Here is a 144,179-nt window from a genome sequence, read left to right as displayed (position 1 = left end):
GTCTTGTATGATAGATTATACAATATAAATATAATGAAAATCTAGGTTTACATGAAGAGATAATTATAAAGTCTATAATACAATATTTTAAATTTTCATTAATTAGGGTCCACATAAAAAAAATAGAAAAATCCTAACATAATTTGGAGACTAGAAAAGAGATTAAAATTAATTTATAGAGGGGGCAAGCTAAGGTAAAAACCCAAAAAATATAGATAATATATATTTCCATTGGGGAGGCAATATTTTTGTTAAAAAAAAAAATGCACCACAAAAATTTTGATGTATAACATTTAATAATAGCAAAAAGAGAAACATATATTTTTATTTTGTACTATTAGAAAGTATAATATTTTTTTTATAATATTTAATTCGATTTATATCAATTCATTTAGATATACAAAAACTGATAAAAAACAAAAACGTAAATCAAAATAACAACCTTTGTTCCTTTAAAATCTTTAAAGTTATCCAGAATTGAATTTAAACAAATTTTGTTTTTTAAAAATGTTATTCTCTTCTAAAAAAAGTGCAGAAAAAAATAGAAAAAGTGCAAAAGTTATTGATTTCTTTATGTGGCAGAAGCTATAGGTTTCCTTTTGTGGTTGGAATGGAATTGAAAACAAAATAAATAAATAAAAGATTAAAAATTGTTTGTGAACATATATCAAAAACAAGGGGAAGAAAAAATTTGCTTTTATATTTATTATCTTTGTATGATAGATTATACAATATAAATGGAATGAAAATCTAGGTTCAGATGAAGAGATAATTATAATGTCTATAGTACAATATTTTCTTAAATGTCATTGATTAAGGCCTACATTAAAAAAAAAAAAAAAATCCCTAGAAGAATTCTAACATGGTTTGGAGATTAGAAAAAGAAATTAAAATTAATTTTATAGACAGGGCAGCTAAGGTAAAACCTAAAAAATATAGATAATATATATATATAATCCTTCTATGGTCAGGTCGGTCTTGACCAAAATGGTGCAGTCCAAAAACTTGGAGAACTACCCAGCCATTGGATTTCAAGGAGTTTCATGAACGGTTCAGATTACTCCTTATCCCACGTGAAAAATAATTGTGGGAAATTTTATATTTCTTTAACATTCCTACTATTCATTTTTTGCCTGCCCACACCATCTTTTCACACAGATATTAAAATTTCAAAAATTTCCAAACCCACCATCTCATCTCCCCTTTTCACCAAACATTCTAGCTTAGCGAGAGGCCCAACTTGACCATTTTAAAAATCCCTTGACCATTTCAAAATCCCAAATCCTTCCCAATCGGCCACCATTCCAAACGCTACACCACTGCCATTAGTACCATACTCGGGCTTAGAGGTTAGTATTTGTGAGCCCTTGGGTTTGTTTTTTTTTTTCCTTCTTTCCCTATATCATAATCAATATCATTAAGAATAATTTGGTTAGATTTTAAGATAAAATTTTTTTATATTCTGACAAGGTGTATTAATGAATTTCTTGTTTTTTTTTTTCGATTTAAGGAAAAGAAAAAAAAAAAAGAAAAGAAAGAAACATGGACAGAGGAGAAGGGGAAGCTCTAATTGAGGGAAGCCAAGATTTCACCCTTTTTATACATGTTCTTATCATGCATCTTTTAATTTTGATTGCTTCCATCCCTTCCCTGTGAGTTTCATTTTTGTAAAATCCATGCTTTCAATATATGACTGAGTATTGTGAGCTTGACAATATGAATTAAGTATGACAATAGATAGGGATTAAGTAAAGTTACGAACAATTGACTGCTGCAGTTGCTGAATAGAACACTGGTGGTTGATTCTGTGGATGTATGTATTTTGTTGCATTGTTAAAATGCTAATGTTAGAACATAAAAATTGGTTGCAGCATAAGTAATCATTAATTACGATTAATGACTAATAGCATGTCATATAAATTATAAGTAGTCAGTAAGTGTGATTTTGAAGTGGATTGAAATGTATTATAGGGAAATTAATAATGATCATATGTTGATTTTATTATCTTAGATGGCAACGTGAATGATTTACAATTTGAAGCAAATAATCCTCATCTTGGAGATGTAGAAATATCCTTACTATCATATTCGAATGCCGTTGATGATGTTTACATTCCTTAGGTGTCGGAAAGCTTAAAACCAAAAGTTGGATAAGAGTTTCTATCAATAGATGAGGCACTTGAATTTTACATTAATTATTCAAAAGATGCGGGATTTAGTGTTTGTAGCAATTCCAATCAGAGACCTAAAGGTACCAATGAAGTTATAAGGGAAGAATTTGTTTGTTTTAAAGAATGAGAATCTTCTAAAAGGACAATGAGAAAAAAAGGTGTTGGGGGATAACAAGAGATAATTATAAGCAAAACCCCTAAGCCAATGCTTTGAACATGTAAGACGTTGGCTTTGAGCCCCCTTTTATTTTAATTTTCTTTTTTTGAAGCAAATAATCCTCATCTTGGAGATGTAGAAATATCCTTACTATCATATTCGAATGCCGTTGATGATGTTTACATTCCTTAGGTGTCGGAAAGCTTAAAACCAAAAGTTGGATAAGAGTTTCTATCAATAGATGAGGCACTTGAATTTTACATTAATTATTCAAAAGATGCGGGGTTTAGTGTTTGTAGCAATTCCAATCAGAGACCTAAAGGTACCAATGAAGTTATAAGGGAAGAATTTGTTTGTTTTAAAGAATGAGAATCTTCTAAAAGGACAATGAGAAAAAAAGGTGTTGGGGGATAACAAGAGATAATTATAAGCAAAACCCCTAAGCCAATGCTTTGAACATGTAAGACGTTGGCTTTGAGCCCCCTTTTATTTTAATTTTCTTTTTTCTTGTTTTTATATCACCATTGTAATTTCTTTTGATGCTTGTAAATTTTTCTAATGCTTTTGGACAAAATAATTATAAAAGATTTTAAACAAAAGTTACAAAATCATTAAAAAAAAAAAACAAAATTTACAAAAAAATTCAAAAACTTTTAAAAAAAAAACCCTAAGCTGACACTATACAAATGTAAAAGCATTGGCTTTAGCCCACCTTTTTTTAAAAATTTTATTTTTTCTTGTTTTCCTTCACCATTGTAATTTTCTTTGATGCTTGTAAATTTTTCTAATGATTTTGGACAAAATAATTATAAAAGATTTTAAACAAAAGTTAAAAAATCATTAAAAAAAATTTACAAAAAAATTCATAAAAAAAACCCTAAGCCAATGCTTTACACAACGCTTTGGCCCTCCTTTTTTCTAATTTTCTTTTTTTTTTTTTTTTGGTAACCATTATAATTTTCTTTGATACTTGTAAACTTTTCGGATGATTTTGGACAAAATAATTACAAAGGATTTTAGACAAAAGTAACAAAATCATTAAAAATAAATAAATCAAAGTTTATAAAAAAATTAAAAAACATTTTAAAAAAAAATCCTAGGCCAATGCTTTGAAAATTTAAAAGCATTGGCTTTGGTACCCTCTTTTTTTAATTTTTTTTCTTGTTTTCTATCACTATTGTAATTTCCTTTATGCTTGTAAATTTTTAGAATGATTTTGGACAAAATAATTATAAAGGATTTAAAACAAAGATTAAATCATTAAAAAAAATAGAGTGGGCCCAAAGTCAACGATTTTACATGTCAACAGCATCAGCTTTGGTGTACTTTTTAATTTTTTGATTTTTTTTACTTTATTTTTTTTTAATGATTTTGTAACTTTCGTTTAAAATTCTTTGTCATTATTTAGTCTAAAATCATTAAAAATTTTATAACCATCAATGAAAATTATAATAGTGAAGGATAAGAAGGCAAAACAATAAAAAAATAAAAAGAGTGGGCTAAAGCCGACGCTTTTACATGTCAACAGCGTCGGCTTTGGTGCATTTTTTATTTTTTTTATATTTTTCTAAATTTTGTTTTTTTTATTTTTTTTATTTTGTAACTTTTGTTTAAAATCCTTTTTCATTAGTTTGTCTAAAATCATTAAAAAAATTTACAACCATCAATGGAATGAGTAACAAGATGTTAAACCATCTTGAATGAGTAACTTGCCCCCTCCAATGTATCAGAGAATCCCCTTTGTTCCTGGTAGATCCCATAAAAGTTGAACACTTACTTTGCAGTTGCACTGAACTTTAACAAGTGTATCCATTAATACCCTTTTCTATGATTCATTTAGATTCGACAACAAATAAAGAAATGACAACAACAAATAGAGAAATGCCATTTAATTAACAAAGTCATATTGCATAGATAATTTTAACAGAGTTTCAACAAAATAACTCATATTTTTGTAGGGTATATATGGTTCTTATTAAGAACATAGCAGAATTTAGTATATAATTAGTTTACCAATAGGCACATATATGGTCACTTGGTTGATAGCCAAACATTTTAAACAAACAAAATAATAAAATTACAGCAGCTATAACAATCATAAGGTCATATTAGTGGCTCCTCTTAGTATTCTTCTGAACTGCTTCAAGAATATTATTAGATTTCTCCACTTGCAAAAGACAAATGATGAATTTCACTGATAAATATATCCATTTTGTCAAGCTTACATTCTCCTTTTTTTACCCAAATGAATTTACCACATCCTTTTTCATATGTCAATTAAAAATATAAAATTTAATTATTTTATAAGGGAAAACAAATGAAAATTCAACACATTAACAATTCTGTACGACCTGTTTTCCATATAAGCATTTCCAAAATTGGCGAATTGGGTTCTTATCTGTCCCTGACGTTTTTAAATGCATATATTGTCCACATGAGCACATCTAGATCAGTTGAACTTTACTAATACTTGTTGACATACTTACATAATTAATCTCTAGCTGTGACTGTTGAAGAAGACAATGTAAGATTTAATAAGCCATTGGTTCATATTAACAAAAAAAAAAAAAAAAAAAGGCTCACAAAAAATAAAAAATAAAAAAAATCAATGCTCACAACTACTAACCTTTAACCGAAGCCCTAAATGGATTTGGGATTATCGAGGAGAAGGCCCAGGCGGTGGAAGTAAAGAATATCTGGGGCTGGAATGGTGGTGAGAGCGGGAGATGGTGGATTTTATTTGGAAACTTCGAAACGGTGAGAGATGGTGGATTTGATTTGGAAATTTTGAAACAGTGAGAGATGGTAGATTTTATTGGGAATTTTAAAATTTGAAACGGTGAGAGATGGATTTGGAAATTTTGGAATGGTGAGGTCTGTGAAATAGTGGTGTTAGGGGGAAAGGAAAGGATATTTTAAAGCGAGATGGTTACAATTTCATCACGTGTGACAAGGAAGTATGTAACACCCCGTCCCAAAGTACAATGGAAATTTTGCAACTTTGACCGTTGATTGTTGACTTTGACCTTTTACCGTTGACCGAATGGGTCAAAAGTTGACTTTTTGACTCAAATGGAATTCTAGGATGACTGAGGTACCATTATGAAGTACACATTGGCACGAGTTCGTAGATTAGTAGCACGTCGAAAACGGAGCTACGGTTTGAAAGTTATGGGCAAAACAAGTCGAGATTCAAATTGTCCAAAAGGTGCGTGGAGTTGGCTTTTTTATGGTTGTAGAATTTTACTTTGACTTTTGTATGATTGTAAAGTGCTCGTCGATACGAGTTCATAGACTAGCGGCACGCTTAAATTGGACACCTAGTTAAAAAGTTATGGACATGTGAAGTTTTCCGAATATTGTAATATTTTATTATATCTGGTTTAAGTGCACAGTGACACCACGTGTTGACATCTGAGAGGTCCACGTGGGTGAACAGTGTCACCCATGGTGGCTTTTATTTTGGCAAAGCGGCGGTGGAGGAGAGAGAAAGAGATAGAGGAGAGAGAGAGGGAGAGAGAAATTTTTCGGCCGATTCTTGCCACACGTGCTGGCCAGATAGGAGCTCCTCCCTATTACCGGCCAAACCTCAAAATTTCACGGCCAACTGACTGACGACGCACCGGGATCGGAGCGTTTTCCAGCGACTGTGATTTTTCCCCTCCACCACTGGCCACCGCCATTTAACCCATTTCTGGCCATTTTCAGGCCACACATGCCAGCCATCCCTCACCACCTCCCCATTTCCGGCCAGTCCACCAAATTTCACGGCTACGGGACCTCCGACGCGCTGGGATTGGAGTATTTTTCGGCGAGGGGCCGAAAACCTTCAAACCCAGATCTCTTCGCCGTCCGGCCTCCGTTTGCCTCACCACCAGTCCCATTGGAACCCTCTCCCCTTGATTTACAAAACCCCCAAAAATCTTAGCCATCGGCCACCGGACGCGCCGCCGTCGGCGACGGTTGCCGGTGACTGCGACTGCTTACCGGAGAAATCCCTATTCCGGTGAGTACCCAGTCCCGTCTCCGGTCCCTCTCCACTAATTCTGACCCCCTGAATCCAAATCCGGTGTCTTTTTCCTCCAATTCGTGACCGTTTGAGAGAATTGAAGAGTTGAATCCCGAAAGCTTTCCGGTGAGATTCAGGCCACCTCGTGTCCGATCTCCGGGAAGTAAGACCGAATTCGTAATCCTCGTCACTCAAGTTTCGATTCGGTATATTACTCGTCAATTTTGGTTAACGTTTGTGTTTAACCCCGCCGTCACCGGGTATTATTTATCCGAATAAAATATTAATTTATTTGACTGTGTGTGAATTGTTGTTCTAGGAGCACGTGTGCATTGTGGAATTGATCCCATGGAGGATTTTAGGTTAATTGGGTGCTCCAGGTGAGTGACCCACCTTTAAATTATTTTGGGGTGATTAATTATATTTATTTTGTGTTAATTTGATATCTAAAATTATGCTCATGTGGTGGAATTTAATTATAATTGTGGAAAAAAAATATTATTTTATATATATATATACCCATTGATGCTAAATGGAATTTTGGGTTATTAAGAAATTCCCGATTATTATTATTATTGTGATTTAATTGTATCTATTATGCATGAGCAAGGTATTTTCATTAATTAATTGTATCTGGATTTTAATATTATTTTTGGGCATGATTGGTTTAAATTGGTGGTTTCAAATTTTATAATTATGCCCGTGGAACATTATTTGATGGACTTTGTGATACGAGAAAAAATTATCTGTATATTGTTATCGGTGGTTTTGTACTGGAAATTTTAAAGAAAAATGTGGGAGGTTGAGTTCGAAAAATGGTATAATTCCCACGGTAAATTTTTGGAAAATTGGATTATTATTTTAGACGCACTCATACAGTATTGGTGTTCTGGCTGTATATGTGGTTTAGCACGCAAGTTATTATGTCTCCCGTAAGTTGCCATTGGACCGAGGGCAGGCAAGTTTGATATTGGCCATAGCCGCCCCCCTCCATGGCCGAGATGGTTTCAGCTGCGGCGTTGTCGGGACGCTAAAGCGACCGTATGCAAGTTTCTTTCTTTAACCTCCCCGCCAGTCGGTGCTCGGGATGCTGGGTATCGGAGGGCATCACTGGTATATGGTATGGTGCGTCAAGTATAAATTTTCAGATAGAAATTTCAAACCCTAAAGTATTCTAAAATTATTTACTCGGTTTTATTACATTTTATTTATATTTGGATTATTTAATTATTATTTATTAAATTAATTGATTCCTTGGTTTTTGGGAAATACGAATAGTCGGGTTTTGTGAAAATGTTTTAAAAGGGGAACATTTCCAACGGAGTAAATAGTGAGGGTTTTGAGAGAAAATATTACTTTCAATTGTTTATTATTATTTATTTATTTAGTTGTTTGGTATTGATTAATTAAATCCCTTTATTTGTTATATTATTAATATTCAAAGTGTACAGTAGATAAGGTCACTCACTGAGATGATTAGCATCTTATATTTTTAAATTCCGTTCCCCTAGGTCCAGGTTGGGAGACGTTGATCGTCCGGGACGAGCCCGACGTCTCAGTTCATTGCCAAAAGTCCAAGAAGTATTTATTCCCTTTTTCCTTTTCATTTTGTATTACTTCTTTATCTGACATTGTATTAATTCCACATTTAATTGTATAATACTCAGTATATTGTATTGGACATTTAGTTATTAATTATGCATTGAATTACTGTTATTTCGGAGTGCTGTAAATTTGTGGAATCAAATTGTAGTATTGTGGGAGGAATAAGGGGATGAATATAGAAGTGTGTTTTCAGTGCAGGAAAATTTGTGATAAGTCCAACCCTTAGGGGAGGTTCTGCCGGATTTTCCATTGGAGGGTCTGGTAGGGCTTCCCTGGGATCAGGGCTTGTCTAGGGTTCCTGTGAGGAATTTTGGACGGGTCCTAACAAAGTATCTAAGCCGTTCATTGGATAAATTAAAATGCAATGGATAGGCATTTTCCCATGTTTTTGGACCGCATAATTTTGATCATGTCGGTTCTGACCATAGAATCTCTTTCCCTCTCTCTCTATATATATATATATATACATATATTAAAATATTAAAAGGAAAGAGATATGAGCATGAGTTTATTATTGATGATGTTCGCCATTGGTAACAAAAGCAATACTAACTACTGAGGTCTAAAAAATATGAAAATAATAACATCGTTAATTTAAAGGGAAACCCAATAATTGATTGTTCCACATTAGGATTGGTATGGATGAATGATAACCACTTGTAAGCAGAACCTTCCAATTTATAAAAACACAATTACAATTATTTGAAGTTTGTTATGATTTCTTTTACTTTTAATATTAAGTTTAAAGTTGCCAAATAATTTTCACCCAAAAAAAAAAAGGTTCCAAATAATGATTTTGAAAATTTTAAATGTAGGGCTACTTTCAAAGTCCCCTACTAGAGCTTTAGGATGGCTACAATTAGGGAAAACCCAACTAAAAATAAAAATTCCACAGCATTTCTTCTGCAAAATAAATATCTTTAAATTCAACCCTGCAAAGAAAACATACTTTTTTATTTTCATAGCTGCTCCACACCTTTCACTTACATTATTCCACAAATTTACAGTACTCCAAAAATATCTACCGCCATATAAATATTATATAAAAAATAATAGGCACCATCCCATGTCTATAATACACTATTGATGATAATGATACAACCATAATGATGGTGATAACAATAATTCCAATAACATCTTCACTATCCAAAACCAATGTAAATGCATATTTATATATACATATATATATATATATATATCTATACAATCCCCTCAAATATTTGTCCGAAGACTATAATACCTATCTGAAGGTTAAAATACTGTGTGAAGGCTAATCTGGATCTCTCTTACTAATACTGTACCAACTTTATTACTATTTAATTAGGATACACATGCATTTTCTAATCCAAAAAATCATTAATTAGAATAAAAATAATAATCATGGAAACAACAACAATTCATTGTTTTTTTTTTTTTGGGGGGGGGGGGTGGGGGGGAATAATTATATGTAAAGAAGTTGAATACATCAAAATTAAACGCTGGTTTTGTATAGCATTTTTTTGTTTGTTTGTCCAAAAGCTTTTCTTTGAAAACACAAAGGTGTTTAGAAAGGTGTTTAGAAACAATTAATAAGCATTTACTAACCAAAAAAAAAAAAAAAAAAGCTTTTTTAATCTAAGTCCAAATTTTGAGCTTATTTAAAAGCCTCTACTCTCAGCTTATATAGTAAGCTTATATAGTAAGCCCATTGATACCTTTTTTATTCACAATTTCATCCTTACTATTTTGATAAAATTCTAAATGTATTCAAATTAAACCCTACATAAGAAGGAGCTTCTCTGTTCAAAACCATCCTATTTTGGCAATAACCAATTTGATCAAATTACTTATCAGTTTGATAATATTGAGTCATATCCAAATTGATTTAAACATCAAACCTAATCTTATCCAATTCAATAATAATCGGTTTGGATTGGATTAGATGAATAGTTTAGGATTGGGGTTAGTAAACTTTTAAAATTTTAGGTACTTGGTAATGGAAACTTTAGATTTTGGCATTCTTTTACTTGTATAAAAATAGCCAAAAATTTTTATTAAAATCTATTAAAATTTTGAAAAAAAAAAATTAGCTTATAGAATAATACAAATAAAAAATTAGTTAAAACAATATATTAGCTATAATTGTTTTTTAACTAAATAACACAACAATAATGGTAGAGTTAGTAATGATATTGTGGATGTTGTGGTGATATTTAATTAGTTTACTTTTTTAATTCACCTATTAATTTAAAGATTCACTCATCCATATTAAAGTTATACGAATATGTCAATTGTGACGACCAGTTTGGATAGGCATGGACACTAGCAGGGAAACTGATGTCCAATTCCATATAATCCGAGTATAGATCAAATGATGGTTTAAATATAATGATAGTTACTCTTATAATACCAAAGCCTTTTTAGAACGATTATCTTCAAGGTTAAAAAGCACAACTAAGTTAAAAGTGCTTAGACAAGAATAATCTAAAGATGAGTCTAATTCAATCAAATTCAATTACTATAAAATAATAGATCCACATAAGTTAAATTTGATTGAATTGGTTAGATGGCTGTTTTGTATATCTCTACTACGTAAAAACATTTTGGCAACCTACCTAGATTTATTTATTTCTTCTTCACCCAGACTTCCTATTCTTGTCCTTCATAACCATTCTTAAGAAAAAGCAAAAGAAAAAAAGTATCCAGATACCTTTTTCTTCTCTTTCATTTTTTATTTTTTTCCCACCTTGAGTTAATGGATTTTGTACACACATGGGCTGCTGCTTTGCTTTAACCTTTTTTTTTTTTTTTTTAAAAAAAAATTTTATTTATTTTTTCCCCACCTTGAGTTAATGGATTTTGCACACGCATGGGCCGCTGCTTTGCTTTAACCTCTTTGTTTTTTTTTTTTTTTTTGGTAATAATGAAACACTGCATTGTTTTTGTTATTAATTATTTATTGTTCTTTTGATGCATGAACGTGTCAAAAGATGCCACACATTAACAAGCATGGGTGTTTTACCTTTTTAATCTTATTAGAATGGAAATCTATAATTGTGCCCCACTTCCTTTCTCTTCACACGCTTAAGTGTTGTCCAAATTTTAAATTCTTTTCTTAATTTGAATACTTTTATTTATTCACTAATCTATATTAGCTATATTTATTTTTGAATTATCTACCACTTATCTCCAATTAAAACTATTTTATATAAATATAATACTTTTCTACAAATTCATAGCAATTAATATTTATTCAATTGTTATTTTTTAACATATAATAAATAAAACCTCACACTTGAAAACGAAGCTTACAGCTTTATGACAGGTGGATAAACGGAGCTGATACTGTTGGGTCGTGGTTTCTATCACATTCGACCTTTTGCACTAAGAGAAGGAGAAAAGAAGAGTATGGGTTTTTGGCACCTTTAGATTTTGTCGGAGTTAGCTCGTGCGATCGGTGTTAGATAATAATGGAGAAAGTAATTAGGTCTTTGTTCAATAGAGAACTACCAATACAAAAAATTTTGGGCAATTGCTATGAAAGTCCCACTGACAAATATAAATTTGTCACTTAATGCACACTATAAATGACAAAAACAACCATTGTAATCTTTTTTGATTTCGTGTTTAATAAGTGGCAAAGTCTTGTTTGTCACATATTTTTATCACAAAAGATCCAAAAAATTTAGGTGCCAATTTTTCCTTCTACTTTTTACCTCAAAATGTGATGAAATTTTTTAAGTCACTCAATGCTTTAATTTTGACCAGCCAATATCTATTATCTACAAAAATTAAAATTGCCAGCCACAATTTTGTTGCCCAAAACGCTGCGTTTCATGCATATGCCATATTTGAAACCCATTTTTGGCCTAGGAAATATGCAAAGTGTTTTCCCTCTTTCTCTATGTTGTCTGAAAGTGATACTCACCCAGCTCTAGCTCGCTCACTCACAGATTTTAGCTTTGGAAAAGGAAGATTTTGCATCTGTAATTTTGCATACTCATGCAATGCGACCAAGCCTCCTAAATGCTCCTGGTATGCTTCCCGCTCTCTCTCTCTCTCTCTCCCCCCATTTGCATGGTACCCATTTCATCAATTTGAGGGATCTTCTTTTATATTTTCTATTCTACCAAAGAGTTACCGTTCTAGAGGTAGGCATGGATAAACATCTGTTTCGATCTTGAATATTCCATAAACAACAGGAGAGACAAACTTTTTTGTCACTTGATTTTGTTGATTATGTGAACAGCCTTACCCGCATCAGTTTACATGCCAACCTTAATTTCTGCGGATTATTTGTCTTTTTCCTTCGACGGTTTTTGAATGCACAGTGTTCCTTGACATTTAAACTCTGTTACACTTAGGATTCCGTAGTATGTAGGTTTCTTTAGTTTTTTTGTAACAAGTGGGAATTACTGCACTAATCTCTCCTCTTATCTAATCTTTGTATACTCTTTTCACATCTCCTCCCCTCTCTTTTATATGGTGTCTATTTTCACATTTCTCTCTTATATTTCCTCTCTCCACTTGAAACCGTGGTTGGTAGTTTGAAAATGTTTTGACTGGTCAATCACATTATAAAAATATGTCTAAATCAATGTTTATTTTGTTGGATTTTAGTTTGAAAGAAATAGATTAACTTAACAATTGAGTTTGAGCTGGCTCAATAAAAACCTTCTTTTATACATATATAGTCAAATTTATAGCTTGGATGTTGTTTGTTTTTGTTTATTTGTTTGTTTTGTTTCGGTTTCTAACTTTGCTCCTATTGCAATGTTAGTTAGTTTGTTAAAGTGGTTTATTTTATGAGAATGTGATTTATGGCATTGTGTTATTGGTTTGGCTTGTTCTAGGTTGTTAGATTGGTTGTATAGCTTTTTTTTTTTTTTTTTTTTTTTTTTTTTTTTTTAATTTATATTATTATTATAACTTGTTTATTAAGTTGTATATAAGCTTTCAAGACAACTTCGGTGTATAACAATTGTGGAATATTGTCTCAACCAAAGAATTTTCCAAACATAAATTTCAGATTTTCCTTTTGTCTTGCCTTTTCATTCATTTTCTAGCTTAGTTTCTACTTCGTGTATGGCCTTAAATCATATTTCTAGTTGACAACAAGGGAGAATAACATACCAAAAAATAAAAAATAAAAAAAAATAATATTGATAAAACAGAAAGAAAATGTATGTGCTAGTTTCATATTCAACATGTGCTGGGAAATTCTAAGACCTTTTGATGACCATTTTGCTTTCAATCCAATTATTGATCAGCCACTTGATGTCATTGCAGTTACCATGTAATTTATCACTTGAAGTCATTGTAGTTACTATGTAATTTTTATAATATATTCGCATAATTTCCTTTCACAATTATTGCAAACTTTAGTTAGATTTTTTTTCCTTACTACTTAGTCAACTAGAAATTAGAAATGGATTAACTTTAGATTTCCAATGTGATCATAAACAAAGCTAATTTATTTAATATTCATTGTAGTTTTTGGATTGCACATAATCAACGTGTTGAACTTGCTAAAAGATTTGATGCATTCTATATTCTAAAAAAAAAATAAAAAATTAGCCTTTTCATCATGATTTACAAGAGTTTCAAAATCATTTGCTATTATTAATTGTCTCCATGATCAACAATATTACCAGGTTTGTTTCGTTATATTAAGTTATGCTTGCTAAAAAGCTTTGAGGTTATTACTATATGAACCTTGTTGGTTTCATATCCCTGTGCATGTCCATTTTCATGTCTACATTTTATTTTTTCTCATATGATAATTTGAGAAATACTTTATTTACAGATGTACGCTTTATTTGCCATTCGTTATTTGATAACAATAGTTGAAGCATTAGGTTTGCTCTTTTTAGAAGCTTTTTTCCGTGAAGCTTTGATCTTTTTCATCTTGTGGAAGTGACGATGGGAACAATAATTTGTCTCTCTTTGTCCTAATTTGTGTTTCCTTCTTACAAATGCAGCTCTTTGTAACTGAGGAAAGAATATCATGGCTTCCTAAATCCACATATTCATCGGTCGGTAGGTGGGTCTCTTTTTCTTACCTTTTCTAAATTTCAAACTGTGTAGTTTGCATTATGACATAGAAACCTTTGATTAAAACTTCTTATTAGCTGATCAATTATATAGGTAATAATTGAACAATAGTGCAACCATGTTGTTGCTACTATGTTATGATTTCTCTCCAACATATTTTTGATTCAGCTTATATGAAAACAACCCATGTACCAAGTGGCATTACTATTTTTTTTCACTACTTATGTCCTTGATAGTTGTATGGTAATGCATATTTTTTAGATCTCTTGTACAAATGCCTAATGGTTGTACTTGAGTAGCCTAACCTATTTGTTTAACCATTGTTAGACCACTTGCTTATTTATAGCAAGTGTGATCAGCTAATATGGTAATTTAATTTAATTATGTGTCCTAGCTTTCTTATTTGTTAAGTAGGATATATCATTGTAAATAAGCAACTAACTCATTGAAGCCTAATCATCCTAACCTCATATTGGAATTTCCATTTCCATAATAATTCTATGTTTAATTGTTCACAAGTTGTTGTAGTAGTAATTATGGTATTGAAGTATTTTCTTTGTAGTAATATTTTCCACTTTTCTCTATATGTAGCCATCAACTAGTTTCTAGTTTTTCTTTGTAGTTTCTTGCAGGAAGGAATATATAAGCTTTGGCATATTGAATCTTTTTGCAGTAGGTAATAAGTTGACCTTTTCACTTTGATATTTGTGTAGAAATCTGATTTTTCCAAGTATTTACATCTTATGTGTGTGCCAACTCTGTTAATTCTTTGGTGTTTTTCTATCCATGTTGACTATTTATTGTATTACCGATATGATTTGAATATATACATATGTATTAAAAAAAAAGAAAAAAAGAAGAAGACTATTTGGTGTTTTTTAAAATTGTGATTTGAATATGTTGCTTACATTTTTATAGTTTGAATATTTTTGGTGGTTGAATATATCCATATAGTTTGATTTTTATATTTGGGAACAAATACGATTTTGGACGTAACTTACATATTGTATATAAATTCTTTGGTGTTTATCCGTCATCGTCCATTATTAAATATAGTGGCTGAATAGTTTGAAGATATACATTTGTCTAGTGAACAATGAGTGGAAACTAATTTGTAGCACAAAAACTTGCATGGCAATGATTTAATAATTTATAGTACACGCTTACCTATTTCCATGTTATTTAACTACAATGTTGTAGCTTTGTTTGCTATTTTGTTTACTCTTCCAACTTCTAATACATAACTTCTCGTGTTCTTAATTTGAGTAGTATGTGGCTTTTATGAAGCATATATTGTATACGATTGAGCTATATTCTCGTTAATTGTTGACTACCCATATATCCTACTCATTGTTTATGTTAAGCATATAGATATGAAAAAAAGTTGGATGCAACTATGAAACAGAACACTTCCTAAGTATATTAATGGAGTCAAACAATTTTTGGATTTTACAAATTATCATTTGGACAGTGTGACTAAAATCAATGTCCTTGTTATAAGTGCAATAATTTTGTTTTACTTTCAACAGATCATGTACATGACCATTTGATCATTCATGGTATTGTAAGGTCATATAACCCATGGATATATTACGGAGAGACGTTAATGATCAATGTGGTTAAAGATACAACATTTGAATAGGAGTGCTGAATCACATAGGGATAATGAAGATGTGGTTGTAGATGGGACTTAGGATGTGTTGCAAGATTTGAATAATGAGGTATTGTATAGTGGATAGGTAAGTTCTTCCACCTCTCACTCTACTCCTGGAGAAGCTTAATTTGAGTCAAATACATTTTGCCAATTTGTTTAGGGATGCATCACAACCATTGTGTCCAAGATGTAAAACATCTAGGTTGTCATTCATTGTGATGCTGCTGCATTTGAAGATTCTCAGTGGACGGAGTAATAAATACTTTAATATACTACTTGAGCTATTAAGGATATGTTCCTCACCGACACACACGTGCCTTCTTCTTACTCGAAGGTAAAACAAATAACATGTGACTTAGGACTCATTTATAAGAAAATAGATGCTTGTTAAAATGATTGTAGATTGTTTTAGAATGAATACAAGACCTAAAAATTTGTCCAACTTGCAATGATTCAAGGTATAAATGTGCCTCAGACAAGAATAAGAAGGTTCCACACAAGATATTACGTCACTTTCCATTAAAGCCTAGGTTGCAACGATTGTTTATATAAAAAAAAAAAAATTGATAAAGATATGATGTGGCACCATGATTTACATGTAAAGCACAATATCTTGAGACACCCAACTGATTTGGACGCATGGAAGCAATTTAACCAACAATTCCCTATATTTTTCAGTGACCCTTAAAATGTGGTGCTTGGATTAGCTAGCGACCGTTTCAATCCTTTTGAAAAAAAAGAGGACATCTTATAGCATATGGCTGATCATTCTAGTCCCCTAAAATTTACCACCTGAGCTATATATGAAATCTCAATTTCTTATGTTGTCTTTGCTAATCCTAGGTTCCAAGGCTCCAGGAAATGATATCGATATATATCTTCAACCTTTTATACATGAGTTGAAACTATGATAGGTTGGTAAACAAACATATGATGCATCGATGGATGAACTCTTTCAATTGCATGCTACCATATTGTGGACTGTTAATGACTTTCCAGATTATGTTAATCATTTCGAATGGTCTACCAAAGGCAAACTAGATGTCCTGTCTGATATGAACCTAGGACAACCTGCGCCTAAACTCATATTATATTAGCCCGGATCTAATTATGTTCAAGTTCTAATGGTCACCTTGACCCTTAACTAACCTGTGATTAGAAACCTTGGTATATAATGAAGACGCCACAATAGGTGATGGAAGGCCTATTGATAAGTTAAACTAAAACACTCATTCACTAATGGTGTTTTAGGTGTTCAAAAGAACAAAGAGAATTCAATCTCACAAATAAATTTCTGTATAAAATTCAAGCTTGATTTCTAATTGAAAATAAGCCTTTAAATAGGCTTTGAATGAACAAAATAAAACCCTAAAAGGATTAGGAAATTGCCTAATTTCACACCATTTCCTAATCTAATTTGGATTAATTAATTCTCTTATGTTGAATTAGGAATTAATTAATTTACAATTGAAATACTAAAATAATAACTTTCCTAAACTTATTTTTCCAGCAAATAAATAAATAGAAAATCAAAATAAAAAAGTAATTTCGTAAAACGAAAAGTTAAAATCAAATTAGGAAACTAGTTGACTAGTTTAGCTACTAAGGTATCTTTGATCAATATCCAGCTTGTTTGGACTCCAAATCAGCTTTGACATGCCATGTAAGATTCCAAATATGATTAATAATGATTCCCACATGTTGCTTCTTGATTGGAATAAGTTAAACAAGAAGAAAAGTTAAAGCCAGCGGCAAAATAGCGCATTTTCGGCCAAATTTTGAAGCTGTCTGTACAAATCTGTACAAGTTGGTTTTACTTCTACCTTGACTTGTTTACATGACCTACTAGTGATATTTATTGAATCCATAAAGATTTGGAACCATTTCTTACCGTCCGCACTCCATAAATGCACCAAAACCGCTACCCTAGTCAGTATCAGCTTCCACCACTTGTATGCCCAAAACAGGTCTTTGATCTTCCAGTATGGACAAGTTCTCTTGAGAATGAATTACCCCTTGGATAAAGGCAGAAATTTGTCCCTAAACTTCTTATCTTGAGCCCTAGTGATCGGCCCGGTCTTCATCCGTATCAGGTTAACAACCCAGCAGGTTGTCGGTTGTGCGAGCACAGATGGATTCGCATCATTCTCTTCCTCTTGAAAAGGATTTGTCCTCAAATCAAGATCTTCACCTGCAGCAAAAGGAGATAAATCAGCAACATTGAATGTGGCACTAACATTATACTCAGCTATTAAATCAAGTTTGTAGGTATTCTCGTTAATTCGCTCCAAAAACTGAAAAGGTCCATCCACATGCGACATAAGCTTTAACTTTCTATGTTTTGGAAACTTCTCCTTTTGTAAGTGCAACCAAATCAAATCTCCTAGTTCAAACACTATCATAAAAAAATCTAAAAATACATGCTCATTATGGAAAAAATTACACCTTTTAAAGTTAGCAAATAATTTTTTCCAAATTTTCAAATTTCCATTAAGTAAAGCTCTCAACAATGTAGATAAAGTTCTAAACAGTAAAAGCATCTTTAAATAAGCATCTTTATAATTCATGACCAGCAATAGTTTCTTACTCAAGATGGCTTTATTAACATCCCCAAAACTAAAAAAAAAATAATTTATTTTTCCTTTGTTTTCTTTATTTTCCTTTCTCACTCACGGTTTCATTGAATTTTGCATCACACTTGGCTTTTTCTCCAAGTTTCTCACTCTCGGGTTTGTTAAAATTTTTCCACTCAACCTGGGTTTTAGAGGAGTTAACTTGGACAGCAAGCTCACCTTTTCTCTCTTGAGTGGATGGTGAAACCATTGGTGACATACTAGCCTTCTCTTTGAGCTTCTCGACTTCCCTCATTTGTTGCATTTGTAATTGGTTTCTAAAAACCTCCTTTGTGGTCAATGGCTCCAGCTTAACCTTCTTGCCATTAATATTAAAAACAATAGAGTTCTCTCTCCCATAATGTATAGCATCTTTATCAAATTGTCATGGCCTCCCTAACAATATATGTCCAGCATGCATAGGCACAACATTACACAATATAACATCCACATATTTATCTATGCTAAATTTTACTTTAACTTGTTTATTCACTTTCATCTCACCACTGTCATTAAACCATTGTAATCTATATGGTTCTGGATGTTTAATAGTTGATAAGCCTAATTTATTAACTACCATGCTACTAATTACATTTGCATAACTTCCACTAGCTATAATCATACTACAAATCTTACCTTGGATTTCACATCGGGTGTGGAAGATGTTCTCTCTTTGAATTTCATCCTCATCTTTGTATGTAGCCAGCACTCTCCTAGAAAGCAAGCTTAATTCAGCATGGGAAGCATTCAAAGTTTCTGTCTCACCTTCAAGCTCTTCCTCCTCCTCTTGCTTGTTTCATCACTACTTTCCTCACTTTCCAATTCTAGCTCACTATTACCCTTTAATACCATGATTCTTCTACTTAGGCATTGGCTAGCCATGTGTCCTCGTCCCTGGCACTTAAAACAAATAATTTCTCTTAATCTTCAAGGTTTAGGATCAGATTTTACCTCACTCTTTGGTGCTTGGACAAATGGCTGATTGGAACTTTCTTCACCAAGTTTCGGTTTGGGCTTGTCCTTAAAGGTAGGATTGTTTCTCCAGCCACTTGGATTTGATCTTCTGCTGTTGGAAACACCCCCAAATCGTGACCTATACCCCTCTTCTTGAATTGATGCTCCAATTTAATAGCCACATGCAACATCTTCTCCAATTCTACGTATTGTTGTAATTCTAGCTGATTGGCTATCTCACGATTCAAACCACCAAGGAATCTTGCCATGGTCGCTTCTCTATTCTCATTCAACTTTAACCTCATCATAAGCATCTCCATCTCCCTGTAATAATCCTCCATGGACCTACTTCCTTGAGATAAAGATTAAACCCTTTGATGCAACAACCTATGATAATGTGATCGTACGCCGCTGCCTCATTGCTCCTTACATTTGTCGCCATCTAGTGATCAAGTCATCACCAGCTCTTCTTTAGGTATTTTGCTTATTGGTTCACCATTGGAGTGCATAATGACCAAACTCCATTGCTGCCAACTTCACCTTCTCAGCCTCCGAATAATTATGACAATAAAAAATCATCTCCATTTTGTCAGGACCCGTCCAGAATTCCTTCCCCGGAACCCTAGACAAGCCCTGACAGATAAAGAAACAATACAGGACAGAGAGGAAAAAGGAAGAAAAACTTGTTGAACCTTCGGCAACGAACTGAGACGTTGGGCTCGCCCCGGACAATCAACGTCTCCAACCTGGACCTAGGAGAACGAAATTTAAGAGTGTGAGATGCTAATCATCTCAGTGAGTGACCCTATCTACTGTACACCTTTAATATTAATAATATAAAAATAAAGAAATTTAATTAAGCAATACCGAACAATTAAATAAATAAATAAATAAACATTTGAATTAATAATTTCTCTCAAAACCCTCACTATTCACTCTGTTGGAAATGTTCCCCTTTTAAAACATTTTCACAAAACCCGATGTACGTACTCCCCGAAAACCAAGACATCAAATAATTTAATAACAACAAACAAATAAATAAATACCCCAAATATAAATAAAATGTAATAAATTATAATAAATAATTTTAGAACACCTTTGGGGTTTAAAATATTATTTTCAATTTACACCGACGCACCACACCATATACCGGTGATGCCCTCCGATATCCAGCGTCCTGAGCACCGACTGGCGGGGGGTTAAAGAGAGAAACCTGCAACGGTCACTTCGGCGTTCCGATAGTACCGCTGCTAAAACCATCAACCCGGCCAAGGAGGGGGGCGGCTGTGCACAACAATAACCTTGCCTGCCCACGGTCCAATGGCAACTTACGGGTGAAGTAATAACCGCACGCTAAACCACATAATAACCGCGTGCTACCACGTGTCCATACACCATACACCAGAACACCAATACTGTATGAGTGCGTCTAAAAATAAACATTAATAACCAACCGTACCGTTTTTCCAAAAACCACCGTGGAAAATACATTAAATTCTCATACTTACCACCCCACGTATTTTTATTCAATAACCCGGTACGAAACAGCGATAATCAACAAACCACAATTTTCTCAAAATACGAGATGCAACCATAAAAATACCGCGGGCATAATTTATAAAATTTAAACAAATATTTTCGTAAAATATTTAACCCAATTATGCCCGGAAAATCAATTTTAAAAACCACGTACAAATACTACCAAAATACACCTTGCTCATGCATAATAAATTAAACCACAATATAATTCATAAATAAATCACACCACATGAGCATAATTTAAATACCAATTTAAATACCAATTAAATATAATTAATTGCCCAAAATAATTTTTGAAGGTGGGTCACTCACCTGGAGCATGCAATTAACCCATGATCCACCACGGGATCAATTCTACGACTCACCGGTGCTCCTAGAACAAAATTCACAGACAGTCAAATAAATTAATATTTTAATCGGGTAAATAATACCCGGTACCCGGGGGCTTAAACGCAAACGTTAACCAAAATAGGCGAATGATATACCGAATCGAAGCTCGTGGAACGAGGATCACAAATCCGGTCTCCATCGACCCGAATTCCGCCGGAGGTGGCCGAAATTTGGTCGGGAAGCTTCGGCAGATTTTGATCTTGAGGGATCTTTCAAACGGTGGGGATTTTGGGCAAACTAACCCCGGAAATGGACTCAGAGGGGTCGAAAATAGTGGGATAGAGGTATGGGACGGGCTGGGTTGCTCGGAAACGGCGAGAATTGTAGGAAAAATTTCTCCTAGCCGCTGTGACTTCGCCGGCCCGATCTGGGCGCGTCCGGCGGTGGCTGGCCGGGAAATTTGGTGGCCGAGGTCGCGAGGTGGCGGGCTACACCGGTGGCCGGCGCGTGTAGCACTCCGGCGACTGCAATCCGGCGAAACGCCGGTCAAACAAGGAGAGGGTGAGAGAGTCAAATGAGAGAGAAAGGAAGAAGAGAAATTCAGCGTTTTTTGTTGATGGGTCGGGGAAGAGAAGGAAGAAAAGGAAAAAGAAATAAAATAAAAATGATTAAATAATATTAATAATAATATTATTATTTAAAATAATAATAAAACAATTTGATTTTTACACATGGTTGACATGTGGCATTTCACCATGGTGACACATGGTCACCTTCATTAAGTCACACGTGGCACATCGTTACGCGTTTAAAAGTAATATTAAAATAATACTGTGTTTGAAAAACTTTACAGGTCCATAACTTTCAAACCACATGTCCAAATCGGACGTGCCACTAGTCTACGAACTCGTGCCAACGTGTACTTCGTAACGGTACCACAGTCAACCTCGAATTCCAACCGGATCAAAAAGTCAACTTTTGACCCCTTCGGTCAACGGTTAACAATCAACCTCGGTCAACGTGCAAAAAAAATTCCGACATGGTTCGGGACGGGGTGTTACACATTCTCTCCTCACATTCTAAATATGCCTCCGGATCACTTTTTCCCATGAAAGGTGGAATGTTTACCTTAATGTTCCCAAGATCATCATTTTCATTCCTTGCTGGTCTCCCACGGATTGGCCTTTCTTGAGGTTCAAAAATTTCATCAAACCCATCCTCCAAGTCATCTCCATAATTACTTCCCCTGAATTCCTCTTTTAGTCACCCTCGGCCTCCTCGACCTCAACCTCGTCCTCCATGAGCATATAACCTTATATTCAGCACTCTTTGGGATGTTTCTATCCATCCTTTGATTTAAATGGTCAAATTGAGTGTTCATCCACTGTAGTTGCTCCAAGACAGTCCTCATGTCTGTTTGCTCACCACTCCTCGAAGCTCGAGAGCTGCCATGGAATCCTATAGACTTTTCTTCATTAATTCTTAAAAGTGGATCTCCTCTTCTCATTCTTGAATCTACCATGTTAATATAAATAATGTAAAATAAAATAAATTCTCACCAAATATCACTCCCTCACGTGTCACTCAATCAAGGTCTTGACACTTATGTTTTTACACTAATTTTGGCTTTTATCCTCTTTTAAGCTCACACACTCTTGTCTTTTCTACTCAATGAATTATCTCAAAGTTCTAATTAAAACACCCACAAAATAATAATTAGATTACAAGTATGTTTTAATTAAACTTATCAACAAAATAGTAGCAAAAAGCAAGTAATACCGAATGAATTAACAAATCCTACTTTTCTAGGCAAAATAAGGCAAATCAACGAGAAAATTGGAATTTTTAAGAACTGAACCAGATGGTAAGAGATTAAGGATTCAAGAATAAAATTTAGGATATAAAATTTCAAACATGAACAAGAATCAAATCGAACAAAAATATAGAATAGTGTTGGTTGTTGTCTTTGTAATTCAAGTTTTGTATCAATTCCTTTAACTAATTTTAATCCAAATAATTTAAGAACCCAAAATTCAAATATCCAGCAACAAAATAATTCTCCAGAAATTCCAAATATTGAATAAATAATCAACAAAACAGCAGCTCCAATAAATTTCTAGCAACAAATTTCAACACCAACAAACCGAAATTTGTTTTTTTTTTTTTTTTAATTATTCGGCTTTTCTTCTTCCCTTTTTTTTTTCTTTTTTTTTTTTTCACTCACAGACCATAAAACAACTGCAGTATCAAGAATCAACACCAAAATTGCAATTCCAACACCAAATAATAACCAAACCTGTGACCTCCAACAAAATACAAAAGTGCAGTTTTTTTTTTTTAATTTTTTTATTTATATATCTGTTCGAATTTTCCTTCTTCTTTTCTTTTTTTTAATATATGACTGAAAATATTGAAGACTAAAACTGAAAAGAAAAATCAACAAAAACCAAATTAACAAGAAAAATGATAAAAGACAACCAACAAACTAGCCAAAAAAAAAAAACCATAAAACTAGGAAATCCTAATTCAACTAGGAATGAACTTTTTTTTTTTTTAATATGCAAAACGTGTATGATGATAAAATCAACCTTAATCTAATGCTAAAATTGCAGATTAACACAAAAGCAAAGAAAACAAATAAAGATAGATCAAACCTGAACCAAATTTGGCTCTGATACCAAACAATACGAATCTAGGACGACCTGCACTTAAACTCGTATTATATTAGCTCGGATCTAATTATGTTCAAGTTATAATGGTCACCTTGACCTCTAACCAACCTGTGATTATAAACCTTGATATATAATGAAGACGCCACAATAGGTGATGGAAGGCCTATTGATAAGTCAAACTAAAACACTCATTCACTAATGGTGTTTTAGGTGTTCAAAAGAACAAAGAGAATTCAATCTCACAAATAAATTTCTGTATAAAATTCAATCTTGATTTCTCATTGAAAATAATCCTTTAGATAGGCTTTGAATGAACAAAATAAAACCCTAAAAGGACTAGGAAATTTCGGCCAACATAGAATCTAATTAGGAAATTGCCTAATTTCACACCCTTTCCTAATCTAATTTGGATTAATTAATTCCCTTATTTTGAATTAGGAATTAATTAATTTACAATTGATGTATTAAAATAATTACTTTCCTAAACTTATTTTTCCAGCAAATAAATAAATAGAGAATCAAAATAAAAGACTAATTTCATAAAACGAAAAGTCAAAATCAAGTTAGGAAACTAGTTGACTAGTTTGACTACTAAGGTATCTTTGACCAATCTCCAGCTTGTTTGGGCTCCAAATCAGCTTCCAAATGCCATGTAAGATGCCAAATATGATTAATAATGATTCCCACACATTGCCACTTGATTGGAATAAGTCAAACAAAAAGAAAAGTTAAAGACAGCGGCAAAACAACATATTTTCGGCCAAATTTTGAAGCTGTCCATACAAGTCCGTACAAGTTGGTTTTACTTCTACCTTGACCTATTTCCATGACCTCTTAGTGATATTTATTGAATCTATAAAAATTTGGAACCATTTCTTTCTTCCCGGACTCCATAAATGCACCGAAACCGCTACCCGGGTCCGTATTGGCTTCCACCACTTGTATGCCCAAAACAGGTCTTGGATCTTCGGGTATAGACAATTTCTCTTGAGAATCAATTAACCCCTGGATAAAGGCAGAAATGTTTTCCCTAAACCTCTTAGCTTGAGCCTGTGATCGGCCCAGTCTTCATCTGTATCGGGTCAGCAACCTAGTGGGTTGTCGGTTGTGCTGGCATGGACGGATTCGCATCACTGTCTATAACATAAACTCATTCCATTAAAATATGGGAAGAAAAATTGTTATATGGGACATTGATGGATCTTACCTTTAAATTATAAATGGCGTAATTGCAACTGGTATAATGGAAAGAATCTTAGATCGCCTCCAAAGATGTTTTTTGGATCTGAAGTGCTTAAACAACTGAATGATTTTACACAGAGCATATGCTAGGCCCAAAAAAAGAAAGAAAGGAGATATATCATATAATTGGATGAAGAAAAATATATGTTTTGAATTTCCATATTAGTGATATCTCAAGATTTGACATGATCTAGATGTCAATCATATAGAAAAGAAAGTGTGTGATAATTTATTAGGAACTTTGATGGATATTGAAGGGAAGATAAATGAGACATATACTTCTCGATTAGATTTAGAGTATAGCATATTAGGCTCGAGCTACACCCAATACGTAGAGTGGGGTTCAATTTATTTGCCTGCTGCATGTAACATGCTTAATAATTCAGAGTAAAACAGTTTACGTGAATTTTTAAGTAGTGTGAAGCTTCTTGATGGATATGCATCTAATATTTCTAGGTACATGAACTTGAAAGACAATAAGATTTTTGGTTTAAAGAGCCATGATTGTCATATAATTATGTAGCGTTTGCTTCCTATAGCTTTATATACATACTTATGTAAAGATGTTGGTGGACCAATAATTCAATTGTGTATGTTCTTTAAGGAGTTAACATCCAAGACTTTGAGAATGGATATATTAGAGTAACTTGATAATAATATTGCTCTAACATTGTGTAGTCTTGAGAAAATTGTGCCGCTTCATTTTTTGATATTATGGTACACCTACCAATTCATCTGCCTCAAGAAGCCATGATTGCAGCGCCTTGTCAATTTCATCGAATGTATCCATTTGATAGGTATGGCTATTGCTTCAATTATTCTCAATATATTTCATTTTTGATTACATAAACTTAATTATTGAGATGTTGCCTTGTTCAAGGTACTTGCATAAGCTTAAAAGGTACATCCATAACAAGGCTTATGTTGAAGGCTCAATTGCCAAGGGGTACATTAACAGTGAATGCTTGACATTTTGCTTATTGTACCTAAGATTGGAGGTATGTATTGAAAAATTGTGTTGAAGTCCTCCTATACAATAAATAAGTAAAATTAGGCACCTTTTGGGTCTTAATTTTTATTTTGCTAAGTTGACTTTGTTTAGTTTAAACGTTGGCTTTATATGCAGTGAGCATAAAGAGCAAATTTTAAGAGAAAATGTAAGATACATTGATGCAAAGTAATAACTAGAGTTTCCTAGGTGGGTCCTATAACGTGTAAGTTCGTTTCTACATGTATGTTTAAGGTTTCCACATAATCTATCTATGCTGAACGTTCATTACTAAAATTGGCTTCTATATATGCACATTATACAATTGGAAAACATTGGCTCAAGAGCTGACTATTTAGATATTAAAATTTTAGCTTAAAGACCTAACAGACAAATTGTTCACTACACTAGTTACATCATCAATGGACATAGATTTTGCATTTCTAAACACGATATACATGAAAAAGAAAAAAAAAACCCAGAGTAGTGGCATTATAGTTAAAGGAGAACACAATGGAGTACAAATCAATTTCTTTGGGATCTTGACTGACTAATTGAGTTAAGTTATGGAGGTCAAAAAATTATTTTACTATTTAAATGTGATTGGTGGAATACAGGCAATAGGATTCAAATTCAAATTGATGAATTCAAGTTCATAAGTATCAATGTAACAAGAATGTGGTACAACAAAGATCCTTACATCCTTGCTAGTCAAAAAGAGGAAGTGATATACCTAGCTAATCCGAAGATGTGAAGAAATTGGAAAGTGGTTGAAATGATGCAACCATCCAATTTATATGATGTACAAGTTACAAGATCATCTAGTAATTTACAAGATGAGGCATTTCAACAAGATAAGTGCAATGAGATTGACAATGAAGATGATGTTGAGGCCAATATTAAACTAATGAATCAAGTTGACATGAAGGATATATTTATTTATGCAAATGCTCAAAGTATGAATGATGTGGAGGATAATACATGCAATTCCAATGATGATTTAGTGCATGTGATATAATATCAAATTTCTTTTCCATCTCAGTTGTCTTTGCTTCCAAATCTTCATTCTTTCTCTTTACTTGCTCTTCCCTTTCTCTAGTAGCTTCCTTTCTTACTCTTGTGTTTTCTTCTCTTTTTTTAGTTTCTTCAAGCTCCCTTTCCAATCGAGCATAATATATACATAACTTAGTATGCTTGCTTTTTTTACAAACACCCATACAACATATGTATCTAGATTTTGGAAGTAAAACCATATCAAATATCTCTTCCACTGATAATTTAGGGTACTCACCATGTTCATCATAGATTGCAATTAGTTTCTCTTACATCCATAGGACATAAAGCATTATAATATTTCATTTCTTTTTTAGTTAATGTACTCAACATATAACAAATACTTACATAGACCTCATTTAATCTCTCATCCATCCATTTGCTCTTCTTCATGCTAAAGTGCATTTTATAGCATAAATTAAATCATCAAATGCATGATCACTTTCCGGGTCATCCTTTAAAAAAAATAAAAAATGGACACTTATATACACCTTATGCGTACAATTTTTACTATGCTCACATTGTAAAAATTAAAGTTCACCTGAGCTATAGATTCATGAATAATCCTTGCGAACAATAATTTGTTCTTTTAACTCCTTTATTTTTCTTGTTAATACTGCTTCTTTTTTGTGATTTTGTTAACAACTTAATACATATTTAATTTGTATAAAAAACTTTATTGTTTATCAATTATTAAATACATTTATGAGTTTTAACATATATTAAAATAAGCCTTCATGTTATTGAACAAAATATGACATTTTTTCAACTGTTTGATGGTTTTCATATACTAAATTTATTCAAACATGTTATTACACTTGTGCTGGTTGTAACCTTATCTTAAATTCTCATGTTTACATTTTAAATCTAACATCTAAATGCAAGTATATAGATCAACATTTATCGCATAACATGCATAAATGCATAAATGTGATAATTCCAGGGAATTAATCATGCTAACCTAGAATTTCTCTGACTTAAACTGCTCAAGGCAATACCTCCATTCATCCTCTATTACAATATGGGACAATTTTGTAAGGTCCCCTCTTCTATTGTAAATTTCTTATGGTGAACTCTTAGTCAATACCTCCAATTTCTAAATATCCTTCTCATTTGATCAAGAAAGGCAATATAGGTATGTGCTTCCCCTCCAAAGTCAAAGGAATTCTAAAATGAACAAGTATTTGAGTATTCAAACAAGTTAATAGTTGGTGTGAACATTGTGTAAATTGGTTAATAGATGAATGTAGCATTTGAACTGAAGAGTTTGAGCATGTTATCCATTATTGGTTCGTCAATTTCTTTCCATTCTTTGATGTGAGGTGGTGCAATATCTCTAACTACACATCTAATCTCTATTATTAGTTTTTGTGAAAATTCACCGACAAAATGCATAGTATGCTTTAGGATAATTACTTTAATCTTTCCATTAAGATGCATCTTTTCTACAGTTTCCAGACTCTTTGTTGGTCCATGCTTTAGTTTATTAGGTGTTTCTAAAAATGTTAATCTTAAATTAAATGTATAGACATGAAATGTCACCAATAAAAATAAATAATCCTATGATAGATGTTTTATTATCAACTAATGACAGACTAACATTGATTTTACTTTTATTACATTAAGGCCAACACTACTAATATACTGCCATGTTTTTTTGCAATAAAAAAAAAAAAACCAAAACCTGGTTGTATACACATATTTTTATTACATTAAGGCCAACACTACTAATATACTAACATGTTTTTTGGCAATAAAAGAAAACCAAAACCTAGTTGTATACACATATTTTAGTGCCCTTAACAGTACTATTGAACTATATTTCGTTGGATGAAATTCAATCCAATCCAAAAAATTTAAGGATACTACAATAGATTAATACATTATCACTCATAACCATTGTCATATATTCCAAAAATGTTGTTATCTCACATTGTCATAACTATGCTTCGGTTCTTAATCATAACTAAAAGAAGATTCATTCCAAACCATAATCAAGTACATAGAAGTGTTATCCTCACATTGTCAGTTTGAGAGTAGTATAGTATGGCAAATTGAACCAGTCTAACAAAGTGTTTGAAAAACATCCATATTCACCATAAATGAAGGAAAAATAAGAAAGCAAATAGTTTAAAAAATCATCTCCATCCCATGAAAGGAAAGAAAATAATTTAATCAACTGTTCATCCATAACAATAGTGTATATGCAACATGTGTCATATCTCAGAAATTCATCTTCTCAAATAGATAGTTCTAATCATCTATATATTAGTTCTTTTATGAAAACAAATATTAGCACCACTTTGAAATTAAGTACATTTGCCACTATTAGTTTCAGTCATACCACCTTCATTTTCTGTTGGATGAGGTTCATACTCCATTTCTTCATCCATGATCCTGGCTTATGCTTGGGAGTTGTTGCATAGGCTTCTCCTTCTATGCTCTTCTCCTATTGTTCTTCCACTTGGTTACATTGTATAAAATAAATATTTATATACAGTGCATTTTAGTATTCCATGTCATGTTGCATAATAAATCAACCTCAACTCATGTGCATTGAGCATTGAGGGCATATACTTCCATTTCATGGTAATGAAAAATGCAAGTATCTAAGTTAGCTTGCTCAACTTTCAGTCATCCATATATCTATGAAATACTTACAGTGTGTATGAACACACTGATAATGAAATGCATTAAAAAATCAACACATTAAATTTAAGTATCTTGGCCACAATTAATGTCATTAGTATAACTGCATGGTCTCTTTGCTGCAGCATTTACTCCATAACTTCGTCTATGGTCCTCACTTGTGGCTGGAATTTTGGCCTTGAGTTTCTCCTTCTTGTCTCTTTCTCCTATTGTTCTACTACTTGATTACACTATACAAAATGAATGTTGTATATTAAAAACAGTCTTGTATCCCATGGCATGTTTAATATAAAACATATACAACTCATGTGCATTGATCAATAACAACATACACTTCAATTTTTCCATTCAAAATTAAAGTATCTAAGTTTGAAAGTTCAACTTTCACTCACCTATATCTTTATCAAATACTATTAGTGTGTATCAACACACTAATACATGAAATTCAATAAACTAGAAGCAACGTATTAAAATTAAGTACCTTGGCCACCAGTAATGCCATTCTTGGAAGATAAAGGCAAGGTTAAACTAAAGAGAACAAGGTTTTAAAAGTGTTGGAAATTTATTTTTGGAGATGATATACTCGGCTTGTTTGAAAAAGCAGCTGAAAAATTTTTAACAATGCTGGTTTTGTTGTTTCTCTTATCTTCAGAAGAAAAACTAAGGTAATTTTTGAAAAACTGAAAATTCATTTTTTCATTGAAATGTTTATACATATTTGTAGATTACAAAAGTGGTGTGAAAGCACACCATGGTCGGTTCTACGCACCAATACTTTTCAAGTTCTTCATGATGAAGTAAACACATGTGTAAAGGTAACACCACCACATGCTTCTTAAGATGTTGACAAGTGTTGCTGCCTCGTTGAGTGCTTCATGTTGAAGTAATCCATATGCATGATGCCACATATCTTCACATGTATTGGATGAGATGTTGGCCGAATGGTAAAGCTCCATGTCACCAAGCAGGTGTCCATGTCATCAACCTTGTCACCAAGGTGCTTCCATGTGATCCAGGTGCTTAGGTTTCTTAAAACCCTAACTTGGCTAATACATATTAATTAAAAAAAATTGGTTTCTTTGTGCACCAACTTAATAAGCCTAGCTTACACAAAATCTGGCTTTAACAAATTACAAAAAAAAAAAAATTAAAAAAATAAAAAGAAAAAATACAAAAACAAACTTAGTAAGTAACCCCTCGGCCAAAGCACATTGCTTCTCGGGCTTGTCTTGCTTAGTCTCAAGTTTGCTTTGTTCATGTCTAACAATGTCATGATTCTCTAACACTCCTCCTTGGCAATGTTAGGCGTGATATGTAGAAGACTCCTAATCATTTGAAGTCTTCTTTTGGCAATGGTTTTGTAAGTATATCAGCCAATTGATCTTGAGTGGAGCAATGTACCAAGTTAGTTTCGTTGTTTCTTTCAGCCTCTCGGTTGCTATGGTACTTCACAGGGATGTACTTGGTTCTTCTATGTTGTACTATATTTTTGGTAATGGTAATGATTGAAGTGTTGTCACAATAAATGATGTGATACAAACCTAGTTCGATTTGCTCCTAAACCTATATTATATTAATCAGGATCATAATTAAGTATAGTATCTAATTCTCACCTTAACCCCTAATCAATTTATGATTAGAAACCTTGGTATATGATGAAGATGCCATAATAGATGATGCATGTTGATACGAACCTAGGTCGATTTACTTCTAAACCTGTATTATGTTGCCAAGATTACAATTAAGTTCAGTATCTAATGGTCACCTTAACCCTTAAGCAATCTATGATTAGAAACCTCGGTATATGATAAAGACACCACAATAGGTCATAGATGTCCTAGTGATAAGTCAAACTAAAACACTTGATCTCTATCAAGTGTTTTAGGTGTTCAAAAAGAACAAAGAGAATTATTCTCCCAAATAATTTTTGAATAATAATCTAAGCTGCTGTTCCATTTTAAAATAAGCTCTTAAACAGGCTAAGGTTTAAGAAACAAAAATCCTAAATCAATTATCGCAATTTCGGCCAACATGGATTAGGAAACAAAGTTGTGGCTGAATTTCCTATCCTATCCTAAGCTAATTTGTATTAATTAATTACTGAACTTTAAAATAGGAATTAATTAATTTACAATAAAAATAATAAAATATCAACCTTCCTAAAATAATATTTCCAGAAAATAGATAAATGAATAAATAAAAAAGACTAATTTCCAAAAACAAAAGTCAAATTTCAGTTTAGGAAACTAGTTGACCAGTTTTACAACTTAGCTATCTTTGTGCAATCACCAGTTATTTTAGGCTCCAAATCAGCTCTAATATACCATGTAGGATGCTAAATAGGATTAATATTGGTTCCTATACGTTGCCCTTGATTGGAATAAGGAAACCTTGCCTGATTCACAAGAAAGGTCAAAGTCAGTGCCAAAATGACTCAAAACAGGCCAAATTGAACTCCATGTGCAAATGCCTCATTTGAATAGCTTCAGTTCTACCTTGGCATGATTCCATGGTCCGTTGGTGAGTTTAATCATGTTCAAAAGTTAACAAAGTAATCCCTTGCTGCCCAAAACCCTTAGATGCACCAAAACAGCTTGTCGGGTCCATTTCCTCCTTCATAACTCGGATGCGTAAGATGGGCTTTGAATCTTCGGATATTAGCATGCCCTCTTAAGATTTATTCACACCTTATATGAAGCTAACCAAGTTGCCCTTAAATCTCTTAGCTTGTGCCTTCATGATTGGCCTTGTCTTCATTTGTACAGGATTAGCACCTTAGCGGGTAACCAGTTGTACAGGTATGGACGGATTCTCATCATTACCCTCCCCTTGAAAATGATTTGCCTTCAAATCAAAATCATCACCTACAGCAAATGGAGATAGATTAGCAACGTTACAGGTAGCACTCACATTATTCTCATCTAGTAAGTCAAGTTTGTAAGCATTTTCATTGATCTTTTCCAAGACTTGAAAATGTCCAGCCTTTTGGGGCATAAGCTTTGACTTTCGTTGCTTAGGGAACCTCTCCTTCTTTAGATGCAACCAAACCCAATCTCCAGGTTCAAATACAACCTTTATTCGACCTTGGTTAGCATTCCTGGCATATTGTTCTGTCCTCCTCTGATTGCTTGCTTTTGTCTTTTCATGAATCTGTTTAACAAAATCAACTTTTTGCTTTCCATCTAGATTAGCACGTTCATTTAAAGGTTAAGGTGTTAAATCTAATCAATTCAAAGGATTAAAACCATAAACAATTTCAAATGTAGAATACTTAGTAGCTGAATGTATAGTTCTATTATAAGCAAATTCAATATGTGGCAAACATTCCTCCCATATTCTTAAATTTCTACTAATTAATCCTCTCAATAATGTAGATAAAGTTCTATTTACTACTTTAGTTTGTCCATCAATTTGTGGATGATAAGTAGTTCAAAATAAACATTTAGACCCTAACTTAGCCCTTCAAGTTTTCCAAAAGTAAGTTAAGAACTTAGCGTTTCTGTTCAAAACAATTGTCCTAGGCATTCCATGTAATCTTACTACTTCCTAAAACAATAGATTAGCTACATTAGATGTATCATCCATTTTGTTACATGCAATAAAGTGTACTATCTTAGAAAATCTATCAACAACCACAAAAATTGAATATTTTCTAGTCCTAAACTAGGTAAATCAAGTACAAAATCCATAGACAAATCCACCCATGGAAGTGATGGAATCGGCAAAGGTAGGTACTATCCATGCTGCTTCAATCTAGATTTGGATTTTTAGAACTTTAAACATCTTTCACATATCCTTTCCACATCTCTCTTCTTATTAGGCCAATAAAAATATTCTTGCAGTAAGGATAAAGTGGTAACAACACCAAAGTGACCCATTAACCCCCCATCATGACCTTCCCTAATTAGTAATTCCCTAACACTACAATTTGGTACACAAGGTTGACTTTCCCTAAACAAGTATCCTTAAAATCTGTAGAATTTATTATAACCATACTTAGCACAATTTTTTAAAACTTCACCAAAGTCACTATCAAGCTCATAAAGTTCTTTTAATTGTTCAAATCCAAGCGATCTAGCATCTAAGGTAAAAAACAATACATAGATTCGGGATAATGCGTAGCAACCACATTTTCCTTATCTTTCTTATAGCGGATGACATAAGGAAAAGTCTCAATGAATTCAATCCACTTCTGATACCTTTGGTTGAGCTTCCCTTGGCCTTTAATGTGCTTCAATGATTCATGATCCGTGTACATGATAAATTCCTTTGGCATCAAGTAATGTTACCATGTCTCAAAAGCTCTCACCAAAGCATACTTCTCTTTGTCAGAGGTTGAGTAGTTTAACACAACTCCATTTAACTTCTCATTAAAGTAGGCTATGGGTCTTCCCTCTTGCATTGTTAGGACCCATCCAAGATCCCTTACTGGAATCCTAGACAAGCCTTGATCTCAGGAAAACCCTATCGAACCCTCTAATGGAAAATCCGGTAGGATCTCCTCTAATGGTTGGACTTACCACAAAATTCCCTGCGTAAAAAACACAATTCTTTATGCCCTACCTTATTCCTCACACCTTACTACAATGTATTTCTACACATTTGTAGCACTTCAAAATTAACAAGGAACCAGAAGCAATATTATAAATAAATATCCAATATAGAATACAAAGCATTTATATGATACATCTGAATATAAAATTAATACAACAAAAAATGGAAGGAAATAATACAAGATGGGAAGAAAAGAAAGGACAACTCCCTGGAATTCAGAAACAAACCAACACGTCGAACTCGCCCTGGACAATCAACATCTACTAACTTGAGCCTAGGGGAACGAATTTAAAAATATGAAATGCTAATATTCTCAATGAGTGACCCAATCTACTATACAATAATAATACTAATAATAATCATAATATAACGATAAGATAAACTTGATTAATTAATAATAAATAATCAAATAAATAATAAGTTGTGGAAAATAATGTTTTCTCTCAAAATCCTCACAGCTCACTCAGTTAGAAATGTTCTTTTTTAAAACATTTTCACAAAACCCAATATTTGTATGCCCCAAAAATCAAGAAATTAATTAAATAAATTGCAAATCAAATACAATAAATCAAAGATCTAAAATTTATAATGAGAAATAAAATAATTTTAATAACAGTTATTAAATTGTAAATAAAATATCATAAATAAAATAAAACAAAATCACAATAAAATTTATATTAGAAATAATTGAGGAAATATTAAAATTAATTTTAAACCTCATTTTGAATTCGATAATGAAATTCATCTTAAAATCACAATTTTAAATAAATAATAACAACATGATAAACTGAAATTCTAAAACACCAATTTAAAATAAATATTAAACTCATGATAAAACGGATTGTACACATCAATTTAAAATAATATTTTCAAATATGATAAAATACAATTTAAAGCATCAATTGATATAATGGTGAAACATAATTAAGCAAATTTTAAAGATAAATAAGATCTTGAAACATTAATTTGAAATAAATGCTAAAAATACGAATAAAATCCATTTTAAATCATCAAATCAATTTAAATAATAAAATCATGGTAAATATATTTTTAAAACATTAATCTGAATAAACGATGAAATCGTATCAAGAAAAACATTATTATTTGGAAATCATATCGAGAAAACCATATGATGCACCAAACTATATACCAATAGCGCCTGACAGGGAGGTTAAAGAAAGAAACCAGCATACGGTCACATGACATCCCACAATGCTGCTACTAATGGACGTCTTGGCCATGGAGGGGGGCGGCTGATGCTTACTATGCATTATACCCTGCCTATCCTCAATCCGATGGCAACCACAGGACAACACCACAAATAAACCTGTGTGCTAATCACATCCACTTGTGCGCTAACCATATTCACTTGTGCGTTAATCATATCCATATATACAGTACAGAACATCAGTATTGTATAGTGCATCTAAAAACCAATAAAATCATATATTTTTCAAATCTCAAAATCTCATAATACCATTGGATTTTAAATACCTCTTTTCAAATCCATATTTCTTTAAACCACCATTGCAAATCCATCATGTTAAAATCCATTCTCATAATCTCATTGATGCAAATATACCAAATTTCCAGTGGCATAAAATAAATCCATAATATTTAAATGCATAAAAATATTTTTGAAGCATAATACTTTAAAACAAATATTTTTTTTCAAATTCTTAAAATCGAGGTGTACCAAAAATGATATTAAAAACCGTATCAAATTCGTATGCAATTAAATTCATATAAACGCCATCATAAAGCAACCATTGAACTTAACAATAATTTAAATAAAACTTTAAACCATGAATCGTTAAATCCCAAAATATATGGCAGCAAAACATATATTAAAAATCACCATGAATTGGCAATATAAATTTAAATGGAAATTCTCTTAAATATCAAATACATAAAACATATTTTTCAAATATTTAATTGCGTAATATTCTAACAATAAAATTTAATAATTATTAACAAAATCTCAAATCCATAAAATTCCTAAAAGAAAAATATTTCTTAATGCACAAATATTCTTAATTCATTCAATTTTGGCATTGAAATTCCAAATCAAATTTTACTAAATATTTAACACATGAAATATAATTTCCAACTATATAATCAACACAAAATATATATAATTTATCAACCCAAAATAATTTAGAAGGTGGGTTACTCACTTCGAACTCGCAATTCAATCAAGATCCTCCAAAGGATTGATTGCACAATTCACACGTGCTCTTAAAATATCAATATTACACAAGACCAATTAAATTATTATTTTACTGGAGTAATTTATACAAGTGTACAGGGAGATTTAACACAAACGTTAACCAAAATTCACAAACAATATACGGAATCAAAGCTTAAGATGCGAGGATCACAGATTGAGTTTTACCTCCCGGAGATCGAACCTGTGGTGGCCAGAATCTCGTCAGAAAGGTTTCGGGTTTAAAGTCCTTGAATCTCAGAAACCGTTGGGATTTGGAGAAAAAGGACCTTGAATTTGGATTTAGGAAGGTCGAATTAGTGGGAAAGGGTGGGTGGGGTGATCAGAAACTCACCGAAACTGGGTTTTTTGGTGAGTCGCCATGGTCACCGGAATTCATCACTGCCAGAGAAGCGTCCGATAGCCACTGGCCGTGAAAATTGGTGTGGAGGTAGATATGGTGATAGGCAAGCCAATGAGACTGACAGTGAAACAAACAGATGTCTATTTTGGGAGAAATTGGCTGGGAAAGGAAATGGGCCACTCGCCGAGAAAACGGCAGATCTAGCCGTGTCGCCAGCTATCTAGCCATGGGTTTTGGGTTGTCGGCCGGAAATGATGAGAGGATGGTGGTAGCTTGGTGCATGCAAGGGTTTAAGGGCAGGAAATTAGGCAACGGACAGTGGGCCGGTTGTGCCTCTCACCTATATCACTATTCACTTTCTCTCTCCTCCCTCACATGCCCCACACACCCATTTTGGCAAATTAAAACAACACTTGTGGGTGCCACTATGCACTCACGGATGGCCTAGAGTTTGAGACGTGGTGATACTATGCACACACTCACACATATCGATGAACAGTAAATGTTATCTCGTAAACACTTCATAGATCCGTAAATTTCAAAGCATATGTCCAAATCAAGCATGCCACTAGTTTATGAACTCGTATCAGTGAGTAATTCACAACTGTACACGAGTCAAAGCTCAATTTTACCAGAATAAAAAGTAAACTCGGTATCCTTGGACAGTTTGAACATCAACCATTTTTGCTCATAACTTTCAAACTAGCTCCATTTTCGACATACCACTAGTCTACAGACTTGTGTTGATGCATACTTGGCAACGATGCCTCGGCCAACCTAAAATTCTATCCGAATCAAAAAATCAAATTTTGACCCTTTTCGACCAACGATGGTCAAACCCGATCAATTTCGGTCAACTTGAGAAAATTTCAATGTATCTTGGGATGGAATGTTACATCAAAACAGCTCCAATACTTTTTCTTTCAACAAATTAAAAGACTTCTCTTGTGCTTCCCTCAATTTGATTTCAACATTATTCTTGACAACTTCGGTTAATGGTGCTGTAATAGTGCTAAAATCCTTGACAAATCTTTGTTAGAAGCTAGCCAAACCATGAAAACTCCTTACCTGGGTAATTGATGTAGGTTTTGGCCATTCTTGTATGGCTTTCACATTGGATTGGTCAACTTTAATCCCAACAGCATTTATAACAAATCCTAGGAAAACAAGTTCATTTTGACAAAAATCACACTTTTTCATGTTAGCAAACGACCTTTCCTTCCTAGTACTTTTAAAACTTGCCTAAGATGTTCATCAAGAATTCGTCTATACACTAAAATATCATCAAAATATACAACCACGAATTTTCCAATGAATGGATGCATGACATGATTCATTAACCTCATGAAAGTGCTAGGTGCATTAGTTAAACTAAAATGCATTACTAATCACTCGTATAATCCATATTTAATTTTAAATGCGATTTTTCATTCATCCACCTCTTTCATCCTAATTTGATGATACCCACTCCTATAATCAATCTTTTAAAACATACATGCACCATATAATTTGATGCGAATCTGCCCATGCCCGCACAACCGACAACCCGCTTGGGTACTGACCTAATATGGATGAAAACTGGGCCGATCACTAGGGCTCAAGCTAAGAGGTTTAGGAAAAAAATTGCTTCCTTTATCGATGTTATAATTCATTCTCAAGAGAACTTATCCATACCCGATGATCCAAGACCTGTTTTGAGCATACAAGTGGTAGAAGCCAATACGGACCCGGATAGCCGTTTTGGTGCATTTATGGAGTCCGAGCAGCAAGAAATGGTTCCAACTCATTATGGATTCAATAAATATCACTAAGAGGTCATGGAAACAAGTCAAGGTATAAGTAAAACTAAATTGTACGGACAGCTTTCAAAATTTGGCCAAAAATTGCTATATTACTTGCTAACTTTACTGTATTTTGCTGAGTTGGATTTTTCTCTTTCCTCCTAGCAAGGCAACATGTGGGACTCTATAATAATCTTGTTTGGCATCCTAAAAAGCATTCAGAAGCTGATTTGAAGCTCAAATTGGTCAAATATTGGTCAAAATCAACTTAGTCACAAAGCTAGTATTCTAGTTTCCTAATTTGATTTCTACTTTTTGTTTTAGGAAATTACCTTTACTTTTGGTTTTTATTTATTTATTTGCTGGAAAATAAGTTTATGAAAGTTATTATTTTATTATTTTAATTGTAAATTAATTAATTCCTAATTCAAAAAAAAAAGAATTAATTAATCCAAATTAGATTAGGAAAGGAGGAGACTTTCGGCCGTATTAGGATTCTTTGTTGCATGGCCGGTTTTTCCTTTTTGTTTTAGAGTTTTATTTTGTTTTCTCTTAGCCTATAAAAGGGATTTTTTTTAAGGAAGAATACACCATTAATAATATTCAGAATTTATTTTGTGAGATTGAATTTCTCTTTATTCTTTTGAATACCTAAAACACCATTAGTGAATGAGTGTTTTAGTTTGATTTATCAATAGGCCTTCCATCACCTATTGTGGCATCTTCATTATATACCAAGGTTTCTAATCACAGGTTGGTTAGGGGTCAAGGTTACCATTAGAACTTGAACATAATTAGATTCGGGCTAATATAATAAAGGTTTAGGCGCATGTCGTCCTAGGTTCGTATCATTTGATATCAGAGCCAAATTTTGTTCAAGTTTGATCTATCTCATTTGTTTTATTTTTCTTTGTGTTAATCTGCAATTTTAGCATTAGGTTAAGGTTGCATCCATCACATACACGTTCAGCATCTTAAAAAAAAAAAAAAAAAAACTCATTCCTAGTTAAATTAGGTTTTCCTTGTTTTACCGTATTTTTGTTTCCTAGTTTGTTGGTTGTCTTTCATCATTTTTCTTGTTAATTTTGGTTTTGTTTTTATTTTTCTTTGCTGTTCTAGTCTTAAATGTTTGCATTCATATATTCTCAAAAAAAAAAAAAAAAAAAAAAAAAAAACAGAAAGAAAAGCCAAACAAATAAAAAAAAAAAACTGTACTTTTGTAGTTTGTTGGAGGTCACGGGTTTGGTGATTATTTGGTGTTGGAATTGTAATTTAGGTGTTGATTATTTCTACTGCAGTTTTTTTATGTTCTGTGAGTTAAAATAAAAGAAGAAGAAGATGAAGAAAAGCCAAATTTAAAAAAAAAAAAATTTGGTTTGTTGAATTTGGTGTTGAAATTTGTAACAGGAAATTTCTTGAAGCTGTTGATTTGTTGATTATTTATTCAATATTTGGAGTTTCTGGAGAATTATTTTTGTTGCTAGATATTTGAATTTTGGGTGCCTAAATTATTTGGATTAAAATTGGATAAAGGATTTGATACAAAACTAGATTTATGAGAACAACAACCGCCACTATCCTATATTTTGTTCAAATTGAGTCTTGTTTGAGTTTGAATTTCTTTCTCTAAAATTTCATTCTTGGATTATTAATTTCTTACCATGTATTCCAATTCTTATTGATTCCAAAATTTTGTTGTTAATTTGCCTTATTTTGCCTAGAAAAGCCGAAAAACTAGGTTTCGCCAATTCATTCGGTATTGCTTGCTTTTGCTACTGCTTTGTTGATTAGTTAAATTAAAATATACTTGTGATCTAATTACTGTTTTATGGGTGTTTTAATTAGAACTTTGAGATAATGCATTGATTGGAAAAAGACAAGAGTGTGTGAGCTTAAAAGAGGGTACAAGCCGAAACTAGTGTGAAAATACGAGTGTCGAGACCTTGTTTGAGTGAAACACGTGAGGGAGTGAATTTGGTGAGGTCTTATTTTATTTTTGTATTATTTATACTAACATGGCAGATTCAAGGGTGCGAAGAGGAGATCCACCTTTAAGAATTAATGAAGAAGAGTCCGTAGGATTCCATGGTGGTTCCCGAGCTACGGGGAATGGTGAGCAAACGGACATGAGGGCTATATTGGAGCAATTACAGTGGATGAATGCCTGATTTGATAACATAGATCAAAGGATGGACATGATAGAAACATCACAAGGAGGGTGAAATGTAAGGTTAGATGCTCATGGAGGTCGAGGTCGAGGTCGAGGAGACCGAGGGTGACCAAGAGAGGAATTTAGGGGAAGTAAATTTGGAGATGACTTGGATAAAGGGTTTGATAAAATTTTTGAACCTCAAGAAAGGCCAATCCGTGGGAGACCAGCAAGGAATGAAGATGATGATCTAGGAAATGTCAAGGTAAACATTCCACCTTTCATGAGAAAAAGTGATCTGGAAGCATATTTGGAATGGGAGGATAGAATGGAGATGATTTTTTATTATCATAATTATTCGGAGGCTAAGAAGGTGAAATTGGTAGGAATGGAATTTGGCCATTTTGCACTCCAAAGGTGGACCGATGAGCAAAATACCCGAAGGAGAGTTAGTGATGAGTTGATGACTACATGATGACAAATTAAAGGAACCATGAAGAAGTGGTTCGTGCCATCACACTATCATAGGTTGCTGCACCAAAGGCTTCAATCTTTATCTCAAGGAAATAGGTTCGTGGAGGATTATTACAAGAAGATGGAAATGCTTATGATGAGGTTAAGCATGAATGAGGATAGAGAAGCAACCATGGCAAGATTTCTTTGTGGTTTGAATCGTGAGATAGCCAATCAACTAGAATTGTAACAATATGTGGAATTGGAGGAGATGTTGCATGTGGCTATTAAATTAGAGCATCAATTCAAGAGAAGGGATGTAGGCTCATGGTTTGGAGGAATTTCCAACAGTGGAAGATCAAATCCAAGTGGCTTGAGAAACAATCCTACCTTTGAAAACAAGCCAAAACCGAAACTTGGTGAAGAAAGTTCCAATCAGCCAAAAAGGGAGTCCAAGACCAAATCTGTCCAAGCTCCAAAGAATGAGGTAAAATCTAATCCTAAACCTTCAAGATCAAGAGAAATTGTTTGTTTTAAGTGCCAGGGACAAGGACACATCGCTAGCCAATGCCCAAGTAGAAGGATCATGGTGTTGAAAGGTAATGGTGATGAAATTGAGCAAGAGGAAGAGGAAGAGCTTGAAGGTGAGGCTGAAACTTTGAATGCTTCCCATGCTAAATTGAGCTTGGTTTCTAGGAGAGTGCTGGCTGCATACATAGATGAGGATGAAATTTAAAGAGAGAACATCTTCCACACCCGATGTGAAATCTAAGGTAAGATTTGTAGTATGATTATTGATAGTGGAAGTTGTGGTTGATAAATGTAAGTAGTAACATTGTGGTTGATAAATTAGGCTTAACAACTATTAAACATCTAGAACTATATAGATTACAATGGCTTAATGATATTGGTGAGATGAAAGTGAATAAACAAGCCAAAGTAAAATTTAGCATAGATAAATATGTGGATGTTGTTTTGTATGATGTTGTGCCTATGCATGCAAGAGATATTCTATTAGGTAGACCATGGCAATTTGATAAAGATTCTACTCATTATGGTCAAGAAAATTGTATTTTTTTTTTATTTAAAGGAAAAAAGGTCAAGCTGGAGCCATTGACCTCGAATGAGGTTTTTAGAGACCAACTACAAATACAACAAATGAGGGAAGCCGAAAGGCTTAAAGAGAAGGTTAGTATGGCACCAATGGTTCCACCATCCATTCAAGAGGGAAAAGGTGAGCTTGCTGTTCAAGGTAAGTCCTCTAAAACCCAGGATGAGTGGAAAAAATTTAACAAACCCGAGAGTGAGAAATTTGGAGAAAAAGCAGAGTGTGATGCAAAATTCAATGAAACCGTGAGTGAGAATGGAAAAGGAAGAAAAGAAAGGAAAAATAAATATTTTTATCTAAGTTTTGGGAATGTTAACAAAGCTATTTTGAAAAAGAAATCATTGCTAGTCATGAATTATAAAAATGCTTTTGTTGTTTAGAACTTTATCTGCATTGTTGAGAGCTTTACTTTATGGCAATTTAAAAATTAGGAAGAAATTATTTACTAACTTTAAAAAGTGTAATTTTTGCCATAATGACTATGTATTTCTAGATTCTTTTGTGATAGTATTTGACTCAGGAGATTTGGTTTGGTTGCACTTACGAAAGGAAAGGTTCCCAAAACAAAGAAAGTCAAAGCTTATACCGCACGTGGATATACCTTTTCAAGTTTTGGAGCGGATTAACGAGAATACCTACAGATTGGATTTAATAGGTGAGTATAATGTTAGTGTCACATTTAATGTTGTTAATTTATCTCCTTTTTCTGTAGGTGATGATCCTGATTTGAGGACAAATCCTTTTCAAGAGGAGGGAAATGATGCGAATCCACCCATACCCGCACACCTGACAACCCGCAGGGATACTGACCCGATACAGATGAAGACTGGGCCGATCACTAGGGCTCAAGCTAAGAGGTTTAGGGAAAAATTTTCTGCCTTTATCCAGGGGGTAATTCATTCTCCAGAGCACTTGTCCATACCCAAAGATCTAAGACCTGTTTTGGGCATACAAGTGGTGTAAGCCAATTTGGACCCGAGTAGCGATTTTGGGGTATTTATGGAGTCCGAACAGCAAGAAATGGTTATAACTCATTATGGATTCAATAAATATCACTAAGAGGTCATGGAAACAAGTCAAGGCAGAAGTAAAACCAACTTGTACGGACTTGTACGGACAGTTTCAAAATTTGGCCGATAATTGCTATAATACTTACTGGTTTTACTGTATTTTGCTGAGTTGGATTTTTCTTTTTCCTTCAAGCAAGGTAAATATGTGGGACTCCATAATAATATTATTTGGCATCCTAAAAAATATATAGAAGCTGATTTGAAGTTCAAATTGGTCAAAGATTGGTCAAAGTCAACTTAGTCAAAAAGCTAGTATTTTAGTTTCCTAATTTGATTTCTACTTTTTGTTTTAGGAAATTACCTTTACTTTTGGTTTTTATTTATTTATTTGCTGGAAAAATAAGTTTAGGAAATTTATTATTTTATTATTATCATTGTAAATTAATTAATTCCTAGTTCAAAATAAAAGAATTAATTAATCCAAATTAGATTAGAATGCAGGAAACTTTCGGTCATATTAGGATTCTTCATTGCATGGCTGGTTTTTCCTTTTTGTTTTAGGGTTTTATTTTGCTTTATCGTAGCCTATAAAAGGGATTTTTTTTAAGGAAGAACACACCATTAATAATATTCAGAATTTATTTTGTGAGATTGAATTTCTCTTTATTCTTTTGAACACCTAAAACACCATTAGTGAATGAGTGTTTTAGTTTGACTTATCAATAGGCCTTCCATCACCTATTGTGGCATCTTCATTATATACCAAGGTTTCTAATCACAAGTTAGTTAGGGATCAAGTTGACCACTAGAACTTTAACATAATTAGATCCGGGCTAACATAATACGGGCTTAGGTGCAGGTCATCTTAGGTTCACATCATAATTCATCTAGCATGTCATGCAATCTAGGAATTGAATGCCTATACTTAATGGTTATGTTATTTATGGCCTTTAATCAACACACATGCACCAAGATCCATCCTTTTTAGGTACTAATAAAATGGGGAGAACACATGGACTCAGTTTTCACAAATATAATCTTTTTCAAGTAATTCACTTACCTAGCTTTATGGCTCCTTTGTCTCCTCATGATTGCTTCTATATGCAGGCCTATTAGGAATTGCAGCTTTAAGAATAAAATCAATTTGATGTTCAATCCCTCGAATATGGGGTAAACCACTTGGAATTTCCTCTAGAAAGACATCATTAAATTCCTGCAAAAGAGAAGAAATAGAACTTGGCAATTTAAGCTCTTCTAGGTGAGCTTGATGATTTAAATAAGCATCTTTATAAATCATGATCAGTAATGGTTTATTACCTAAAAATGCCTTTTTAACCTCACCTATGCTAAGATAATTTTTTTTCTTTTTCTTGTCTTTCCTCTCTTTTTCTCTACCACACACAGCCACCATTTTTTTCCCTCACTCTCGGCTTTCTCTCCTTTTTTCTCTCTCTCGGGTTCATCTATCCTTTTCCTCTGAAATTCAATTTTAGAAGACTTACCTTGGTTAAGTGAATTGGCCTTTTACCCCCTTTTCAATTGGTGAAGCTACGGGTGCCACACTTCCCCTCTCCTTTATTCGCTCAGCCTCCCTCCTTTGTTACATTTGTAATTGGTCTCTAAATTCTTCTTTTGGAGTCAACGACTCAAGCTTAATCTTCTTTCCCTTAAATTTAAAAACAATAGCATTTTCTCGACCATAATGTATAGTATCTTATCAAATTTCCATGGTTTTCCTAATAAAATATGTCCAGCATGCATAGGTACAACATTACATAAAGCAACATCCACATATTTATCCATGTTAAACTTTACCTTGGCTTATTTGTTCACTTTCATCTCACCACTATCATTAAGCCACTGTAATCTATAAGGTTCGGGATGTTTAATGGTTGTTAATCCTAATTTCTCAACCACCATAGTACTAATGAGATTAGCACAATTTCCAATATCAATTATCATACTACAAATGGTACCTTGAATTTCACATCGAGTATGGAAGATGTTTTTTCTTTGAATTTTACATCGGGTATGGAAAATGTCAAGATCCTCCTTACCATCAAACTCAATTCAGCCTTTGAAGCTTTGAGAGTTTGGCTTCTTCTTTTTCTTTATCCTTAATTGCTTCATTTACAAGTTCGGCTTCTTCCTTAGATTTTTCACTTTCGGACTCCAACTTCCCTTTGCCTTTCAGCGCTAGAATTCTTCAGTTTGGGCATTAGTTGGCAATATATCCTCTTTCCTGGTACTTAAAACAAACAATATCTCTAGTTCTTGAGGATTTAGGATCAAATTTACGTTCCAACTTAGGTGCTTGAATGGAATCCAGCCTTGTATCCCTCCTTGGCCGATTAGAGCTTTCTTCTCCTTGTTTTGGTTTTGGCCTTGATTCATATGTGGGATTGATTTTCCAAACACTTGAATTAGATCTTTCGCTATTAAAAACTCCTTCAAACCATGAGCTTGTACCACTCCTTTTGAATTGGTTCTCAATGTTAATGGCCACATGTAACATATCTTGCAATTCCATATATTGTTGTAATTCTACTTGATTTGCTATCTCTCTATTCAAACCACCCAGAAATCGTGCCATGGTTGCCTCTTAGTCTTCATTCATGCTCAATCTCATCATGAGCATCTCCATCTCCTTGTAGTAGTCCTTCACGTTCCTACTTCCTTGTGATAATGATTGAAGTTTTTGATACAGCAACCTATGGTAATGTGTCGGTACAAAACTCTTCCTCATGGCTCGCTTCATTTGTTTCTAAGCGGTGATTAATTCATCGCCAACTCTCCTTTGGGTGCCTTGCGTGTTATTCCACCATTGGATTGCATAATGTTAAAATTCCAAAGCGGGCAAGTTAACCTTTTTTGCCTCAGAATAGTTATGGCAATTAAATATCATCTCCACATGCTTCTCCTACTCTAGGTAAGCCTTCGGATCACTCTTTCCAATAAAAGGTGGTATATGGACCTTAATGGTGCCAAGGTCATCATCTTCATCTCGAGCTTGCCTCACATAGGTTTTACTTCCTTGGAGTGCAAAAATACCTTCAAACTCCTCGTTAAGATTATCTCCAAAGGTACCTCCTCCAAATTCCTCCCAAACACGTTCACAGGCTCCTCGAGTTCATGTCTTGGATTTGGTCCACCCTGGGAATTCATAATTCTGTCCATTCTTTTAAGTCATTCCATCCTTTTAAGTCATTCCAAAGCTGCCATCATGTAGGTAGGTTTACCTCCAAGTCCCGTTTCTCTTTATTCGCCTTTATATCCCACAAATTCCTTTCAAGATTTCTTAATGAACCATCTCCTCTCGTCATTGTTGGATCTTTCATGTTAGTAAAAATAATGCAAAAATCCTTGCCAAAATTACTCATTCATGTGTTTCACTCAAGAAAGGTCTCGACACTTATGTTTGCACACTAGTTTTGGCTTTTAACATTATTTTAAGATCACACTCTCTTGCCTTTTTCCACTCAATGAATTATCTCTGAGTTCTTTTAAAATGCACTAAAAATAGCAATTATATCACAAGTATGCCCTAATTAAACTTATTAATAAAACAACAACAAAAAGCAAGCAAATATTTATTAAATTGATAAAATCTAGTCTTGGACTTACTAACCAAAACAAAGGTACAAGTAACAAGAAAATTTTCATAATTAACTAGGGATAAATCAGAATATTAAAGATCAATAATTTAATGACAAAATCTGGAAAAGTGATTCAAACAATGAACAAGAAACAATTCGAACAAAACATAGAATAGTCGTTGGTTGCAGTTCTTGTAATTCAAGTCTTTGTCTCAATTCCTTTAGCCAATTTTAATCCAAGCAATTTTAGCATTCAAAATTCAAATATCCAGCACCCAAATATTGAATAAATAATCAGCAACTCATCAATTACAATTGTGTTTCCTGAAACAAACAATCCCCAATAACAATTTACCAAAACTGGCCTTTGTGCAAAAAAAAATTTTATATCTTTGGCTTTCTGTTTTTTGAAAAAAAAAAATCACTCATAGATTATAAACACCAACTCTAGTAGCAAGAAAAAAAACCAAAATTTCTATTCCAATGCCAAAAATTCAACAAACCCGATCCAAACTTCAACAAAAAACAAATTGCAAAAATTTGTAGATTTTATGCAATATGTTATCAAATCTTTCTTCTTCCTTTTTTCTTTTTTCCGAATATATGAATGCAACTAATTAAGATTAAATAGCAAAGCAAAATGCACAATAAACCAAATTACTAAGAACTAATATGCAAAACAACCAACAAACTAGGAAACAAAAATTTGGCTAAAACAAAGAAACAAATTCGGTGATGAAGCATGTGGATAGATAGGAAACAACCTTAACCTAGTGTTAAAATTGTAGAATAAAATAAAACAAAATAAATCAAATAAGATAGATCAAACCTGAACAAAATTTGACTCTGATACCAAATAATATGTACCTAGGTTGACTTGTTTCTAAACCCGTATTATACTAGCCCGGATCGAAATAAAGTTTAGATTCTAATGATTACCTTAATTCCTAATTGACTTGTGATTAGAAACCTTAGTATATGATGAAGATGCCACATTAGATGATGGATTTTGTATTGATAAATCAAACTAAAACACTTGATCTCTAATAAATGTTTTAGATGTAAAGAGAATAAAGAGAATTCTTCTCACAAATAACTTTTGAATAATAATTTAAGCTGCTGTTCCATTGAAAAATAAGCCCTTAAATAGGCTAAGGTTTACAAAACAAAAACCCTAAATCATTTATAGTAATTTTGGCTAACATGGATTCGGAAAGAAAGGTGTGGCCGAATTTCCTATCTTTTCCTAAGCTAATTTGGATTAATTAATTTCTTAATTTTAAAATAGGAATTAGTAAATTTACAATCAAAATGTTAAAATATCAACCTCCCTAAAATAATTTGTCCAGAAAATGGATAAATAAAAATCAAAATAAAAGACTAATTTCCTAAAACAAAAGTCAAATTTCAGTTTAGGAAACTAGTTGACTAGGTTTACAACTTAGCTGTATTTGTTTAATCACCAGTTAGTTTAGGCTCCAAATCAGCTCCAATGTACCATGTAGATGCCAAATAGGATTAATATTGGTTCCCATACGTTGCCTTTGATTGGAATAAGGAAAACTTGCTTGATTCACAAGAAAGGTCAAAGTCAGCGCCGAAATGACTCAAAACCGACCGAGTTGAACTCCATATGCAAATGCCTCATTTGAATAGCTTTGGTTCTCCCTTGGCATGATTCTATGGTCCTTTAGTGAGTTTAATCACGTTCACAAGTTAATAAAGTAATCCCTTGTTGCCTGGAACCCTTAGATGCATCAAAATAGCTTACCGGGTTCATTTCCTCCTTCATAACTCAGATGCATAAGACGGGCTTTGGATCTCCAGATATTAGCATGCCTTCTTGAAATTTATTCACACCTTGTATGAAGATAATCAAGTTCTCCTTGAATCTTTTAGCTTGTACCCTCGTGATTAGCCCCTTCTTCATTTGTACAGGATCAGCAACCTAATGGGTAGCCTATTGTACGAGTCCAGGCGAATTCTCATCATATGTCCTATTGATAAGTCAAACTAAAACATTTAATTTCTATTCAATGTTTTAGGTGTTCAAAGAGAATAAAGAGAATTTTTTCCCATAAGTATTTTTATGAATAATGAACTGGATATTGTTGAGAAAATAAGCCTTGAATAGGCTTGAAGTAACAAAACAAAAACCCTAAAACACAATAGGAAAACTGGCTAAAGGTGTGGAACCATGATGTGGCCAAAATTTAGAACTTTCCTAATCTATTTTGGATTAATTAATTTCCTTAATTTTGAAATAGATATTAATTAATTTACAATCAAAATAATAAAATATCCTACTTCCTCAAGTAATGTTTCCAGCAATTAGGTAAATAAAAATCAAATTAAAAGATTAATTTCCTAAAACAAAAGTCAAATTTCAGATTAGGAAACTAGTTGACTAGTTTTACAAATAAGCTATCTTTGTCCAATCACCAGCTAATTTAGGCTCTAAATTAGCTCCAATATGCCATGTAGGATTCCAAATAGGACTAATATTGGTTCCCATATGTTTCCCTTGATTGGAATAAGAAAAACTTGGTTAATCCACAAGAAAGGTCAAAGTCAGCGCCAAAACCATGCATTTTCGGCCAAATTGATCTCTATGTGCAAGTATGTTGTATGTTCAGTCTTATTGCTGCTTTGACTTGATTCTATGATCTCTTGGTGTGTTTAATCATGTTCATAAGCTAACAAACTAGTCATTTGCTTCCTAAAGTACATAGGCACACTCAAACAGCTTCATGTGTCCATTTCCGCCTTCATAACTTAGATACATAAAAACATGTTTTAGATCTTCGAGTATTGTCATACCCTCTTGAGAATTAATAATATCTTGCATGAAGCTAACCAGATTGTCCTCAATTCTCCCAGCTTGTGCCCTTGTGATTGGCCCGTCTTCAATTGTACAGGATTAGCACCCCAAGGAGTAGTCGGTTGTATGGGTACAGGTGGATTCTCATCATTCCCCTCCTTTTGAAAAGGATTTGTTCTCACATCAAAATCATCACTGCAACAAATGGAGATAAATCAGCAATATTAAAGGTAGAACTCACATTATACTCACTGTTAAATCAAGTTTTTAAGCATTTTCATTGATCCTCTCCAAGACTTAAAAAGGTCCATCCGTTCGAGGCATAAGCTTTGACTTTCATTGCTCCAAAAACCTCTCATTTCTTAGGTGCAACCAAACCCAATCTCCGGGTTTGAATACAACCTTTATTCGGCCTTGGTTAGAATTCTTGACATATTGCTCTGTCTTCCTCTCAATGTTTGCTTTTGTCTTCTCATGAATCTGTTTAATGAAATCAGCTTCTTGTTTTCCATCTAGGTTAGTACGTTCACTTAAAGGAAAAAACGTTAAATCAAATGAAGTTAAAGGATTAAAACCATAAACAACTTCAAATGGAGAATATTTAGTTGCTGAATGTATAGATTTATTATAAGCAAATTCCACATGTGGCAAACATTCCTCCTAAGTTCTTAAATTCTTACTAATAAATGCTCTCAACAATGCAGATAAATTTTTATTTACTACTTCAGTTTGTCCATCAGTTTATGAATGACAAGTAGTTGAAAATAAAAGTTTAGTCCCTCCTTAGCCAACAAGGTATTCCAAAAATAACTTAAGAACTTAACATCCCTATCAAAAACAATTATCCTAGGCATTCCATGTAGTCTTACTATTTCCCTAAAGAATAAATTAGCTACATTGGATGCATCATCAGTTTTATTACATTAAATAAAATGTACTATCTTAGAAAATCTATCAACAACTATAAAAATTGAATCTTTTCCATTCCTAGACCTAGGTAAACCAATAATAAAATCCATAGACAAATCAACCCAATGATGTAATAAGATCAGCAAAGGTAGGTATAATCCATGCGGTTTCAATCTAAATTTGGATTTTCGGCACTTTAGACACTTTTTACATATCTTCTCCACATCTCTCCTCATGTTTGGCCAATAAAAATATTCTTGCAAAATAGACAAAGTTTTTACAACTTCAAAATGCCCCATTAAGCCGCCCCACCATGACCTTCCTTGATTAACAATTCCCTAATGCTACAATTAGGCACACAAAGTTGACTTTTCCGAAACAAATACCCCTCAAATATGTAAAATTTGTTAAAACCTATTTAATACAATTTTTATATATTTCACCAAAGTCATTATCATGCTCATAAAGTTCTTTTAATTGTTCAAAACCAAGCAGTTTAGCATCTAAGGTTGAAAATAGTACATACATTTGCAATAAAGCACTAGCAATCACATTTTTCTTACCTTTCTTGTAGCGAATGACAAAAGAAAATGTTTTGATGAATTCAATCCACTTCCCATGCCTTCGGTTGAGCTTCTCATGGCCTTCATTGTGCTTCAATGATTTATGATCCATGTGAATCACAAATTTCTTCGGCATTAAGTAATGTTGCCATGTCTCCAAAGCCCTCACCAAAGCATACATCTCTTTGTTGGATAGTTTAATGTAGCACCATTTAACTTCTCACTAAAGTAAGCTATGGATCTTCTTTCTTGTATCAAAATAGCCCCAGTACCTATACCTGAAACATCAGATTCAATTTCAAAAGTTTTAGAAAATTGGGTAAAACCAATAAAAGAGCTTCACTTAATTTTTCTTTCAATAAATTAAAAGACTTCTGTTATGCTTCTCCCCATTGGAATCCAACATTCTTCTTAACAATTTTGATCAAATGTGCTTCAATTGTGCTAAAATCCTTGACAAATTTTTGGTAGAAGCTAGCCAAACCATGAAAACTCCTTACCTGGGTAATAGATATAGGTTTCAGCCACTCTTGTATGGCTTTCACCTTGGATTGGTCAACTTTAGTTCCTGCAACACTTACAACAAATCCTAAGAAAACCAGTTAATTTTGACAAAAATCACACTTTTTAATATTAGCAACTAACCTTTCCTTCCTAAGCACTCCTAAAACTAACCTAAGATGTACTACATGATCATCTAAACTTCTACTATATACAAGAATATCATCAAAGTAAACAACCACAAATTTTCCAATGAATAGATGCATAACATGATTCATTAATCTCATAAAAGTACTAGGTGCATTAGTTAAACCAAAAGGCATTACTAACCACTCATATAAACCATACTTAGTTTTAAATGCAGTTTTCCATTCATCTCCCTCTTTCATCCTAATTGATGATACCCACTTCTAAGATCAATTTTAGAAAATATGCATGTGCCATATAATTCATCAAGCATATCATCTAATCTAGGAATATGATGCCTATACTTAATGGTTATTATTTATGGCCCTACAATCTATATACATGCACCATGATCCATCTTTTCAGGTACTAACAAAACAGGGACAGCACATGGACTCATGCTTTCACGAATATAACCTTTTTCAAGCAATTCATTTACCTGGCTTTGTAGCTCCTTTGTCTTCTCAAGATTGCTTCTATATGCAAGCCTATTAGGAATTACAGCTCCAGGAATAAAATCAATTTGATGTTCAGTCCCTCGAATAGGTGGTAAACCACAATGAATTTCCTCCAGAAAAACGTCATCAAATTCCTACAAAAAGAGAAGAAATAGAAGTTGGCAATTCAAGCAATTCAGGGTTAGCTTGATGATTTAAATAAGCTTCTTTATGAATCATAACCGACATAGGTTTCTTATTCAAAAATGCTTTATTAATTTCACCTAAACTGAGATAAAAAAAATTTTCTTTTTCTTCACTTTCTTCTCTTTTTCCTTACCTCTCTTGGATTCATCTCTCCTTTTCCCCTCAAATTCAGTTTTAGAAGACTTACCTTGGTTGAGTGGGTCAGCCTTACATTCTTTTACAATGGGTGAAGCCGTGGGTTCCACACTTGCCATCTCCTTTAGCCGTACTTGCCATCTTCTAAGCCATTCGGCATTCCTCCTTTGTTGCATCTGTAGTTGGTCTCTAAACACCCCCTTTAGAGTCAACGACTCAAGCTTAATCTTCCTTCCTTTAAATTTAAAAGCAATAGCATTTTCTCAACCATAATTTATAGCATCCTTATTAAATTGCCATGGTCTTCCTAGTAAAATATGTCTCGCATGCATAGGTAAAACATCACACAAAACAACATCCACATATTTCTCAATACTAAATTTTACTTTGGCTTTTTTGTTTAGTTTTACCTCATCACTATCATTTAGCCATTGTAGTCTATATGGTTTGGGATGTTTACTTGTTTTTAACCCTAATTTCTCATCCACAACATTACTAATGACATTAACACAACTTCCACTATCAATTATCATACTACAAATATTACCTTGAATTTCACACCTAGTATGGAAGATGTTTTCTCTTTGAATTTGATCTTCATCCTTGTACAGGTTAGAACCCTCCTTGCTACCAAACTAAGTTCGGCCTTTGAAGCTTTGAGAGTCTTGGTTTCTTCCTGTTCTTCCACTCTAATTCCTTCATCAACAAATTTGGCTTCTTCTTCAGATTCTTGACTTTTGGACTCCAACTCTCCATTGCCTTTCAACACCATTATTCTTCATTTTGGACATTGGTTAGCGATATGCCCTTGACCCTGGCACTTAAAACAAACAATATCTTGAGTTTTTGAAGGTTGAAGATCATATTTACCTTCAAACTTTGGTACTTGAGTGGGATCCGGCCTTGTATCTCTCCTTGGCCGATTGGACCTTTCACCTTCTAGCTTCGATTTTTTTCTTGAATCAAAGGCAAGACTGCTTTTCCAAACACTTGCACTTGACCTCCCATTGTTAGAAACCCCTCCAAACCATAAGCTTGTACCCCTCCTCTTGAATTGGTTCTGAATTTTAATGCCCACATGAAGCATCCCTTCTAATTCCACATATTGTTGTAACTCCACTTAGTTGGCTATTTCTCGATTTAAATCTCACAAAAAAAGTGATATGGTTGCCTTATGGTCCTTATTCATGCTCAATCTCATCATGAGCATGTCCACCTCCTTGTAGTAATTCTCCATAGTCCTAGTTCCTTACAATAAAGATTGAAGTCTTCGATAAAGCAACCTAATGAGTCGGCACAAACCTCTTCCTCATGGCTCCCTTCATTGTCATCAAGTGGTAATTAGTTCATCATCAACTCTCTTTCGACCTTCCTCATTATTCCACCAATGGAGTGCATAATGACCAAATTGCAAAGTGGCCAATTTAACCTTCTTTGCCTCGGAATAGTTATGGCAATCAAATATCATCTCCATGCATTCTTCCTATTCTAAGTAAGCCTCCGAATCACTCTTTCCCATGAATGGTAGTATATTGACTTTAATATTTCCAAGGTCATCATCTTTCTCACAGGCTTGCCTCCCATAGTTTTGCCTTCCTTGGAGTGCAAAAATATCCTTAAACTCCTCCTCGAGGTTATCTCCAAAATTACCTCCTTCAAATTCCTCCCAAAACTTCTACTGCCTCCTCGACCTTGACCTTGGCCTCCACGTGGTTCATGCCTTAGATTCGGCCCACCTTGTGATGTTTCAAACCTATCCATCCTTTGATCAAGTTGATTAAAGAGAGCATTCATCCTTGAATTTGTTCCAAAACTGCCAACATGTCGATAGGTTCACCTCCAAGTCCCATGGATTCCTCTTCAAGATTTCTTATTGAACCATCTCCACTTCTCATTCTTGGATCTATCATGTTAATAAAAATAATGCAAAAATCCTCATAAATTCACTCTCTCACGTGTATCACTCAAACAAGATCTCGACATTCATGTTTGCACACTAGTTTCGGCTTTCAACCCTCTTTTAAGCTCATACTCTCTTGCCTTTTTCCAATCAAAGAATTATCTCAAAATTCTATTTAAACACACTCAAAACAGCAATTAGATCACTAGTACACCCAAATTAAACTTATCAATAAAACAGCAACAAAAAACAAGCAAATACCAAGTGAATTGATAAAACCCAATCTCGACCTTACTAACCAAAAACAAGGTAAAATCACAATGCAATTTTTGAAATTAATAAGGAGTAGACCATAATATTAAGAAACTAAAAATTCAAGGATAAAATTTAGAAAAGATATTCAAATAACGAACAAGAAACAATTCAAACAAAATATGAAGTAGTTATTGGTTGTAGTTCTCATTATTTAAGTCTTTGTCTTAGACTCTTTAACTAATTTTAATCCAAACAATTTTAGCACTCAAAATTCAAATCTCTAGTAGCAATATGGAATGAATAATAGCGACTCCAAATATTCACTATTGAAATTCCATACCAAAACAAACTTAGTTTTTTAGCCTTCCATAAACCGGATTTTTACAATTTTTTTTCTTTTGGCTTTTTTGTTTTTTTTAATCACTAACACAATAATATCACACAATCTCCAGTAGCAAAATTCACCACAAAAATGCAAACTTTAATACCAAAAAAATCCAACAAACACACTCCAAACTTTTCAAACAAAAATAAATTGTAAAAGATTGTAGATTTATGCAAGTTGTTCTCAAAACTCTTTTTTTTTTGTTTTTTTAAATATTGAATGTAATTAATTAAGATTAAAATAGGAAAGAAAAATCAACAATAAACCAAATTACTAAGAACTATTATGCAAACAACCAACAAACTAGAAAACAAAAAATTTGGCTAACAAAAGGAATAGATTCAATATGTAGAATTTTTTTTTTTTTTTTTTTTAGTGCAGAACATCAATGAGATAGAAGCAACCTTAACCTAATGCTAAAATTTCAGAACAAAAAAATAAATAAATAAAGCAAATAAGATAGGTTAAACCTGATCAAAATTCGGCTCTGATACCAAATGATACGAACCTAGGTCGACTTGCTCTTAAACCTGTATTATATTAGCCTGGATCATAATTAAATTCAAGTTCTAATGGTAACCTTAACTCCTAATAAATTTTTGATTAGGAACCTTGGTATATGATGAAGACACCACAGTAGATGATGGATGTCCTATTGATAAGTCAAACTAAAACACTTGATTTCTATTCAACGTCTTAAGTGTTCAGAGAGAACAAAGAGAATTCTTTCTCACAAGTATTTTTATATACGAATAATGTACTATATATTATTGTGAAAATAAGCCTTAAATAGGTTTGAATTCACAAAACAAAATAACACAATAAAACCGGCCAAAGGTGTGAAAACCATGATGTGGCCGAAATTCATAACTTTCCTAATCTGCTTTGGATTAATTAATTTCTTTAATTTTGAAATAAGAATTAATTAATTTACAATCAAAATAATAAAATTCCCACCTTCATAAATTAATTTTTTCAGCAATTGGATAAATAAAAATCAAAATAAAAGACTAATTTCCTAAAAGAAAAGTCAATTTTCAGATTAGGAAACTAGTTGACTAGTTTTACAACTAAGCTGTTTTTGTCCAATCACCAGCTAGTTTAGGCTCCAAATCAATTCCAATATTCCATGTAGGATGCCAAATAGAATTAATATTGGTTTCCATTTGTTGCCTCTCATTGGAACAAGAAAAAATTGATTGATCCACAAGAAAGGTCAAAGCCAGCCCCAAAACCATGCATTTTCTGCCAAATTGATCTCTATGCACAAATGTGTTGTATGTTCAGTCTTGTTACTACTTTGGCTTGATTCCATGATCTCGATGTGTTTAATCACATTCACAAGCTAACAAACTAGTCCTTTGCTGCGCAGAGTCCATAGATGCACCAAAATAGCTTCACGGGTCCATTTCCATCTTTATAACTTAGATGCATAAAACGGGATTTTGATCTTTGGGTGTTGTCATGCCGTCTTAAGAATTAATAACACCTTGGATGAAGCTAACCAGATTGTCTTGAAATCTCTTAGCTTGTGCCTTTATGATCGGCCCCGTCTTTAATTATACAGGATTAGTACCCTAGCAAGTAGTCAGTTGTACGGGTAAAGGCAGATTCTCATCATGGTTGTTGCATTTTTTGTTTACAACCTAAGTCATTAAGCAATTTCCTTAGCCAAATTGCTTGGTTTAATGTTGCTGCCGTTGAAATGTATTCGACTTCTGCTGCTGATTGTGCCATGGTTCCTTGCTTGTGTGAACTCCATGAAAATGGAGATGAATCAAAGATGAACAAGTAACCAGAAGCACTCTTCATGTCTTCCAAGCTACCTGGCCAATCACTATCACAATAGCCAACTAGCTCATACATTTTGCCATGCTTGTATAGAATTCCATATTTGGTCGTGCCTTTCACATACCTTAGAACTCTTTTTGCAGCTTGGTAATGGTTCCAAGATGGAGCACTCATGAACCTTGATAACACACTTGCAGAATACATAATATCAGGTCTTGAAGCACATAAATAAAGTAAGCTTCCAATCAAGCTTCTATAAACCGAACCATTCATTTTTTCACTTCCATTATTAAGTTCCAACTTGGCATTTTCTAGATGAAACTTATCAAGTACATTCAAAGCATATCTTTCTTAAGATAGAAGTATACCTTTATTTATTTGCTTGATCTCCAAACCTAAGAAGTAATCCATTAAGCTAAGGTCTGACATCTTAAAGGTTTCCTTCACTTTGCCTTTGAATTTTTGGATGGCTTCGGTATTGCAACTTGTTATGAGCAAATCATCAACATAAAGAGAGATTACCATTTCAACTTCATGTGAGCTGGCTTTGATATAGAAGATAGGTTCATTATCACTTCTTGAAAAGCTTTCATGATTTAGGTAATCATCAATTCTTGCATACCAAGCTCTTGGAGCTTGTTTTAGCTTGTACAAAGCTTGATGAAGCTTATATACTTTCTCCTCCTCTCCTTCTTTGATAAAGCATTCAGGTTTCTCTACATAGACTTCTTCTTCTAATATACTATTTGGGAAGGTTGATTTCACATGCAAATGGTATATTCTCCAAGAATTGGTGGCTGCATATGCAAGTAGTAGCCAAACAGATTCATATCTTACCACTAGTGCAAAGGTCTCCATGTAGTTTATTTCATATTGTTAAACATATCCCTTTACAACTAGCCTTACTTTGTGTTTGTTTAAGGTGCCATCAAGGTTTAATTTGGATCTAAACACCCATTTAACACCTATAACATGTCTTTTCTTTGGTCTCAGCACCAAGCTTCAAGTTTTGTTCTTTTCTACCATGAAAAGCTTTCCTTCATTGCAGTTTTCCATTCTTTATGTTGTGTAACCTCACTATATGTTGTTAGATCAGGTGTTGCCATCCTTGATTTTTCATAAAGTTCAGCAATTGATTTTGTACCTCTCTTCCCAACATAGTCTTCATTGGCTGGATCATTATCATCATCATCATTGACAATATCAAGATCACTTTGATCCTTGGAAGGAGTTCTTGATTGAATATAAGTATTTGCTTCCACTTTATGCTCTTTCCAACTCCAATATTAGTTCTCATATGTGACAATAACTTTAGAAAAAACAACATGTATCTTTGACACATCATATATTCTATAACCCTTTGAAACCAAGCTATAGCCAACACGAATGCCAATATTTGCTTTCTTATTTAGCTTGGACCTTCTTGTGTCATGTACATGTATATAACAAATACTTCCAAAGATTTTTAAATGAGCAATTGAAGGTTTAAAGTCATATCACAATTCATTTGGAGTTTTGGATTCAATTGCCTTACTTGGAAGTCTATTTAGAAGGTATCCCAAAATTTCTTTGGTAAACTCTTCTCAAATAGCAAGTATCTTGACATCTCCATGATGGTTCTATTCCTCCTTTCACTAACTCCATTTTGTTGTGGTGTGTATGGAGTTGTGAGTTGATGTATAATACCACTTTGCTTGCAAATATCTTGAAAAGCTTTAGAAATGTACTCACCATAATTGTCGGTTTGGATTACCTTTATGGTTGTTTAAGCTTGGTTTTCCGTAAGTGTTTTGAACTCTTCAAACATGGCTGCTACCTCTGATTTTTGTTTAAGGAAGTAAATCCAATATTTTCTTGAATAATCATCAATAAAGATGGCAAAATACCTTATCCCTACATGAGTTGCTTCATTAATCGGTCCACACAAATCCAAGTGCACCAATTTTAGTTTTTCTTTTGCTTTGTCAATTGTTGTCAAGGGACAATGTTACCTTTTAAGCTTGCCAAGTTGACAAGTTTGGCATATAGCTTCTACTTCTTGGATTTGTGACAAGTTCTCAACAATTTGTTGAGTTTGCATCTGCTTTATGGTTGCATAGTTGTAGTGATCGTGCCTTCTATGCCATAATTCTAAATCTTCTTGGACTTTGGTGCTCATAGCCAATTGATTTTGCTTATTAAAATCAATCACAAGGCTATTATCTTTCATATGGACAAGTAATACAATTTTTTTCATCCTTAGATATTTCACAACTTGTATATAAAAACTTTAAAGTATATCCTTTCTTCATGAGTGGTGGCTACTAAGCAAATTCTCAGACAGTTTTGGTACATACAAAACATTTATGATTTGTCTTGTTCCTTTTGGTGTTTTAATCACCAAATCACCTTTTCCTTATGCCTTCATCATTTTTCCATTTACTGCCTTGATTTTTGTTGCAATTCTTGGATTGAATTTCACAAACAGCCCATGGTTGTTGCACATGTGATTAGTATAACCACTGTCCAAGATCCAAGAATCCTTGACTGAGCTTGCAAGGTTGCAAGTTGCTGTAAAGGTGTGTTCATGCTCTCCACTTGACTACTCTGGTTCTTGAGCATGTCTTGCCTCTTGCCTTTGGTTCCTTTGCCTGCAAACCCTTTCCATGTGACCGAATTGTTAGCAAATTTTTCATTGAGGGTTCGGTCTCCACCAGCATATTTTGGCCGTGTGTCCTTGCTTCTTGCATATTGTGCAAGGACCATAGATCATCTTGTTCCCTTTTTGGTTTGAGATATCCTTGCCTCTATTTTGCTTTTGAAAAGGCTTTGGTTGGTGGATTGATTTGCATTTGTTATTTGCTGCAAGGGCTACTTTACTTGAGCTAGATTTACCTTGTAGCCGAAGACTATTCATATGTATCTTTGATATGGGTGTCCATATTTTGTAATATGTTATGAATTTTAAAATATTATATTATTTTATGTTATCTTATCTATTCATAATCTGATTTTTTAATATTATCCTTAATCACCTTTCTTGTTATTACTATTATTAACATTGTTGTTGTTATTAATATTGTTATGATTATTATTGTTATGATTGTTTATTTATTAATTAATTAATTATTATTATTATTAGTGGTTACTATTATTATCATCATCATCATCACCACCATCATTAATATTGCAATTGTTCTTATTACTATTGTTGTTGGGTTTGTTACTATTATTTATTATGATTATTTTCATTATTATTTGCATTATTTACTATTATTATCATTTTTTTTATTATTGTTATTATAATTATTGTTGTTACTATTTATATTATCACTGGTATTTATCAATAAAATTGTTGTCAATTATTCTCATAATTGTTATTATTACTTGATGAGATTATTATAATTATAATTATTTGTTATTAGTATTATTATTTATTTATTCATTATTATTATTATTATTATTATTATTATTATTATTATTATCATTATCACTATTATTATTTTTATTGTTATTATTATCAATTATTATTATTATTATTATTATACATTAAGCCTATGGGCAAGTGTGTAAGCCTTTAGGCAAGTTGGACTATTAATGTCTTTAACATTACTATTATACTTGTTGTCTTTAATATTACTATTACACTTGTTGCTTTATTACCCTCCTACCTATATTATGTATTGGTATGCTTGTAAAATAATATTGAAATAAAGTACGGCACTAAGTGGGTGGTGTGGGCGGACAGGAATAATTAAAGGTATTTCGTGTTTATTAAATTATTTCTAATATATGTATCTATATTTATATTTTGCTATTGAAGTGTTGCCACTTGTGAAATTATTTGTAGTAAGGTGGGAGAAATAAGGTGATACTATATATAAGTGTGTTTTCGTACAGAAAATTTTTGGGACATGCTTTACCCTTAGAGGACGTACTGCCGAACTTTCCGTATGACTGTCTGGTAAGGTTTTCCCTGGGATCAGGGCTTGTCTAGGATTCCGAAAAGAGATCCTGGACGGGTCCTGATATTTACTAATTAAATATATTTGTAGTAAAAAATATAGGATTGAACATTTTAAATATATTTAGAAGTATATGATCGAATGTTTTTAAATACAAATATCTCAGACATGTTGAGAAATATGTGACTGAGCATCTCAAATGCATCTAGAAGTGTATAATTGAATGTCTTCAAATATGAACATATCAAATATGTTTAGAAGTATATGATTAAATATCTCAAATATATTCAGAAGTAAACGACCAAACATTTTTAAAAAGGTTCATAATTTTGACACTGAACACTCCAATGTATACATCTTTTCATTGTCTAAAATTGTTCTAACAAGAAAGAACATTTTATGGAATTTCTATAATTATAAGTTTCATCCAAAAGCATTATAAAGAGTTTTAATAGAGTGGTATTTGATTTGTAAAAGAAAGAAAAAAAAAACACATAGTTTTTTACTTAATTAAGACTATGAAATATGGATATTTTAGGTATTAGAAATATTGTATAATGTTATTTATAGTTCTTACATATTTAAAAAGTGGTATATAAAGAACGATACTGTATAGAGATTTTTTAAAATTGTGAAAATCACTTCTCTTTTTCTAACCTGTCTATAGAACAAAAATTGGTCGTTGTGCTATGAATAAACCAATTATCCATCCAATATAATTGGAAAACCGTTTTAAACCGATTATTTGTCAGGAAGGAGGGAAAATAAGAAGGAAAAAAAAGGAGATATGAAAACTAAAGGATGGAAAAAAAAAAATCATTTTTTTCTTTTTTTTGTTGTTTAGTACAGCATGAAGGATGGAAAACTAATTTTCACATCCTTGGTTTGATGTAAAGGTGAAAAATAGAAAGAAAAAAAAAAAGAAGAAAAATATTAGATAAGTTTAACTTGTTTGTGTTCGCTGACTACTTTTCCTTAGCAATAATTACTCTATATAGGGAATTCAAAGTTTTTAGTTCGGTTTTAAGTTTTTGTTTCCTAATTAATTGCAAAAATAAAAAAATAAAAATTGGGTATCACTTAAGTTACATGTGACCCATTATTAACAACATCTGTTATATTTCAATAGATTTGGGCAAAAGAAAAAATTTTGAAACTACTGGCTATCATATTAAAAAGGAAAAAAAAAAATGTGAACAGATCCCTAAACAAGAACAAATCGAGATAATTTTAGAAGATAAAAGAAATATAATTTTCCGTATACATAATATATATTGATGTGCCAATTGATAATTGGGAAGTCAAACCATATAGGATTATGTCATATTCTAAATTCACTTTAGTCGTATGAGAATGTGTCATACCCAAATTTTATTTATATAGGAGGAAAAACTTTTATATGCAACTATTATATAAATTGTATTGTGTAACACGCTATTTATTATTGAACATATCTATACAGAATTCAAATACTATATTTTATCATTATGTGGTATTATATATTATTATATACCATTAAATTAATTTATATTGAATAATTATTAGAAGAGTCACAGAGCACGTGGCATAAATATTACATAAATGATATTTTCTCGAGGTCACAAGAACATATAGAATTTGTAAGAAGATAGTAGAGAAGAAAGGAGAAGAGTTCAAAGAGGTTTTGCACTAAAAGGTATTACTTCATTCATGATATCAAACTTTACAAACTATTGGATATTTACAGGAACCAACTCCCTCTAACCCAACTCTCTTTAATCAGTAACTACCCACTACATAAAAAAGTAGAAATGATGCAACATAAAATAACCTACACAAACAAATGTTATAATCAGCCCTTCATGCAACCCCACACCCTGACCAGGCCAGGTGCAAAATATGCTTAGGGTCTCCTATGCTATTGCATGGGTTGCATGTGGGACTGCCAAATACTTTTTTCTTGAGTCTTTCAAAAAACAAAAAAAAAATTATTTTATCATTATCATTTTTAAAAGTTGATATTAGCATAAGTTCTCAATAATAAATGTTATTATCAATATTCAATTTTTGCTCCTCTAATAATACGTTGAAAAATAATATTGTAAAATTTGAATATTTTTTTTAATCAAATTATAGACTCTATATTAAAGAGAATGTGTGTATAAACCTAAAAGTTTTGGAATTCATATTTAAACATTTATTTATCTAATTAAAAAAGAAATTTAATTCATTAAATATATAAGTCCCATCAACTAAAAATGACAAAATAACTTATTTATACAATTTTTGGCAATGATATTGCCAATACGGCACGCCAAGATGCTAAGGGCAATGAATGTTAAGGTAGCAGACCTAGGAAGTAGGAAGCATAAATTGATTGGCTTTCCATTTTAAAAGTTCGCAAACAACCACGTGAGAGCCTTGGGTTTGCATGTGACAATAAATTTAGAAGTGTTGAAAGAAGCGGTTGGAAACCATTGGAATGAGGAAAGTCAAAAGCTTATATCTGGATAAGCAGCTGCAATAAATGCAGAAGAGAAAAAAAAAAAAAAAAATTTCTTTAATATAATCTAGAATTTTACTGTAACTATGTATATACATAAAACAGAACCCATGACTGAACTTTCGCTCCATACAATTATATAAATAACTTTTTTAATTTTGACTGTAAACAAAAATTTAAGATCGTTATTGTGAAAAAAAATAAATGTTAGGAGCGATAGTCTATGCTCTTATATTTGCCCTGTGTTTCCTTCTTCACCCGTTCGTTTCTTTTTTGTGCATGCTCAATTTGACCTTTCAGACGCACCCCTTATACAAGACAGCAACTAAGATTTTTGTTTTAACTGTAACTAAGAAGTTATAATTTATTATTATTATTTTTTAATCTAAATTTTGGTATTGTAATATGCTTTCATTATTTTCTTCTAAAATTGATATTTCACTTAAAATTTTATTGATTGAAATCAATTTTTGTTTTTGGTAATTTAAAAAAAAAAAGTTTTTTTCATTTTGATTTTATTCTTTCATTTTTAATATTAGTACTGTAAGTTTAAGAATTAATTGCAATAACAATATTTGTCAACAAATTAGTATTTTAAAATAAATTTTTTTATTATCATTTTTAACTCAATATAAAATTTTTAAAGTAATCATTTCTATTATATGTACATGTATGTCAAGGGAAGTTTTCAAAAAATTATGACATATTATTTTTTGAAAATTATGTCGACTAATTAATACTAAGAATTAAAAAATATTTCGCTTTACCTAGAGGATTAAATATTGAAAAAGTAATTGCTTTCGGAGGTGTGAATATATCTATATATATATATATGACTAATACTATTGCAATTTGCGTAGTCATCATAAAACAAAAAAAAAAAAAAGTGACTGACACTGTTACATTTCAACACACGTGTTTGCACATGGGCCAAACCTTGTGTGCATATATATATATATATATATATATATGATAGGTTGAAATATTGGTTGTTCCAATTCATTCCTGCGGAAATTTCTCTAACCCATTTATAGAACAAAAATTGACCGGTTTGCTATGAATATACCCGTTATCCATCCAATATACTAAGAAAACCACCTTTAATTCTTATCTGTTAGGAATGATAGAAAATAATAATAATAAAAAAGTGGAAGAGACATGGAAAACTGAAGGGATGAAGAAAGATATATATTTTTCTTCTTGATGTTTGGTACAACATGAAAAATGGAAAATTAATTTTCACATCTTTTGTTTGATATAGAAGCTAAAGATTAGAAGAGAAGAAAAAATTTCAAATAAGCTTAACTATTTTGCATTCACTGAAAACTGTTCCTTCAAATAATTCGTCTGTAGGTTGGAGAGATTGTTTTGGATGATAAACTCATTTTTTAATTCTCCATCCACTCATCCTCTTATTCTTCCTAATCAAACAATCAATCTATTTTTCCTTCCACTTTTTTATCCATCCGTTTCTTTTTACATTTCCACCGTAACAAATACAAAGCAAGGTTCGGGTTGATTTGGACTAGCCACTTGGAGTTTTGCATGGTTTTGATCAAGCTTTACTATTCAATATACTCTTTGACAAATGAAAATTTTCAAATGATATGTCCTTTATATCGACATTTTTAGGATTGTGAGTTTGAATCATTACAAAATCTTTTTGAGAATATTTCATTTACACGCCTAAGGTTTGGAGTAAATATAAAAACATTCTTAGTTTTCTAATAATATTATTCATACCTCCTAAAGTAATTTAAATTACCGTTATACCTTTACTTAAATTAAACTAATTTCAAAATTTTTTTTTATTTCTTTTGTATTTTTTTGTAATAACCAATTTGAAAATTTAAAAGTTTTTATTATATATGTTTTAATTAATTTTTATTTAGTTTATGTGATAATTTTCCATTTTTATGAAAAGGGTATGATAATTTTAATTGCATAAGCTTTTTAAGTAAGTTATATATATTGACAAATTTATTCAATTGAATATATGTGAATAATTTTTATACATTTAGCTAAATATATTTGATAAATTATTATGCATTTTAATATATAAATTTAATAAAATATATTTGACAAATAATAACTTGGTTTAAAAAAAAAAAAAAACTTATCTTATTAAAATCACCATGTATGTTTTTTTTCCAAGTTGAAAAATTTTCATTTAGTTTAAATAAAATTTATTAAAATATGGACTAACAATAATTTAAATAAGGGTATAAGGGTAATTTAAATTTCTTTAAGGGTATGAACGATGTTATTAGAAATCTGAAGGATATTTTTGTAATTATCCCAAATTTAAGATGCTGTTAATGAAATATTCTCATTTTTTTAAGTTAGAAAATTGTTGTAATCTTCACAAATAGAATAAAAAAAAGTTTTCTCTTTCACTTTATCATAATTGACCCCCCTCTAATGGAAAAAAAAAAAAAATACTTGTGTACAATCATAATGTAATGCAATGCATTGGACACTTAATTTTGAAGAGCCAACATATTTTATTTAGACTATCCTTGAGATTTCTAGTGATTATGGAGTTGAATTTATATGATACCGTGATTAATGCATGCTGTGTAGGATAATGTGAATCATTTATTGTATCCAAAGTTTTTCGCGATTAGGAGTCTGTTTTTATTTATTTTTAATCAACAAGGATTAGATTTAGTTAACCTTTTTTTTTGGATTTTTGTGCAAATAGTTTTGCCAGTTTAGACTTGATTAGTTTTCAAAAAGCATATGCAATCGTTTTATTTATTTTAAAAAGTACAGTTGTAAAAATAGAAAGCATTTTGAAAAGTTTTAAACAGTAAAGAATAAAGTTTTTTATTCCAATTCCAATGGTAGTTTGCATAACAACTCTTTATTTTGTATTTTCATCAAAGTAATAATTAAAAACAATTAAAATATAAAATTATAATTAATAAATTAATTAAAATATGGATTTTTTTTTCTTTTGTTAAAAATTATGGAAAAAATTGAAAAACTATAAATAAGTTCGTTAAATGCTTTACATTAGGAATGCGTTTAACTCCTTAAACTACGTTTTAGTTTTTTTAATTTAAAGGGGCGGTTCAAATTACGAAAATGAGAAGAAGATGCTTTAAAGTTGTCGATTTGGATAGAAGAAAGTAATATAAAAATCGCTACCGATAAGTTCGAAGTACAAATGCGGCCCATTTATTTAATTCGTGAAGTAAATTAAATAAAAGAAAAAGCTACATTTTGTCTGCTTCCCACGGTTTAACAAATCTTTATAATATAACGAGGTTTTACTAAACGCTATCAATGCTAGATACAGTTGATCTTGAAGAGGAAAAGAAAAGCAAAATCATGAGGAGAAGTTCCCACATCAGCTGCCTGGGTCTGCAGAGAGTCTTATGTTGGCTTCTATTTCTGCTGCATTCCCATACAGCTTCTTCCCAGTCAATCATAAAGAAGCTACCGGGTTTTTCTGGTGACCTTCCTTTCAATCTTGAGACTGGGTTAGCACTCGCGCGTATTTATTTTTATTAATATTTTTTCTATCTTACAAGTGGATTCAAACTTGCAGATTGTAAATCGCTTATATTTAAAAGTTATAAATTTTAAATATAAAAAAGAGAAAACAGTCATTGTAATGATAAAAATATATATATATTAAAACGAGCGGATTCTTTATTTGTAAAATAGTGAATGTTAGAAATTTTTTTTTTTTTTTCCTTGTTTTGTGATAAATTGGGGAGGAAGAAAATAGTGAATGTTACGGCTTCGTCTGCTTAGTTTTTTTTGTCTTCTTTTTTGAGATAAATTGGGGGAAGGGATTTTAGCATCAGATTTAACCTGGAGGGTTTATCAAAAGTGAACTTTGTTGTTCTATAGTATTCGAAAGAAGTAAATTTGTCTAATTAAAACTAGACCGTTAATATCAACTTATCATATATAATAAAGTCATTAATTAACCAATTTATATGTCAAAAATAAGTAGGACTTAAATGACTGACTACTGGATTTTGTATGCAAGGTACGTTGGGGTGGGCGATTTGGATGATTTCCAGCTGTTTTATTACTTCATAGAGTCGGCAAGGAGTCCAGAAAATGATCCTCTCATGCTTTGGCTCACCGGTGGTCCATGTTGTTCTTCGTTTACAGGACTCGTTTATGAAATTGGTATTTTTTTTATCAGTAATTTCCAATTATTTTGTAAAGATAATAATAGAGTTTAAATTTAGTATGAACATTTATGTCCGATTTGTTGCAGAAATTATTATCGAGAAAGTAAAAGACTTCTTAATTTGATGTACAAAATTGAATTTGATTTTCACTTCAAATATTTTTGTGGGAAAGTTTGGAAAATTTTCAGGACTTAAGCGCTATTTGGGATGATATTTGTTTTTGCTTCCTTAAAAGAGCTTCGTGAGAAGCTACGCTACATTGATTTTAGCTTTAAAAATTGAGCATTAAAAATCATAAATAGCATTTCAGAATCCATGGCCTTAATCTAACAGAAGAAGGTGAGATGTTCGTTGTTAGCCGGAACTGCTTTAACTAGAGCCTATGAAAAAAGAATTGGGTTAATAAATTTTTTAGAAAATTTACAATTTTCTTTTCTAAAATAACCAATAAATTTCTATTGAAATAAACAATTATTTTTGTTTTGAAGTATAATAGTTCTGAATTTACTATAAATGTTAATATATAGGCCCACTAGTTTTCAATTATGCGAATTCAACAGAGAATTGGATAACGCTGGAACTGAATCCTTATTCATGGACAAAGGTAAGAGATTTGACGGTGCATTTGTCTTCTAGTTTCCTGTATAGCTTTTATTTCTATAATTAATAATAAAAATGTTTCAGCTAAGTAATGTCTAAGCAAACTGAAAAATTTAGTTGTTTTTCTCTCAGGTAGCAAACATAATATTCATAGATGCACCAGTTGGCACTGGATTCTCTTACTCTAAAAGTTCCCGAGGCTATCAGAGCAATGACACCTTATATGCATCACAGACCTACGAGTTTCTCCGAAAGGTTAGTCTAGTAGTGGTAGAAATTAAAAAATAAATAAATAAATAAAAAATAATAACCATAAGTATTTTTGAAACAAAAGCTGATTGTTGAGCACATTTTTTTTTTTAAAATATTTGAATTATGATGCATATAATAAATCTTTGTAAACTTTTTCGAAAATATATGTGCAGTGGCTTATGGCTCATCCCAAGTTTATGAAAAATTCAATCTATATTGGTGGAGATTCGTATTCTGGCAAGATTGTTCCCCTTATAGTTCAAACAGTATCTCACGGTAATTTTCTTTTCCTTTCTCTATTTATTACATCAGATTCAATAATAGTTCTCATATTGTCTCCAAACTGAAGAAATTAACCTTTTTGTTTTTTGGCTAAAAAATGGATAATTAGTTATGTCAAGGGAAATGAGGTCTTTCCCAGTTATCTCAGAATGGGTGGCGATTTTGCCTACTGTATGAATGATTTTTGCCTCTCAATATAATTACATTTTTTCGATTTTACCACTCTATGTTAGAAGTGAATGAAAGATTATACATGTCTATCAAAATTCTTTAAAATTAAATTTATAAAAGTTAATGAGAGTATTTCATAATTATGTAAAATTCTATAAAAATCAATAAAAATCTATTAAATAATCATCAAAAATTACTATTTAGAAAAGTTAATAAAATTATATTAAAATCTACATTGATTACAATCCCTTAAAGTCTCTTTCACGACACAAAAAGTGAAATTACTTTAATACCTACGACATATAGCATTTAAAAGAGCAGTAGATGTAAAATATACCATAGCATAAGCTTATCGAGTTGCACGATTATCTGCAAACCCTTTTCCCAAATATCTTACATTAGTTTTCATGATCATCAAAAGTAGCATATTTTGAAGAGCTCCTTGAAACTTAATGGGGTAGTCCATTAACGAAATTTGGAATACATTTTTAAGTAAAAAATGAGTGGTCATCAACATCGATAGATGGTATCTGCTTTTGGGTTGGCTATATTTGTATAACTAAGTTAGGATACTTTTGAGACAAAATTACACATTAACGGATTTTGTGTCAAAACCCTTCCAGATTCCTTTTCGAAACCCTAGATAAGTCCTGATCCTAGAAGAAACTTTACTAGACTGTCCTATAGAAAATTAGGCAGTATCTTCCCTAGGGGTAGAATATGGCCCAAAAAATTACCTGCACGAAAACATACTTCTATATAGTATCTCCTTATTCCTCCTATTTTACTATAAATAGTTCCACAAATTTTTAGGACTTTCATAAAAAAAAAAATGCACATATATTATATATATATAGATAGGAGGAATAACTTAATAAATTACAAATAGCTTTTTATTTTCGACCGCCTATACCACCCACTTAGTACTGTATATTTTAATATCGTTTTACAAACATACCAACGCGAAGAAGGGTAATCAAAACAACAACCACAATAACAATAATAATAATTAATATATTAATGATAATAATGATAATAATAGTATTAGTAAAACTGGACCCTGGCTACCATATAATCATACCTGCTCAAGGGCTACCAAACCTGTCTGAAAGCTATCACTTACCTAAGGGTTATCGTGTAAACATACCTATCTGAGGGCTGCCATACCTGCCCAAAGGCTACCACTTGCCCAAGGACTCATACTTGCCCGACGGTTGTCGTTTTTGCCCCTAGACTGTGATACTTGCCCAAAGGATACCATATAATAGTAGTAGTAATAATAATAATAATAATAATAATAATAATAATGGTAACAATAAAAATTATAATGATGATGATAATAATAATAATAATAATAATAATACCGATAATAATAATAATAATAATAATAAATAATGAAAATAACAGTAAAAATAATCATGATAAATATTAATAACAATTACAATAATAATAATAACAATAATAACAATAACAATAATAATGATAATGATAATAATAATAATAATTAATTGATTAATAAATAAATAATAATAACAATATTAATAACAACAATTATATTGATAATAGTGATAACAATAAGGCATATAAGAATAATATTAGGAAATCAAATCATGAATAAATAAGGCAACATAAGGTAAAATAATATTTCATAATTCATAAACATGCTACGAAATACGCATAGTCATATCCGAGGGCGATATGATATCACTTAACATGCTACGCGATCCACGATATTAGATGTCGTCGGTATTCTACTACTAATACAGTTAGTGGGTGGTTACCCATATTGGCTGTCTAATCCTCTAGACTCATAGGCAACATAGTTAGAAGGCTAGCTATTCATGGACCATGTCGAATCGTTGCTCCCGTACGGTGTGGTACATACAAACATAATGTAACATACATATTTGTATATATATATATATATATATATATTAAGATTTTTAATGCACCATACTATATGCCAGTGGTGTCAGATAGTACTTGGCATCTCGAGTACTATTTGACGGGGAGGTTAAAGAGAGAAACCTATAATCGATAGCATCCTAACGACATTGATTGCTTCTAATCTGCCATGGCTAAACAGTCAACCGTGGGGGTGGCTAATGTTCATTGTGCTCTATACTTCCCATATCTCGAATCCATAGCTCCCACAGAATGGCCATACATATATCCACACTAATCCATGGTGATAGCCATCTTGCGATGAAGGAGAAGATGACTGGTGCTCACTTTATATTATACCCGCCTACCGTTATAGGGAGGACCATGAATATAACCTATGCGCTGATCCATGACAGCCACCTGTAGCCAAAAGAAAGGTTCGCTAATGCTCACTATGCAATATACTTGCCAGTCCTCAGGTCCTGACACCCTCAGAATAGCCATAATAAACAACTATCTACATGATGGTCTCATAAACTTGTGTGCTATTATACAGCATATAATACCAGTACTATATGGTGCATATAAAAACTATAAAACTTTATAATATTATAAAATTGAATATTGATAAAATACAATCCAATTTGTACACTTTTACCAATTCATAAAATCTCATATCCCCTCTAAACCATCATTACAATCCATCAATTTTAATATTTTAATTTCTACCACCATAAACCAAATCCATGATACATAAATAAATAATTAAGTAAACGCATAACTATATTTGTTCATAGTAGCTTAATATAATTATTTTTTCTAACCTTCGAATCAATTTATACCAAAAATTTCACTAAACCCATAAAAATTTTCACACACAATTAAATACATTTTATTATGCGTTATATAACCTCAACAATAAAATTAACAGTAATTTAAAATTTCAGTTTCCTTAATTTTGAAGATATAAATTCAATTCCATGCATATTTAATTCAATATAAATTTGGTATCATAAATTTAAATAACAATTTTATTTAAACATTAAACGCATATATTTTTCAATTTTTCACATTTAATTTATTAATTTATTCAAAAATGGCATCTTTTAAAATGCTTCCCCATAATTCATAAACAAGGTACCAAAAAAAACCTAAGAAGACAAGGAACACATTACTAACCTCCATTGGCCTCAATTCTGCCCGTGGTGGCCAAAAAATGATCAAGAAGTTTCGACTAAACTTTCCCTCCATGTATCCCGCAAACCATTTAGAATTTGGATGGATGGAGATCATTTTTTAGATCAGGAGTCCAAAATGGGGGGAGAGGGTATGAAATTAGGTTGGATCGGTTGGAAAACAACGAAATTGCTGACGAATTCATTTTGGCTATCGCCGAATTCACCGACCTAATCTGGGCATGTCATTAGTTGGCTGGTCACCAAATTTGGTTGCTGAGCTCTTTAGTGACCTGGCTTTGAGGCATTAGTGCATGCAACCAAGTGGTGGCCAGAAAAACTAAATTCTGATGGGACATGAAAGGGAGGGAGATAGAGGGGGGGGGGGGGGAGAGAGAGAGAGAGAGAGATAGAGAAAGAGAAAGAGAGAGAGAAAGAGAGAGAGGAAGAAGAAAAAGGGCTACACATGAGAGAGAGGTGGAGGGGTTATTTTCTCCCTGGGAAGGAAAAAGAAAAAGAAAAAGAAAAAGAAACTGAAAATGAAAAAGAAAAAATGGAAAGAAATAAAAATAAAATTTTTTATTCAAGGTGACACATGGCATTCTTTCATTTTGACATGTGGCCCTATTTCATCGTGACACATGGAACCTTCCAAGTGGTGACACGTGGCACAAATTGAAGGCTCCTTTAAATATTCCACTACCCGGTAAAATCAGTCCCAAGAAAAATAGATACAATTTTATAGACCTATAGCTTTTCAAACGTAGGTCAAAATTAAGCATGTCGCTAGTCTACGAACTCGTATTGACAAGCACTTTCATATAAAAAATGGGCCAATGCCAAAATCTATGAAAATAAAAAATCAACTTCGGACTTGTTGATTGATCCGGATCGTATCTTGTTTTTATCATAACTTTCTATTCTTATCTCTGATTTTGAAATACCACCAGTATATAAACTCGTGTCGATGAGTACTTTTCCATGGTTACTCAATCAACATGAAATTCTGCCCACAGTAAAAAGTCAACTGTGGAACCCACTTGGTCAATCTCAGTCAACTTTGGTCAACCTTTATTGGAAATTCAAATTTGGGACATTTTCTCGGGTAGTGGTGTTACATTTTATCCATGCTTTCTTATTTGCAATGGAAGGACTAGTGGAGGTGTAGAACTATCCCTTAGATTCTTTTGTTAGACAAACATACTGTAATATCGTTTTAAGCGGAAAATGAAATACATAGCTGCTCTAGTTATAATTGCTCTAGTAATGGAATAAACACTCAAATATTGCCTATTCCCATTCAAAACATGTCTTGTGATTTTGCTAGGAACCTCATGCAATTTATAGGCTAGGTGAAGACCTTATCAAATAACAATCTTTATCATTCCCTACCATCAAAACAAAATAGAACTCTATTATCATATAGAACATGGGTAGCTAATTGATAATATTACCTTTCGAATTAATTATTCAAATATATATTACAATATGTGGACTACCTAAATAAGTGTTTCACATTCTCCCACTTGGTCAATATATTATAATAGAATTGAATGGTAAGAAACTATAAAACTTAACATGGCCAACTAAAACAATCCTATTCCATTGATTAAAAAAAAAAAAAAACAAAACAAAACAAATAACGTTATTGTTTTCAAAAGAAAGTTTTCAAAATATGAGCCATAGCAGTTATATCTATAATTAAACATTCCCTTCCATGTAACACATATAAGATTATTTTCTATAAAGAATTGTAAACTTTATGAACAAACTTCCAATAAGCTTACTCAAGGTCCAAAATGAAAAAATAAAAATAAAAAATTTATCTTAATAAAGTTTACAAAATAATTTTTTAATGTGCACAAAATAAAGTACCAAAAAGATAAAGGAATCTAAGAAGAGTCAATAAGTTCCATATGCCCCACATGACCTATATATAGATTAAGCGCCAATACTTTAATCATGAGATTTGTAATCATAAGCTTTGTACTTCTATGCTCAGTAGTAAATTTATGGTCTCCGATATGATCTTTAACAATTAAAAGCTTAATATTGATATTTCTAGCATTGGTCCAACTTTTGTTAATATTAGAAAAGAAAATTGTTGCTATATTATCGCAATATACTTTTAATGGTCTAGAAATAAAATTGACAACTTTAACATTTGTGGTAAAATTGTATAACTACAATGCGTGTGAAGTAGCTTCATAGTAAGCAATGAATTATGCTCCATAGTAAACCCTACAATTACAGATTTCCATATGGTTCTTCAAGATATAGCCCTTTCAACAAGTACAAAAATATATCCTGACGTAGATTTTTGTTTTGTTTTTTTTTTTGTTTTTTTTTTTTTTTTGTGGTTAACACATCCCATATAGTCAGAATCTGAATACCTAACCACTTCTGAATGATCAGTCCTTTTATAGATGAGCCTATAATTCTTGGTTCCTTACAAGTATCTCATAACCTTTTTAGCAGCTTCTCAATGTTCCAGTACTTGGTTACTTTGATACCTACTTAGCATTCCTACTGCAAAACTAATGCTGACCTTGTACAAACTTGAGTATGCATGTAATATCCATATCTTAGCAGTTAAAATTTTCGGAAGAGTGGTAATTTGATATGTGTTAGAAATCCATAAGATTTTGAGTTCAAAACTTGTCGGTTTTGACCAAAAAACACATTTAAAGACCAATAAATGAGCCCAAAAATAATCTTACCTACATGTCAGGAGAAATGGTAACTCTAGTCCATTTTAGATTCAAGACTTGACACTCCCATACAAAATAGTGTAAGGACAAAAAAAAAGAACCCAAATGATGGTTGAGCCTACATGTAAAGGCATGTGTACAAAGATTATACAAATCTAATGATGACATATCTCCTATCAATTTAAGCTTTTTGAATGAGTAATATTCAAGTTAGCATATAAAATTGTTAATTATAACATGGTTATGTCAATAAACCATTCCTAAGAAATTGTTATTACTGTTATTTTGTAGGAAGTGAAGTCGGGAGTAAGCCAACAATGAATCTCAAAGTATTTCAAACAATGTTGTCAACTTACAATTGTATACATGTAGAGTTGAAAAAAATTTTGATTGAGATTAATTAATGTTTTTTGTAACTGAATCAGGGATACGTTCTTGGTAATCCCTTGACATATTTAAGACAGGACTTAAACTACAGAGTTGAATTCGCTCATGGAATGGCACTTTTGTCAGATACAATCTACAAGGTATAATGCTTATCTTACATACACCTATATAGGAGCCTGTTTCTTGCATATATAGTTTTGATAAAAAATTTTGACAAATGATATTAATTTTTAAACTGATATAATCTAATAATAGACATCTACGCTCATTTAAAATAACCTAAATAATTTATTATAATACAACTAATACAACTCTCCAATGTTCTCTTTCATAAAAAAAATAAAAAATATTTTCTCTCTCCTACTTCTTTTGGAAAATGATATATCTTTCACATACATTTTTTGGTATAGCCAAAAGGTATATATTTTGCGAAAAAAAGAAATACAACCATATATTTTCATTTTGTCTTAACTTTTTTCCCTTTTTACATAGAATCCTTCTTTTAATTAAATTATTATTCTTTTTTCTATAAATTGTTATAGACAGAGTTGTTGGTGAAAATTGTAAAGGCAAAAAAATTGTTGTTTTTTTTTTTTTTAACACAAAATTATTGTTCTTTAAATTATTTTTTTTCTTTAATGATTTTTTTTTTTTAACTTTCAACTAAGAATTTAGATTAAATATTTACAAATAATGGAAGGGAGTCAAATTCGTATTTGTGTTAGTCATTTGATATTTTGATTATTTTTACTGGAGTAAAACTGTTTTTTTTTTTTTTTTTTTTTTACAGTGAAAAATAATGTTTTTGGGGGAGATTAAATATATAATATTTTTTTTTGAATGAATTAAGATTAACATTGTGCTTTTTTTTTTTTTTTTAAAGACACAAATAGATTAACTTTTTTTTTTTTAACATATTAATTAAAATTGTTGATGAGTAAAAATATTGCATATTTTTTGTAGTAACAAATGTTGTTTTAGATATAGGAATAAAGTTTAATAAGTAAATATTTTCTAAAAGTAAGAATAGGTCTATGCCATTGAATTATACTAGTTTAAAGGTTGAGATTATTTGTTAAAAATTTTTACAAAAACTATTGGTACAAGCAATGGACCACACACACACACACACACACACATAAATATGGCATGTAATTTAACTAAGTAGTAGAGAACAACTTCAGTCAAAAAATAAGAAAATACATGTAAGATGGATCTACATTGTAAAGAGGAATATTAGAAAAAATATAAAATAAAATGATGGCTCAATTATCATTGGTTTAAACTTTAAACTTTTAAAAGTGGTAATCAATCTATTTATACTGGATAGAGGCGTCTATATATATATATATAAGCGTCTATATATATATATATATATATGTGTGTGTGTGTGTGTGCGTGTGTGTGTGTGTATATATATATAGAATAATTCTATCATTTGAACCGTCCGCATGCGGACCAAGGAAAAAAAAAACGATTTTTGAAAAAACTGTCGTATTTTCCCTGTCTGTGTAAGAGAAAAGATGATATTTTTTCCAAAAACCATCGTCTTTTTCCTTGGTCCACATGCGAACGGTTCGGATGATAGCCAGACTTTATATATGTATATGTATATATATATATACATTTTCTGAAATTTGATTTTCTTCCAAAATTAAGCACTTGAATTGGTTATAATTTATTAATACGAAATTGAGATTACATCTTTTTGTAGAAATCTTGAGAGTTAGCTGCAAACTTTTTGTTGGCAAGATTTCATATGTAATATTGCCTATACATTTTTAAATTAACGCTTGTGTTAATGTTTTTTAAGTCAACAAAAAGGAATTGCAAGGGTAATTACATCGACGTAGATCCAAACAATCGATCATGCCTCAACGCTCTCAAAGTTGTGGACAAGGTGCGTACAATCTCTCTCTCTCTCTCTCTCTCTCACACACAAATGGGATCATTTGGTTTATAATTTCTTTAATTCTTTCAATATTCAATTATGTGCATTCCATTAAAAATATATATATATATATTATGATTTTTTAGCTTTATATTTGAAATTTTTTACTGTTTTCTTTTAGTTAAAGTACAGTAAGATTTGTAGTTTTTTTGTCCCCAAACTAATAAATTAGATTTGTTGTTTTAGATTTTTGTCCTATTTTAAAATTTTCAACCTTCAAAAGTAGAATATCAATATTAAATATTGACTTATCCGTTAAATACATATATTCATGCAGTGCGTTGGAAAGGTAAGCTTAGAACATATACTTCTACCTAACTGCCACGGAAAGGATTTAAATTATTTCGTTGAAGGCAGTGTCACAGATTTTGCCGCCCCTTATGAGCAACAGAAGTGTAAGGTATATCTCTCTCAAGCATACGTATTAGTTATTATGATATATATTATAGAATTAGACTCATATGAGATCCTTTATACTATAACAATTTTTTATATTATCCTTTCAAGCTTAGACATATAAAAATTGCATTAATAGTTATTTGGATTCTTGCAATTGGATAGAACTTCAAATAGAGCCAACATTTTACTAAAACCATATTAGGATATTAATTTTCATCCAAAATTTATTTATTTATTTATTTTTAATTTCAACCTTCCAAGGAATCTAATTTTTTTTGGTTAAAATTATCTATATAATGTTCATTTATAGAGTTTTATTAATTAATGAATTTAATTTCCAGAATGATAGGCGCAAGTACTCAAATATTTGGATGAATTATAAAGAAGTTCAGAAAGCTCTAAAAATTCGAGAGGTATATAATTTGGAAAAATATTTACAGCTTAATTAATTTCAAAAGAGATACAACTGAATTAACCAAGTTAAAACTTTAATTGTTTGAAAAGTAGGGAACAAAAACGGCATGGGCAAGATGCAATCGTACCTTGCCATACACTTATGGTTATGAAAGCAGTGTTGGTCTTCACCGAAATCTCACCCACAAATTCCTTCGTGCTCTGATTTACAGGTAATCTATATATTTTTCTTCTTTTTTTTATAATTTTGCTCAGGTCGTGCAGAAGAAATAACCAACGTCGTTGTTTGGATTAGTGAGGAAACAAATCATTAATTTGCGTGGTTCCGGTTTTAAAACATATTGGCTACAGTGGTGTCGTTTTGTTTATTAGATAGTTGCTAGAGTCGCGAATATCGCTTTTTGAATTCCCTTATAAAGCTTCATATAATAAACCTTCCTCTGTTTTCTTCTTCTTTTCGCTTAAATATACAGTGGAGATCATGACATGACTATTCCTTATTTGAGTACACATGCATGGATAAAATCCCTACATTTGGGAATTGAAGATGACTGGAGACCATGGTTTTCTAATGATGATCAAGTTGCAGGGTTAGAGTTATATTCTTTCTTCTGTTTTGCCTCCTTTTATTTATTTATTTATTATTATTATTATTATTATTAATTTTTTTTTCCAAAGGAGATTCATTCATCAAATGAGACTAAAACATGTTGTTGGAGAAGACTAATAAGCCATGAAGGCCTTCCCAAAAACTAAGGCTCTTAGGGAGCAATTTTAATACATAGCTATCTCAAAAATATCTCTTCATTTGTAGGACATTTTGATCCGTACAAATCTTAATGGGTGGTAATATAATTTGAATTTAGATGTTTAGAATTTTGAATTCTAATACTATGTTAGGTTCATATTGTCTCCAAAATTTTAAACAAATAGAAATGGATTTAAAATGCATTCCCAGCTATGTTAATTACATATTCATTCTCCAACCGAAATAATATAATTTTTTTTTTATTTTTTATTTTTCTCTTTCTTTTATACATTAAGAGTGAGGGGATTTGAACTTGGGTCATCACCTGCAAAACAAAAGCAAAGCATATTTTGTTATGTTATCAACAAATCTCTTAGTATCACTAAGGGTATAGAAATTAATAATGAATCCTTTGAAGCAGTTTTATTTTGTCCTGGCCGGTTTAGAATATCATTTTTTCAAATAAGTTCAATTTTGCATAATATAATAGTTTATTTTTTCTATTTTTTTCATTTTATTTTCCTTTTTTTACAATATAGGTACACAATCAGATATGCAAATGAAAAGTACCACTTGACATTTGCAACAGTAAAGGTAAGGGAAAGAAGATTGACATTAGATTTGACTTTGAGTCTATTATCTCTGTACAATATATTATAATTGATGGTAATAATATAAAAAAACTAAATATATCTGTCTTTGTGCATACTGCGCAGGGAGGTGCGCATGGTGCACCGGAGTTCAATCCTAAGGAGTGTTTTGCTATGATCAGTAGATGGTTTGCCTCTTATAGTCTGTAGGCTTTACAACTAGTAGTTGTAGTTTATGAACCATAAAAATAAACTATAAAAATTTATGACTTTTTAGCTTTTTAATTTCTTTCTGTCTCTCGTTTCGTTCAACACATTTAAGTGAAACCTTAAAAGTGTATATCTATAAATACAAACATGATAATCTAATATATCATGTTGCTATTATGAAATATCTGTTGGAAATATGTTTGCTAACATAATGTGGAAATGTAATAATCAGTTAAGTGTCAAAAGTTCCATGCCAATTAATAATTTAGAAGCTAAAACTTTAGTTGGACAAGAGCAGTTTTTAACAATTATTATGTCGATTAATGTTCAACATAAATGATAACTATTTTTTCAATATATCAAAATATATACATATAGTTATTTTTTTTTATCTAGAAAATCCCGGATAATTTTATCCAAGAGGCCTCGAGTTATCCAAGGCCTCCAATACAAAATTTGTTTGTGATTTTCCTGAATAAAAGAAAAATTATATGTATGTTTCCTAGTTTTACCAATCTGATCGGTCCAGCTTTATCAATTGTTGGCTTTATCTTCAACTGATTTAGAGAAATATGTAATTAAATAACAAATATAATAGGAATTGGAAGGCGTTATCTCTGTATTCATAATTGCATGTAAATAAAATATTGCGTGTCTATCTAATAGCATCTATTAACTGTATATGATTAGGCTAGATTCAAGGATTTACAATAAATAAAAGATTGTACATATAATAAGCATTATCTCTTAGTTATGGCAGCTCTTTGACTAATTATTCTAACGTCCCCTCTCAAGTTTAGTCATGATTCCTTCAAATTAAGTCTAGACCATAAATGAATAAAAATATACTTGGCAAAACCTTTCTAAGGATGTCTGATATCTTATATGAACTTGGAAAATACCGAACTTCTATTTTTTTTCTCTAAAGTCTATCTTGAACAAAATGCATACCAATCTCAATATGCTTTATTCTTGCATGGAATAGTACTGGGTTGACAACCGGGAAGCTACACCCATATTATCACCCCACAAGATCTTCGTATAGATCACTTTATAATGACTGTATCCAAGCTAACATCTAGCGCCACCAGCCAATGCCCTATACTTGTACTATATACTCGATCACGCAATAAGAAGTCTTTACAATGACTAGGAAACCAAATTATCACAATGGCAGACACAATATCGCTCTGTAGTCTGACTATCATCGATACTTGAAGCTTAGTCAACATCAATGTAGCCATATAGTAGATTATGAGAGGAAGGTCAAATTTGAATATATACATAGGTTTTTTCACCTTGAAAAAAACATAGTACTTTTTCAAGCCATCCAGTGAATATCGGTTGATTGGTGCATGAACCTATGACAAAGAGTTCAGACCAAGTAATAGTGATATACTGAAGAATCCCAGTGGTGTTGCTATACCATTGAAAGGTACACCGATAGGACCACTAAACTGGGTTCTGTACTTACTAGAGTTAGACTACTTTTACAGTCAATCATGTTAGCTCGACCAAGAAGAACATTTATGTATTTCCTTTGAGATAAACGTAAACCAAATTGATTACAAACTGCTTCAATGTCCAAGAAGAGCAGAATAGGTCTGGATCCTTGAGAGAAAAATGGGTGTCTATTTGTCAAACAAAAGCATCTACGAGATAGCGTTTAGTCCCATTTATAATAATACCATCAACATAACATTTAGTAGTTTTCAATGTGGAATGTGATGAATCCTTCTATGACTTGTGAAATCCCTAGGTGTAAAGAGAATGGCAAAGTTTATCATATCAGGCTCAATGTGCCTCTTTCTGACCATAGAAAGATATTTTAAGTTTACAGAAAAGCCTTGGTTTGGCAGTATCATGAAAACCTTCTGGTTAAGCCATGTAGTTTGGTAGTATCATGAAAACCTTTTGGTTTAGCCATGAAAACATCATACTTTAGTACCCCATTAAGAAAAGCTTTATTGACATCAACTTGAGAAATGGACCAATCGTTTGACACAGTCGAGAAGAGAACAATTCGGATGGTTGACGGCTTGATTACTGGATTAAACGTTTCTAGAAAGATCAATATGGAGTTTTAAGAAAAGACCATTGCGACCAATCTTTTGTAACATTGAATCGACTTGTTTGTGTTCCATTTCAGTTTGAAAACCCATTTATTGCACACCATATTCATGTTGCAAGCAGAGTGAATAAATGTCCGAGTGTTGTTCCATATTATGGCAGTATATTGTAACACCCCGTCCCAAATCGCACCGGAATCCGTGCACGTTGACCGAGGTTGACTGTTGACCGTTGACCAAAGGGGTCAACCAAAGGGGTCAAAAGTTGACTTTTTGACTCGGTGGGAATTTCGAGATGCCTAGGGTACCGTGGCGAAGTGCACGATGCCATGAGTTCGTAGACTGGTAGCACGTCGAAAACGGAGCTACGGTTTGAAAGTTATGGACGAAACAAGTTGCGGTCCAAACTGTCCAAGGGGTGCCGGAGTTGACTTTTTGTTTATGGGGAATTGAGCTTTGACTCATGCATGGTTGTGAAGTGCTCGTCGATACGAGTTCACAGACTAGCGGCACGCTCAAAACGGACATCCGGTTAAAAAGTTATGGACGTTTGAAGTTTACCGGATACCGTATTATTTTTAATATTTTTTTGGGTCGGTGAACAGTGAAACGCCACGTGTCAGTTTCTGATTGGTCCACGTGGCATGAACAGTGTCACGCAGGGTTTTAATTTTGAAAAACTCTCGGGGAAGAGAGAGAAAGAGAGAGAAGAGAGAGAAAGAGAGAGAGGAGAGAGAAAGAGAGAGAGAGAGCCACCGCCGGCCACCGGAGTTTTCCACTGTTCCGGCCGAGGTACTGTACACGCGACGGACAGAAAGCTTGCCCACCTCATTTCCGGCAAAACCTCCAAATTTCACGGCGAACGGCCGCCGGACGCGCCTGGATCGGACGTCCGAAGTTTGGCGGCGATTTTTCCCCTCCACCGCCGGCCACCGCGAATCGGCACTGTTCCGGCCATTTTCCGGCCACACGCGCCTGACAGCCTTGATCCTCTCCTCAAGTCCGGCCTACCCACCAAAAATCACGGCCATCGGACCACCGACGCGCCGGGATCGGAGCGTTTTCCGGCGAGGGGTCGAAAATCTTCAAACGGTGATTTCTCCGCCGTCCGACCTCCGTTTTGCTCACCGTCGGTCCCGTTGGATTGCTCTCCTCACGATCTACAAATCTACAAAATTTCACAGCAAACGGCCACCGTCGGAAAATACTGTTCCGGTGACGGTTGCCGGTGACGTGGCGGCCCGCCGGAAATTACTGTTCCGGCGAGTACCCGAAAATTCCGGCCAGCTCCAGTCCGCAGTGTTTGACCTCCTGAACCCAAATCCGACTTCCGTTTCCGCCAATTCGCGAAGGTTTGGGAGAATTGCGGAGCCGAAACTCGAAAAGCTTTCCGGCGAGATTCCGACCCCGTCGGGTTCGATCACCGGAAAGTAAGACCGAATCCGTGATCCTCATCACACGAGCTTCGATTCGGTATATAACTCGTAACCCTTAGATGTCGCTTGGTGTTCGCTCCCCGGGTATCTATTTGGGAATTATCCGAATAAAATATTAATATTTTTGGTTTGTGCACGCGCGAGTAGTGGAGTGGATCCCGAGGAGGATCTTAGTTGATTTGCGCTCTCCAGGTGAGTGACCCACCTTCAAAAATTATTTTGGGCAATTAATTAAATTTAATTGGTATTTAATTTAGTATTTAATTATGCTCATGTGGTGTGGTTTAATTATGATTTTAATGCGGTTTAATTTAAATTATTTGTTATGCATGAGCAAGGTATGCTTCGGTATTAATTTCACGTGGTTTCAAATGTGATTTCTCGGGCATAATTAGGTTAAATATTTTATGAAAATATTTGGTTAAATTTTATAAATTATGCCCGCGGTATTTTTATGGTTGCATTTCGTATTTCGAGAAATTGTGGTTTGTTGGTTATCAATTGATTCGTACCGGGTTATTAAATAAAAATATGTGGGATGGTGTTTGTGAAAAATTTGGTATACTTCCCACGGTGGTTTTTGGAAAAAAAAAAAACGGTACGGTTGGTTGTTATTATTTATGTTTAGACGCACTCACACAGTATTGGTGTTCTAGTGTATGGTGTATGGACACGTGGTAGTGCGCGGTTATTATCTGGTTTAGCGCACGGTTATTACTTCACCCGTGAGTTGCCATTGGACCGTGGGCAGGCAAGGTTATTGTTGCGCACAGCCGCCCCCCTCCTTGGCCGGGTGATGGTTTTTAGCAGTCGGTACTGTCGGGACGCCGAAGTGACCACTGCAGGTTTCTCTCTTTAACCTTCCGCCAGTCGGTGCTCGGGACGCTGGGTATCGGAGGGCATCACCGGTATATGGTGTGGTGCGTCAGGTGTAATTGTCGGTGTAATTGCAAATAATGGTTTAAACCCCAAAGGTGTTCAAAATTTATTTATTATAATTTATTATATTTTTATTATATATTTGGGGTATGTATTTATTTAATTGTTGTTGTTAAATTATTTAATCCCTTGGTTTTTGGGAGGTATGCACATTGGGTTTTGCGAAAAGGTTTTAAAAAGGGAACATTTCAAACGGAGCGATTGGTGAGAGTTTTGAGGGAAATCATTATTTTCCAAAGGTTATTATTATTTATTATTAATTGTTGGTATTTGTTCCACTCCTTAATTGTTATTATTTTATTATTATTATCAAAAGGTGTTCAGTAGTTCGGGTTACTCACGGAGATGATTAGCATCTCACACTCTTAAATTCCGTTCCCTTAGGTGCAAGTGGTGGTAGACGTTCTTCCGGAGCGAACCAAGTTTTCCGCTGCTGTTGTGTTTCGAGGAGTTTCTTTGTACTCTTTCATTTCAGTGTATTATTTCTTTTCAGCCTTGTTGTATTTCTGTTTTAGCACTTCTTAAAGCTCTGTATACTATTGGAATACTTCTGTTTTATTTATGCACTGGACTGTTGTTGCTTTGGGAAGTGCTGGAATTTGTGAAATCAGTTTGTAGTTTGTGGGAGGAATAAGGGGATGTTTTTAGAAGTGTGTTTTCAGTGCACGTAATTTGTGGTAAGTAAATCCCTTAGGGGATGCTCTGTCGGGTTTTCCTTTGGAGGGTCCGGTAGGGTTTCCCTGGGATCAGGGCTGTCTAGGGTTCCGGGGAAGGAATTCTGGACGGGTCCTGACAATATGGTGATACGAACCTAGGACGACCTGCTCCTAAACCCGTATTATATTAGCCCGGATCTTAATTAATTTCAAGTTCTAATGGAATTGACCTCAACCCCTAACAAACCTATTGTTAGAAACCTTGGTATAATGTAGACGCCACAATAGGGGATGGAAAACCTATTGATAAGTCAAGCTAAAACAACCAATTCTCTAATGGTGTTTTAGGTGTTCTCAAAGAACAAAGAGATAATTAATCTCACAAGTATTTTCTTAATCAAATCAAAGTTATATTCATATTGAAAAATAAGCCTTTAAATAGGCTTTGAAAGAAACAAAATAAACCCTAAAAAACCCAAGGTAAAACCACACACATAAAAAAACCTACTTGGCCGCAACTATACTTCCTTTCCTAATCTAAGTTTGATTAATTAATTTCTTTATATTAAATTAGGAATTAATTAATTTACAATAAAATAAAAACCTTCCTAAAGTTATTTGTCCAGAAAATACATAAATAAAAAACCGAAAAGAAATAAAGTCAATCGCAAATTAGGTAATGAGTTGACTTTGACATCTAGGCTGAATTATGTCTTCAACCGAGCTAACTTATGTCTGCCTGATGTCCGAACTAACTTATGGCCTATCCGAGCTAACTGATGTCTGTCCGAGCTAACTTGTGTCAGGCCGAGCTAACTGATGTCTGTCCGAGCTAAGTTACATCCGATGTCCGGAGTCCGAGATCAAATGTCTGAGGCAAGGCTCCGATGTCCGAGACAAAGGTGTCCGATATAAAATGTCTGATGTATGGGTATCCGATGTATCAGCCTCCACCACTTGGATATTTAAAATAGGTCTTTTATCCTCAGGTATGGACAAGCCCTTTTGAGAATGAATTACTTTCTAGATAAAGGCAGCAAGATTGTCCTTAAAGCTCTTAGCTTGAGCCCTAGTGAGTTGTCGGTGGTGCGAGCTCGGGCGGGTTCGCATCATATGGCTCCTCCATAGCATGTTTCCACGATGATGATAGTAAAGACTGGGAAACGGTTTATTGGTTTCCAGCGAGAAAATAATCAATTCTAGAAAAGAAAAGCTTTTTTATATTTTGCATTGAGATCAAGTAACCATCGGATGGGTGGACTTCATTCTACAGAGAGGAAGATCAACATGTAATTCCAAACCAAAATTGTCAGATTAAGGAAGATATAAGGTTTGAAATTGGAGAATGGAACCATTATTCAGTGTTGAGAATGGCCTGCGATTGTTGTCTTTCGTAAAGAAGATAAGAGTTTTGGTAATTCTCTTTTGATAAATTTTTTCATTCATAGTGTTGACATTTATACAATATAAAGGTTATGCTAAACAAGGAATGTACAAGCTATACAAGGCTCACGAACTACATACATAGAAAGAAAAATTACATAAAGAAACAAAGCTAAAACTTAATTATTTGTACGAGAGTCTCATTTGTCATGTTGACTTACATAACTGGCTGCATGATTCACATTATCATTGACAAGCTCATCCTCTATTTGATCTTCTATTTGACAACTCAGATCATGACTTTGCTGTGTTGCCTTGACATGCCCCCTCAAGCTGGGTAGGGAAAGAGATTGAACTCCCAGATTGAAATGGTACTTTAAAAAATGATTTGCTTAAAATGCCTGCCACTTGATCGACTGAAGGAATATAGCATGTTACAAGTGACCCTCAAGCAACTTTTTTTTTGGAACAAGGTGATAATTCAATGGTATATGCTTAGTTCAATGGTGGAACATAGGATTCACGATAAGATAGAGAGCATTAAGATTATCATAAAATATTCGAGGAGGTTTATATAAAGATGCTCCTATTTCATTCAATAGAAAAGTTATCCAAGTGATCTCAACTACTATAGAAGCTAAGGAATGATACTCTGCCTCCGTGCTAGAATGGGAAATTATTGGTTACTTATTAGAGTGCCAAAAGATACAATTTACCTTTGAGAAGATACGATATCTCGATGTGCTATGCCATGTAATAAGGCATCATGCCCAATCAGCTTCATAAAAGCCTGGTTCTCAAGTGAGAAATTAAATTCCATAATCAACAGTACCTTGATGATAATGCAAGATGCATTTCACAGTTTTCATATGAACCATTGTTGGGGAGCAAGATATTGACATACCTAGTTCACTATATATGTGATACTAGGTCTTGTAAAAGTTAAATATTGGAAAGCTCCAAGAAGGTTGCAATACAAGGTGACGTCAACGGGATCTTGATCTATGGAACTAGGTTTTCGTTTAAGAACCATTGATGTAGCTATTAGATAACAAAAGACATCCTAGAGTGAGTTAACAAATCATTTATATACTTCGATTGAGAAAGGAAAATATCTCCATTAAAATATTTAATAGTTTCATTGGGAATATATTTTCAAAGAAAGTAGCATCACGAGATTCTATAATAGTATTCATAGAAAAATCATAAACATCAGATTTTAATATCAAAAATTTATAAGTAATACTATTTAAAGAATAACCAATAAAAACACAATAAATGGTCTTAGAATCCAATTTTCTCATTTTGTTTACAGGAATACTTAGTTTCGTAAAACACCCCACACTTTGAGAAATTTCAAATTGGGTTTCTTATTTTTCCAAAGCTCATAAAGAGGTTTATCTAAACTTTTATATGAAATTCTATTAAGTATTAAACATACAGAATATAAAGCTTCACCCTATAGATTATTAGGCAAACCAAAACTAACAAGTATACCTTATAAAGTAGAGTTGTATTTTTTCTCAACTGCACCATTTGATTATGGTGAATAAGGTGCAGCAATTACTTGGTGAATAATGCCATGATTTACAAAATTCATTCATCTTATTAGAATATACTCACCACCTCTGTCAGATCTTAAAAATTCTTTATTATCTTTTCAAGTTGATTTTCTACTTTAGCCTTATAAACCTTGAACATATCAAACAATTCACTTTTGGAATAAATTAAATAAATATAACAATATTTAGAGAAATAATCTATAAAAGCAATAAAGTAACGTTTAACACCACGAGTCAAAATATTGTTGCAATCACATATATCACTATGAATTAATTGTAACAAACTAGTTTCTTTTTTAATAGATTTAAAAGATTTTCTACGCTATTTTGCTTAAACACTAACATCATATTTTTCAAAAATGAAAGAAGATTATGGAATAAGATCTAAATTCATCATTCTCTTAATAGAATTGAAATTAATATCCCTAAGCCTACCAGGCCAAAAATTAGAACATTCAACATTCGCAATAGAAGTATAAGAAGTATACAAATCATAAATATTGCAATTGATAATATTAAGTTTAAACAAACTATCATACAAAAATCCTTTGCCAATAAAACAACTATTCTATGTAAATACAATTCTATTCGATTCAAATACAACTTTGTAACCATTTTGAACCAAAAAAGAAGTACTAACTAAATGTTTCCTAATGTCTCGAACATGTTTAACACCATCTAAAACAATAGAATTGCCAGAAGAAAAGTTCAATTTCACTTGTTCTTCTCCTATTGTTCGAGCCAAATTTCTAGTTCCTATGCTTATGGTTTTTGTGTTTGATTCTTGATATGAAGAAAATAATTCTTTATCAAAACATACATGAACATTAACCTTGAATCAATCAACCAATCATTTGATTTCAAAATAAAATTTGTTTATGAGCAAAAAATAAAATACTTGTTAGCATGAGAATAAGAATTTTTCTCTAAGACATTTGCTTGTGGTTTTGTGCCAAGAGATTCTAGAGCATTTTGTGTAACTCTGTTTTTTTTTTTTTTTTAAAGACAATCTTTGGCCTTATGGAATTGTTTTGCCACAAACCCAACAAGAACCCTTTCTTTCTAAATAATAGGTTTATCCTTCTTATCAAAATTGGCATTTTGGTTTTTGTTAAAACTAATTTTCTTAAAACCTTTGGTTTCTGGTTTATGCAAATTTAATGCAAACAAGCAATTCATCAGAAGAAAAATCTTCAATTTTTTTTTCTTCAGAATTCTTTAAAAACTTAACCTAGAAGAATGCAATTTTTTAATCAAAGAAGTAACAAGTTAAGTATTATCCAAAACAATTCCTTTCATTTGCATATCAAAAACAATATTTTTAAAATCATGAATTTGATCAAAAACAGATTTACTATCAACCGTATGAAAGTCAAGCCATTTTTCAATGGAACATCTTTTAGGACCAAGTTCCTCAGGCCCATATTTTTTTTTCCCAATGCATCCCACAATTCAAAAGCATATTTAGTGGAAGAAAAACTATGAAAAATCTTTTCAGACAAAGCACTCAAAATTTTACCATGGCATAGCATATCATTTTCATAAAAATCATTATTAGTAGAAACAATTGGAGAATCCTTACTAAAATCCTTATCAAAATCTAAAGATACAGCAGATTTAGAAGAACCAATAATTTAGATACATTTTCTTTTGTATTTGAAGATTTAAGAATAACATAATAAAGACACGAAGTAGCAAGCCAAAATTTCATTTGTTGTTGCCAACATTTGAAATTTTGACCAGAAAATTTTTTAGGTTTGTAAGAAACAAAATCAACAGATGCCATAGTAAAATAAAATGCTATGGAAACAAAAATCGTATCAGAATATCTTTTGTAAGAATGTTGGAAATAAAACAAGTAGTAAAATTAAATCACAATTAAAAATACAAACACCGAACAACAATAATAAAATAATAAACAATTTTTCAAAGTTTAGGATGGCCCGTTATTTGGATTGAGGCACACAAATGCGTTGTCCTCATAAAAGATACACCCCCTTCTACACTGGATTATCTAACGTTGTTCTCCCAAGATACAACGATCCTTCATGAATCTTGTATGCAGTTGAAAATTTCCACAAACTCCTTAGAACATCTGTAATGCTCAATACATACATATATATATATATACATACCAAAAATATATTTGATAGTAGTAAAATGTTTATAATAATTTTGTAATTTGATAATAAGAAAATATGGAGGATTTGAGATAAGAGTAGTTTAAGAAAAGATGAGAGAATAGATAATTTCTCTATTGTTGTCTGTTTCTAAATGGGAAAGAAAGCTCCTATTATAGAGCTGTAAAATATAACCGTTTATTACTTAGCAAAATTTTAAAAAATAAGTTAAACAAAATTTACAACTAGGTTACCATTTTATAACAAGTAAGTAGGTGCTAAAAGATAGGAGAATTTTGACTAAAACTCTGGTTGATATCTAACAACTTTAAAACCACACGGACTATTGAGTAGTATTTATATGTTTTGCTTAAAAAGTGCAACCTCACCAAGCAAGTAACTATTACCTAATTAGTAGGAAAATAGTTTGATAATAGCTACATCTCTTAGTCAAAAAATTCATCTAATGTATAAAGCAAACATAAACAAAACAATTTTAAATAAATTCCAACAATAATTTTTTAAATCAGCTATAACATAAACAATGACATATTTGTGTTGCTACAGACAAAACCAAGATGCAACAGATAGTGAGATAAACGACCAAACCAAGCTCTTGGAGCTTGTTTCAAACAGTACAAAGACTTTCACATCAAACAAACATGATTTGGTTTATTTTCATCAACAAATCCAGGTGCTTGCTACGTGTAAACAATTTTCTAAAATTTACATGAAGAAAAGAATTCTTCACACTATGGATAAGATACAGTTGGTGCAATAACAAGATGTACAATTGTTAACCTAATGGTCAGGCTAAATGTTTGATCGTAGTCTTAATCATGAACCTATGTAAAACCCTTAACCACATGTCTAGCTTTAAAGCGATCCAAGGGCCCCTCATCTTTATACTTCAGTCCATAAACCTATTTTGATCCCACAACATTGGTATTCTCTAGATGTGGAATAAGTCTCCATGTTTGATTATCTACTAAAAGCTTTTAGTTTATCATGCATAGCAGCCATCTAGTGATCATCTTAATGTGCAAATTGTAAGGTTTTTGTTTCCATAGAAGGTTGAGATGATGATGCCATAAGTATCATTTGTAGGGCTGATGAGGGATCGTTACGTAGTTAATGCCGTGTCATCATTGAATGAGTAGCAGTGTATCATTAAACTTCAGGCTGATTAGTGTTTTGAGAGAGTTGTGTTAAGTCTCAAGTTATGTTGAAATTAGTAGGTTAGAAAAGAGTTTCCCAGTGAGATCATGAATTATATCATCAATGTGAGTTTTAGCATCAGCCTTAATTTTAGATTAAATGGTTGATGATAACAAATCCAAATTGGAATTCTCATATGCTGAAGTATTGATAGGAAGAGAATTTTGAGAATTAGTAACTACATAATTTGTTGGAAGTTGAGTTGTGGAAGGAATTTTACTCCCAAATGAAACATTATTGAAAATAAAAGGCGAATTTTGACCAAGACCTACATCACAATAAGAATTTTGATAATAATCATTTTCTCATGAGATAACATTTGTATCCATAGATGATTAAAAACTACCAATATGCAACCATTCATCTTGAGTTAGATAAGATGTCATTTCTAGCATCTTATTGGTGGAAGCATTCTCTTGATCTTAGTAAGGAAACCAACTTTCATAAAACAAAATGTCATGAGATGTACATTATATTTGTAGAAATATCCAAACAACATAATCTTTTATGAAGAAAGCTATAGCTGATAAGCACATAACGACAAGTCTGTTTTGGAAACTTATTTTTAACTTGAGATCAAAGATATGGGAAGCATTGAGAACCAAACACCTTTACGAAAGAATAATTAGAACTTTTCTTATACTGCTTATAACAAGGAGTGAGATTATTAATGATGGTCAATGGAAGCCTATTTATCAAGTAAACAACAATAAGAAAGGCATCTACCCAAAGAGATATTGGTGCCTTTGCATGACAGAGTATTGTAAGTTTAGCTTCAACAATATGACGGTGTTTGCAGAATAATAACTCCATTTTTTAGGTGTTTCTTGACATGACATGTTTTGAGGTATACCACAAGATTGAAGATGATTAAGAAATTCATGAGAATTAAACTCACCTCCACCATCAAATTGGAAAATTCTTATTTTGTCACAAAATTTATTTTCCATTAACTTTTGAAATTGGCCATTGTCACCAAAGTCTTATTTTTTTCTTTAAGGGGTAAAGCTAGGTAAAATGTTGAAAATCATCAATGGACACAACATAGAATTGAAATGGGTGAGAAAAGGTAACAAGTGTTGGTCCCTGTAAATCACAATGAATTTTTGCAAGAGGAAGATTTGAAATTTTATTAGAAATATTAAGAGGTAGTTTTCAGCTTTTTCCCATTTAGCAACCGACACATGTAAGAGGATGAGCAAGCCAATGGTTAATATTAACATTATTTTCTTTATTTAAAATCTGCAGAAACTTATAATTCGGGTGGCCCAACTATTGATGCCACAAAGTTAAGGATACTCCCTTTTCCATGCCTACTGGCTTGGATCTGCCCCTTTTTGTCATTAATAACAAAAATAGATTCATCAAAATAAAAGGAGCATATGTTATCATCAGTAAGTTTACTAATAGAAAGAGAATTCTTCTTAGTTTTGGCACTATTTGTAATACTCTGCACCACATTATATTGGAATTTTTAGCATTTTCACCAACTTTGACCAGAGTTGATCGAGTGGATCCCATAATTGAGTTTTTTGTCCAATAGGAGATTCATTTTAACCAGTGTACCATTATGAAGTACACATCACCACAAGTCCATAAACTAGTGGCATGCTAGATTTCGAATTAGGATCATAAAGTCAGGGTCAGAACAAGGTGTGATCTAGATTTATTAAGTAAGATCCTAAGGTTGACATTTTATTTGCACACGTTATGGCTTTGACTTGAGTACCATCATGTAATATTCTTTTATACAAGTCCATAAACTAGTAGCATGCTTAATTTAGAAATACAATTGAAAAGTTATGGCTCTTTAAAATTATGATTATTTTTCTAATACTAGTTTTATTTGGTATTTTTGAAAAGTATGCAAAAGCACAGAATTAAACTTGTCAATATCTTAATGGCTCACAAACCCAGCTATCCACCCAAAATTCAAGGTTAGATTGTTGGCTAGGCACTGGGATTAGATCATATTTCAATGTTTGTAACTTGCTATTTTTCACTTTTCCTTCGAGTTTCAAGCCAAATAACCACCTATTTCCACTATTTTTTACCCTCGTGAGCTCAAATCTAAGTTCCTTTTTCCTCAATTCAAGCTAGATTGATAGATTCAATAGCTTGACATTGACTGAACCTTTCCAGTAAAATTCTAGACATCACCAGTCAAATTTCTGAGAGGTAACGTTGGATTTTGACCCCCACGCTTCAAGCTTCATTTTGTTAGGTTGTCAATTGAGGCTAAAGTTTGTGTAATTCCCTAGGGTGAGCTGTAAGTAGCCGATAAAAATTAATATTTTAACATATATTGTATTTTTTATGAGATTTTAGGCACCCATGTAAATCATAAAACTAATCTCGTGAAGGAATTAGAGTAATTTGTATTTTTAGATGAATGGTATACTTTTTAAGTTATAATTTTAGGGTTATATGGTGATTTGTGTTGAAAAGGTGGTAATCTTGACACCTTGTGCAAGCTAAAGTCCACCAAGTTTTACACCCTCTTTCTTTCTTTACAATAAATGTTTCGTTAAATGTTTTAAAACAATATTCGTGTCTATGCTCTTTTCAATGTCTTTTGAATGCCTAAGTTTTGTTGTATTTAGCTTAGGAATTATCTCTTGTTGGGCATTGATTTTATTTTGTAAAATGGCTGTGTGCTAGAAATTGTGTTTCCAGCAACATAGGTCCATTGTGGGGGCTTTCGCATTCTTTCTTGTTTGAACCAGATTATGAATTTTTGATATGTTGTAAATGAAAATATAGCAAAAATAATTACTCAAATATGACTTGGGAAGCCCAAAATATACAGGTTGCAAGTTGTCATAATTGCTAAGATTTTCAGCAGTTATGCCCCACGGGTTTGAGATGAATTGGAGGTGCTACCCTATTCCTTTGGATCTGGTCTTCTTCAGATTTCATACTCAATATTTCAACATGCCACATGTTGAAAATCAAACAATTTGGATGAAGATATCTCAGCCTTTCATCAGTTCAAAATAGCATTGCCTGATTTGGTAGAGACTGTTTCTTGAAGTTCAAAATCTCACCAACATTTGGCATATTTGTACACTCACATGTGAGCTGGTGATTGAACAGTTATGTATCAGAATTTTGAATGGAAAATTTATAATTTTTTGAATTTTAAAGAATTCTATTTGGTCTCACACACACTTCACATGTGTGAGACAAGTTTTTTATCTATATAATGCAACAAATGAATGAAAAGAAATATTATTGTGCTATCTAGTTTGTGTGGCCTATCCTTAGCATATTCTCTTCTTCTTCATCTTCTTCTTCTTCCTGTCAAACAAAAACCCTAACAAACCTTAACAAACCTTAATATCACCATATTGAAAACAAACAAAAAAAATCACCTAAACACCAAACCAAAAACGTGATTAAAGGTTGTGCACAAGACTAACACCTTGTGTACAACACTCTTGGCCAAGTGAACTCAAAACTACACCAAACTCCAATAATTTGTATAAATGTTGGATTGTATATATATATATAGGTATATATTGTGTTTATATGATGTGTATTCATATTTTCAAGGATTTTTATACATTTAATATGATATTGGTTATAAAATTGGCATATTAGAAACATTCAAATTTTTCTGGTGATATGTATATACATATGTATATATATATGTATATACAAAATCTGGTTATATATGAGCATCTTTGTATATGGATTTTATGAATTTCCAGGTAAGTTTATTTGTTAAGTATAATTATAATTTTTGTGATCAAGCTTTTTATTCAAATATGGAGTATTTAAAATGTTGATTTATGATTTGAGAATTTATTTATCAATAATAGTATATTCATGGGTAATATGTTTTATTTATGATTTGTGAAATTTTAATTTATTATGTAAGCATATGTAAATTGATTTTTTTTTACTACTATTAGTTATCCTATGGCTTTAAAGGATTTGTGTTGTTGGAAGTTGCATTTTGTATTTTATGGTTTCCAGTATGTACTATAATAAAATAAATTTACGGAAAATTATTGTTGTCCATAATTGTGGTATTTTACATATATTTGTTTTCAAATGCACTAGACAATATTAGTATTCTATATTGTGGTTCAGCAAGCCAATATGTTTAGCCATCCTATGGGAGCTATGGTGAGAAAGCGTGCGCAAATATTTTATGGATGTGAGCATTAGTCATCTTTCCCTTAACCATAAAATGGCAAGTTGTTAGCATTGGTACTTTTAGGATGCCATGGTGTTCTATTGCAAGTTCTCTTCTTCCTTGTTATTGTCAAGTAGTGTTTAGAATGCCAAATACTTATTTGGCATTTCTTAGTGTATAATATGGTGTATTAAGTGTACACCTAATATTTATATGCTTTTGAATTTTTTTAATGGATTTATTTAACTTAAGGTTTTAATTGTTTGATTAAGCATTTATTTATTTACTTATTTGTTTTATTTATTTTTTTTATTGGCTTTATTGGTTTATTTATTTTAATTGAAGCATTTCAATTACTTTCATCTTATTATTTTATTTATTTATTTATTTATAAAATACCATTTTTGAGATATTTATTTAAGTATTATTTTATTTTGTTTTATTTCCTACAAAAGTACTTTTATAATTAGGATACAAACAATGAGTTTTACAAAAATGTTTTTACACTGTGAACTTTTCAAAATGAGCAGACCAATGAGGGTTCCTGAAGAAAACTTATTTTTTTCCTAAAAGCTTATTTTATTTTGTTGTTATTGTTGTTGTTATTATTATTATTATTATTATAACTATTATGATAATGTCACTAACTAGGAGATTTAACATTTCATTATAGTTTTTTTATGTTTTAAACCCGTTTCCCCTAGGTCCTTGTAGTTAGCAGTCCACCATTCGAGTAGTAGACAACATTTCCTGACTCCTTGCATCCTTTAGGTTTTATGTAGTATATCATGGCACTCTTTTTAATATTATTTTATTATTATTGACAATTCCTTTTTATTTGTAATATTTACATTTTATGATTGCACTTACTCTTACTATGCTTTGGTTTTGTTGTGGACATGTAAATGTTTGTATTGTTTGTTATTTATATTTTTACTGTATTGTTTATTATTTATATTTTTACATTATTATTATCATCGAAGTCTTGTAGATTTATGGAAACTTTGTCAAGGGGGAAGAATAAGGCAGTTTTATATTTTTGAAGTGTTATTTTTGTGCAGGGAAAATTTGGAAAAGTTCAATTTACAGGGAGATGCTGTTAGATTTTTATATAATTTCCGATGGAGTTTTCCTTATTCGGGGCTATCCTAATGCTCTAGTAAAGAATTTTGTGAGGTCCTGGCAATTTTGATATAAGAGCATTAGATTCTCGTATTTCGTGGGGATTATGCATTTTTGTGCATCCCATCTTTTAATTGTTTTCCTTATCAAATATTCTAGAATTTACGTCAATGCACCAACATGACAGATGTGATGCTTGAGAGGATTCGTCTAGGAGCTGTCAAAGTGGGTCAGCTTTTTGAAATCTTGTCACACAATTAGCTTAATGATTTTGGAATAATAATGGAAGTGAACATACTATGGACCAAGCAAGATGTTTGGGAAACACAATCTTTAGTGGAACCAAGGGTACAGTAGTTAGGATAATGCATCCCCCCCCCCCCCCCCCCCCCCCCGTCTACAGTATGTTCACTAGCATAGATGGAAAAAATTCCTAGACGGGGGGATGCATTGTCCTGATAAGGACCGAGTTAGGATAGCAGGCTTTATGCTAGATGGAGATGCTTGAAAATGGTGGAGATGAGAAGGCATCATACCTCGGAGCAGTTTAAGGATGTCTACATCATGAAATATTGTCTTCCTACTTACTATGAATCGAGGAGGAGAAACTTCGAGAGGCTGAATCAAGGGAAAAAGACAATCTTTGAATATAAAAGAAAGTTCAAGGAATTGATTGAGTTCTACAGCCATTTGATTCCTAGATGAAAGGAAGAAGCAGAGGTTCATTAATGACCTAAAATAAAACATATTGCTGAATCTTTTAAAGTTGTACATCCATCTTTCCAATCAGTGGGGGAATGCAGCATTGAAAATAGAAAGGCATATTTTAATGCTTAAGTAGAGGCATATATTGTTCGAGGGTACTTATTCAGGAGCCCTCGGCCAAGGATCCTTAAAATAATGCCACAATTTAAGATCCTCAAGAAGTGGAGGATGAGGAGGAGGTAGACCAAGTCCTCGAGGTAGCTCCATATAGAGAGGTCACTGTTTTCAACAACTGGTACAACATTTGATGAGTATCGATACCTACCTTTACCAGAGGTCTCATCTTTGAGAAAGTTCTAGACTAGCATGTAGAATATATGGCAAGCCACATGTAGGGCCATGTGAATGGAACAATGTATGTTTTTAATATGATCAATCAGGCCATATGAGAAAGGATTACCTTTACCTTTATCGCAAGACAGGAGTTTTGAGATTGGGTTTACCTTAACAGCAGGCTAGAGGACAGAGTTCACAAGTGATTCAAACTACAGTTGGTTCATCCACTACATTGCAACAATCCACATAACCTAATAGAGGTAGAGAACAGAGACCATAACCAAGAAAACCAGGTCAAGTGCTTACAATGATGTAGTAAGAAGCTTTTGCCAGTCCACCATTTAACTCAAAAAGGAGTTAATTTTGAATAGATTGACTCACCAAGTTGGCAAACGTCCTACTGATACGTGAAAGGTTTTCTCCAAAAAAATTGGCAGAACTATTTATGAACCAAATAGTGGGTTTGCACAGAGCATCAATGACCATTGTATCCGGTAGAGATTCGCGCTTTACTTTTAGGTTATGGAGGAATTTGGTACATGCACTTGGAGCTAAATTGAATTTTAGCACTACATTTCGTCCTCAGACAAATGGACAATTAGAAAAGACATTCTAAGGTCTTGAATTCTATAATTCACAAAGAAATGGGATGAGCACCTATCATTGGTGGAATTTGTCCATAGTAGTAACTACCAAACAAGCATTTGGATGTCTCTTTACAAGACGTTATATGGAAAGTCCGGTATTCTACAATTCAAAGAGAAATGGGATAAGCACCTCTCGTTGGTGGAATTTGTCCATCGCAGTAGCTACCAAACAGGCATTAGGACATCTCCTTACAAGGAGTTATATGGAAAACAATGCAGGACATCGCAATGTTAGAGCGGCATAGGCAAGGAGAAGCTTATTAAGTTTTAGAACATAGTAAAATCCAATTACTTACGAATGACCATCGATAAATTTAAGTTCATTCGAGATAGACTAAAGGCCACTAAAGACCGATAGAAGAGTTATGCGAATATGTGGAGAAAAGACCTTGAGTTTAAAGTTGGAAAATAGGTATTTCTTATGTTGTTTGCATGGAAAGGAATTGTGCTGTTTGGCAATAGAGGGAAACTAAGCGCTCCATACATAGGTCTATATGCAATAATCAAAAGGATTGGCCCAATGGAGTTTGGCTTTGCTTGTCAAATTGTCATAAATGCATAATATGTTTCACATCTTTAAGCTATGAAAATACATTGTCAATCCATCGCATGTGTTGGAGCACCAGACGTCGAGTAGAGAGAGGACGTATCCTATGTGAAGTAACTAGTGCAAGTTCTGGGTCGTGACGAATGTGTGCTTTGTAACAAGACAATACCTATAGTTAAGGTCCTTTGGAGGAGCCATCTAGTGGAATAAGAAATGTGGTAACCAGAGGAGTATATGCAAACCCCGTACCCTTACTTGTTTCATGGAGGTACAAAATTTCATAGGTGAAATTTTTGTAATGAGGTATATTGTAACACTTTATACCAAATTGTAGGAATTTTTCAACAAAGTTTGATGAGCGTTGATTAGAATTGATCAAGTGAGTCTCATAATTGACTCTTTAGTATAGTGGGAGTATCATTTTGACCAGAGCACCATTTTGAAGTACATGTTACCACGAGTCCATAAATTAGCAGCATTCCACATTCAAAATTAGGATTAGAAAGTTATGGTAAAAGCAAGATGCAATCCAAATTGACTAATCGAGGCCTAAGGTTGACCTTTTATTTCTACGAGTTATGCCTTTGGCTTGTGTACAAACATATAATGGTTGTCAATACGAGTCCGTAGACTAATAGTACGCTTAATTTGGAACTACAGTTGAAAATTTATGGCTATGTAAAGTTATAATTATTTTTTATGACTCGTTGTACTAAGTATTTTTAAAATATGTACAAAGGGTGGGAAATTAAAGTATCAACTGACACATGCCGTTTGTTAGCATTTGGATAGCTCACATGGATGAACAATGGCCATTTGGTGGCCATTTATTAGGCCACTCAGATCTAAGGGGGCAGAGAGAAAGAGTTGGCCTCCACCTGAAACACTGATCTTCGACCAACTACCACCCTCACCACCATTACCATCATGAAGCCTACCCTAAACCTGGTCAGCCACCTAAAATTCATGGTCAGATTGCTAACGACACTCCTGGATGGGGCAGGATTCCGAAGGCTGCAACCTACCACTTTCACTTTTCTAATGGGTTTTAGGCAAAATAGCAACCCATTTGCACCATTTTAGCCCTTTGAGCTCAAAACCAAGGATTTTTTAGCTCGATTCAAGCTAGATTAAGAGTCCATAAATTAGCACCATTCCACATTCAAAATTAGGATTAGAAAGTTATGGTAAAATCAAGATGCAATCCAAATTGACTAATCGAGGCCTGAGGTTAACCTTTAATTTCTACGAGTTATGCCTTTGGCTTGTGTACAAACATATAATGGTTGTCAATACGAGTCCGTAGACTAATAGTACGCTTAATTTGGAACTGCAGTTGAAAATTTATGGCTATGTAAAGTTATAATTATTTTTTATGACTCGTTATACTAAGTATTTTTAAAATATGTACAAAGGATGGGAAATTAAAGTATCAACTGACACATGCCGTTTGTCAGCATTTGGATAGCTCACATGGATGAACAATGGCCATTTGGTGGCCATTTATTAGGCCACTTAGATCTAAGGGGGCAGAGAGAAAGAGTTGGCCTCCACCTGAAACACTGATCTTCTGTCAGGACCCGTCCAGAATTCCTTCCCCGGAACCCTAGACAGCCCTGATCCCAGGGAAACCCTACTGAACTCTCCAACGGAAAATCCGGCAGAGCCTCCCCTAAGGGATTTACTTACAACAAATTTACCTGCACTGAAAACACACTTCTAAAATTGTCCCCTTATTCCTCCCACAGTATTACAAGTTGGTTCCACAAATTTCAGCACTTCAAAATAAATACAGTAATCCAGTGCATAATAAATACAACAAGAATGAAAGAAATAGTACAACTGCAATAAAGAAGAACAGGGTACTTCACGAAGTAAAACAGCGAGGAAGATCAAGTCCGCTCCGAATGAACACCGACGACCTGGAACCTAGAGGAACGGAATTTAAGAGTGTGAGATGCTAATCATCTCAGTGAGCGACCCTACTACTATACAATGTAATACCACGGTAATAGGTATATAAATAATAATTATTTGGAAATAATATTTTCTCTCAAAACCCTTACCATTCTCTCAGTTGGAAAGGTTCCCCTTTTAAAACATTTTCACAAAACCCTTTTATTCATATTCCTAGAAAACCAAGACATCAAATAAATATCCGAACAGTAATAATTAATTTTAATTCCAATACAGCTTTAAAACATTTTATTTGTAAAACATAGTTCCGAAAATCAGTTGATGCACCCACTATATACCAGTGGCGCCAACAGTACCCAGCGTCCCGAGGTACCGCCAGACAGGAGGTTATAGAGAGAAACCGGCATACGGTCGCGTGGCGTCCCACTGCGCCGCTGCTAACCTGGTGTCCCGGCCAAAGGGGGGTGGCCTCCCTCTCCGATGGCATCCACAGGACACCCTCATAATATCAACTGCGCGCTACTCACACCCACCTGTGCGCTAATCATATCCGTGTGCACAATATCCATATCACATATACCATATCACATAATCAGAACACCAGTACGTGCACGGTGCATCTAAAAATCATAAAATCCATAAATTTAAATCATAAAACAGATTTCACATTTTTCATAAGCATAGCGGGCATAATCCATCCGCTTGAACCGGGAAATTCTACACAATTTCTTTATAATCAATGCCATAAATTCCATGATTTTCAAATCCACCAACTTTCAAATCCATCAATTCAAATATCCACATTTTCCCAATAGCATAAATAATGCTCAAAATATCATAATCAAATCTCATAATATTTCATGGGCATATTTTATAAAAATTGAAATCACCAACATAACCAAATATTTTCCTTGAAATATTTGAAATTCAAATCGTGCCCAATTTACCATTAAAACCACACCAATTTCAAAATCCTCAAAACCATAAAATAATTCCACATGGCATAAATTTGTAAAATGCACATTTTCTTAAATCCAATAAATTCATAAATAATTCCACAATAAATTGAATAAATATTTGGCACATAGAATTTAAATTCCAAATATTTAAATCACACACATATTATATTCACAAATTAAATTCCCCAAAATTAATTTGAAGGTGGGTCACTCACCTGGAGCACGCAATTAACCCACGATCCACTACGGGATCAATTCTACGACTCACCGGTGCTCTTAGAACAAAATTCACAGACAGTCAAATAAATTAATATTTTATTCGGGTAATCCCCAAATGGGTACCCGGGGAGCGAACACCAAACGATAACTAAAATTTACGAATTATATACCGAATCGAAGCTCGAGTGATGCTAATCACAGATTCGGGTACTCGCCGGAACAGTAATTTCCGGCGGGCCGCCACGGTCACCGGCAACCGTCACCGGCGGCGGCGCGTGCGGTGGCCGTTGGCTGTGAAATTTTGCAGACTTGTAGATCATGAGGAGAGCAATCCAACGGGACCGGCGGTGAGCAAAACGGAGGTCGGACGGCGGAGAAATCACCGTTTGAAGATTTTCGACCCCTCGCCGGAAAACGCTCCGATCCCGGCGCGTCGGTGGTCCGATGGCCGTGATTTTTGGTGGATAGGCCGGACTTGAGGAGAGGATCAAGGCTATCTGGCGCGTGTATTGTAGATCGGCCGGAACAGGGTCGATTCGCGGTGGCCGACGGTGGAGGGGGAAAAATCACCGCCAAACTTCGGACGTCCGATCCGGGCGCGTCCGGCGGCCGTTCGCCGTGAAATTTGGACATTTTGCCGGAAATGAGGTGGGCAATCTGGATGGCCGGCGTGTGTACAGTAACTAGGCCGGAAAACGTGAAAATGATCGGCGGCCGGTGACTCTCTCTCTCTCTCCTCTCTCTCTTTCTCTCTCCTCTCTCTCTTTCTCCCTCTTCCCCGAGTGTTTTAACAAATAAAACCCCTGCGTGACACTGTTCATGCCACATGGACCAATCAGAAGCTGACACGTGGCGTTTCACTGCTCACCAATCCAAAAACATTAAAATAATACGGTATCCGGTAAACTTCAAACGTCCATAACTTTTTAACCGGATGTCCGTTTTGAGCGTGCCACTAGTCTGTGAACTCGTATCGACGAGCACTTCACAACCACACACGAGTCAAAGCTCAATTCCCCATAAACAAAAAGTCAACTCCGACACCCCTGGACAATTTGGACTGCAACTTGTTTCGTCCATAACTTCCAAACCGTAGCTCCGTTTTCGACGTGCTACCAGTCTACGAACTCGTGGCATCGTGCACTTCGCCACGGTATCCTGGTCAACTCGAAATTCTCACCGAGTCAAAAAGTCAACTTTTGACCCCTTCGGTCAACGGTCCTCGGTCAACGTGCACGGATTCCGGTGCGATTTGGGATGGGGTGTTACATCTTCGAGCAACTACCACCCTCACCACCATTGCCATCATGAAGCCTACCCTAAACCTGGTCAGCCACCTAAAATTCATGGTCAGATTGCTAACGACACTCCTGGATGGGGTAGGATTCCGAAGGCTGCGACCTACCACTTTCACTTTTCTAATGGGTTTTAGGCAAAATAGCAACCCATTTGCACCATTTTAGCCCTTTGAGCTCAAAACCAAGGATTTTTTAGCTCGATTCAAGCTAGATTAAGAGATCCAAGAGCTTGAAGTTGGTTGAACCTTTTCGGTGAAATTTAGACCATCGCTAGATGAAGTTCCAAGAAGTAAGACCTAATTTATGATCCCTATGCTTCAAGCTTCATTTTATATAGGTTGTTAATTTAGGATAAATTTTGTTTAATACCCCTGAGTGACTTGTATGTAAAATACTTGATAAAAATTAGTATTTTAATGTACATTGTATTTTTTATGATATTTTCTGTGTCCATGTAAATTGTGGAACCAATCTCATTGAGGAATTAGAGCAATTCCAATTTTTAGGTGAGTGGTATATTATTCACACTATAAAATTTGGGTTATATGTTGATTTGTAGAAGTGTTGAACTATATATATATATATTTATACACATTGTATTTATATTAACAAGATGTTTATTCATATTTTCATGAAATTTTATACATGTAATATTATGTTGGTTATAAAATTGTCATATTATAAACATTCAAACTTTTATGGTGATATATATTTATATATGTATATACAAAATTTGATTTATAGGTAGCATCTATGTTTATACATTTTTATGAATTTCCATATAAGTTTATTTGTTAAGTATAATTATAATTATTTTGATTAGGTACTTTATTTAAATATTGAGTATTTAAAATGTTGATTATGATTCGAGAATTTATTTATCAATCATAGCATATTCGTGGGTAATATGATTTTTTATGATTTGTGAAATTTTAAATTATTGTGTAAGCATATTATTTTTTTCCTCTTGAACTGTCTTATGGATTTAAAGGACTTGCGATGTTGGAGGTTGAATTTCGTATTTTTTGGTTTTCAGGATGTAGTATACTAAAATAAATTTATGGAAAATTATTGCTATCCAGAATTCCAGTATTTTATAGATGTTTAATTTCAAATGCACCATATAGTATTAGTATTTTATGCTATGGTTATCATTGATCAAGAAGCAAGTATGTTTAGCCTTCTTATAGGAGCTAAGGTACAAGAAGCTGAGCAAATGTTTTGCAATATGAGCATTAGCCACCCTCCCTTTAGCTGTAGGGTGACAGGTTTGTTAGTATTGACACCTGTGGGATGCGAAAGTGTGCGATCGCATCTTTCTTCTTTTTTCCTTATTGTCAAGTGGTGCTTAGAACGCCAAATATCTATCTGGCATCATTTAGTGTATAGAATGGTGCACCAGGTGTACACCTGGTATTTTATGTGCTTTTGAATATTTTTGACAGATTTATATAAATTATGGTTTTAATTGTTTAATTAATAATTTATTTATTTATTTACTTATTTATTTTATTTATTTGCTTATTTGCCTTACTGGTTTTATTTATTTTAATTATCGTATTTCAATTACCTTAATGAATTTGCTTGTTTATTTAATAGATCGTTTCGAATGATTCATAAATTATTATTTTATTTGATTTTCCTTGCAACAGATTTTATAATTTAGGGAAAGTTATGACTTTAATTGTTTTTAAATTATTTAAGTATTATTTGATTTTACACATGTTATCTTAAATTATTTATGATTTATTTATTCTAATTGAAGCATTTTAATTACTTTTGTCTTATTACTATTTTATTTTATTTGTTTATTTATAAAATGATCCTTTCTGAGACACTTATGTAAATGTTATTTTATTTTGTTCTATTTCCTATAAAAGTGTTTTTATAATTAAAGATAGAAATAATGGATTTTACGACACTGTTTTTACACAAAGGAACTTTTCAAAATGAATGGACCAATGAAGGTTTTGAGAGAAAAATTGTTTTTCTAAAACCTTATTTTATTTTCTTATACCACTATTATTATTATTATTATTATTTATTGTTGTTATTATTATTATTATTTTTACTACTACTATTACAACTATTACTATTAGAATAATACCACTAACTGGGATGATTAGCTTTGCGTTATAGTTTCTCTCTATATTTTAAACTTGTTCCCTAGGTCTTGGCAGTTGGTAGTGGACAGCGTTTCTCAATTGCATACTCTTTTTTATGTTTCACATAGTGTATTTTGGCACTCTTTTCATATTCTTTTATTATTATTGCTAATTCCTTATTATTTATAATATTTATATCTCATGATTCCAATTACTCTTAATATGCTCTACCAATGCTGTGGACATATAAAGATATTTATTATTTATTATTTATATTTTTACGCTATTATTATTGAAGTCCTGCAAATTTATAGAAACTTGTAACAAAGGGGAAGAATGAGACAGTTGTACTTTTTGGAGTATGTTTTTTACACAAGAAAAATTTTGGAAAGTCCAATTTGCAGGAGAGATCCTACTAGATTGTAGGTTGAATTTTCGATGGGGGTTTCCCCTAATCGAGGTTATCCTAAGGTTCCGATAGGGAATTCTATGAGGGTTTTGACATTACTAAAATATATTTTAATTTTATTATCCACATTTAGTTGGAAGATAAGCATGGCTAGTATGCGAAATTGACAATCTTTTTCCATTGCCAACAAAAATAACATCAGAACATTATAAGAGTATAAATTTTAAAGCTTACCCCGCATTGCTAGTCATATGGGATGTTACACCAATGTCAACAAAATATTGATTATCATGTTCATTTAGAGATAATGTTTCAAGGGCTTATAGAACATTATTAGGCTGAAAGAAGTGGTAAGTATTCAAGCAGTCAATGGCAGGATGATTAAACCTATCACAAATTTGGCATTGCACCATGTTCTTTTTAGACTAGTTGCTACTTACACGAGCCTTTTGAGCAACTTCATTATTTCATTGCTATTGGCATTGATGATCATCCTTGGGTGATATTTTTCATTATCAATCCTTAGTTGATAATGTTAATAGCCATTCCTGGGTGGATTTGATCCATGACCAGCTGCTAATGTGAAACTTCGTCCATGTGAGTTAAAGTCTTGACCTCCACAATTATTATGATCATAACCTCTTTGGGCATGCTTTAAATACTGCTTCTCTTCTTCAGTTTGGGAAATCAATGATTGTTCATGACTTTGAAACGCTAGAACAAATTCTATAACGGTAGGGTAAAGAGGTTTCGTAAGCATTGCAAGACAAAAGTCTTAATCCTTAGATCCTAATCCACGCGGCAAATGAAAACACCTTGTCGACATTAGATACAAGTTGATTGATGGTAGCCAAATTGTCATAGATTTGCTTAAATCTCTTATGGTATTCTTTGAGACATATTCTTCAGTGATGCTTTTTTCTCCTTAGCGGTTGGAAGTAAATTTTAGTTAAAGAAAACTAAATTCAATATGCAATCTCAGCAATATAGTGAAAAATACCTCTCTCATGGATCCTCCAAGCCATGCACTTAAAAGAACATCAATATTGACCCATAAGCTATAAGTCTTGTTTGGGATTGATTTTTCTCCTTCTGTTGCCACTTTTGATGGATTTTTTGCATCTATAATATGATGAAGAATGCCATGCCTCTAATCAAGGGAAGAATCTAAAAGCATCAAAGAAGAAAATCAATAGCAGAAAGTTTGCCAGATAATAGGCTAGAACATTAACGAAAGGACTATATTGATACGAACCTAGGACGACCTGCTCCTAAACCCGTATTATATTAGCCTGGATCTAATTATGTTCAAGTTCTAATGGTCACCTTGATCCCTAACCAACCTATGATTAGAAACCTTGGTATATAATGAAGACACCACAATAGGTGATGGAAGGCCTATTGATAAGTCAAACTAAAACACTCATTCACTAATGGTGTTTTAGGTGTTCAAAAGAACAAAGAGAATTCAATCTCACAAATAATTTTCTATATAAAATTCAAGCTTGATTTCTCATTGAAAATAAGCCTTTAAATAGGCTTTGAATGAACAAACTAAATCCCCAAAAGGATTAAGAAATTTCGGCCAGCATAGAATCCAATTAGGAAATTGCCTAATTTCACATCCTTTCCTAAACTTATTTATCCAGCAAATAAATAAATAAAAACCCAAAAAAGTCAAATGCAAATTAGAAAATGAGCTGACTAGTTTGACAACTAAGCTGACTTATGTCTAATGTCCAAGCTAACTTATGTCTGCCTGATGTCCGAGCTAACTTATGTTTGCCTGATGTCCGATGTATGGGTGTCCAATATAAAATATCTGATGTATGGGTATCCGATGTAAAATGTCCGATGTATCAGCCTCCACCATTTGGATGCTTAAAACAGGTCTTTTATCTTTAGGTATGGATAAGCCCTTTTGAGAATGAATTACTTCCTGGATAAAGACAGCAAGGTTGTCCTTAAACCTCTTAGCTTGAGCCCTAGTGATTGGTCTGGTCTTCATCCGTATCGGATCATTACCCCAACAAGTTGTCGGTTGTGCGAGCTCGGGCAGATTCGTATCATTCCCCTCCTCTCGAAAATAATTTGCCTGCAAATCAAAGTCATCACCTGCAGCAAAAGGAGATAAATCAACAACATAAAATGTAGCACTAATATTATACTCACCTAGTAAATCAAGTTTGTAAGCATTGTCATTTATCCGCTCCAAAACTTGAAAAGGTCCATCGCCTTTCGGCATCAATTTTGATTTCCGTTGTTCCGGAAACTTCTCCTTCCTCAAGTGTAACCAAAGCTAATCCCCATGTTCAAAAACAACCTATTTTCAGCCTTGGTTAACATTCCTTGCATATTGCTCAGTCCTCCTCTCAATATTTACCTTAGTCTTTTCATGAATCTGCTTAACAAAATCAGCTTTTTGTTTCCCATCTAGATTAGCACGTTCCCTTAAAGGTAAATGTGTTAGAGCTAATGGAGTCAAAGGATTAAAACCATAAACAATTTCAAAAGGAACAAATTTAGTTGCTGAATGCAAAAACCTATTATAAGCAAATTCAACATGTGGCAAACAATCCTCCCAAGTTCTCAAATTTTGACTAATTAATGCTCTTAACAATGCAGACAAAGTTCTATTCACTACTTCGGTTTGTCCATCGGTTTGTGGATGACAAGTAGTTGAAAATAAAAGCTTAGTACCTAACTTAGCTCACAAATTTTTCCAAAAATAACTTAAGAACTTAGCATCCCTATCCGAAACAATAGTCCTAGGCATTCCATGTAACCTCACAATTTCTTTGAAAAATAAATTAGCTACATTAGATGCATCATCAGTTTTATTACATGCAATAAAATGTGCCATCTTAAAAAATCTATCTATAACAACAAAAGTTGAATCCTTATCTGTCCTTGACCTAGGCAAACCAAGAATAAAATCCATAGACAAATCTACCCAAGGATGTGAAGGAATTGGCAAAGGTTGGTACAATCCGTGTGGCTTCAATGTGGACTTAGTCTTTCGGTATTTTAAGCACCTTTCACATATTTTCTCAACATCTCTCTTCATGTTAGGCCAACAAAAATGTTTTGCAGCAAGGATAAAGTTTTAAAAACACCAAAATGTCCCATTAAACCACCCTCATGACCTTCCCAAACTAATAACTCCCTAATGCTACAATTAGGCACACAAAGTTTGTTTTCCTTAAATAAATATCCCTCAAATATGTAAAATTTATTAAATCCATGTTTCAAATAAGTTCTAAATATTTCTCCAAAGTCACTATCATGCTCATAAAGTTCCTTTAATTGTTCAAAACCAAGCTATCTAGCATCTAAGGTAGAAAAGAGAACATACCTTCGGGATAATGCATTGGCAACCACATTTTCCTTACCTTTCTTGTAGCGGATCACATCTGGAAAAGTTTCAATAAATTCAATCCACTTGGCATGCCTTTGGTTGAGCTTTGCTTGGCCTTTAATGTACTTCAAAGATTCATGATCCGTATGAATCACAAATTCTTTTGGCAAGAGATAATGCTGCCACGTTTCCAAAGTCCTCACCAAAGCATACATTTCCTTGTCATATGTCAGATAGTTTAGTGCAGCTCCATTTAATTTCTCACTAAAGTCGGCTATGAGCCTTCCTTCTTTCATTCATACAGCTCCAATACCTACACCCGAAGCATCACATTTAATTTTAAAAGTCTTAAAAAAATTTGGCAAAACTAATAAAGGTGCATTACATAATTTTTCTTTCAACAAATTAAAAGATTATTCTTGTACTTCCCCCCATTTAAAGCCAACATTCTTCTTTACAACTTCACTCAAAGGTGCTGCAATGGTGCTAAAGTCCTTGACAAATCTTCAATAAAAAATTGCCAAACCATGAAAGCTCCTCACTTGGGTGATAGATGTTGGTGTCGGCCACTCCTTGATTGCTTGAACTTTAGATTAGTTAACTTTAATTCCTGTAGCACTTATTACAAATCCTAGGAAAAAAAGCTCATCTTTGTAAAAGTCACACTTTTTCATGTTAGCAAACAACCTTTCTTTCCTAACAACATTTAAAACTTGCCTAAGATGGTCTACATGTTCATCTAAGTTTTGGCTATACATTAAAATGTCATCAAAGTACACAACCACAAATTTGCCCATAAATGGACGCATAACGTGATTCATAAGCCTCATAAAAGTACTCGATGCATTAGTTAAACCAAAAGGCATGACTAACCATTCATACAGCCCATATTTAGTTTTAAATATGATTTTCCATTCATCACCTTCTTTTATCCTAATTTGATGGTATCCACTCCTAAGATCAATTTTAGTGAACATGCAAGCACCATGCAATTCATCAAGCATATCATCTGATCTAGAAATTGGATGTCTATATTTGATGGTGATATTATTTATAGCCCTACAATCAACACACATTCTCCAAAAACCATCTTTTTTAGGCACTAATAAAATAGGAACAGCACATGGACTCATACTCTCACGAATATAGCCTTTATCAAGTAACTTACTTACCTGTTTTTGTAGCTCCTTTGTTTCTTCAGGATTGCTTCTATATGCAGGTTTATTTGGTATGGTAGCCCCTGGAACAAAGTTAATTTGATGTTCAATCCCTCTAATTGGTTGTAATCCTTTTGGAATTTCATCCAAAAAGACATCTTCAAAATCTTGTAAAAGAGAAAGGCTTGAACTTGGCAATTCAAGTTCTCCAAGGTTAGCTTCATCATTAAAATAATTATCTTTATAAATCATGACCAGCAATGGTTTCTTACTCAAGATAGCTTTATTTACATCTCCAAAACTCAAATAAAATTTTTTATTCTTTCTTTCTTTCCTTTCTTTTCCTTTCTCTCTCTCATCCACCATACTACCTTCCTCACTCTTGGCTTTTCTCTCACTCTCAGGTTTCTCTTTTTTTTTTCCATTCCAATTTTGGCCTTCTCTTGGTTTTTCCACTCAAGTTAAGTTTTAGAACACCTACCTGGTTGGTCTTGCACGACTTGGACTCCTTGGATGGGTGTTGTTGCCGTGGGGGCCATACTAGTCCTTCCCTTGAGTTGTTTGGCCATCCTCTTTTGTTGTATTTGAATTTGGTCTTTGTACACCTCTTTAGGAGTTAATGCCTTCAGCTTGACCTTTTTACCTTTAAATCTAAAAACAATACTATTCTCTCTACCATAATGAATAGCATCTCTATCAAATTGCGAAGGCCTACCAAGTAAAATATGTCCCGCATACATAGGCACAACATCTCACAAAATCACATCCACATATTTATCAATGTTGAACTTTACTTTGGCTTGTTTATTTACTTCCATCTCACCACTATCATTTAGCCATTGTAATCTATATGGTTCTGGATGTTTAATAGTGGTTAAGCCTAATTTATCAATTACAATGTTACTAATTACATTAGTACAACTTCCACTATCAATAATCATGCTACAAATCTTACCTTGAATCTCACATCGGGTGTGGAAGATGTTCTCTCTTTGAATTTCATCCTCATTTTTGTATGTAGCCAGTACTCATCTAGAAACCAAGCTTAGTTCAGCATGTGAGGCATTCAAAGTTTTGGCCTCACCTTCAAGCTCTTCCTTCTCCTCTTGCTCGGTTTCACACTCACTTTCTTCACTTTCCGACTCTAGCTCACCATTGCCTTTTAACACCATAATCCTTCTATTCGGGCATTGGCTAGCAATATGTCCTCATCCCTGGCACTTAAAACAAATAATGTCTCTTAATCTGGAAGGTTTAGGATCAGATTTTACCTCCTTAGCCTCCGAATAATTATGACAATCAATTCTCTCATCCCATTCCAAATATGCTTCTGGATCACTTTTACCCATGAATGGTGGGATGTTTACCTTGATGTTGCTAAGATCATCATCTACATCGTCTCTCCTATGCCTCCCATGGCAGCCTCTCTTGTACAGCAAGTGTTTCATCCATTCCTTTTTCAAAGTCATATTTGAAATTTTCCTCCTCTAACTCTTCTCTTGGTCACCTCGACCTCCTCGACCTCGACCTCGTCCTCCATGAGCATCCAATCTTATATTCGACCCTCTTTGTGATGTTTCTATCATGTCTATCCTTTGATCTATATTGTCAAATCGGGCATTCATCCGCTTCAATTGCTCCAATATAGCCCTCATGTCCGTTTGCTCACCACCCCTCGTAGCTCGGGAACCGCCATGGAATCCTATAGACTCTTATTCATTAATTCTTAAAGGTGGATCTCCTATTCTCACTCTTAAATCTGCCATGTTAGTATGAATAATACAAAAATAAAATAAATTCTCACCAAATTCACTCCCTCACGTGTTTCACTCAATACAAGAACTCGACACTTGTGTTTTCACACTAATTTTGGCTTTTAACCCTCTTTTATGCTCACACTCTCTTGCCTTTTTCCTCTCAATGAATTATCTCAAAATTCTAATTAAAACACCCACAAAACAGTAATTAGATCACAAATATGTTTTAATTAAACTTATCAACAAAACAGTAGCAAAAAGTAGGCAATATCGAAAGAATTCAACATAACCTAATTTTTGGCTTTTCTAGGCAAAATAAAGCAAATTAATGAGAAAAATTTGGAATTTTGAAGAACTGGACCAGATGGTAATAGTTTATGAGTTCAAGAATAAAATTTAGGAAAAAGAATTTCAAACTCAAACAAGAATCAAATTGAACAAAAATATAGAATAGTGTTGGTTGTTGTTCTCGTAATTCAAGTTTTGTATCAATTCCTTTATCTAATTTTAATCCAAATAATTTAAACACCCAAAATCCAAATACCCAGCAGCAAAAATAATTCTCCAACAACTCCAAATATGTAACAAATAGTCAACAATGCAGCAGCTCAAAGAAATTTCCAGCAACACCAAATTCAACAAACCAAATTTTTTTTTTAAATTTGGCTTTTTCTTGTTCTTTTAATTTCCAGCAACAAACCAAATTCAACACTCACAGAACATAAAACAACTGCAGTAGCAAATATCAACACTAAAAATTGCAATTCCACACCAAAAATCTACCAAACCTGTGGCCTTCAACAAAAACAAAAGTGCAATTTTTTTTTTTTTATATGTTGCCGCAAACCCTTCTTTTTTTTATATTTTTTTTTTTTTGAATATATGAATGCAAATATTTAAGACTAAAACAAAAAAGAAAAATCAACAAAAACCAAAATTAAAAAAAAAACAATAATGAAAGACAACTAACAAATTAGGAAACAAAAATATGGTAAAACTAGGAATGAATTTTTTTTTTTTTAATATGCAGAACGTGTATGGGATGGATGGAACCTTGACCTAATGCTAAAATTACAAAATAGCACAAAAACAACTAAAGCAAATAAAAATAGATCAAACCTGAACAAAATTTAGCTCTGATACCAAATAATACGAACATAGGACGACCTGCTCCTAAACCCGTATTATATTAGCCCGGGTCTAATTATGTTCAAGTTCTAATGGTCACCTTGACCCCTAACCAACCTGTGATTAGAAACCTTGGTATATAATCAAGATGCCACAATAGATGATAGAAGGCTTATTGATAAGTCAAACTAAAACACTAATTCACTAATGGTGTTTTAGGTGTTCAAAAGAACAAAGAGAATTCAATCTCACAAATAATTTTCTACATAAAATTCAAGCTTGATTTCTCATTGAAAATAAGCCTTTAAATGGGCTTTGAATGAACAAAATAAAATCTTAAAAGGATTAGGAAATTTCGGCCAACATAGAATCCAATTAGGAAATTGCCTAATTTCACATCCTTTCCTAAACTTATTTGTCCAGCAAATAAATAAATAAAAACCCAAAAAAGTCAAACACAAATTAGAAAATGAGTTTACTAGTTTGACAACTAAGCTGACTTATGTCTAATTTCCGAGCTAACTTATGTCTGCCTGATGTCCAAGCTAACTTATGTTTGTCCGAGCTAATTTATGTCTGCCTAATGTCCGATGTATGGGTGTCCGATATAAAATGTCCAATTTATGGGTGTCAAATGTAAAATGTCTGATGTATCAGCCTCCACCACTTGGATGCTTAAAACAGGTCTTTTATCGTCAGGTATGGACAAGCCCTTTTAAGAATGAATTACTTCCTGGATAAAGACAGCAAGGTTGTCCTTAAACCTCTTAGCTTGAGCCCTAATGATTGGTCCAGTCTTCATCCGTATTGGATCAGTACCCTAACAAGTTGTCGGTTGTACAAGCTCGGGTGGATTCGCATCATGTATAGTGATATTTGCTCGATGATGATGGAAGCAAAAACAAATGTAGACATTTTTGAGTTGTAGGCTTCGAGCTCTAATATCATAATGGATACAAGAGTTTGGGTAGCTCTTTCTTGACAATTTCCCTCATTCATAATGTTGACATTTATACAATACAAAGGTTACTATAAACAAGGAATGTACAAGCGATAAAAGGTTCACAAACTATATGTACAAAGACTAATTGCACAAAGACACACAGCTAAACCATCCTTTTATGAAAGTCTTGATCAAGACATATTTCTTCACTATATTTGTCATGTTGACTGGCATAACTAGCTACATGATTTGTTGCAAGATTCATACTATCATTAACAAGCTTAGCTTTTGTTTGATCTTCAATTTTGTCTACTCAGATTATGACTTGGTTGTGTGCCTTAACATTTTGTATAAGGCATGGGTGAGGTATTGTCATGTGGAGTATATGTGAGAGAATAAAATGAAGTATTTCAGTTTAGGAACAACTCCTACAAGGTAATGGAAAGAAGAAGTTAGTAGCAGCTGTTGAGAGTTTGATAAGGTTACAATAATTTTGTCATGATTTGAAGCGGGTACAGCGACTAGTACTAGAAACACACTTTCAAATGGTTCAATAGATTATTGTACCTATTTTGCGAAGCCGTACAAATTAGGAGTTAAGGAAGAAATAGTAGAAGGGAAAAAATCAAGTAATTTATGTATGGGTCCCATTCAAACTATCTATAAAAAGATATGGTGCCTAACGGAAGGTTACATTTGGGCTCACATATAATTTCTAGTTTTATAAGATCATAAGAAAGGATTACAATCATACTAAACTCTTTAAGAAAAAGGAAATCAAATTTTTTTAAATAACAATTGTAAAAGGTAATTTAAAGTTCAGAACTTTAAAAGTAATCCATCAATAAAAAAAAAAAGTTGCAATTGTACATGCATGCCACTAGAAATTAAGTGATAGTTAACTCTGGGTAGGAAAAGAGAGTTTTTATAGATTGCCAGTTTTGTGGGTGTGTAAACAAGGTTGAAATATTATTCCAAATTATAAAATATTTTCAAGTACTATCAAATTGAAAAACTTTAATCTTTTGACCAATTCCCCCATTGTTTAATGAGAATCCGCCCCTACCTATACAACCTACTATCCGCTGGGGTGCTGATCTTGTACAAATAAAGACAGGACCAATCACTAGGGTACAAGCTAGGAAATTCAACGACAATCTGGTTAGCTTCATCCAAAGAGTGATTCAATCTCATGAGGGCATGATAATAGCAGAAGATCCGAAGCCCATCTTGTGCATCCAAGTTATGAAAGCTGAAATGGACCCGACAAGCTGTTTTGATGCTTCTATGGACTTCAGATAGCAATGAGTGAATTTGTTGGTTTATGAACATGATTGAGCACTCCATTTGTTAAGGCATCAGCTATTTGGTTTGAAGAGGAAACGGAGTGAACTTCAATCTTGTTTCGAAGAACACGATCATAGATAAAATGAACATCTATTTCAATGTGTTTAATTCGAGCATGAGAAATTAGGTCGGATGCAAGATATATAATGCCTATATTATTAGAGCAAAGGATGGGGACAACAGGAAGTTCAACATGTAATTCTTTTAAAAAATGATGAATCCATGCAAACTTGGATGCACCATTAGCAAGGGCTCAACTCTTGGAGTTAGTACTAAACCGAGCGACAGCCGTTTGCTTCTTTGAAGGCCATGAGATGAGATTGTCGCATAGGAAAATATAGTAAATAACAGTGGACTTTCGGTCATCAATACTCGATGCCCAATCAACATTAGTGAAGCCAAACAAAAGAAGGTGTGCAGATAGTCGGATTTGAAGCCTAAGATGCATTATACCATTCAAGTAAAAAATAACCCGTTTTCAAGCATACTAATAAAGTTCACTAGGTTGGTTCATAAATTGACTTTACTTATTGACGATGAAGGAAGTTTTTCATCAAATGATAGTTAAGTACTAAGGTTGCCAATGGCGCTGCTATACGAGGTGATATCATGAAAAGGAGCACTAATAAACTAACCAAGCTGAACTATTGAGCTCATAGGAGTGGGGCTTGGTTTGTAATCCTCTATTTGTAACTTATGCAAGAGATCAATGATGTATCCCATTTAAGAGAGATGCATGCCAAACCGATCCTAGTGAACCTCAATGCCAAGAAAAAAAGATAATGAATCCAAGTCTTTTAGAGAGTGAGAAGTTTGGAGACAAACCTGTTAATCATTAGTTGATTTAGCCTATTGATGAGTATGTCATCAACATATATAAAAATCCATAAGAAGCCATGCGATGTGTTTAACATGAATAACGAGGTGTCCAATTTAGAATTGGCAAAGCCCCATGAGAGTAGGGCTTGGCACAAGTGAGCATACAAGGCTCACAAAGCCTGTTTCAAGCCATACAAGGGTTTATGTAACAAAAATACAAAATGAAGATTCTTGTCATCTTGAAACCCTTCTGGTTGAGTCATCAACATAGGTTCTTTTAGCCTTCCATTGAGAAAGGCATTGTTAATATCAAGTTGTTTTACCTCCTAACCTTTTGAAATAGCCAAAGATAAAATAATTCTAATGGTGAATGGCTTAATAACAAGACTGAAAATCTCTTCAAAATCAACACCCAATATTTAATGGAAGCCTTTTGTGATCAAGCGCACTTTACATTAGTGTATGGACCCATCGGGATGGTGCTTGATTTTATACACCCATTTGTTGTCTATAATGTTCATGTGGGGGTGGGTGGCATAAAAGACCATGTATGGTTTTTAAGCAAGTCATGATACTCCTCAAGCATAGCTTGCCACCAATGAGAAAGTTCAAAGCTTGTTCGGCCAAGGTAGGCTCATTTTCTATGGTGGAAGGAACTTGACACTAACGAGCTTTTTTCTCTATAATACCATATTTGGATCAGGTTTGCATTGGATGAGTGGTAGGATGAGTAAGCCATGCTAAGGGGACATGTAAAGGAATTGCTAGGTGATTAGAATTGATGACTTAAAAGGGAGGACACATCATGTAGAAGAGCAATCTGTGGGAAAATTGGATATGAGATCAAGGTGGGATTGAGTTTGTTGGTAAGGATGACGTGTTTAAGTTGGACTCAATAGGAGAGGATACAGTAAGTGTAAAGATTGAGTGGGCATGGATGAGTGGTGGCCACCTGATAAGATATAAGTTGAAATATGCTTGGATCCTTCATGAGATGGATCATGTGAAGGGGATAAGTGTAAAGATGGGTTGAGCATGGATGAGTAGCGGCCACTTGATAAGACATCAGTTGAGATATTCTTAGATGCTTCATGAAAGGGATCATGTGAGTGGGTGCCACACGAAACCCTTGGAGAAGAGTCATGATTGGCAGTTAAGTGGAATGGGTCTCTTTTGGATATGCGGTTTGTATTGTTTGATAAGAAAAGTTATGTTCATTGAACACAACATTAGGTGTTACGTAATTTTTCTTAGTGGACGAACTTTAACAAACATTCCCTTTATGTTCACTACTATAGCCAAGAAAGATATGCATTTCAAAATGGAAAGAGAAGCTTTGAGAGTTATAAAACTTAAGAAAAGGATAGCATTCACAGCCAAAAACTTCTAATTTGGAAAAATCAATTTTTTTATTCAAAAGTATTTGATATGCAGATTTTTTATTTAAAATATTTTGTTGGAAGTCTATTAATAAAGAAGGTGGCAACAACATATACATACCACCAATATAATATGATAAATGTAGGTGACTGTGAGCAAGAAATGATAACGTAGTCTCAATGATATGATGGTGTTTGCATTCAACTCTTCCATTTTGATTATGTTTATGTAAGCATGGACATTGAAAAACAATGCCAAATTTTGACAAAAGAATTTTGGTTGGATGAAATTCGCCACCCTAATTGGATTGAAAATTTTTATTTTTTGTTCGAAACAAATTTTCAACCACTAATTTGAATTGTAAAATTATTTTTGTTATCTCTGACTTTAGTTGCATTGGATAACCCCATTAGTAACGTGAAAAATCATCGATAAAAATTATATAATACCTATATCCTTTATTAGAAAAAACAAGTGCTAACCCCACATGTCAGAGTGGATAAGATCAAGAGGTGCACTTGATCTAGTTAGAGTTGGGGTTGCATGTAACTAATGTATTTTTCCAATTTGGCAAGAAGAGTAAAAATGATTTACATTAGTAAAAAAATCAAAATGAATATCCTTACATTAAGATACAAGAGTTTTAATAACTGATGAATTTGGGTGACCTAGGTTATAATGCTAGGTTTTATTTTTAAATAAATGAGCAGAAAATAATTTAGGCCTAAAATTGTTTAAAGAATTTGAAAATTAATGTGATAGAGTATCTAGAAAATGAACTTGATAGAGACCCCCTCTAAGTGTTCCTTGTAGAAGCACCCTCTTCATAACTAATCCTTAAAAAAATCATTTTCAGGATTAAATTTAACTATTACATGATTATCAAATGTTAATTTGGCAATACTCAAAATATATATATTTTTTTTGATGTGTGGAACATGCAAAATATCCTCCAAAATCATTTTATTATTATTATTATTTTTTTTTTGGTGTGGTAATTGAACAAAGGATAATCCAATGTGAGAAATTGGTGAACCTTGACCATTCTTAATAATTAACTTTTTGTTCCACCATAGTTAGATTTTTTATGAATATTGAATTGATACGAAATAACTTGATTAGTGGCTCCACTATCAAGTAGCCACTCATGATTGCAGAATTAGAATTGTTAGTAGGTTGAAATTTTTATCAAACCTGTACCAACATTGATTTGCAGAATGTCAGTTTAAATTTTTTATCAAAACATTGATTTGAAGAATGTCTAGGAGTGGTGCAGATTTGACAAATAAAGTGTGAACCACATCCACCTCTTACTCCACCTCTACCTCTACCATGACCATGTGTACCTTCACGCCTTTCTTGACCAAACCATCCAAGTTTATTTGGTTGTGCCTTTCTTTTTGCTTGACTTTGTCAACTATAGCTAATGCTCTAATTTTAGTTATGGTTTGTTGAAGTTGAATCTTTTGGCTAAGAAGCAAGGATTGAATTTTCTCAATTGTAAGAAGCTTCTGCTATGAGTAAATGTTTACTATGATGGGGACATATTTTGTTGGTAATCCTCACAATGAATGTAGAATAAAACCATCATTTTTAATTGGATAACCAGCTGGTGTATGATTATCTGCAATATCCTTCAATTTTGAAAAATAAGCACTCATTGTGAGTGACTCTTTTTTAGTTGATTGCATTTGCAATCTAAGCTGCATCATTCTTGCTCTAGATTAAGTCCCAAAAAGTTTTTCCAAAGAATTTCCATAATTAAAAGTGGTACCTATTTTGGCAATTTGTGTACGTACCTCTCGTGAGATTGAGGACATCATTCAGACATGCAAGGCTAAATCCAACCTCTACCATAGTTGGTAGTCTAGATTGGTCACCAATATTGGTGAGCTGCTACCTTCTTCACCCTTTTGAATGGTCTTTATGGGTTTTTGAGTTTCTCCTGTCACAAAGCCTTGTAAGTTCCTTCCAATTACTGCAAGTAGCATATGGGACTTCCATAACAATTAATTGTGATTTTCAAGTTTAAAAGGAAAGTTATAGTTTGGTAGTAAAACTTGGCCAAGTGGAGGAATGTTGAAGGTGATGGTTGTCAAGGCCATGATGTGAGTCCCTTTTGATACCTGAAATTTTTTTTTATATATATTGTATAAATGTGAAATTTTTTTTTTTTATAGATGTATATTAAAATTTTATATATATGTATATAATAGAGCTGACAATAGATGACTTTGATATAAATACGCGATGACTAAGTATATAAGATATATTACATGAGATAAGGATATAATGAAATAAGCTTAAAAATTACAGCTATGATTGTTTGTCTACACTAACATGTACAACCAGGACATTTAAGAACAAAGAGAAGGAGATTCTGCTATTACATTGTAGGCTAGGTCATCTAAACTTTGTTTCCCTTGAACTTTTGTATCTTGAAGTTTTTTTTGGCTAGATTCTTCTAATTTTCAATGTGAGGTTTGTTGAGTTGTCTAAAGTCACATGTTCCTTTTCAATTACACAATAAAAAATCTGAAATTATGTTTTCCATCATTCAAAGTGATGTTTGGTGTCCATCTCCTATAAATTCTTATTCAGTTTTTAGATTGTTCATACGTTTCATTCATGATTGTACTCATACAACTTAGATTTATATCCTTAAAGAAAAATCTAAAGCTTTGGCAATTTTACAATCTTTCCATAAAATGATTCAAAATCAGTATTATACAAAAATTCAAAATTTCCATTCAGATAATGATAAAGAGTTTTTTAACAATTGGGTTCTTATTTTCTTGAAAATGGAATCATTCATCAATCCTCATGCAATAATACATCCTAACAAAATGGGGTGGCAAAGAGAAGAAATAGACATTTGTTGGAGTTGTTAGAGCATTAACGTTTACCAAGAATGTGCTTAAAGTTGGTTGGACTGATGTTATCATAAACAACGCTGCTTATTTGATAAACCATATGTCATCTAATAGTTGGAAGAAAATACTACAATCCAAGCTCTAAAATTTTTTTTTCTTAATGTTAGTCTCTTTAACTCTCTTCCTCTTAAATTCTTTAATTGTATAGCCTTTGTTCACCTTCTTGGAAAAGAAAAATCAAAATTAGATCCTAAAGCTCTTAAGTGCAATTTTTTTGGTTATTCTCCCACTCAAAAGGGGTTTAAAGGCTTTCACTGTCCTACCCACAAAAAAAAAAAAAATTATGTTACCATGAATGTCAAATTTTTTGAACATTTATCATACTTTGTCTGGAATTGATATTCAAGGGAGAAATGGTAAAGAAGATCTAACTTTTTATCTCAACTTGGTTCCTTTTTTTGAATCTACCGTTCCCAATGGGCCAGTCTAGTAGCCTAATTCAAATCAAACAACAAACAAACATAAGAGAAATTGAACTAGAAAATAAACCGATAAATTTTGGAACCATGGAGGATGATATAAGTAAAGAAACAACTGAAGATGCAGTAAGTCCTTTTGTCTATTGAATAAGGAAATGGTACAATGTAATGAATCCCATAACTATCTCTCCTGCAAATCTTTAGACTCGAAAACAGTTAACACAAACATACCTTATCAATTCTCTAATATGGATCTTAACATTCCTATTGCTCTTAGGAAAGGTGTAAGAAACTGCCTAAAACATTCTCTTTCCATTTTTATGACATTCTATCATCTTAATCCTAGTTTAAGAGATTTGGCTACTAAACTATTCACTAAGTTTATCCGTAATAGTGTACAAGATGCTCTAAAAGAGTCAAAGTGGAAATAAGCAATATTTAAGGAGATGAAAGCCTTGCATAAAAATGAAACATGGGAAGTGGTAGAATTACATAGAGGAAACAAAACTAAATAGTGTTTACCATTAAATATAAGCCCAATGGGTCTATTGTAAGATACAAAGCTAGCTTTTTTGTTAAGGGATATACTGAAGTTTATGATATTTACTATCAATAAATGTAACACCTTACCTCTACAGGTGGATCTTTCACTCTCTGTTAATATTGTCCCTAGTTTAGTCATTGTAATTGATATGGGATTTTTTTTTTTTTAAAGCTTCCTAGGAGGTCACCCATCCTATGATTGCTTTCGCCTAAACACATTTAACTTCGAAGTATGAAAAATCATGACATAAGCTATTAAGGACCATTTTTAACACCGCATCTTCACTGGTGGATCAATTACTCTTTGTCGATATTATTCCCAATGTAGTCATCCCACTCAGTATACATTTTTTTTTTTATTCAAAGCTTCTTAAAAGGTCAATCCATCATAGGATTGCTCTCACTTGAACATACTTAACTTCAGAGTTTGAAATCATTTGAACCTTGAAGTTAACCGCTCTGAAAAAGGACTTAACATTATAAGAGTGACTATTGTCACATTTGAATTATCCTTTGATTTACACCAAGGCGATGTGAGATTGGACATCAGGTAGCTTGTTAATGCCCTATGCCTCCCCACACTAGTTGTCATAATCCACCCTCTTTGGGGTACAGCATCCTCATTGACACACTTCCAACTAGGTATAAGCTTTGATACCATTTGCAACACCTTACCCCTGCTGGTAAACCTATAACTCTATGATGATATTATCCATAATTTTAGTTACCACGTGAGGTTTTTTATTTAGAGCTTCCCAGGAAGTCACCTATCCTAGGATTGCTTTGAGCATACTTAACTTTGGTGTTCTTTCGAATCCTGAAGTTACCTGCTTTAAAAAGGCCTCGATGCTCTGAGAATGACATTATTACATTTGAACCATCTCCCATACCACATCTGAGTGATGTGTGATTGGGCATTAGGTAGCCTGCCAGTGACTCTTCTGTTACAAAAATGAATTCCATTTGGATCTTATTACCCTTAACAATCAATCTATATTGCCATTAAATAAGTTTGATGTGAGCAATGCTTTCCTACATGGAAAGTGAGAGGAATAGGTGTACATGGATCTCCCACTTAGTTTGAAGAATAGTTTTGTAATAAGAAAGTGTATAAATTGAAGAAACCTTTGTATGGTCTTAAGTAATCACCTGAAGCATGGTTTGAAAGATTTACTAAGTTTCTACATGCTTATGGTATTCTTGGAGTCAAAGGGATCACTTTAAAGATTCACTAATCACAAAAATCACTGGGCCTATTTGTCTATGTACTTGATATTATTATAATAGGTGATGATATGGAGGAAATCACAGTTATTTAAAAAAAAAAAAAGACTAGCAAAAGAATTTGAGCTAAAAGATTTGAGACCTTTAAGATACTTTGTTGGAATCGAAGTGCAAGATCCAATAATAGCATAGTTATGTCTCAACATAAGTACATCCTAGACAAACTTAAAGAAACCGGAATGGCTTTCTACAAACCAGTGGATACACCTTTTGACTAAAATTACAAATTGGGGTTTATAACATAAGGGAATCCTATTGAAAAGGAAGGTACTAAAGGCTGGTTGGGAAATTGATTTCCAAATATGAAATTTGACTTTCATTTTAGGAAATAGTCTTTTATTTTTTTATTTAATTATTTACCAAACAAATTAAATTAGGAAGGTTGATATTTTATTATTTTGATTGTAAATTAATTAATTCTTGTTTTAAAACTAAGGAATTAATTAATCAAAATTAGTTTTAGCAAAGTCTTGAGAATTCGACCACACCATGGTTAGTCATTATTGGCCGGTTTTAAACCTAATTATTTTAGGGTTTTTGTTTTGTACCTCAAACCTACTTAAGAACTTACTTTTCAATGAAACACACACTACATTATTATTCAAAAAAAAAAAATATTTGTGAGAAGAATCCTCTTTGCTCTTTTTGAATACCTAAAACACCAAATAGAGTTTGAGTTTTTTAGTTTGACTTATCAATAGGACATCCATCACCTCTTGTGGCATCTTCAACTTATACCAAGATTTCTTATCATAAGTTTATTAGGAGTGAAGGTGACCATTAGAATCTAAACTTAATTTTGATCAGGACTAGTATAATACGGATTTAGGAGCAAGTTGACCTATGTTCGTATCAGATATCACCCTTAAAATTAAGCTAAGCATGCACACTTCAATCCTTTAAGCATATGCACCATTTTTAGCTTCCACGAGTGAGGATACAACAGCTAAGGGATGCTCATTTAGTACCTGTAGTGCCTAAGCCAAAGCTTGGCAAAGGAAAGGAGAAAGTGGCATGCCCACTAGACCCTTGAAGTGCCTATATCATGCCTTGTTCATCACTCATGTCTGAACCCTTTGTAGTGCTCATTTTAACAAAATACAAATTCTTCGAGCTCAAGGCTAGGTTATTAATGAAGCATGTCAGTTGTATGGACTTATTTTCATGACAACTTTATGATCAAAGTGTGAAGATTAAGATCTAAAGAGTAAGGATTAGAGGAAGCTATTAAGAATTGACTTTTGATTTTCCTAAGGAAGCAAAGCTTGATGAGAATCTGCCCGTACCTGTACAAATGAAGATGGGACTAATCATTGTTGGGGTGAGAAGGTTATGACCAAGAGCAAGCTAGCTTGAAGTGTTAGCAACAAGCAAGCTTTTGGTGATGCTCTTGGGAATGGTTGTGTGTGAGTTGTGTTTTTAGGTTTTGGTTATGGTGTTTTCTGGTTTTTAGGGTTCCTAGAGTGTTCTAAGGTGTTGAAGAAGAGATAAGAAGAAGGGGACCGCGTTGGCTTTTTGAAAATAAGGCTTGGATGTATAGCCATTTAATTCATTTTACAATATAAGCTTGAAATTACAACTAGTTCACACATGCCAAGCATGTGAGCTTACAAAATGAGTAAAGTATTTGAAATTTAAAAAGTAAAATGGTCAACACCTAACTTTTCATACACAAAAGAGTCAAAAACCAGCTGCAACATGTCTATTCCAAATATAGTAAAAAGTGGCACATGGTTTGAACTAAGTTTCTATTGTTTAACTAGTTTGGGTAAACAACCAAACTAGCTTCACCTCCTTAGTTCCCCTTTGTATCTGCTTATGAAACTTGGTTTGAAGCATTCTTGGTCATCAATAAATATTGTTCCAAGAGCTAGGAAAGTTCTGGAACCGGATCATGGGCCAAACAGCTCCAAAACTGGCCCATACTCTGCATACTGGGCCCATCAGATATAGCAATCTGTTTGGAATAGAAAATGGACTTGCCCATGTCATTTTGACCTGAAATGTGAACCATAGTCTTCTATATATGTCTGTAGACATCCCTCAAAATTTCAGCCCAAAACTCCATTTGCAACCTGAGATATAAGATAAATAGTAGAACTATGTTGCTGGAAATTATGAATCCAGCACCATAGGCATTTCAAGCATAACATTCCTACTCTTTTGTGCATAATTTTGCCTATACTTTTGCATACATAACTTAGGCACAAAACATTATCAAAATATACCTTGCATAAATTAAAACATACAAAAAAAAATATAAACTCATAAAAGGAAATGATTTGATACCAAGGTGTGCATGCTAGCCGGTGACATGCACCATCAAGTGGCAAAATTGCCACACTTCAACAATCATGAGGACATAAGCTAAGTGATTAAAGGAAAATTTGGTTAACTTCATCTAAGGCATGATTCAAAATCAAAAGGGCATGACAATACCCAAAGATCCAAAGCTCCTCATGTGCATCCAAGTTACGAAGGCCGAAACGGACTCAACAAGGCAGCAAGGGATGAATTTGTTGGTCTATGAATTAGACTGAGCATTCCAAGGGACCATGAAATCATGCCAAGATAGAATCAAAAGCATTCAAATAGCACATTTGCGCGTGAAGCTTCATGTTGGCTGAAAACGCTCATTTTAGTGCTAGCTTTGACCTTTCTTCTTGTTCAAGCAAGTTTGACTTATTCTAATCAAGGTGAAATGTATAGGAATCAATATTAATCCTATTTGACATCCTACATGTCGTATTGGAGCTGATTTAGAGTATAAAATAGTTGGTGATTGGTCAAAGACAGCTTGTTTGACAAACTAGTCAACTAGTTTCTTAAATTGAGTTTGACTTTTTGTTTTAGGAAACTATCTTTTATTTTGGTTTTTATTTGTTTATTCTATGGAAAAATTAACTTAGGAAAGTTGATATTTTATTATTTTAATTGTAAGTTAATTAATTTCTAATTCAAAATAAAGGAATTAATTAATCCAAATTATATTAGGAAAGGAGGGGAATTCAGCCACACCTAGTTTCCTAAACCTATGGCCGGTTTTCTTTATGGTGTTTTGGGGTTTTTTTTTGTCTTTCAAGCCTATTTAAAGGTTTATTTTCTCAACAAAATTAAGTACATTATTCATACAGAACAATATTTGTGAGAAAAAATTCTCTTTGTTCTCTTTCAACACCTAAAACACTTAATAGAAATCAAGTGTTTTTGTTTGACTTATCAATAGGACATCCATCACCTATTATGGCATCTTCATTATATACCAAGGTTTCTAATCACAAGTTGATTAGAGGTTAAGGTTTCCATTAGAATTTGAACATAATTAAGATCTGGGCTAATACAATACGAGTTTAGGAACAAGTCGACCTAGGTTTGTATCATGTTGGAATTGTAATTCTTGGTGTTGATTCTTGCTACTGAAGTTGTGTTTATATTCTGCGAGTATTTAAAAAAACAATTACTGCATAAACGGTCGATTTTGAAGTTTGAAAGGTTTGAATATTGTTTGTTTGAGAATTATTGGAGTTGCTACTATTTCATTCAATATTGGCTGTTGAAATTTTGAATTTTGAGTGCTAAAATTGTTTGGATTAAAATTGGTAATAAATTTGAATTAGAAGTACTACAACCAACAACTATTCCATATTTTGTTCAAAATTGTTCTTGTGCGTTGTTTGAATATCTTTTCTAAATTTTATCCTTAAATTTTTTATTTCTTAATATTCTAGTCTGCTCTTTATTAGTTTCGAAAATTATTTGTTGATTAACCTTGTTTTCGGTTAGTTAGGCTGAGACTAGGTTTTGTTAATTCACTCGGTATTTGTTTGTTTTAGTTGCTGTTTGTTGATAAGTTTAATTAAGGCATACTTGTGATCTAGCTACTGTTTTGAGTGTGTTTCAATTAGAAATTTGAGATAATTCTTTAAGTGGAAAAATGCAAGAGAGCGTGAGCTTAAAAAAGGGTTAAAAACCAAAACTACTGTACAAACACAAGTTTCGAGACCTTATTTGATTAAAACACATGAGGGAGTGATTTTAGTTAGGCTTTTTACATTATTTATACTAACATTGCAGATTCAAGAATAAGAAGAGGGGATGGCTTATTAAGGATTAATGAAGAGGAATTCGTTGTGTTCGAGGGTGATTATCGAGCAATGGGAAAGGGAGGTGAACCTACTGACATGATGTTGATCTTGGAGCAACTCCAAAGGATGAATGCTCGTTTTGATCACTTGGATCAAAGAATGGATAGATTTGAGAATTCACAAGGTGGGTCGAATCCTAGGGTGGATTTTAATGGAGGCGGAGGACGAGGTCGAGGAGTCCGTGGACGTCCTAGGGTAGGATTTGAGGAATGTAATTTTGGAGACAATCTAGAGGAGGAGTTTGATGATATTTTTGCATTCCAAGAAAGGAAAAACTATGGGAGGCTAGTTAGACATAAGGATGATGACCTTGGGAATATTAAATTGGTTGCTTTGGAATTTGGATATTATGCACTCTAATGGTGGACTAATGAGCAATGAGATGCTAGCACCAAGTAGCCAAGAAGGGAGGTTAAGGCTTAATTTGCACAAGCACTACGGTTTGAAGGTAAATCTTATCCTAAACCTTCTAGAACTAGAGATATTGTTTGTTTTAAGTTCCAAGGATGAGGACACATTGCCAACCAATGTCCAAATAGAGGAATTATGATGCTGAAAGGCAATGGGGAGTTAGAATCTGAAAGTGAAGAGAGTGAAGGAGAAGCAGAACTTGATGAGGAAGAAATTGATGTTCAAGAACATGAAGAAACCAAGACTCGTAAAGCTTTAAAAGCCAAATTAAACTTGGTTCCAAGGAGGGTTCTAACCATATAAAGATGAGTTTCAAATCCAAAGAGAAAACATCTTCCATTCTCGATTTAAAATCCAAGGTAAAATTTGTAGTATAATAATCGATAGTAGAAGTTGTGCTAATGTAATTAGTAATGTGATAGTTGAGAAATTAGGGTTATCAACCATTAATCATCCCAAATCATATAGATTACAATGGTTTAATGATAGTGGTGAGATGAAAGTGAACAAACAAGCCAAGATAAAATTCAATATTGATAAATATGTAGATGTTGTATTATGTGATGTTGCTCTCATGCATGCTGACCATATTTTATTGGGGAGGGCATGAAAATTTGATAAAGACACAATACACTATGGAAGAGAGAATGCTATTGTTTTTAAATTTAGGGGAAAGAAGATTAAGTTAGAGCCATTAACTCCAAGGAAGTATTTAGAGACCAACTTCAAACGCAACAAAGGAGGAAGGCCAAACGGCTCAAGGAGAAAGCAAGTATGGCACCCACGGCTTCTACAAATGTGCATGAAGGCAAGACAGAACTTAATGTCCAAGGTAAGTCTTCTGAAACTGAAATTGAGTTGAAAATGAGTGGAAAAGCCAAGAGCATGAGAGAGAGTGAGGTGGCCGTGAGTTACAAAGAAAGAGAGAGAAAAGAAAATAAGAAGAAGAATTTTTATCTTAGTTTAAATGAGATTAAAAAGGCGTTTGTGAATGATAAACCATTGCTGGTCATGATTTATAAAGATGTTTATCTAAATGATCAAGCTAACCTTGAAGAGCTTGAATTACCAAGTTTTATTTCTTCTCTTTTGTAGGAATTTAATAATGTCTTTCTGGAGGAAATTCCTAATGGATTACAACCTATCGGACGGATTGAACATCAAATTGATTTTGTTCCGGGAGCTACATTTCCTATAGGCTTGCATATAAGAGTAATCTCGAAGAGACAAAGGAGCTACAAAGGCATGTAAGTGACTTTTTAGACCAGGGTTATATTCGTATAGTATGAGTCCATGTGTTTTCCCTGTTTTATTAGTACCCAAGAAAGATGGATCATGGCATATGTGTGTAGATTGTAGAGCCATAAATAATATAACCATTAAATATAGGCATCCGTTTTCTAGATTAGTTGATATGTTCGATGAATTATATGGTGCATATATGTTTTCTAAAATTGATCTTAAAAGTGGGTATTATCAAATTAGGATGAAAGAGGGTGACGAACGAAAAACTGCATTTAAGACTAAATATGGATTGTATGAGGTTAATGAATCATGTCATGCATCCATTCATTAGAAAATTTGTTGTATATTTTAATGATATTTTAGTATATAGCCAAAACCTTGATGAACATGTAGGACATCTTAGGCAAATTTTAAAATTCTTAGGAAGGAAGGATTGTTTGTTAATTTTAAAAAGTGTGATTTTTGCCAAAAAGAGCTTGTATTTCTAGGATTTTTTTATGATAATATTGGACCCAGGAGATTAGATTTGGTTGCACCTAAGAAAGAATAGGTTTCTGGAGCAATGAAAGTCAAACCTGATGCCTCAAGAGGATGGACCTTTTCAAATCTGGAGAGGGTCAATGAAAATGCTTATAAACTTGACTTGACAGGTGAGTATAATGTGAGTGATACATTTAATAGAGCTGATTTATCTCCATTTTCTACAGGTGATGACTTTGATTTCAGGGCAAATCCTTTTCAAGAGGAGGGGAATGATGAGAATCCACCCGTACCCGTACAACCTACTACCCATTGAGGTGCTGATTCTGTACAAATGAAGATGGGGCCAATCACGAGGGCACAAGCTAAGAAATTAAAGGAAAATCTGGTTAACTTCATCCAAGGAGTGATTCAAACTCAAAAAGGTATGACAACACCCGAAGATCCAAATCCCATCTTGTACATCCGAGTTATGGAGGCTGAAATGGACCCGGTAAGCTGTTTTGGTGTTTCTATAGACTTCGGGAAGCAAGAAATGAATTTTTTGGTCTATGAACATGTTTGATCATTCTAAGGGACCATTAAATTATGCCAAGATAGAAGAAAAAGCATTCAAATGGCACATTTACGCATGAAGCTTCATGTTGGCCGAAAATGCTCATTTTGCTACTAACTTTGACCCTTCTTGTTTGTCAAGTAAGTTTGACTTATTCCAATTAAGAAGCAACATATGGGAATCAATATTAGTCCTATTTGGCATCCTAAATGTCATATTTGAGCTGATTTGGAGCCTAAACTAGCTGGTGATTGGTCAAAGACAGCTTGTTTGACAAACTAGTCAACTAGTTTCCTAAATTGAATTTGACTTTTTGTTTTACGAAACTATCTTCTATTTTGGTTTTTAGTTGTTTATTTGGGGGACAAATTAACTTAGGAAATTTGATATTTTGTTATTTCAATTGTAACTTAATTAATTCCTAATTCAAAATAAAAGAATTAATTAATCCAAATTAGATTAGGAAAAAAGAAGAATTCGATCACACCTAATTTTCTAAACCTATGGCAAGTTTTCTCTATGGTGTTTTAGGGCTTTATGTTGTCTTTCAAACCTATTTAAATGTTTATTTTCTCAATAAAATTAAGTACATTATTCATACAGAAAAATATTTGTGAGAAAGAATTCTTTTTATTCTCTTTCAACACTTAAAACACTTAATAGAAATCAAGTGTTTTAATTTGATTTATCAATAGGACATCCATCATCTATTGTGGCATCTTCATCATATACCAAGGTTTTTAATCACAAGTTGATTAGTGGTTAAGATTTCCATTAGAATCTGAATATAATTAAGATCCGGATTAATATAATACGGGTTTAGAAGCATGTCGACCTAGATTCATATCAAAGCTACTTGTCATCTAACAATAATTAATTTGAGACATCACATTGTAGAGAGGGAAAGGCATTTTGAAAAAGAGAAGTTCTAATGTTTGGAGTTTCCCTAGACTTTTTGTTTGCTTGGAGGAGCAATCATCTATTGAGAATCTTTTCATTTCTACTCTGTATTCTTAATTTCTTAGATATTTTATAGTAGAATTTTTGAATTTTATACAAAGAACGTTTAAATCTATGGGATTCAATTTTATTTTATTTTTTGTTTATATGAGAGGTTAGATGTTTGATTTAGGGTCTTTTATAGCTTTGATTTTGTTTATGATGTATTAATTTGGTTTATTAATGATATAATTTTTATTCAATTATTTGTGTTTCCTTAGATTAAATGAAGAACATACTTAATTAAAATGAAAATTTAATTGAATGTCGTTTAAATTGAAGAATTAGTGTTTTAGTTTTTGAAAACCAATTATGCTTCAATAAATAGAAGTGGAATTAATTACATGGAAAATTGGTAAAGTTAGAAAGAAATTACAATTTGAGCAAATTTTCCATATATTTTACTTGTCACGAGAGATGGAGTGAATGAATTGAGAAACTCTTTTGTTGATAATTCGAGAAGGAATTAGTTTTTAGTAATTAAGAAATCATATGTTCGGTCCAAGTGAAATCAAGATCCTAGAACTTTTATTCATAGATTTTATTTACAATGTGGTGATTATGTTGATTGGAAAAAAAAAACGGAAAAGAAAAAAATAAAAATAGAAAATAAAAAGCACATGGGATAAGGAGAGGAGATTTGGGAAAAACAATTATTCCTGAATCAAATTATTTATCAAAATTTAGTTTTCAAAAATTAACTTGATTCTCAAATTAGAAACTGGATTTTAAAATTTAAAAATGAAATTCAATAATTCATGTCTATCCACCTCTTTTGTTAATAACTAGGAAATTCAGAAGTGTAAGCAGGTTGAAAAAAGTGGGGAAAAGGCTAAAATTACAGGTAAAAAAAAAAAAAAAAAAAAAAAAAAAAAAAAAAAAAAAAAAAAAGAAGAGAAAGTGCAGTGATAAAAACGAAAAAGTAAAGAAAGAAAATGAAAGGTGAATTCTTTTCTTCTCTCCTCATTTCTCAAACTAGTTACTAGTATCCTAAACTAAGGGAATACTAAGGTGTCTCTATGGTAACATGGGTACTAGTGGGAGTCATCTTTTTAAAAATTTTTTATGAATAGTCTAGCCTTGAGGATTACTATGTTATCCTCATCGGCAACTTGAATATTGATTATAAATATTATGGTCTTAAAGAATACTTTGTTATTCTCCATAAACAACACGAATATTGATATTGATTCTAGAATACTGCAGTCTTCTACACCGACAACATAAATATTTGTAGAACTTTTTCTTTCTTCTTCTTTTTTTTAAAAAAAGAAAAAAAAAAGAAATGGTCATACTCTAACTCACAATTATAATATATGGATAAATATCTTAAATATATTTTATCCAAACAAAACAGAAAAAAAAAATTATGCACTCTTAATTATATCCCAAATAAAAAGGAAAAAAAGATGGCTACTGCTATTTTCGTAGTTTTCATCAAAATGTATTCCGTTGGTTTTCTTTTTTTATTATATTTAATGAAAATCAAATAAGTGTAACTAGATGTATAACCAGAGGGATTAAAAAAAAGATAAAAGGGACTAGAAAGGGAGAGATCAAAAGGCAAGCGGAAGTCACCAAAAAAAAAGGGAAAGGAAATTCAAATAGAAGCCAAGGAGACCCACATTTTCTTAAAAAACGATTAAGTTTGGTAAAAGCCAAAACGATAGAAAATTGAATTGCTAGCTAATAGCAAAATAATTGGTGAAAATTGAAATTAAAATTGAGCCGATAAAAGATGGATCTTTCTAGTTGGCTATGCAATGTCGCCATTAGTCCAATTATTCTGTTCCAAATCTTTTGCTTTAACATCCAACTGACTAAAGGATGATAAAACCAAAACCTAAAAAATATCTAAGTCATTGACGTTTGTTGATTAATATTACCAAAATAATTTCTTCTAAAATAATGTAACAACCTATACCAAAATATTTCTATTATACACGTTTGATCGGGGTTTGACCAAATAGACCATATAAGTGTTCCAAGTTTGACTTTTCCATGATTAAGATTTTGGTTTGATTAGCCTATCATTATGTAGAACTCAATCACACAAATTTATAGACTAGTGATATTCCAAATTTTGAATCACGATTAAAAAATTATTGTGTTAAGAAGTTTTATGTATCAATAATATACCAATGTTCAAATAAGTTTTGGTTTTTGTCTCTTAGTCACCTAAGGGCCTATATTGGATGTGACAACAGTATAAATAGTTGCAGGGCACTAGCATTTTATTTTTTGTCCAATCCTACATCATCCGGGTGTAGATCAGGGATGATTCAAATTTAATGATAGTCACTCTTATAACGTTGAAGCGCTTTCAAAGTGGTTAGCTTAAAGGTTCAAAAGAACTCTGATATTAAGCACGCTTAAGCTAGAGCAATCTTAGGATAGGTGACCTCTTTTAAAGCTGTAAACAATGAATCCCATACTGCATTTAGTGGCTGAATTGAGAACAATATCAGTAGAGAATGACAAGTCCATCGGTAGAGGCAGGTGTTATAAATAGTATCAAAGCCTGTACCAAGCCAGAAGTATGCCAGCAAAGATGTTGGGCCTGAAGGGTGGTTAATTATGATGACCAATGTGGGTGAGTGTAGGGCACTAGTAGATTACTTGGTGTTAAATCCCACATTATCTTGGTGTAAATCAACGGATCATTCAAATATAATAATAGTCACTCTCATAATGCCTAGGCTTTTATAGAATTGTTGGCTTTAGGATTCGTAAGATATCTGAACTTAAGTGTGCTCAAGCAAGAGTAATCTTAAGATGAGTGACCTTTTAGAAAGCTCTGAAAAAAAAAAATAAAGGCCCATACCTAGTTCGGTGACTAAATTGGGGATAAGATCAGCAGAGAGTGAAAAGATTCACCAATAGAGGCAGACTGTTACATTGAAGAATGTGCAATGCACTAAACAAAACTAAGAAATATGTATCTAGTCACGAGAATCTTAGAAACATGTGCCAAACCCATTACCCATTTATGCCCTGTCAAATCGACTCACCACCACCTTTGCCCACAATGAAATAAATTCCAGCGAAAGTAATTCTCACCATCCGTACCAATACCATGCCCATTAAGTATAATGACAAATATAGGTGGGCGCAAAGCACTATTAGGCTATCTGGTATCCAATCCCATATTGCCTGAGTGTAGATTAGGTGATGGTATAAATCTATTGACGGTCACTCTTATAATGCCAAGGCTTTTTCAGAGTAATTTATTTCAGAGTTCCAAAGAACTCTAAAGTGAAGTGAACTCAAGCAAGAGTAATCCAAAGATGGGTAACTTTTTGGGAAACTTTTAACAAAAACTTCATATAAAGTGCAGTGGCTAAATTGAAGATAATATTGTTAGAGAGTAATAAGTATGCCACTGGAGTTGGGGTGTTATAAATCGTATCAGAGCCTGTACTCGTTCGAAAATGTGCTAGGGAGGATGCTAGGCCCTATAGGAGGTGGATTGTGATGACCAATTTGGGTGAGTGTGGGGCACTAGCAAGCTACTCAGTGTTTAATCCTACATCACCCGAGTGTAGATCAGGGGATAGTTTAAATGTAATGATAGTTATTCTCATAATGTTGAGGCCATTTTAGAGTGGCTAGCTCCAATGTTTGAAAGAACTTTGAAGTTTAGTGTGCTTAAATGAAAGTAATCGAAAGATAGGTGACCTCCTTGGAAGTTTTGAGCAAAAAATCTTATACCGAGTGTTGTGGCTAAATTGGAAATAATATTGGCAAGGAATGACAGGTCTACCAGTGGAGGCAAGATGTTACATCAAGTTATTGGCATCGCACACCCTTATCTCTCCCTTAGATTCTAACCAAATTGACTCATTTTTGGACCAAATTGATCCTCACCACCCACAGTAATCAATTACCCAGTGGGAGGCCACCCTAAACCCAAAAATCTAACCAAAAACCATTGCCACATGCTAGGATAGGTAGTTTTTTCAAAGAGATTGATTTTTTGTAAGATTGTCCAAATCTGGCTTCCATTTTGCGTAATTCCAAGCTGTTTGAGAGATATGTTAATTTGAATTTCGACCAAAACTTTTTGCTATTTCAGGTCTCCAACAATGTTTTTGAACCAAAATGATCTTGTAATCTTATTACACATTTCACAAGCTTTGATTTGATATATAATTTGTCAGTTTTTGTTAGTTTTTGAATATATTTCCATTTTTAGGTCAATTAACTTAATTCTAGGTAAATTTAGACTGTATTTAGATAATCTAGAGCCAATTTGAGTCCCATTTTTGTTCCTAGATGTTAGTAAGATCCATTAAAAAATTTAATTTCAAAAAATTGGCCTTAAACTGAAAAAGAAAATTTGGGTCCCGAATCCAACTGGGTACAATGTAGTTGGATCACTCAGTATTCAATTTTTGTAATTTTGAAGTGATAGAATTAATTTTAGAACTTTTAGAACACACCAATGTCTTTAGATAAATTTTTGGAAGCCTAAATAATATTTTTGCATATTTTAGGCTCCTATAACGAACTTGATGGTGATCTTTTAGCTAAGCAGGGGTGGCATCACTGATACCCGTGAGTGAAAATATTTTTTTACAATATTTTGGGCATTTTAGTTGTTAATTTCATAATTTTTGAATCCACATTTAAAACATGAATAATTATGATTATGTATATATATGCATATTGTTATATGAATATATAAATATGAATGTTATTATTTCATGTGATTTTTGGCAGAATTTTAAATGATTCCAACTTCTAACATGCTCATGGTAAACTTTTGGATCCTGCCACTTAAACATTTTGGTTATTTGAGCTCATGCTTCAATCCAGTTGTTGTTAACTATAATTTTATAAAATGAAAATCATTGATTGAAAATAGTGGAATTTGACATTATTATTTGGTAAATTTTGTACATGAGATATGGATTATAGTATGTTGGTTTATCTAGTATTTGGAACCTTGGTATTTAATTGCTAAGGTATTTGAATGGATGTGTTGATTAAAATCGTTATTTATTTGTTTTTATGGTATGAGAAATGTTGGATTATATGAAACGGTTGATGAGGCTGGATTTGAAATTGTGGAATATATATTTATATGTATATGGGTCAAATGAACAAATGATGATACTGGATATGATAAAATTACTGTACCATACGTTATGAAGGAGTATAATTGATTTTAAGTATCGATTATGGCTAAGATACTTATATTGTCATCCTTTACTGTGGAGAGTGATGATGAGGTCCTTGCCATGATGCCTTTAGGATGCTAAAAGATCATGATGAGTTTCCTCCCTTCCTTGATTGACTTGTGGTACCTTTTGATGCTAAGGACAACTTAGCATTATTTGGTATATAGTATGGTACACATAGTTATATATGCATGGATTGATAGTTGTGAAGATGATCAAATTATGAAATTAATTAAATAAATAAATCTAATGAGTTAATTATAGTTTATATGGTTTGCGGTTGAATATGACATTTTATGTATATGGTTACTTATGCCTCTAACTTATTTAATTATTTATATGAAAATGCTTTTATATGTTAATTTATTCATCAAGTATCAAATTTTACTCAATAAATATTTAGGTTTATAAATATGGGTGAAATTTTCAAAAGTGAAACTTTTCAAAGAGCATAAGTATAAGGTCTTGAGAGCAAAGAATTTTAAAAAAATAAATGGCAGTGTGTTCTTATTTTATATTATTTAATCTACTTACTGAAATATTTTTATCTCATATTTTATTTATTTTTAATTCATTCCCCCAGATTCAGACAATTAGTGGATAGTCCACCTCACCATCCTTTGCCCGTTTTGTATTCCCGCAACAACAATGGTATTTATTTTTTCTCTTAATTATTCTTCTTTTTTTTTTCTATCTAGACTTATTCATATCGTTTGTATAAGCTATATTTACAATTACTCTAGAATGCTCTAATATAACATATAGGCAGAATAGTGACCTTAATATGTATGTGTAGCACTAACTTGTAGTATGATAGGCTATAAATATTAACTATAATTACGAACTTATATGCTGTTGTGGTTTTATTTATATATATTAAGGTATTATTTTATATTGATTATGTTGGTTTGTCCATAATTCAGATGAAGTTCCATTGAATTTTCTCTAAGAATTCCCAAATAGGATGTCCCTAAGTCGGACAACCCATGATTCCTAGGAGGATTTCTGGGGCATATCCTGGCACATAAAAATTAAATCAAAACAAAATATTAAGGCTTAATTTTAAGAGAAATTCAATAAAATTATGCTTCGGTTCGGATGATGTATTGGCAAATAAATCAATTTTTGATTAAGATAACTCCATTAAATAGGTGGGTCTTAAATTTTTAATTTTAGTTAAAAAAAAGATAAATGCCCAATTGGTTAATTGGACTTTTAATTGAGGTGAATTTTAAATGGGTTAATAATCAAGATGTGGTTGTCCATTGGTTTAACCTCAAAGGCCTTGGCTTTTAAGTTAACTCAATTGGATCGACCACCACATTTTATTAAAAGGCACGAAAATAATGTCTACTACAAACCAATAAACTTACGAAAGCCAAAATTTAATGTAACTCAAATCTAATCAAATATAAATTGGTTTTAAAATTTAAAGGTCCCATTCTTATTGTCTAGGCCTATTTAAGTTCAAAGTCTAATTATCATAAGCCCCAATATTATTAGTTTAAACAAAGAACTATCATTTCAAATGAATAAACCATTTAATTTAATTTATCGGAGTACTATTCAAAGCTCCAATAACTGTGGATTACTAATTAAAATAAAATTGGGTTATAAATAAATGATTGTTTTAATTAAATTAAATTGTCTAATAAATCAAATAGATATTTTAATTTAAAGTTAATTAGCTTTCAAGCATCAAAATAAAAAGATTACCAATTAAAATTAATTTCACATACAATTAAATCAAATATCATATAAAAATATCTTATACAAACCTAGGTTGACTTGTTCCTAAACTCCATGTTATACTTGCTCGGATCAAAATTAAGTTCAAGTTCCTATGGTTACCTTGACCCCTAATCAACTTGTGATTAGAAACCTTAGAATATGATGAAGACGCCACAATAAGTAATGACTGTTCTATTGATAAGTCAAACTAAAACACTCGATCTTTATTCAATGGTTTAAGTGTTTAAAGAGAACAAAGAGAATTCTTCTCATAAATAATTTTTGAATAACAATCTAAGCTGCTTTTTCATTGAAAAATAAGCCTTTAAATAAGTTAAAGTCATAAAACAAAAAAGCTAAAAACATTAAGGTAAAATTCAGCTATCATAGAATAGAATTAGGAAAGGTAGAATTTTCTATGTTTCCTAAACTAATTTGGATTAATTAATTTTTTAATTTTAAAATAGAAATTAATTAATTTACAATCAAAATAATAAAATATCAACCTTCCTGAATTGATTTGTCCAGCAAATAAATAAATAAAAATCAAAATAAAAAAACTAGTTTGTTAAAGATGTTGTGTTTGTCTAATCACTAGCTAGTTTAGACTCCAAATCAGCTCCAATATACCATATAGGATACCAAATAGGATTGTGATTGGTTCCCATACGTTACCCTTGATTGGAATAAGCAAAACTTGCTTGAACAACAAAAAACGCCCTTCCCAAAACCACTCAAAACCTACCAAGTTGATCTCTATGCGCAAATGTGTTGTATGTTCAGTCTTACTGCTGCTTTGGCTTAATTCCATGATCCCTTGGTGTGTTTAATCATGTTAACAGGCTAACAAACTAGTCCTTTTCTGCCCAGGTCCATAGATACACCAAAACAACTTTCCGAGTCTATTTCAGCCTTTATAACTTGGATACTAGAACAGGCTTCGGATGTTTAGGTATTATCATGCCTTCTTGAGATTTAATAACACCTTGAATTAAGTTATCCAGGTTATCTTTAAATCTCTTAGCTTGTGCCCTAATAATTTGCCCTATCTTCAATTGTATATGATCAGCACCCCAGCAAGTCGTGGATTGTATGGGTATAGGCGAATTCTCATCATTCCCTTCCTCTTGAAAAGGATTTGTCCTAAAATCAAAATCATCACTTGTAGCAAATAGAGATAAATTAGCAGTATTAAATGTAGCACTCACATCATAAGCATTTTCATTGGCCCTTTCCAAAACTTGAAAAGGTCCATCCCCTCAGGCATTAGTTTTGAGACAACAAAGAATTTTAATCAAGATAAGGCCAGATTATAAGCTATTGAAAGATGTTGTAATAGAATAAAGGAATCAATTGAAGTTATAAAAAAAAAAAAAGTAATTTGATCAAATGGTCAATGAAGCAAAGCCTACTCCAAGGAATTGCAATGTTATTACTTTAAGAAGTAAAAGACAATACGAAGCGCCAATACCAAGTCAAAGTGAGTATTCAAAAAGGAATGATGTTGATGAGCATATTAATATTGTCAATGATGATTTTGTTGTTAATAAGAATACTAATGTTGAGAAACCTTTTAATGTGGAGCAGTTTAATGGAGAGAGGCACTCCAATTATGTTTTATGTCAGGACCCATCTAAGATTCCTCACCGGAACTCTAGATAAGTTCTGATCCCAGGGAAAACTCTACCGGACCTTCCAATGGAAAATCTAGCAGCATCTCCCCTAAGGGTTGGACTTACCACAAAATTTCCTACATAAAAAGAACATTTCTAACAATATTTCCTTATTCTTTCCACCTTACTACAATTTAATTTTTACAAATTTGCAGCACTTCAAAATAACAGGGAATAAGTGCAATATTAATTAAATAAATGTCTAGTGCAGTATACAGAGCATTTAGAATTACAACACTAATATAAAAGTTGTTACAACAAGGGAAAGGAAAGAAATATTACAAGATAGGAACAATGAAAAGAAAGAACTCCTCAAATTTTCAGCAACGAAAAGAAAAAGTCGAGCTCACCCTAGACGATCAATGTCTACTAATATGGACCTAAGGGAACGAATTTAAAAACATGAGATGCTAATCATTTCAATAAGTGACCTCATCTATTAAGCAATAAAGATAATAATAATAAATAATAATTATTTGGAAATAACATTTGCTCTCAAATTTTTCACAATTCATTCAGCTAGAAAGGTTTCCCTTTTTAAAATATTTTCGCAAAACCCCGTAATTGTACACCCCAAAAATTAAGAAATCCATAAGTGAATAAATGCAATATTGAGAATTTAAAAATTTACCTTAAGAAAAATTTAATAACAATTAAATGAATTTATAATAAAATCTCGCAAGATCAAATAAGGTCACAATAAATAAATAAATAATAGAATTCATATTAGAAGGATTTAGCACAAATCAAATCAATTAAACAAGATTTACATAAATGAAATGATCAAGAAATATTAATAAATAAAATGCAATTAATATAGAATAAATAAGATAATGAGAGACACCAATTTAAATAATAAAAAAAATAGAATCACAATTAAATACTTTTAGTTTCAAATAAAATTTGAACCATTTAGTTTTGAAATTCAGATCATAAAAATAACTTGACGCACACGCTATATACCAGTGATGCCCGATGGTATCTAGCATCCCGAAGCATTGTTTGACAGGGAGGTTAAAGGGGGAAAGCTACATCCAGGCCACCCTAGTGTCCCAGCAACACCCTCAGTCCGATATGGCCAATATCAAACTTGGCTGCCCTCGATCTGATGGCAACCACGGAAGAGTATAAACCTACACACTCATCACATTCCACTCGTGTATTAATCACATCCACAACTACAGAATACCAGTACTACATAGTGCATCTTAAAAACCAAAAGTGTATATATATATATATACCATTCCCAATTTTCATAAAATAAGGGCTAATACCCACAATTTCCAATTCATCAATTAATCCATCATCTCAAATCTAATGGTGTATATATATATATATATCCAAAATTTTCCAATATCATAAAATAATTTCCAAAATTCACTTCAATCCATAGTAAATTTATTTATTTATTTTTCTTCAAATCCGTGAAATCAATCCACTCAAAAATAATATTTAAGTCCCAGGAAATTAATATATTCTTAAATCCATGCAACCTATTTATTATGCAACAAAATCCCAAATCTTCTCAATAAAAATTTAATAAAATTAAATTCAAAATTTCCAAAAATCAAAATATAATTCATATGCACATATATTTCATTCTAACACAATTTTTGCATCAAAATGTCAATTATTAAATATTCACCGCATAAAATATAATTTCCAAATACTCAAATAACACAATATATATATCTATATATATAATTTAACACCCGAAAATAAATTTGAAGGTGGATCACTCACCTCGAGCACGCGTATCAATCAAAATCCTCCACAGTATTAGTCCCACAACTCACACGTGTTTCTAAGATATCAACATTATACAAGATCGATTAAATTAATATTTTATTTGGATATTTTACACATGAGTACTTGAGGGAGGTAACACAAACGGCGTCCAAAATTTACAAGTAATATACCAAAATGAAGCTTATAAAACGAGGATCGCAGATTGTGGATTGAGTCTTACCTCCCGAAGATCGGACCTGTTGTGGCCGGAATCTTGCCGGAAAGCTCTCGAACTTAATGTCCTCGAATCTCACAAACCGTTACGAATTGAAGGAAACCAACCTCGGATTTAGACTGAGGAAGGTTAAATTAGTGGAAAATGATAGGTAGGATCACCGAGAACTCGTTGGAGTGAGATTTCACGGCGAGCCACCATACCCACTAGAGAAACCTGCTGCCGGTGGCGCATCCGGTGGCCAATGGTAGTGAAATTTGGTGGGAAGGTAGATCGGAGGAAGAGTGTCTCAATGGGACCGGCGGTGTAAAAAATGGGTGGCTGGTTTGAGAGAAATTAGCCGAAAAAGGGATCAATGCTGCAGATGAAAAAAGGCCAATTTGGGTGCATCGGCGATCGGTTGGCCATGGGTTTTAGGTGGCTAGCCTGAAGTGGAAGGGTGTTGGTGGTGGTCTGGCATGTGTGGATGAAAAATGTCCTGAGGTGGGTTAAACGGTGGTGGCCGGTGGTAGCTCTGTCATCCCTCTCTCTCTCCTCTTTCTTTCTCTTACCCTTCCCTCCCCCCCACAATCAAGTTTTGGCCAATAAAAAAAAGCCCTCGTGGGTGCCACTGTGATTCACGAGATTGACTGGGGAATCAACACGTGGTACACATTGTGCTCACGTTTTACACATGCATAAAATAATACGATATTAGAAAAAATTTACAGGTCCATGACTTTCTAACCAAATGTCCAAATTAGGCATACCACTAGTCTATGGACTCGTATCAATGAGTACTTTACAGTCATGCAACAGTCAAAGCAAAATTCTACCAAATAAGAAGTCAAACTTGGCGCCCTCCGACAATTTGGACCGCAACTTGTCTTGCACATAACTTCCAAATGATAGCTCCGATTTCGACATACTACTAGTCTACGAACTTGGAACGACACGTAATTCGCAACGGTGCCTTAGTCAACACAAAATTCCATCCATAACAAAAAGTCAAAGTTTACCTATTCCCGGTCAATAACGATCAACTTGGTCAATCTCGGTCAACGTGAAAAAAATTTCGGTGTACCGTGAAATGGGGTGTTACATTTTAAAGGAGAATGAAAGTTCTAAGGTTGATTAAGGTAGAATTACAATTTCATATAATCCCCCTCTAGTTACATTCAAGGTTCAAAATTTTAGTATTAATAGAAATATCAAATGTGATAACCCATCACAACATTAGGAATTAAAATTTAAATTTCTATTGGTTTGATCAGGATTGACTAATTAGACAGTGAGTAAACCGTAGGTTTGACTTTTATTGGTTAAAACTTTTATTTTGACTGGTACACCATAGCATAGAGTTTGTCGATACAAGCTCGTTGACTAGCGGCAAACCTAATTTTGATTTACTATTAGAAAGTTATGGTTATGACAAGTTTTTAAATATCAGTATTTATCTGACCAAACTAGTCATAAGTTTTGTCTTTTAATGGCCTAGGCCTACATATATTCGTGGGGATGTATCCCATCATTAAACAAATCATAAAATATCCAAAAAAGTCCAAGAAACTAAGTAGACCCCAAAGACCCATTCGAATTGCCCGATCCCTTTTAATGCTGAACCGAGTCAATGACCCCTTTTTTGGTGCTACTAACCCACACATGCCTCCCACTGCCGTTCCCCTACCTTTTGCTCATAAAACCCTAAAATCTCAACGTGAAACACCGCCCAACGTGCCCAAATCTACCTTCTAACACTGTCAACGGATCTAAAAATGGGTCCTCAAAAATTTTCCATTTTTCATCTAGTCTAGTCCAATCCTTTACCCTCACCCTCCCATTTAGGATTTTTTAATGTCAGGACCCGTCCAGAATTCCTTTCCTGGAACCCTAGACAGCCCTGATCCCAGGGAAACCCTACCGAACCCTCCAACGGAAAATCCGGTAGAGCCTCCCCTAAGGGATTTACTTACCACAAATTACCTGTACTGAAAACACACTTCTAACAACATCCCCTTATTCCTCCCACAGACTACAAATTGTTTCCACAAATTTCAGCACTTCAATATAAATACAGTAATCCAGTGCAAAATAAATACAACAAGAGTGAAAGAAATATTACAACTGCAATAAAAGAATAAACGGGTACTGCCGAACTAAAACAGCGAGGAAGATCAAGTCCGCTCTAGATGAACACCGACAACCTGGTACCTAGAGGAATGGAATTTAAGAGTGTGAGATACTAATCATCTCAGTGAGTGACCCTATCTACTATACAATATAATATCACAGTAATAAGTATATAAATAATAATTAATTGGAAATAATAATTTCTCTCAAAACTCTTACAATTCTCTCAGTTGGAAAAGTTCCCCTTTTAAAACCTTTTCACAAAACCCTTTGTTCATGTTTCCCAAAAACCAAGACATCAAATAAATAAATACCAAAAACAGTACTAATCATATTTTTAATTCCAATACAGCTTTAAAACATTTTATTTTTAAAACACAGTTCTGAAATCAGTTGATGCACCCACTATATACCAGTGGCGCCAACAGTACCCAGCGTCCCAAGGTACCGCCAGACAGGAGGTTATAGAAAGAAACCAGCATACGGTCGCGTGGTGTTCCACTGCGCCGCTGCTAACCTGGTGTCCCGGCCATGGGGGGTGGCCTACTCTCATCCGATGGCAACCACAGGACAATCTCATAATATCAACCGCGCGCTACTCACACCCACCTGCGCGCTAATCATACCCACCTGCGCGCTAATCACAACCGTGTGAACACTAACCATATCACATATAAACAGAACACCAGTACGTGCACGGTGCATCCAAAAATCATAAAATCCACATATTTAAATTATATAACAAATTTCACATTTTTCATAAACATAGCGGGCATAGTCCATCCGCTTGAACCCGAAAATTCTCCGTAATTTCTTTATAATCAATACCATAAATTCCATGATTTTCAAATCCACCAACTCCCAAATCCATCAATTCAAATATCCACATTTTTCCAAGAATAAATAATTTCTCGAAATATCATAATCAAATCTCATAATATTCCATGGGCATATTTTATAAAAATTGAAATCACCAACATAACCAAATATTTTCTTTGAAATATTTAAAAATCAAATCGTGCCCATTTTACTATTAAAACCACACCAATTTCAAAATCCTCAAATCCATAAAATAATTTCACATGGCATAATTTTATAAAATGCACATTTTCTTAAATCCAATAAATTCATAAATAATTCCACAATAAATTGAATAAATATTTGGCACATAGAATTTAAATTCCAAATATTTAAATCACAACATAATATATTCACCAATTAAATTTCCAAAATTAATTTGAAGGTGGGTCACTCACCTTATGCACGTATCTCAATCAAGATCCTCCGTAGGATCGGCTCCGCTACTCGCACGTGCACCTAAAACATCCACAGTACCAAACCACAAATATTAATATTTTATTCGGGTAATCCCCAAATGGGTACCCGAGGAGCGAACACCAAACGATATCTAGAATTTACGAGTTATATACCGAATCGAAGCTCGAGTGATGCCAATCAATGATCCGGTCTTAATTTCCGATGATCGTAC

At 32.9% G+C, this 144,179-nt stretch overlaps 1 protein-coding gene across 1 annotated transcript; it reads left to right on the top strand.

Annotated features, from left to right (window-relative positions):
- The first annotated feature begins 66,733 nt into the window (after positions 1–66,733).
- On the top strand, positions 66,734–127,054 carry LOC112492870 (serine carboxypeptidase-like 17). Its single transcript, XM_060811203.1, has 16 exons — positions 66,734–66,893; positions 67,412–67,557; positions 68,090–68,166; positions 68,295–68,417; positions 68,588–68,690; positions 74,929–74,966; positions 75,063–75,164; positions 76,838–76,924; positions 77,253–77,375; positions 77,716–77,787; positions 77,882–78,000; positions 78,262–78,378; positions 79,076–79,130; positions 79,253–79,328; positions 126,270–126,551; positions 126,900–127,054. Exons 1-16 carry the CDS (start codon positions 66,742–66,744, stop codon positions 127,052–127,054), a joined length of 1,827 nt encoding a protein of 608 aa, XP_060667186.1. The 5' UTR covers positions 66,734–66,741.
- The last annotated feature ends 17,125 nt before the right edge of the window (positions 127,055–144,179 follow it).

Source organism: Ziziphus jujuba, chromosome 9 (assembly GCF_031755915.1).
Source record: "Ziziphus jujuba cultivar Dongzao chromosome 9, ASM3175591v1".
In the NCBI taxonomy this organism is placed as follows: Eukaryota; Viridiplantae; Streptophyta; class Magnoliopsida; order Rosales; family Rhamnaceae; genus Ziziphus; species Ziziphus jujuba.
Note: the sequence above shows the minus strand (reverse complement) of the source record. Positions and strands in the feature narration are given on the sequence as shown.

Bases quoted from the DNA above. Each gene is read 5' to 3' on its own strand.
- LOC112492870 (XM_060811203.1), top strand. From the start codon at position 66,742: ATGAGGAGAAGTTCCCACATCAGCTGCCTGGGTCTGCAGAGAGTCTTA. The intron at 68,167-68,294 runs GTAAGAGATTTG...TTTTTCTCTCAG, and splicing joins ATCCTTATTCATGGACAAAG to GTAGCAAACATAATATTCAT. The intron at 77,376-77,715 runs GTATATCTCTCT...TTTAATTTCCAG, and splicing joins ATGAGCAACAGAAGTGTAAG to AATGATAGGCGCAAGTACTC.